Source organism: Hirundo rustica, chromosome Z, assembly GCF_015227805.2.
Source record: "Hirundo rustica isolate bHirRus1 chromosome Z, bHirRus1.pri.v3, whole genome shotgun sequence".
Lineage (NCBI taxonomy): Eukaryota > Metazoa > Chordata > Aves > Passeriformes > Hirundinidae > Hirundo > Hirundo rustica.
The window spans coordinates 2,066,837-2,211,015 of record NC_053488.1 but is presented as its reverse complement, the minus strand read 5'-3'; the positions used below and the strand labels follow the sequence as shown (position 1 = coordinate 2,211,015).

The 144,179-nt window shown below is 43.2% G+C and overlaps 1 protein-coding gene across 3 annotated transcripts; it reads right to left on the bottom strand.

Moving 5' to 3' along the window:
• Positions 1-60,412: 60,412 nt before the first annotated feature.
• Positions 60,413-137,506, bottom strand: ST8SIA5 (ST8 alpha-N-acetyl-neuraminide alpha-2,8-sialyltransferase 5). Of its 3 annotated transcripts, XM_040090784.1 has the most exons (9): positions 137,411-137,506; positions 108,324-109,032; positions 88,424-88,531; positions 76,655-76,747; positions 74,023-74,109; positions 70,559-70,703; positions 68,183-68,295; positions 64,587-64,679; positions 60,413-63,460 (listed from the first exon to the last, which is right to left on the bottom strand). In XM_040090784.1, exons 2-9 carry the CDS (start codon positions 108,452-108,454, stop codon positions 62,998-63,000), a joined length of 1,233 nt encoding a protein of 410 aa, XP_039946718.1. In that variant the 5' UTR covers positions 108,455-109,032; positions 137,411-137,506; the 3' UTR covers positions 60,413-62,997. The 3 variants fall into 3 exon arrangements, with proteins under 3 accessions (XP_039946718.1, XP_039946717.1, XP_039946719.1); XM_040090783.1 differs by lacking the exon at positions 137,411-137,506 and having other exon boundaries at positions 108,324-109,344; XM_040090785.2 differs by lacking the exons at positions 88,424-88,531; positions 137,411-137,506 and having other exon boundaries at positions 108,324-109,351.
• Positions 137,507-144,179: the final 6,673 nt, after the last annotated feature.

The window sequence follows — 144,179 nt, the reverse complement described above, 5'->3', positions numbered from 1 at the left end:
CCTGGTGAGTCTTGTCAGGAAAACGCCACTCTGTTTCCTCATTAGTGCTTGCAGATGGAGTGCTGACATCCCACCTGAGGCCGGTTTGCTGGCTCCTCTTTCACATCCCGACCGCCTTCCCACTCACGTTACACGCGCCCCACACCACCGTGTGGCCAGCACGCTGGTACCAATTTGGGAGTACATGTTTGGTGTGCAAGTCGTCCCGGCCTCGTTTCAACCTCATTAGCTTAAAACCAGGCTAAAAAAGCAGGCTCCAGCTCAATGTGGGTATTGTATACACACACACACACACACAGCAAAACCAGCGTGGAGTAACAGCAAAACCGGCGCAAAAGGATTGGCTCCTTTCTGGAAATTTCCTGCAGGACATCACCAGAGACTGGAAACACTTTATGGACAGGACTGTAACCACACCTCCTCTTTGAGTAGCACACAGGGGTACCAGCTATGTCTGCCAGGGTAGAATGCCTCTCATCCACGTGTAGGTATTCAATCTAATTTAGTGTTGTCATCACAGATCCCTCAGTACCTAACAAATTAGTGGAGCTGGCCCAAACAGTGATTTATCCCACCCTAAGACATCAGATCTAACAATGGAAGAAGAAATTACCCTCTAGAAACATCTTGCATGTTCCTCTATCTCTCTCCACTGACTATAAAGAAAACTTAAATTAGCTCAGACTACACAATTGCTTTTTATGCGACGAGAACAACTCAAAGCAACCCCGTCCTTTCCCACAAGGCACCAGAAAGCCTTGCTTTTTTTGGTGTTTCTTAATAAACCCTTACTTTTGGGCACATCCATGGGATTCAGGCTGCCAACGAGGTCTCTGACATACAGCCCATCCCCATCCTCCTTGCTCAGCCAGTTGTTGCAGGGGAAGTAAAACCGGAGGTGAGGTCTGTTCATGTCGGTCACGATGACGCGGTCGAGGAACCATCCCGCGTTCAGCCCGGTGTTGTCATGCTCAATCCTAGAGGAGGAACAACACTGTTATGGTGTCACGCTTAGGACTGGCCACTGGCACCCTAATTTTGTGGAATATTATGCACTAGGCAAGGCTAGAGCAACTGTGCACGTAATTCCCGTTTATGGCTGTCTATCCAAGGAGTTTCAAAAAACTTACGGGCTTTTACAGAGTATATTAAAAATAACAGCCTTCCATATGGGCAGAGATCACCGGTGAATCTGTGAATCTTTTATCTGCAAGGCGATGCCCACAATATACACACACACCTTCACATTTATTCAGCCTATAAAGCGTTAATTCACCTTGCCCTGCATATCTAAAACATAAGGGACTCCCTTCCCACCCACTACCCCTCCTGCTCCTTTCTTCTCTTGCATTGTTTTAACCACCTCTTCCCAGCTTTCTTTGTACTACTTACTAATTTTAAATTTTGCATCAGTCAGTCAGACAGTGGTTAAACATAATAATTATCATTTACATTACACTAAGTTAGCAAAAGTGGATGGCAAACCCCATTTACCTCCATTGGGACATAAAAACAGTCCTAAACGTCTTTCCCCGTGATTGCATATGACAGAAATACAATTCTTAGTGGGGAGCACGGATACTTATAAGCAATGCCATAGGTGATTTCACACTTCAGTTCAAATCTTCGGCAGTAAACAAGCTTTTACCACCCCTTAACTTCACCTTGATGGGAGCACGTTAAGAAATAATGAATAAAACATGGCAGCGCTTAAACCTCTACAGCCTGTCATCCTATTAACACCTCACAGAGCAGGTGCCCTGGTGGCAGCATTGTGCGGGTACCTTATTTTCTTTATTTGTCCCACGTTATTGGTTTTCACTCGGAACACATCTGTTTTGCTCCTCTCAAAGGCCGTGCTGCTCCTGCAATGCACATGCATCAAAAGGAATGGTGAAAAACCAGCAGCCCCGAAAGCAAGCACAAGTGCTAGCGTTTAAGGATAAAGAAGCGTCATTCCTAATGCTGGAAAGACCTAGTTTTCAGTGCCCTCTCCCCAGTGATAAGTTTTGGATGCTCTAAGTACTGACATTCAGCACTTCTTTTTCCTTCTCAGACTCCGAGAGTTCTTGAGGCAGAAGCTTTGGGGGAAATGCAATATGCTTTTTGTCTCAAAGTCCCACTCCCAGACATGTCCTCTCCTGTCATCCTAGTCTCCAGGCATCAAGCAGACCTGCTCCTGGTGATGGAGCAAAGGGCTCCAGAAAGTTCCCTGTGTGGCCACAGATCTGCCCAGAGCTCAGCCAGAGATAAAAGCATCCAACCACATCCACCTTTCCAGGCCCACCTCTCATCACTTTTTTAAACAACTACTGAAACTTTGATGCTTCCTCCTCCAAATTGTATCTCATTCCAAGCAAAAAAATTGTAGGCAGGAACTGGTTTGATTTTTTTTTTTTTTTTTGGTGACATGTTAAGTGTGAAGTTTGTATTTCACAGGTGCAAGTGCAGAAGCAATATAAAGTCTATTTGCCCAGGTCAGGGGATGTAGAATTTAATTCCCAGTTCTGCCTCTAGCCTGCATTGTGATCCTTGGCAAGCACCTCTGTCCTTTTCTGAGCTCGTGTTTTCCATGAAAACACTATGAATAACATCAAGGCAAAGCTCTGAAGACTCAGCCTCTCCCACCTTCCCTCCCTGATGGGCCCCCATTTCCCCCGGGCCGCTAAGCATGGCTATGGATGATTAAACACAGCAAAACCCAGAGATCATATTAAAATGAACCAGAAAACACAACACTGGAGAAGCGCACAGCCGCAGCGAAGAGCGGTTTGCGCCTAGAAAGTTAATGAATATTAACAATCCCAGCACGGAGGTTCGGCTTCTCTCACCGCTCTTCACATTGCTGAAGGACCTGCACGTGCTTTGCTTACAGGTCATTTTCTGCTAAACCCATGCCAGCCTTCCTCCTCCTCCTCCTCCTTGTCCATTCTGCTGTTTCACACCCCGCGCAGGGAAGCAACACCGGCGCTACGAAAAAGGCTAAAATGGTTAACCTTGCCGTGAAGACAGGAGGCAATTAAACCCTGCTCAGCCTCCCCAAACCTGGCTGCCGGAGTGAAAACAGCCAGCCAGTGCAAGGCAATTAGTCAGTCAGGCTTGAATGAGCATCGTAATGACAGCAGCTTCTCCCCGCATTGGCTCGGAGATCGATGCAGCGCTGCAGACTGCCACGGAGATGGCATCAAAGTATTAAGCGGGAATAATCAGCCCAAAGCTCTCAGTGCGCCAGCCCCACTGGTTTGCACTGGTTTGTGGCAGTCCCTCCGCTGTGCTGGGGTCTCTTAGGTGCTGGGGAGCAAATCTTCTGCAGGGCGTCCAAAAGTGCCCGCTGAGCGGGTGCTTAGTGCATCCCGAAACAGCTAGGGGAAGCATTGAGAACGTGCCATAGTCCAGGAGTCAAACCCCTGGGAAGTCTTGCCGTCGAAAGGTAGGAAGGGTTTTGACAAGTCTCCTCCCCTTGAGATTGATCTGCAGCATCAACAGCACCAGGAAAGAAAAATCCAGTCCGTCCTTCTAGCACTGCCAGTTGTGTGCAGAGAGGGTGAATGAGGGAATATCCCAGAGTGAATGGCTGAGCTGAAATTGAGGCTAATAAAAAGAAAGAAAGAGCGAAAGGGAGAAATTACAGCTGGGTCGTGTCAGAGTCTGGTCCAGGCTAGGACTAGGATGAGGCATTCACAGCCAGATTACCATAAGGACCTTGTTACACCAAACAATGAGGCACACTGGCTTGCACAGCCCTGGCGACAAATAAAGCAGGAAAAATATGACTTGGAAATTGCAGCACTAAATTTGCAATGTTCAGGCTTGACTGGGTTCAAACCCAGAGATTTTAGAACACAAACTTAGTCTAAGGATCTTCTGAATTTCACTAGAGGCCTGTCATTAATCTGAAATAACAGGCCAGGGCAACTCCAGATGTATGTTTCAGTTGGGTTTGTTGCTTGATATACTGCATTGGTTCTAGCAGCTCTGTTTTTTTCCATACTCAGTTGCAGTGTTTTTCCCAATTACTTTGGAAGAAGCATCCAAGGAGCTTCACCAAAGACTAGTGTATGAAATTCTTATACGTGTGTGTATATTTATCTATATATATACACACACACACACAAACACACACATTTATTTATTTATTTATTTATTTATTTACTTATTTATTTATCTATTTATCTATTTATTTATTCTAATCTGAAGCTGTTTCCAGATTCTTTTAGTTGAGTAATTCCCTTCAGGCTGCACTGGTTGTGGCGCTGCAAATGTACAATCATTCAGAACACTTAGTCCCCTGGCTGGGGGGACAAAGTCGCTGCAAGAACGGTACATATTCGAGTGTAGCTTTTTTAAATCCCTGCATTCATCTCCTCTGCAGGCCATGGGCACAGACATCATAGCCAGTACCATGACAGTTTTGCCACTTATTGGTGGGCTGACAACAAGAAAGCCTCAATCTTGCAGGACTTTGCAAAAGTACATAAAATAAACATTTGTGCATGTAATTTTTTGGGTGTTTTTTAGTTGAAGGTGAATTAAAAAGAGTTGATCCCACCACCTAAATAAAACTCACAGTTGAAATGGAAGTTTTGAATGTTTGTCGATAATAGTCTTCCCTTTTGATCAGCTAACAGCACCCTTTTCACAGCTAAGTTCTTAGGAACAGACAAAAAACCTGGATACTGATCACAGCAGAGGCATAAAAATAATGACCTTCAGAAGTGAAGCAGTAGCCTAAACCAATTTTGCTTTGAATCCCTGCTTAACAATCATTTAAACTGCCTTCTCATTTGGTGTTTTACCTGAAAGTGCCTTGTGCACACAGAACTGCCAGCAAAAGCGCCATGGATTAAGGGCTGCACAGAAGCACAAAGTGTTATTCTGGATGTCAGTTCAAACAAAATTGAACTCTGATGAAAAAAAAAAGGCTCCATTAAAGCACTAGAAAGAGTCAGTTCTTGGTTGTATCTCCCTGAAATGCTGCCCGCAGGACTGCCTACTCCTGCCATGGATATTTAGCACCAGTTGGAGGAGTCGGGCATCAGGGATGATTTCAAGAAAGTCATACAGCCCAAACCAACCTAGAATCTGCCACCCTCTAGGAAAAAATAAATGCTACTTGGTTCACCTGCTAGGTCAGGGGAGTTTCTCATGCACTACGGGTAGAGTATCACAGAATGACATAATCACAGAATCACATAATCAAATAATCATTTGGGTTGGAAAAGCCTCCAAAGGATATTGAGTCCAACCATTCCCACAGCCCTGCCAAGACCACCACTAGCACATGCGCCCAAGTGCCACATGGCTTTTACATCCCTCCAGGCAAGGGGACTCCACCACTACCCTGGGCATCCTATTTTGTGGTTGGACAGCTCTTTTGGTGAAGAAAATTTCCTTGATATTCAGTCCAAACCTCTCCCCTTCCCAGCCTGAGGCTGTTCCCTCTCCTCCTGTCCCTTTTCCTTGGGAGCACAGCCCGATCCCCCTGGCTGTCCCCTCCTGTCAGGGAGCTGTGCAGAGCCACAAGGTTCCCCCTGAGCCTCCTTTTCTCCAGGCTCAGCCCCTTTCCCAGCTCCCTCAGCCTCTCCTGGGGCTCCAGCCCCTTCCCCAGCTCCCTCAGCCTCTCCTGGGGCTCCAGCCCCTTCCCCAGCTCCCTCAGCCTCTCCTGGGGCTCCAGCCCCTTCCCCAGCTCCTTCCCTGCCCTGGACACGCTCCAGCCCCTCGGTGTCTCTCTTGTCCTGAGGGGCCCAGAGCTGTCCCCAGCATTTACTATGTGTGTCAGAGCTGAACTGAGAGGGAGAGGAAGGAAATTTCTTCCCAAAAACATGCAATGAAACCTGCTCCCTTCCCCATATATTTGCAATTACTGTAGCGTTCTCTCTGCACATGCTGTTTCCATGTCGGATTCCCCTTCCACCCTCCAGCCAGTATCATCTGTAAGCGTGGCATGACAAGGTGTCAGGGATGAGTGGCATGACAAGGTGTCAGGGATGAGCGCTGTTCTATCCCTGTTGTTTTCCTGGCTTGGAAGTACAGACAGCTTCCCTCATCCTCGGGTTGTCTAATACACATCATAGGCTGTGTGAATCTGTGTTATCAGGCCTCTGGCTAAGATGGCATCGTGCCAGAAGATGCAAAAAGTATTGGAAAAATGCTGACAGTTTGTCGGCCTCATCCCTCTGCCCCTTCCTACGCATCTGCTGTCCATCACTCCTGGAGAGAGGACACTGTCCTGTACAAACTAACAGCAAAAAAATCCCCCATATGTTCAAACCATATTTACTCTTAGCACGGAGCTCCGATGGCAGCATCATTAACCTCCTCCTTGGAGCAACAAATACTCCAGGGAGTTTGGTCTGCAAATATTTAGCTAAGAGTGCTGTCATGAAGCTGACAGCATCAGTCAAGCGGGTGGCTGGAAATACCACGCGAGCATACATCCGAAACCACTCCAGATGGAAAAGAAACCAGCAGAAAAGCACAGCCACTGTCAATGTCTGCACCAAGGACGCCATCGACCAGCAGAACGGATCCTGCTTAAACAGACGCAGAAAAAATTGGTGACAAAAAGCAGCCCCGCTTGAAAGGGTGTAATTGGATGAGATTAATTGCTCGGGGCCGCAGCAGCACGATGACACCCGTGAGCCAAGCACCAGCCCGAAAACAAGTGAGCCTGAATTTACCCCTAAACTTCACAAAGTGCCATAGGACACACAGACTCTGTCTTATCCGTAAGCATTCCAGGTACAGATGCAGACAGCCTTAATTACAGACGTTGAGTAAGTGCTCCTTCACTTTGTACTGCGTGGAGCAGCATCATCTTAATATCAGTATTTCATCTTCGGTGGTGTGATTTGCATAAACAGAATAAAGCAGTGGTGTTTGATTTAGATAATCTTAGCTGTGCTTTATCATAAAATCATTGAATCATAGAATGTCCTGGTTTGTTAAGGGCCTTAAAGATAGTTTCTTTCCAGTCCCACTGCTGTGGGTGGGGATGTCTTATCTGTAGATTGGCTGTTGTTTTCTAGAGAAATTGCACGCAAGGCAAATAGTGCCACCAAGAACAGTGCAAAGGTCCCAATATCAAATTACATATTTAATAATATTCACTTTTCCAGACTGAGGTAAATTTTAGTCTGTTGAAAATTTTTCTCCCCTTCCCATGGAGAAATATTTTTAAATTTTTTGATGATAATGAGCTCAGGCATTTTTAAGACTGACATTAATGTGTTGGGATAGGGGCAGGATTTTGAGCAAGACAGAATGGTTGAGTTTGTTCCAGGAATACGCCTTACTCTCATCCTAAGGGGAAAGCTGTCCAGGTTTTACTGCCTGTAAAATTCAGCTGACACTTGATCATCAGGGACCTGGGTCTAACAGCTGAATTCCCTTAAAAGTCTGGCTATTTTAAGCAAAATCCTGTTTTTCTCACCAAGTCTTGACCTTCCTTGTGGTTGTACCACCAGCTGCTGTGTGCATAGCTGCTGGTGGATTATAATTGATACATACACCAGCTATGCCCACTCTTATATTTAAGTTGTTCCACACCTCCGTCTAAGCACTCTCTCAGGTATTTTATTCCTGAAATACTAGACATAGGCTGGCTAATAAAGCTGAACAGGAGAGAGAGGAAAAACATTCCCATTTAGTTTCTTTTCCGGAAGTGAATAGGGACTCCAAAATGTGCTGCTACTTAACGCCGTCCCAGACGATTAAGCCTTCAGAGAGCACTGAAAGTGCTGCCGACTTGTACAGACATAAATCAGGGCACAGTTAGGGACATAAACAGCTGTAAAATGGGAAACATCCCCTGGCATTAAAGGAAAAGGATCACAGCTCCTCTCTGAAGCAGCACTTTGGGAGCAAGGTGAGAATCCTTCCCCCTCTGCACTTGGGGTTTGTTCCCTTCCTAACCCGAACAGCCCTTTCTGCACCAGCCACCTAACCCTTCCTAATTTATTATATTAACTGCTCAGAATAAATAGGCTCTCTTTCCTGTATTTATTTATTCCTGAGGGGGTTAAATAACAAAATCAGATCTTCTTCCACTAGGCATGGCTTAGCTGTATTAGAGCTACAAACATTACCATCCTTTAAAGACTATCCTGTACATACTCTGCAATTCATATGTATTTGCTGGCATAAGAAACAGGAAAAGCTCTGTAGAGTCAACCAAGACCAGGTATAACTGACTTCCAATTAATTGTCTTCAGCATCAGAAATTTTATAAAAATCCTCTGTATCGTCCCCAAACTCAGTAGCAGGCCAGCTGTCACCAATTATTTCATCTTTCTTCCACGCTGCCACAGCTGCTACATCTTCTCTTAACTCTTTTTTTTTTTTTTTTTTTTTTTCCCTTCAAGGGGAAAACCTGTCTGTTATATTATTTGCATTAGTCCCCAACTGGACCAAGTAGGCCTAACACTGAAAAGTTACACTGCAAGAAAAGCATAGATTCAGACTAAAAAACTGTAACTGAGATGGCAGTGGCACTCTCTGCTGTTCTATTTCCTCAGCCTGGTGGAAAGCACATGGACACGAGGAAATAAAATACTGTGGAAGATCAGCACTCTTTGCTCTATGTGGGACCACAGAGGATCAATTCATGCCTGTGGGAAAAGTCTTGACAGCTGTCAAAATGCTGCCAGGCAGAGCCTTGGTGATCCCCCACACGTCCGTGATGGAGCCTGTGGAAAGAGACTCATTTGTGGTAGTGCTTTTAGCTTCTGGCTGAGCTGTACCTGGTGCAGGGTGGTAGATGGGGAACCGAAGAGTTGCATGAGCTGGGTTTTGAAGCGGGATCTTGCCAAGAGCTTTTGGGCCCAAGCAGCAATTTGCCAGCACCAAACTGACTGACAGCGGCTGCAAAGGAGGAGTCATTCCAGCCCCTCCCAGGCACTCAGCGCTACTTTGTCCTTTCCAAAATAAATCACAGAATCGCAATATTTTTGTGTTGGAAGGGACCTTAGGGACCTTAAAGTCCATCTCCTGCCACTCCCTGCCATGGGCAGGGACACCTTTCACTGTGCCGTGTTGCTCCAAGCCCTGTCCAACCTGGCTGGGAATATCTCTCCCCCAGGGATGGGACAGCTTCTCTGGCCAACTTGCACCAGGGCCTCACCATCCTCATAGCCAAGAATTTCCTTCTAATATTCACCTAACCCTGCCCTCTGATATTTTTAAGCCATTGCCCCCTGTCCTGTCACTCCATGTCCTTTCTTGTAGCCCCTCCCTGTTTTGGAACCCAACTCCTGGCTCAGATTTTGGGTGCTGCCACTTCCAGAACAGATGTTGCTCCTGACCAGTCATGGCAAAGATTTGTGTCTTTCACAGTCACTGTGTTGTTGGCCAGTGTTAAAGACACGCGATATTTCATCAGCTCGCCGTGTCTTCCCCTTACCGCACACGACAAAAAGACCTGAACAGCCACGTCTTTCACCACCAGCACACAGTCAGGAAAGAAACAGGAAAAAACCCATTCTAACCAGAAGCTGAAGTGGTAGTACCGTCTTTTAGGCAATGCATGATATTTTAGCTGTCTGTCATACATGGGGAAATGTAAACACCTATAAAATGTCATGCATTTGAAGTCATAAGTGAACTCGTGTAAACATTTAGTTGAAAGATGCATGAGATTCCATCCTTTTGCCATATTCACAAAGCTGCGTAACAACTTGAGGGGTTGGGGGAGTGGGAACCAACTATTTCATTGTTTTCTTAGTAATTATGAGACAAGACTATCAATTGGGCCGGTCTGAAGGCACTCCTACATCCAGACTGGATATTTTTTTTCTCACCATTCCTCAATGGAGCACTGTAAAGTGCCAGACTTTGCTTAGAGACAGAGAAATTTTGCTGAGGTTTGGGAAACCCCCATGTGGAAAGCTGTAGTTGCAGTTCTAGCGGTCACCTCCTACGGGACCAGTTTCAAGAGCCCTGAGCTGCAGAAGGTTGGCTTCCCGAGCCTTTCATCCTGGATTTCCACACCTCAGCCATCTGCTCACTGCAGCAACAGGGACCAAACCCAAAAGGCTCTCAGGTCTGAACAAGCTCAGAGTGCTGCTGCTGCAACCTGAATTAATCTCTGTGTGTCTTTTTTTTTTTTTTTTTTTTTTTTTTTCCTTCCTTTCCTTTTACAAAATAAAAGTGATGAGAGCAGGAGGAAGGAGGAGGCATTAACCCAAGTGCCAGCAAAGGCCACCTGCACAACCAGCAGCATGTTTAATGCCACAACCAGTTGAGAAATCTGTTATGGACAACTTTTGACTCCTCTAAAGGGCATTGAGCATATTTATTAATTTTTTAGGGTAATATTTGGGTTCTGTCCATAGCCTCGAGCAGATGAGTGCTTTCCCAACTAGAAGGCTATTTATGTAAGTGCTGACCACGAGAAAACTCCCTGGAAAGCAGATGTTGCTTTGATGGCTTTGCCAAATACTATGAGGCAGGTTTGGAGGCTAGAAGCTCCTTCCCCAGCAGAGCTACTGCTGCTGCTCCCAGCTCTGTCACTGACCTGCTATGGAGCCACATTCCCTTTTAGGTCCTTGCCTCATTTTCCTTCTCTGTTAAATCAAAGAAAATTGCATTCTGCTGTGTCAGTTCATTGGAATGTCTGGATGAAAAACCACTCAGCAAAACCAAAACATTTTGCGTAGACATATAATATACAATCAGGAATGTCTCCCTGGTGTTTCTAGAGATTCTGGGGTAATAGAACTCCTTTGCCTAGCTCTGGTTTCTGAATTTCAAATATGGCAAACAGGGCTGAAATTTCATGTATTTTCTTTACCATTCCCATATCACTTTCTTTACAGACTCTCATGTTTGAGTTGTTTCACTGGGAAGAGAAGCTCTTTTGAGGGTAAAATTTAAAATAGCTGCAGGTACCTCTTGTCGGTGCTGTAGAAATGGAGAAAATGTGAAGTTACCGTGTGACATTAGCACAGGATTAATAATTCTGAAATACATTTTCAAGAAAACCAAAACAACAAGAACACCGAAAAACAGAGACACACTGCCTCTCCTAGACCCTCTGGAGAAGGGATTTCTGGTTTATCTTAGTGCAATTGCCTGGCTAAAGGGAAATTAATACATGCAGAGCTGGTAGTTTGTTAAAAGTCATCTTGCTTTCATGGGAAATGAGCACCTGCTGGCCCTGATGCTCACACTTAAAAAAAAAAAAAAAAAAAAAAAAAAAAAAAAAAAAAAAAAAAAAAAAAAAAAAAAAAAAAAGCTATTTAGAAAGTCAAGAACATCTTAATAGGTTCTAAAATTATTAATTATGACTCCCACTAAGTTCAACATGCTGATGAGGAATGAGAAGATGCATCCATAGGATGGTGTTGACATCAGCTGGAGGAAAATAGAACAGGGCCACCAGTGTGATGTGCAACTACAGTGGTGTGCAACAAGGCACACAGCAGATAGGATGGGAGCAGGCTAAATTAGGAGTCAGCTTAAATTCTTCCATTTCTGCTTGCCTCGTGTTTCCTGTGGCTGGTGGTAGGTGGTTATCTATCAACATTACTTCAAATCCACTGAGTTGCTCTTCAGAATCATTCAAGGACACTTCTGTCTGTACCTGACTAGCATGGAGACCTCTGTGGGATCTAGGCATGGGAATGTGGCCCATCATTCCCACTCCAACAAGCAATGAATATTCTCAGCTCTTAAATTGGGAGCTCCAAAATTAAGCTCTAAGAAAAGCAAATATCCCCACACCTTGCAAGTATGAGCCTTATGTAATATGGATTTCCACCTACAGAAGGGAAATGCAGGTTTGCAACGGATTGGGTACGAAATACGCAGTGGCAAAAATTCAGATTTCCCTGGTGATCTTAAAATATCGTACAGATTTATTCCCTCCATATCCATCAGCACGATATTCTGTTTCATCAAAATGCTTTAACAGGCCCTGAAGGACAGGCCTCAAAGGTAAAGACTTCCTCCCAGACACTTACTTGCTGGTGAGATGAGTCTTGGGAGTGATCCCGTGCTCTCCAAAGAGAGTGACAAAGACGTTGGCATCAGTTCCTGCTCCCCGGACATCTCCTGTCACTGTCACCACCTCGTAAACTGTGGAAGGGGAAAAGAAACATCAGGACAACAGGAGAAAGCCCTCACCCCATTCTTTATAGATCCAAGTCGTCACCAAACCTGAGCTGATTGACACACCCTAGAGGTGGATCTATGCACCCACTGCTCAAAACAAACGACGCTCTTGGACCAGACATAGTGAACCCAGCTGTCGAAAATCTTCACATCAAACAAAACTGCTGGAGACACTTTACCTGGGCAGAGAGGGACTGAGTTAGGATGGATTTTGCTGCAAATAAAACACCTCTCTGTGAACATGCTGCCTCCCCTACTGTAATGAGTGTGCATGTGTTACACAGAGCAGATGAATTTATGTGAAGTGTTAAAGCTGTTGAGCCACTTTTCATTTGTGTCAATGCAATGCACGCTTTCCTGTTTGCTCTGATAAGGTATTTGTATGGGAGCTGAGGCCTCACTACAGCCAGGAATTTTGCATTTTGGTTTTTCTGGAGATTTTATCAAAGACAAAACAGTAAATCATGAGGAGAATCACAGAATGTCCTGAATTGGAAGAGACCTGGAAGGCCCCAAAAAAGCTCGCTCAACAAGACATCAGTGTTTCCAGTCTCTCACAGGACCCACAAGGATGATCAAGTCCAACTCCTGATCCTTAACAGACACCCCAACAATCCTGCCCTGGCAGTTCTGTCCAAGCTCTCCTGGAGCTCTGGCAGAGCCCAGCCCCTGTCCCTGCACAGACACCCCAACAATCCCACCTGTGCACCCCTGGCAGCTCTGTCCAAGCTCTCCTGGAGCTCTGGCAGAGCCCAGCCCCTGTCCCTGAACAGACACCCCAACAATCCCACCCTGTGCACCCCTGGCAGCTCTGTCCAAGCTCTCCTGGAGCTCTGGCAGAGCCCAGCCCCTGTCCCTGCGCAGACACCCCAACAATCCCACCCTGTGCACCCCTGGCAGCTCTGTCCAAGCTCTCCTGGAGCTCTGGCAGAGCCCAGCCCCTGTCCCCGCACAGACACCCCAACAATCCCACCCTGTGCACCCCTGGCAGCTCTGTCCAAGCTCTCCTGGAGCTCTGGCAGCCTCGGGGCCGTGCCCATTCCCTGGGGAGCCTGGGCAGTGCCTGAACCCTCTGGGGGAAGAACCTTTCCCTGATATCCCGCCTAAACCTCCTGACAATAGATAGGAAAACACTTAAATTAGAGTCTCAAAGCTCTACCTATTTATCTTTCCAAGCAGTAGACTGAGTGACAACTTTATTTACACACACATATATCTTCTTGGGAGACACACAAGTTAAAAAGTGCCTTTTACTCAAGCGGCATGACAAGATGCAATGGCCAAAAGGCAGAGTTAGACAGATTCAAGTAACAGTCAGACACACATTTCTTAGGATGATGAGTGATGCTAAAACAAGACTTGAGGCTTGAAAACAGGTTACTTCACTGAAGGACATGTCTTGGTAGGCTCAACACAGAAGGAACTGAGAGAAATTACAAAACCTTGCCTGTGGCCAAACTACACACCCTGATGGCCCTTTTTGGCTTCAGACAACATGATGTTCATGATCTGATGGCATTTCAACCTCAAAACTGTAAGCTAGAGGAAAGGCTGTGCTTTCATCATTTCATCCTGCCCTAACTGACTGCCAGCTATGGGATTTCTCACAACTAATGCTGTAAAAATGTCCCTCTTCACGGACACATCAGAACTGTTACATATTTTATTAGTGTCCATCTCTCTCCCTCACTACATCACAAATCTATTCTAGTCACATATCTATTCTATTCTATATATATTCAAAAGATGCAAAAAATATATTGTAACTCTGCTCTGAGCATCAAATATTTTTCACACAATAACACTCTTCCCTCAAAACATCACCAAAAAGGAATTTAATCACCACTTCCACCAAAAGAGCGAAGTGCAGGGCACTCATGTAAAACTGATTAAAAACTTATTTTTTGTTTCTATCAGCTCTATTCCGTTGAGGAAAAAAAAAAAAAAAAATACAGTGCAACATTTTCCTAATCTTACCTTCCCATGAATGTAAATTGGACAGAAAGGGGGACGTTATTGTAATAAGTACAGTAAGTTGTGATCTGTGCTCGGCAACATTTTAAGAGCCCCTTGGACTGGTGCATTTAATTTACAGGCTCAAAGGAAGAGATTTGTTTGCAAAAAAAAAAAAAAAAAACAAAAAAACAGACCAGGAAGAATATGGGATCCGCAGCTTGCACATGAATAATATGCATGAGCAGCGCTTTCATTTCACCTTCCCCCTGCTGGTATTCCCGCATGCCAAGGGGAGATGTTCTGCACAGGGGGGAGAGGCAGACGTTGTGTTTGCACTGGCCATTAGCAGGAGGGGGATTTGCAATCCTCCCTGCCCCGGCGAGGCACTGCCCATCGCTCCTCGGCTGCATCAGCTCCTCTTCGGAAGCAGCTGAAATATTGCCTTGCTGATCCAGAGCAGCCTTTTATACCTGATCATCCCAAAGTGCATCATGACTCATCTGTGCCCGGGAAGTGTTTGTGGCTGTCAGAGCTCCCTGCAGGCGCTGCCAAAGCGGCAGCTGCAGCCCAGCATCGCTCTGCGAACTTCAACCACTGGGAGTGGCACATCGTGCCTGGTCTGCTTGAGGACGTCGTGTTTGGTCAAAGGTTGGACTCCATGGTCTTGGAGATCTTTTCCAACCTTAATGATTCCATCATTCCAAGGTTTTTTTAGGGAAAAGGACCTGTAGGCGTTGTCTCCTCTTTCCCCACAGAGCCTTAGCAAAATTTGCCCCTGTTCTGGTTTTCAGGGGTGAGGTCAAGCCACGTTCGACTTTGCGCTGGCGTGCAGGCATTTTTCACATGAGAAGAGAAAAAAAACAGCCAACACAACAATCTGTAAGTTCCCAAAGACCTTTCAAAAGCTCAGGTTTTTCTAGTGAGATTTTTTACTGCTAGAGAAGTGCTAGGACTTGCGGGTTATATGTGACAGAGTCTGACACGTTAAACCTGCCCATCGAGTGAAACCCACTCTTGAGCTGATCTGCTGCACCTGTGCAGGTATTGACATCACCTCACCTGTACAACTAATCTTAATTTCCTTGCAGAAGTTGTAGAACACGATCTACTCCCGCTTTTCAACCCCTAGCAAGTGAGGTGATGGGATACAGGGACACTAAGACAAAACCCACCACCAAGCCATGATTTCCCCACCCCATAAAAATCAATTCCCATGTCTGATTTCTGCAATGGCAGTCTCAGAGTTGCAAAACAACGCAGTTTAGCACTTAGCCAGAGTAGATGGGCTGCGCTTTAGGTTCACAACCCCAAAATCAGTCTCCATGCGCTGCAGTGGGCAGGCAGCACGTGGGTGAATAGTTTTCACCAGGACAGATGTGCTGAGCCCTGCTTGATTAGCTCATGTCATTACCAGGCATGCACTGTGGTTAGCACCATTTTAATTAACTTTGCGCTGAGGGACAAAAGGAGGGTCTGGGTGGGTGACATCAGCACATCCCTGCATTTGGCACATGTCACAGTGCAGTGCTCGGAAGGGGGAAGGAGCCCCGCCACCCCTCTTCCAGCATCGCATCTGGATGGCCAGCTGTGCAAATAAATGATGTCCCGGATTTCCAGTGATGTCATGGATGCAGGGCCCACAATTTCCTTTGCAGGAAGAAAATTAAACTTTAATACTAACACTGATGCCAGCTCCTTCTGCAAAAGGCAGGAGACAAATGCAGATTATTTAGCCACTTCCTTCAAAGGCATGGAAATTCAGCAGCATAGATTCAGGATTGTTCCTTTTCATTGCATTTTTTTTTTTTCTTCAGTTTTTTATCAGCCCCTGGCAGCTGATGGGTGTCATATTTTCTCTGCAGCTTTAGGGCCCAGCAGGCAGAAAAGGATACTGAGCTGAGGTGGGCATCAACATTTTGTAGCCCAGCCCCTTTGCTGGGAACAACATCCATGATATAGTTCAACAAGACCTGTAGGTTACTAACATTTCATAACCACCCTCAAGTTTGTTCCTGAATAATTGGGTATTCTGGCTTTGAGAGAACACGTTCAGTGCTAGCAAATCCCAAACATAAACATCTTGTATTTTCTGATTCAGGATGATAAAACTGAATTAACTAAAATGCTTGAAATTGGATATCTGTGGAAGTTATCTAACCAAACCTTCTAATCTAGCTTAGAAGGATCAAATTTACTACTTCAATGCTCCAGTTGTGGCAGGGAGCATTAGTAAAATACAGAAATTAAATTCTCAGGTATGTTATAAATTTCATTCTTCTTCCCACCAAGTCCCTTGCTTCCTTTTTGGATGGCTTTGTATTTCCAGTCCTCCCATTTTGTGTCCCTATTTTTCATACTCTCCATCACTCAAAAGACCAGAGTTCCCATGGAGGGTCCAATCCCATGGTTATTTTCTAGATCATGGGCATTAATGTTCAACAAAGGCTTTCCTATATGGTGCTTCTTCAGAGCTTTTGCAATAACTTTTGGCTTCTGTGATGTTAAAAACCAACTCCTTTTACATGCTCCTGCTGTTTTGATATACTGAGACATACTTTGGCAGAGGCTTCTTAGTCTCTTCTTGTGTGACTTTGCACCCATGATCCCCATACTTCCTTCTTGGTCAAACATAACATGACATTCCCATGTCTCCAAATATTTTTGCTGGTCATTCACGTCCCTTTAGACATGGACAAGACCCCCAGAGCACTTCAGCCAACTGGTCAGGTCATGAAGTCAGCATTTGGATGCTCCTGCCGTGGGGCCTGGAGCAACCTGCTCTAGTGGAGAAATTTCCCTGCCCGTGGCAGAGGCTTGGAATTAAATATTCTTAAAGGTCCCTTCCAATCCAAATCACTCTGTGGTCAACGCTACCCCTCAATGCTTTTCCCAGCAAAGTGAGTTGAGTTTGTGGCAGCCCCTGGGTAGAGAGAGAGCACCAAGACAAAGAGAGAGAGAGAGAGAGAGACAGAGACAGAGAGAGAGAGAGAGGACTGGACCCCAGTCTGATTATCCTGCTCCTTGGGCCTCTGCTACATCAAGGTGCTTTTGGGTGGGAAACACCCCCACCCTGAGGTCGAAGCCTGTTCTGAATGCTCAGATCATGGCCAAGTTACAGAAATCCGAAGGGTTAGCATGGGAATGCTTGACTTTCAACCCAGCCTCCAAATCTTGCTTTTCTCCCAATAGGCCAGGCAGAGTCAATACAAAGCTTTAATGCACTTACTGATACAGGCCCTTTTGTTCCAAATACTATCTCAATCAAGTGGAATTTAGTTCACTTATCTCCTCTGGTAGATATTGAATCCCCAGCTGACTCCACTGCTCAGCTATCCAGCACGAAGGCTTCAGGAGCTGGTGAAAGTTCCAGCAAGCTAAACAGGGCTGATCTGCTGTCAACTGCAAACCCATTACTGCTTTTCTCAGGCAAATACAAGCTCAATAAGGGAAATTACAGACAGTACTTTCTTTGTTGAAAATAAGCATTCAGAAATGGTCATTTCAAGCGCAGGATACAGACAGCATAAAATCAGTATCAAGTTACATCGCATCGCTGCTGGAAACACTCACATCCCTTTCCTTGCCTTGCAGAAGGAGATGGTAAGTATGAAGTGGGCTAATATAAATCCATCCATTCAATGATGAGAGTGGAGAAACACTTGCTTCAAAATGACTCCTAAAATTACTGTAAAACTATAAACACTGGCAAGTGCGCACTGGGACGCTGTAGCCAAGAGCACGGAAACTTCCCTTAGCTGCCCAAGAAAGGAATATTTCCAGGGCAGAAGAGTGCTTTGGCTGATAAATTCAGGTTTTCTGACTCCAACAGCACGGGACTGCTCAGCATCAGTTATGGCAGTGACTGCAGGTCCTGTCAGGCCACGTTCTCATGAGGTGAATGTGGAGAACTGAGCTGGTGCCTAAAATCCGTCTAGCAAAACTGGCCCTTGGTAGAAAAAAATTTAAGGTTTTGCCACAGGAATGATTAGGCAGGTGAAATAAGACAGAAAAGATAGTGAGAAGTTTGGGGAAGGAAGAGAGAAAGCAAATGCCACAGGTTTCTGAAGAGATGTGTCAGAGGATGAACCAGGCTCTTCTCAGTGATGCAGAGCAATTGAACAAGAGAACAGGGAGGAACTGATCCTCAGGAAGTTCCATCTAAACATGAGGAAGGGATTCTTCACTGTGCAGTGACCAAGGGCTGAAACAAAGACCAGGGAGGGTGTGGAGCCTCCCTCACTGGAGATATTCCAGAACCATCTGGACAAAATCCTGTGCCCTGTGCTTTGGGATGACCCTGCTGGAGCAGGGAGATGGAACCAGATGGAACCACTGTGGTCCCTTCCAGCCTGAGCCATTCTGGGACTCTGTGATTTGTCTTGAACATAAGCCCAAATCAACCCCAGCTGCTTTGAAGCTGTGGCTTTCAGAGCTACCTTCAGATGCATCTGTTTAGCAGGATGCATTTTACCTCAGCAGAACTAATGGCTGTTTGCACTTCGCTGCACTTCCAGCTGGGAATTCACTGATTATTCTCAATATTCACTTCATGTTGATTCATGCAAAGCACCAATCATCCGGCTTCTCCTGAAGCACTTTGGAATGTGTTTGTCTTGGAGCACCTGAAGAGTACCTTGACATTTATGCAAAATACTTGGAAGTTCTTAAGGGTCTGTGCTGGCTGCTACAGGTTATGTTTGACAAAACAATGCTCTGTGCATGTGAACACATCAGTTAAATACTTATGATGGCTACAGTTTAATCAGCTACCATCCTTTGCCCACCACAAAAACAGGCCTTTTAAATCTGAGCCTGTTTGTTTTTAGTGGGCCACAATTTCTGCAATAATCTCTTGTCATACACAAAATGAGTCAAATTCTCCTCTCATTCACTCTGAAGCAAATCCTGACTAACTCCATTGACTTGAGCACAATGGCTTTGGATTCGTACCTCAGAACTGTGAGCAGATTTGGGCCTCACACTCTGTGAGAGATTGCCTGCTCTTTATGTGCTTAATGGAAAGAAGCTTTTGAGTCTGGCATGGATGCCAAATTAATTATTCAAAGCAAATGAGAGGGATTTTTTTTTTTCTCTTTTTCCCACAAATATTTGGACTGGTTGCACACTGTTACACATTTTGCTATTCATAGTTTACACAAGGAATTGCAGAATTAATAGCATCTTGCATTTTGAGACTTGTCACGGACATGAATTAGGGAGGTTTTCTTCTAAGCAAACTTAGTTCTGGTACACACAAGGATCATTATCTTGAGCTCTGAAATATCATTTATCTCTTAAAATATAAATCCAAAGCTGAACACTGTCCTGCCTGTTCCCAGAGGCAGAGAAGTCATGATTTGGAGTGTGTTTTACTTCATCAGCTATTGTAAAAATCAACATTTCATTCTCGTGCACCGTAGGAAGCCAAACTCTATTCACCTGATGCTCCAGCTACCATTTAAAGAGTATTTTTGCCTGAGAACTACCAGGAAAAAAGCACCATAGTTCTTTGCTGGAACAGTGAAGTAGAATTAGTTTAGCAATAAACATCTTTTTTATTCAAGCTTGAATTGAGTTGGAGGAAAACACTGCTCCTCAGGGGAGAGAGACACTCACAACAGAAACCTGTTCCATTTCTCTCATCATCTCTTGGAGGCAAGAAGGACCTGCCAGGACATGGGGTGTCTCTGAGTCACCACTATTGACAAGAAAATTACAAATTTCTGACCAATGGGAGGAGTATAGCACAGCCTGGGTAAAATATGAAATCGATTTTATCTGCAGCACTGAACAAAGTCTGCGGTAGAGCAATGTGTCTGCAGAATGCAGCTGGGAATAATTCCCTGCTGTCTGTCATGCCTGTGGTTAGAGGGATGAAGCACCTCTCCTGTGAGGAAAGGCTGAAGGCACTGGGATAGTTCAGCCTGGAGAAGTGGAGGGCCTGAGGTGACCTTCTAGTTGCCTTCAAGTACCTGAAGGGAGCTTATAAAATACTGGGGAGAGATGTTGGAGAAGAGCCTGGGTTGGCAGGACACAGGCAATGACTTCCCACTGCCAGAGGACCGGGTTAGATGGGATACTGGGGAGAAATTCTTCCCTGGGAGGGTGTTGAGGCCCTGGCACAGGGTGCCCAGAGCAGCTGTGGCTGCCCCTGGATCCCTGGCAGTGTCCAAGGCCAGGCTGGACAGGGTTTGGAGCAACCTGGGATAGGGGAAGGTGTCCCTGCCCACAGCCAGGGGGTGGCACTGGATGATTTTCAAGATCCTTTCCAGCCCAAACCATTCTGTGGCTTTATGTTCCATGTCACCAGACTCTAACAAGATCCCCACATTACTCTTGTCACCTAGGAAGGGAAAAACCAAGACCTGGGAGACACATTCTCCTTGCTGCCAGCCCTGACCCCAACACCCAGGTAGGAGGAAGAGCAATTTCACCAAAGATTCTTTTATTGCCCACTCCTGCCCAGCATCTCTGGCCTGGAAGCATTGCAGGTGTTGGATGTCAGATGTTCCCTGACGTGAGCAAGGCAAGACATTTCTCACAGCCTTTTTTTTTTTTTTTTTTTCCTGGGGAACGGCTGAGCTGTTTTCACGCGGAGAAAAAGGAGAAAAACACGCCCAACATCGACGTTGGCCGGAGGCGCTGAATCCAACAGGAATGCGCTCGGGAGGGAACAGCTGGCACAGCAACTGAGTGGACAGCTGGGAAAGCCACGGAGCCAGCAGCTGGCGAAGCCACCAGCAGGTGAAGTCTGGGTGACACGGTGGGCGCCGACAGCCGGCCCACAGCAGGCACACCGGCTGCAAGCCCGAGGGGACACTGCTCCCTTGTCACTCTCTCCTCACTGTTCCTCTTATTATTCTAGGAATAAATAACAACTCCCCAATTTAAGGAGCCATGGCACAGAGCTACTACTGTTCAAATAGCTTCTTCTTTTAAAAATAATTTTAAAATATGTATTTCTATAGCCTCCCCCCCTCCTACCTCTGCCTTCTTTACAAATACGTCTTAATTGACACAGCTCACAGAGAAAATCTGATTGAGATCCTACCACAATACAGATGTCTGTAAAATGCAGAACTCCAAACTGGTGCTGAAAAATACAACAGATCTGAGCATAAGGCTCAGAGTGCCAAGAAGACCTAGTTTCCAACAACCACATTCAATTACAGCAACAATGCACAACTCCTCAGTGATATGTGTCCAGCCTGTCCTGCAGTACACGGAAATCCAGCAACAGAAGCCACAATTATTATTTTCAGTTAAGTGTTGCCATTCAGGCATTGGTGTCATTGTGTTTCAAGGAGGAAAAACCCCTCTGACAATGCCTGGAGAAATAGCTGCGCCCACAAGGCACCGACAATAAATACATATTTCTTGGAGCAGCGGTAGTCAGCCGAGAGGAGCCCTTATCCAGGCAAAAACACGTTGAGGATCTGGAAGCTACATCCTGATTGCAGCTTTGACAGCTGACACAAACCCTCGGTAAACCACCACACCCCAACAGCGATCAGAGGCTCTTGACCCAAAACCCACCATGAATCGCTGCTTTCCCGGGGCTCAGACGGATAATCCGTCTCACCTGAGGCTGTGGGATTGTCCTGTGCTGGAATAAAATACTGGTTTGCCCTGGCCCCCTCTCTGTGCTTAGCCACTTGTAACTCAGTGTTATTTTTTGCCCAGACTTTCCATCCTGATGGATGCAATTCTGTGGTTTTAGTGGAACAGCATTCTGATATTAGCCCAGATTCCCAGGGACAGGATGATAAACAGCTTCACAGAGGGCCTAGAAGATGTATATTTAACAAAGTATAAATGGGAACAAAACTAATGATCCTTAAAATATCAATGCAGTCCTGAAACTGGGAATTTGATGTACCAGTAGAGGAACCGCTGTACCTGTGAGCAAAAGCATCTCCTCAGTTCTCTTTCTGCAGCCAGAGAATGAAAAACTACCCAGGCAAAGCTTGGAAAGTTTTAAAGCCGTAGGAATCTCGATTCTTAAGGGAGGAAAGAGAAAAGGGAAGAGGGATACAAGGGAAAAGGGAAAGGTAAAAAAACCCCCTAAATATTGTAGAATCATTCCAATGTGATAAAATTCTAGTCCTGCATCCTCTAAAAGTCACCTTCCTCAGGGAGGGCTCCTTGGATAGGGCTGCAGATAATTGAATCCAGACTGAGAGGATGCCTGTGTTGTGGGGAACACATCTAGGACTGAACACAGGTCTGCATTTAACACCTATTCTCAGTGCAGGCTCCTTCAGTTCCTCTCCAGGAACTCTCAGGTATTTCCTATTCAAGTCCAAACCCAAGCACTCAATCTAAAAGGCACCCACAGGCAATTAAGGGCATGAAACAGAGCTCTATAAAACTGAGCTCGCCGCTCCACTCAGATCTGATTGTTTTGGGTGTGAGGGGAGCAGCAGTGGGGGCGGGTGTGGGTTTCACACCAGCTGCGCCCTGCCTTTGGCAGCCTGGCACCCACAGCTGTTCCTCGATGCTGTTTTTGGTGCTGCCAGCTGGGCTGAGCCGTCCCAAATGGATCATGTGCGCCTAACAAGAATGAATCCTGCATATGTTTGGGGTCCTGCCCTGGCAGGCACAAGTGCTTGCTCCCCCCAGCTCTGTGCCTGCATTTGGCCAAGCACACACCTGCAAAGGGAAGGTGACATCTGCAAACCTCCAGGCACCAGCAAGGGCTTGCTCCAAAAAGGTTTATTTGCGTTCATCTGCTTTATGACACTGATTTTCCACGCCAGTGACTAGTGACATCCTTGCTCCAAGTCCATGGCTCATCACAGACTGTGAAAAGCTGCTGTGATTCCTTGCAAGGCCCCTCTCCCAGCATTTTAAGCACTCATTTCCAATTTGTAAGGCCCTGTTTCAGCATGACACCTCCAGGCAACTTCAGTTCTCCAGTGGGAGTACACAAGTGTGCAGCAGGGATGTCTAATGGACAGGGACAAAGATCTTTTAGCACCCACATAAAAGTTATTATCAAGTGCTCCTGAAAATAATCGACACTCCAGTATCACAACTAATTCAGTATTTGCTTGTTCTGTCACACAATAGTGAACTCCTGTGATAGTTCAGAGAATCATAGAGTGGCCTGGGTTGGAAAGGACCTCAAAGACAACTTAGTCCCAAGCCCTTTGCCATGGGCAGGGACACCTCCCACTATCCCAGGTTGTTCCAAGCCCCATCCAAGCTGCCCTTGAACACTTTCAGGGATGGGAGATCTTGTGTTTCACCTTCTCCACAGAGAGGAATTTCATCCTAACATCTATCTCTAAACCCACCCTCTCTCAGTGTAAACTCATTCCCCGTTGTCCTGTCACTCTTGTAAATAGTCCCTTTCCCACTCTCCCGTAGGCTCCCTTCAGGTACTTCAGTTAAGTAGTTCTGAGTCCTTCTTTATTCCAGGCATGTACACACATCTAACAAATGCTTAAAATGACCTAAACTTTTCAAAATATATATTTTCTCTGGTCATTTGCAGCTATGAGAGATGCTGGGAGGCAAGCAGATGAGATCCATGATTCCAAGGAGAGTTCAGGGGGTTTAGAGCCACCTTCTCTCAGCAGCACAGTTGCGTCTCCCACCGGATCACGAGACATGAAATTGCCGCGGGCACAAAGCTCTCCTCAGAATGTTTTATGCCTAAAAGCCAAGCTCATTTTAGTGCCGAGGAGTAAAAATAATATCTGTCTTCCGAAGAGGAGTCCTTGTTCATCCTGACTCAGAACATTAATCAAAGCCTCAGCTGGGGAAGATCAGTGGGAGCAGGGTGCACACAAGGTGATTCTGCCGCTGATGATTGTCTACGAAAGCATCACTGCAGTTCTTCACAGAGCACAGGGGCAGAGCTGGCCACTACACAGCTCTTGCTAAATTGCTAAATTGCATCAAATAGAACTTAGCAATAAGCTCAGCATGCCCAGAATGTTTTTCCTGTTTAACCCTTTGCAGCAGTGGCTGAGGGAACACAGTCACGACAGTGGTGTGATAAATTTAACACAAGGAACCCACCAAAGGGTTGCTCATATGAGCAGCTCTCATATCTATTTACAAATCAGCAGTGGCTGTTCCCCCCTTCCACCGCCATTTGAGGCAACATGCTAACAGAAACATGAATTTTGTGGGTAGCTTTCTTCATGTTGTGGTTGTCATACTGCTGAGATCACTGAAGTCCAGCTTGGCCCATTGTGCAAGAAGGAGAAAGCAGCAGAGAATAACAGAACTCCTGAGGCTAGAAAAGCCCTCTAAGATCATCAAGTCCACCCATGCCCCGACACTGCCAAGCCCACCAGCAACCAACGTCCCCAAGTGCCATATCCACATGGTTTTGGGGTAGGTTATTATTATTATTATGGATATTTTTATGCATATTATCTGTGAGTGGTTGGATCACCAGCCCTTGATGGTGATCCCACCACTCACAGATAACATGCATAATAATACCCATAATATCCATATCTGAAACTTGGTAGGAAAATAAAAAAAAGGAGGAGTGAAAAGAAAAATAGAGAATTTTACCATCATGGACTGTTATCCTCTGAATTGAGTTATGCCTCTTGGTGAGCCACAGCAAAGAGGGAAGCTTGAAGTTCTCCTGAGTCATCAGCATTTTGCTGTGACATGGGACATGGAGGGAGCTTTCCACCATCTGTCACACCCTGTGCACCTCTGGGCCTGGACTCACCAAGGTGGCAGCTACTGGTTCAGCCAGAGGAAGGACACCTCTAATGGCATGAAGGCAAGTTTGGGAAGGGAAACATTTTCTTTCTTCCTACCAACAGAGAGATATCCAAGACTTTGGCAGGGGTCACCCAGAAAAGAGAGAGAGACATTTGGTCTCTTCCTTCAAAATTCTATGACCACAAACTTGAATGTGAGGAAAAATAATCATTCCAGTTCCTTCCCTGTCACAGACAAGACCTGAGATATCAAGAGAAAGGTATGGGGGGGAAAAAAAAGAGGTAAATTCCTCTTAAGAGTTTGTTTTTGAAACACACCTGAACCTCAGGCATCTGTAGAAGCTTTAGTGATGGTTTGGGCAGCCTGGGACCTGTGTGTGAACACTTTCTGGATACCTACTGCTCTCTAAAGCCATTGATTCCACTGAATAAATGTTTGTTACACAACGGGCCATTTGCACTGTTTTTGGCAGCTTAAGACCGTAAAATGGTTTGGGTTGGAAGGGATCTTAAAAATCATTCAGTTCCACCCCCTGCCATGGGTGAGATAACTTTAAAGAGTTAAGATTTTAGCTAAGGGTTAGAAGCAATTTATATTGATCAAAATGTAATTTAGATTAGGAAACGGTAGGTTAATGATTATTAGATGCCCAAGCTAGAGCTAACTGTTATATTATGAGCTTGTTTATAGAAAAAGTGGAGTAAGGGAACCGTCATAAGTACAGATTGAAACCAGTAAGAACAATGGCCAGCACCTGGACTTGGTATCAATCAATCACGAAGCAGAGGACCTTGGACAGTGCCAGAGGGTCACAGAGACCTGATGAAGACTCTCCTGACTTCATCCTTTGTAACCAGTGACCCAATTCGAGACCACCGACCCAATTCAAGAGAAGGATTGCACACGCGTGAAGGACCGATAGCCTCATTTTGATACAGAGCAGGGATGGGAGGTGCTGGGGTTATGCATAGTTATTGTATGTAAGAGCCTGGAAAATAAATAGAGAGCAAAGAGCCTTGTTCAGGGCAGCCACGCCTTTCGGAGATGACTCCCGTGCCACCCGCCGGTGAATAAACATACCACTTTCTAACTTTAATTAGTTAGAGGGTCTTTGTCCGTGACTATATCGGTTTTCAATGACTCATGGGCAGGGACACCTTCCACTGTCCCAGACTGCTCCAAGCCCATCCAGCCTGGCCTGGAACTCTCTCAGGGATGGGGCAGCCACAGCTTCTCTGGAAAACCCACGCCAGGCCCTGCCCACCCTCACGGAGAGTAATTTCTCCCTTGTGTTCACTCAAACCTACCCTCTAAGTTTAAAGCCATTCCCCTTCATCATGCGGCTACAGCCCTTGGTAAAAAGCCTCTCTACATCTTTAAGTCCCCTGTGAACATTGAAAAGCCACAATAAAGTCTCCCTGTAGCTTCCCTCACTGTATTGTAGAAATAGCTTTGCAAGCGCTTATTAATAAATAACCGATCTCGTTAACACCATGATCACAGGAACGGACAACAGCTGCAATTTAGTTAAAAATGCCTGCTATCTCTGCTTTAATTTTCTCAGATGCACTGTCACCCAGTCACTTAATATCTTTTGTTTTCCTGTCCCCAGGAGCTGGATTTGCCTTGTTCCTCAGTCATCGATTGGACTTGATGGGGGGATCCCTTCTCTTGTTTGCTAGTACAATAAGAGGACATCGGATGACACAGGCAGCACTGGCTGCCTGCTTATAAAACATTTATAACACCTCTCTCTTTTCTTTTTTGCAGCAAAAGGAATCACAACTCGTGGGCTGAAATACACCGCTACTGAATATTCACCAGTGGCAAAGGCAGCTGAAATTCCCCAAAGCTTCTGGGAGGCTTTTGCAGAGGTCACACAATTCTCCAGAGCCTGACCAGGAGCAGGCATTTCACTCAATGGTCCTTTGGGAGAAAAGCTGCAGCAGCCTCCAAATAAGTCATACACAAAAAAAAATCTGCTTTTTGATTCAAAACAGTAAGAATAGCAGCATGATGCATGGTAAAGGGAATAGCTGAAACTCTGTCCAGTCTGTCCTTGGACACTTCCAGGGATCCAGGGGCAGCCACAGATGCTCTGGGCACCCTGTGCCAGGGCCTCCTCACCATGGGAGACAAGAATTTCTTCCCAATATCTAATGTCAGAAGTACATGGAGAAATTATTACAAACATGTAGCTTCTGTCTTTGAAAACGGCAAATTATTATTGCTTGGCTGTACAAAAAAAAAAAAAGTAGTTTGAGGTGGGACAACCTCCCTACCCCTCAGGGGCCACCACAAATGAAGCAGGCTCTGTGCATAACCTAGATACAGGTTATCTGTGAGGGACTCGCTTCTCTGCAGCAGAGGAATTGGACAATTTCTCTTTTCCCAGCCATTCATCACCACTGCAGAACCCATCAGGTGCTGCTAACCCAGAGCCACACCACGAGTGTGGAGTGCTGTCCTGCTCCTCAGGCACTCTTGGTTCTCCCAGCTGCCACACACAGGTCTCAAAAATGGTTGGAATTCTGGAGGCTGAAAATTTCAGGCTTTCTGTGCTGAAAAACACTGACCCTCAAGCAAGCACTGTATTTGACCTGAGGCCGTGGAACAGGCTTCCAAAATTGAGTGATAGCACTGGGGTTGTGGGTGTGTAGTTTGAAAAGTGTTGTGTGATCTCACAGGGTGAAAAAACTAGAATTTGAGGGTTTAGTAAAAAGTAATATACATGGGGCAATATGGAGGAATTTGGGCATTGGCTAAGTCCTTCTTCTTCACCTTCTTCTTGGTTTTGGGTGGTTCTTTCTAACTGGGTGAAAGGGTCCACGTTGCAGGCCTTGGGTGGTCAATTATTGCGTTAAAAGTAAAAATAATATCCGTGTCATCTCATTATTGGACAATTAGTGCTTAAAAGACCTTGGAAGGTGTTAGAGACAGCTCCATTTTCTACCTTGTTAGCTAGAGCTCACAACTCATGAGGCTGTAATATAGACAAGAACTAATAGACACTGAGTCCAAACAGGAAATTGCAACTCCCTTGTGTTAATCCCAGCTCTAACTCAAAGAAAAGAGGATAACAACCCCAAAATAAACTGATGGGGGGACAGCAGTGACGAGAGGTGAAGTGTCTTGTCCCAGGCATGCCCTGATCAAGTTGCTGGCTGCTGGTACCACCCCTCAGCATCCGTGACCTCTTTTCTGCTCGTGTCTCCCTGACAAGGAGATCCTCCTACCTGTCAAGGCTTTTTCTTAAAATCACAGAGCTACACCATGGTCTTCTCACGAAACTGACTGAGTCCTGTGAAACCTTAAGTCACAGAATCACAGAATGTTTTAGTTTGGAAAAATGCTCCAAGACCATGGAGTCCAACCATACCCCAACACCGCCAGGGCAGCCTCTGACCCATGTCCCCAGGTGACACATTCCCGTGGTTTTAAATCCTTCCAGGGACTGGAGATTGCACCACTACTCTTGGTGTTCTGTGCCAGGGCTTAACAAATAAAATAAAATAAAATAAAATAAAATAAAATAAAATAAAATAAAATAAAATAAAATATAAAATAAAATGAAATATAAAATAACATATAAAATAAAATATAAAATAAATTCTAAAATAAAATAAATTAAAATAAAATAAAATATAAAATATAAATAAAATCTAAAATAAAATAAAATAAAATAAAATAAAATATAAAATAAAATAAAATAAAATATAAAATAAAATAAAATATAAAATAAAAATAAAATAAATTAAATTAAAATGAAATATAAAATAACATATAAAATAACATATAAAATAAAATATAAAATAAAATCTAAAATAAAATAAAATAAAATAAAAAATAAAATTAAAATAAAATAAATTAAATTAAAATAAAATAAAATAAAATAAAATAAAAATAAAATATAAAATAAGATAAAATAAAATAAAATAAAATAAAATAAAATAAAATAACATAAAATAACATAAATAATAAATAAATAAAAAATTCCTTGAAGATTTTTTTTTAATGTCCAATCCAAACCTCCTCCAGTGCAGCTTGGGGCACAGCTCACCGTTCACTGAACCAAAGTACGGTCTGCTTGTGAAATGAAGGGACTGCTTGTTTTAAGAACACAGTATTAAGATTTAGAGGCTAATATTGATATCTCCCCAGCCTGTTTGGTTACTTTAAAACAGCCAGAGGTCTGGTGTGCTGGACCTCCTGCTTCTGCACCAATCCTAAGTGTTCCACCCATCTGCTTGCTGAAATCCCCAGCACGCTCCTGCTGCTTCTGCTTGATCAGGACCCTGCACCTCTGCCATGGATCCTGCTTACACAGGGGGAGCCTGCTGATTGCAGCTTCTGCACAGCCCCACAGTGCAAATATTAATTAGGAGAATGTAATTACAGCAGTACCACCCACACGGCCAAGCGGCTTGGTGAAGAGAAAAGCTCACACAGCCACAACCTGCCGGTGACACCTCAAACAGGTAAAACACTTACTTAACAAAAAAAAAGACCCACACAGGAATAACTAGTGCCTGCACCCCAGGAAGGATCCCCAACCAGGACATTTTCAGGGCCAACAGTGCCTGCTCAAGAGGGGAGATGGAGAAAATGGAAGGATGTAGCTGACCTTTTTTTTTGTTGTATTCATCTTCCGTGGCGTTGGAGGAGTCCGAATGATAGTCCCGAAGCTCCTGCTCATACATCTCCAAAAAGTTATCATCTATCTTTCCTTTCTTGGACTTGTCACCCTTCTTCTTCTTCTTGTCTTTGCTTTTTTTGCCTTTTTTCTTCTTTTTCTTTCTGCGCTCATAGTCATCTTCATCCTCACTGCTATACTCTCTCCTCTTGGTTTTCTTCTTTTTCTTTTTCTTCACTTCCCCATCAGCCTCTGAGTTCTCAGACTTTGATTTCTTCTTGCTTTTTTTCTCCTGGCTTTCATCTTCCCCATCCTCCTCAGCTACCTCTTCCACTACCTCCTCTTCCTCCTCCTCTTCCTCCTCTTCTGTTTTGTTCTTTTCAGTCTTTTCTTTCATGTCATTGTTTTGCCCCCCTGGCCTTTTAACAGCACTCTGGGATTGCCTTAATCTTCTGCCACCTTTCCAGCTGCCAAAGTCCCTTAGTCCTCCTCTCCCTGCCTGGGGCTGGGCTGCCCTTGTTTCACCGTGTCCTTCCTCCCCACTGGCTCAGCGTGGATACGTCCCAGAGTCCCTTCCCAACCCCACTCCCTTTCTGCCTCTCCCTGCCTTCCTTCACCTCCTTGACTGAGGCACCTTCCTGTCTCTTCTCCCTCTCCTTGTCTTTGGGGTTTCTCTCCTTTTCCTTACTATTATTTATTCATTGGTGTGCACTGAGAACTTTCTCCTCTTTTTTCAGAGCTCTGCTCAGGGTCAGTTGACAATCTGGGTCTAGGGTATCAGGATGTGCCAATCAAGGTTGTAGCTCCCTGGAAAAGTGGTCAGATGAGGGCATGTGGTCGAGTCGCTTCTTGTCCTTCAAATGCCAGCCCAGGGCAGGGGGAAACAAAGTCATTTCTCCTCCTCATGGCATGTAGAAGCTTCAGAAGCCTCATGAAAAATTACTTAGGGCTGTCCAGTCATGTGGTTATAAGACAGACGCGCGGGTGAAAAAGGAGACCCACCAAGCAACCATATCTCACTGGTCTGTATTTCCTCTCCATTATTCATGGTGTCAGGATCACCTTACTGATAACAGTGGTCTCAACTTTACATGGATTTTTTTTTTTCTTTTTTTTTTTTCTTTTGACCATCCAGGCCAGTGACCAGAAAAGACAAACACCCCCAGGACCTCTGCCTGGAGATGTCATGGCAGTAAAAATTCACTCCTGCAGCCAGTTCCTCCAGCCCATGACTGTGCTGTACCCACCACCAGAAGCTCCAAATGCTGATGATGAATAAATACAACAGTCGGAAGAAGCCACAGAGTGAGCTGGATACAAGGTGCCCTGATAACAGCCTGTGTTGGCCAACCAAATAGAAACAAATCTTAGATTGAAAACTGAGCACAAGCACAAAATATGCCCATCTGACTGCTTCCAGGGGCAGATGTTGAGGAGAGATAGGAGAGAGACGGGGAAAAATAAATGATGTAACAGCACAGTTGGAAGGACACTGCAGCATAAACTCTGCCCAGCACCCCACTTCCAGTCCTGGGTTCCAGCAGGCTCTCATGGCAGATAAGGGAAGGACAAACGCCACGAGATTGGATCAATCTCAGCTGCAGTCAGGAGCCGATGATTTAAAGTCTGACAGAATGAGAACAGAAAAGAAGAAAAATAATATCTTCTTTTTTCTTCAAAGGTTCTGTTATGGGCTTTATCACAGAAAATTAAGTTTAATAAAAAAAGCTATAGTTTAGAAAAACCGTGCTGGATTTCTCCAGTGGAGATGAAGTGTGCATAAAGCAAGCAGGGCAGTCAGCCTGGCTTTAAATTCCAGTAATGGAAGAGCTGGATTTATGGCAGGGTTTGTAGGATGATGATGCAGAACTTCCTGCACCACCCACTCTGTCTGTGGGATAACTCAGCCCTCAGCTTCCTTTACCCAAGCGATAAATTAGATGTGATTTGCTTGATGGTGCGCTGCCCGGGTTAATGACAAACTATCAGTAAGTCAGAGGTTTCACCCATGATGGGTGTTTCATGTACATGATTTAAAGCTTTGAGACTTTCATGTGCATGATAGAACTGGGGGCTTCCATGACCCAGCCTGGGGGAGAGGATGGCAGGAGGGCTGGGTTATCAGGAGCGCGAGGAGCAGAAGTTGTGGTGGCAGGATGTGCAGCCCACGCGGGATGGCAGTGCCACTGCCCTGGGAAGAGGTGGGTGGAGAGCACCAGGCCCAGAGGCTGCAGGGTTGATGTGGGTCTGTCCCCCGGCTCCTTAGCAGTCCTTTGGCACGGATCTCCAACAATTTCGTGTGGATAATGTTTTAGAAAGCACTGCGGTTTTAATGGTCTCCCTTTGCTGAATGAAATTCTTTCTTTTAAGGATCGTAAAGTGGATTATTCAGGGAGAGCTTCCAAGTAGGTTAAAGCACAGGTTTGGGATTAAACACAAGAATGGCTTTTTTTTGTGGCTCTTAAAATCATAAAGAAAATAAAATAATCACTGTTGTCCCTTATGATACAGCTCCGACTGGCCAAACTCCCAGGATGTCAGCACCACAGGGCCTGCTTCATTCCTGAAATACCCTGGTTGTTCCCAGGTCCTGATTTTCTGGAAAGCGGCAGAGAGGCAGACAATGCATCTCTGCATGTCCCTTCTGAGTGCAGACATGGAACAATTGTCTCAGAGGGCACCAAGGGCCCACTGCTCCAGAGGCACCATCCAGGCACAAGGATGGTGCCAATCCCAAGGATCGCAAGGGTCCTCCTGGGATATCTGATGATGCAGCACATTTTTCCAGACAGATGCTTTGCAGCTCAGTCTGTTCCTCACTGTTACCTTTCCCCTCTCTGGGACAGCCAGCAGCACACAGCAGAAAATGCAGGCGTAAATATCTCAGCTTAAACCTGGGAGATGGATTTAGGTTTTGGATGTGGAAAAGCCAGCCTTCTCCAGCAAGAAGAGAAAAGGAAAAATAAAAATCCACAGCACAGAATAGAAACAAGCCTTCAGAAAAAATAAAAACCTTGGAATCCCTGGGAAAAGCGAGGCTCATATCTTTGTTATGTTTTCAGTAAGTAAACATTTCATCACATCGAGTCCCTGAGAGCTGCTGCTCTGAACAGCTCCAGCTTTATGCAGCAAAATGCTGACAGCGGATTGGTTTCGGTGGGACAGTTAAAGCTTGTCCCATTCCACTCCCTTCCATGGACAGGGACACCTTCCACTATCCCAGGTTGCTCCAAGCCCCGTCCAACCTGGCCTGGGACACTGCCAGGGATCCAGGAACAGCCACAGCTGCTCTGGAAAACCTGTGGGAGCATTAAACCAACCTCACTGAGAAAGAAAAAATGGCCTGCCTTTGAGAGCAGAGCTGTTGGAGCAGGAGAAATGCCTTTTTCTCCTCCTGCACTGGGAGATTCCGATTCAGGGTGCTCATGGCAGCTCTGGGAGCAGCCTCACGTTGGTGCAGCCCCAGCAAGGGACAAAACACAGCAGCTTTGCAGAAATACTGCAATTAATGCCTCATGTGTCATGAAGAGCTATCTGAGGCACTAAAAACACCCTGGAGCACCAGGAGAGTTGTCCCAGGGAGAACCATCCCTCTGAGATAACTCCAGCCTTGCACTTCTTTTTGTCCTGGTGCAGTAGAGCAGGACTTCAGGTGAAAGCCAGAGATAAATCCCCCCTATCAAACAGGCTGAAGTGATAGGGGAGAAAGAGACATTTAGCGTGTCCTGATCCAACTTTGCCCCTCACTCTTCCTTCATCTGTCGTTTCATTTTAATTGAAAAGAAATGTGTTGAGGACTCTCCCTCTCGCTTTTGTTCTTTGTGTGAATTACAGCTGGGAGAAGAACAATGGGATTTATTGGTGCATAAAGAACTACAGAAACAGAAAAGCAACCCAGATATCGGTGAGAACCATTAGTTACAACTGTCAACAGTATTTATACGGGTTTATATTTCAGCTCCACATTCGGCAAGAGATTCTCCCAAATCCTCCCTCCCAAAAAGGCTCAGGCCAGAATCCAGCAGAGCATCATGATCCAGGGATATTTCTTGAATTATAACAGATTTGGCAGAATACAAGAGATCAACATTTGTCTTTCCGAGGTCCTGACTCACTGCAAACTTTTCTTCCTAAGGTGCAGAAACCTGCCCAGCATTAAACCTGGAACTATCCATTATTAGGTAATGTTATAAATTAAATTGACCAAATTCGATAAATCAAAATTTGGAATTTTCATTGTGAGACAGAATAACAGTCTCGGACAGCCACAATTAAAAGGACAGTGTCGAGCCCGGGGTCGCCGCTGGGTGAACAACGATAACACACTCTGCCAGTCTGTTATCCCCAAGTTCACATTTGTGGTTTGCAGCAGTCTCTTTTTATACGCTGGATCGCGGAGAGAGGCTCGGGATGTCGACGGTCCTCCCTCCAGGGTATCTTCATTAAACATGCAGGTTTCAGTTCTAGGAGTCTGAATGGATCAGCGGAGGAGGACAATGCTGTTAATGGTCGGGTCCAGGTGTGGTGTGGAGATGTTAATTCCAGCCGGAGACCATCTAGATACGGATCTGATCCAATCATCGGGTTCTCCGGGCTATCATCTCTGTTTTGCGTTGCCTTTTGTTTCTTTTCAACAATTCCTGGCAGTGACAGTCTCCTGTCCTCCTTTCGGGTAATTCCAATCAAGCTCTCCTCGTGTCCCTCCCATGCCTTTTCAGGCTAGGGACATTCTTGTATTTTATTAAGCCACCTTCCCCGAGTTAACTCACAAAATGCTATTTTAAACAAAACTTAACTTCCAACATGCTAGTTTATACAGAACTTACACAGTTTGTATTACAGTTTATATCCTATTAACATGAATTAACTTTAGGACATATATTTCATTCCTTTTTAATGATTCCCAGCAGAGGCATGTTTGTGTCTCCCTTTCTGGTAATTCTAATCATGTTTTGTCTCGTGTCCCTCCCCTGTCTTTTCAGGCGAGAGAAATTCCTGTACCTTTACTGAGCTACTTTCTTCTGAGTTAACTCATAGCATATTGGATTAAAACAAAACTTACTTATAGGGATGGTATTACATTTTATATCTTTTAACACGAATTAACTTTAGGACATATATCACAGGTAATTATATGACTAATAACAAAAATTACTGCCTAAATATTAGGCAATGCTTCAACGCACCTTTTCTTTAGCTCATTCTCTTCTCTGTTATTCCTGTTTTGCACTGATTACCGTGAAATCCAGATGCTCGTACCCATGTGCCATGCAACACAGCTGACATAGCCCAAAGAAATCTTAGAAACATTTGTTCCAGCCTCCTTCCCGAGGCAGATGCAAGGAAGCCTCCTGTTTCAGAAGTTTTTTTTCAATATATGCTGCTCTGGACTTACGGCTAGGGAAGATTGTTTTCTCTTTTTTTTTTTTGCACAGTCTGTGGACAAGTTTAAAAAAATAAAAACAAAATAATATAAAATAATAAAATAAAATAGAAAATAAAATATAAAAATAAAAATAAATAAAATAAAATAAAAATAGAAAAAAATAAAATAAAATAAAATAAAATAAAATAAAATAAAATAAAATAAAATAAAATAAAATAAAATAAATCAGTCTGCATGCATGGTCTGTGTTCTTAGTCCTCTCTTGGTGACCAACACAGCCCATGGAGATGAAGGCAGAGGAAGTGGTTGCAAGGGGCAAACAGCAAGACTTAGGTTAGCCATAGGCAAAGCACTTTACCAGATTTTTTATGAGCCAGATGCTTTAATTTGCTTCCCCTGTGGGTGCAGTGGGGGGTTCAGGTTGAGTTATAATGTGAAAAAAATATGGGGCAAATTTGACCTCCAGTTACTAGAGCCTTGGGTGAGTTTGAGGCACTTGATGCCCTACTCAGGGCATCTGAAACACCAGGCACACAGCCTCAGATTCCTTTTTTTCTTCTTTCTTTCTTTTTTTTCTGTGCATATCCTTGGCATTAAAGCAGGCTCTACCCTCATCTCTGGATAGTTTCTTGAAAGTACTCCCTGCAGCCCAGCACACCACATACTTATATATATATTCACAGAGCCCACCTCTTTCAGAAAATTAATTCATTTGCTACTATAAAAAACAGATAGAAAAGGATTCCTTTTTTTGAGACATCTCATTTCTCTGCCACACATGAGTGGTGGGCGAGATTACCCCGGGCTGGGCAGAGGAGATGTTGTGGGAGCTGCTGGCCAGTGTTGCATCACAGTCATGGCAGGTTTAATCAAACCTCCCAGTGCCTGCTGTCAGCTTGGCTTTTTCTTCCACCTGGATACTTGCTAGGTATTTTTGTTGTTGTTGTTGCTGTTGGTTTTATTTTTACTTTTTTTTATTTTTTTTTTTTATTTTTTATAATTTTTTTATTTTCATTTTATTATTTTTATTGGTTTTTCTTATTTTTTACTTTTATTTTTATAATTTTTATTTTTATTTTTTTACATTTTTATTTTTAAAAATTTATTTTATTTTTGGTTTTATTTTTACTTTTATTTTTATTATTTTTATTTTTTATATTTTTATTTTTTTATTTTTTTTACTTTTAAATGTATTGTTTTTATTTTCATTATATTTTAATTTTATTTTTAATTTTCATTTTATTTTTATTTTTATTTTTATTTTTATTTTTATTTTTACTTTTACTTTTATTTTTATTTTTATTTTTACTTTTACTTTTATTTTTATTTTTACTTTTATTTTTATTTTTATTTTTACTTTTACTTTTTTTTTTTTTTTTTTTTTTTTTTAACTCAAATAACAAGACCCGCATGGGAGCCCCGCCTGCGGGATGCAGGGGTCCAGAGAGAGGCAGTTTTGGGGATGCTGGCTACGCAGACCGACCCAGGCCGGCTGGAAAGGTTTTCAGTACGTCCGTGGGTTTTGGTGTGAGCTCGCTGCTCCCAAGCACATGGGCATATCGGCCTCTGCTGGCAGAACGGGTTTTAGCCGGGAGAAATATTTCCTGGCAGCACGCAGAGAGGTGCTGAGCGTCCCGCAGAGAGCAGCAGCAGCCCCTGGTCCCCGGGAGCCGCAGGCATCCATCAGCATCCTTAAACACACGGAGTCCCCAAAAGGCAGCAGCTACCACAGCCATCTCCGGCTGGGGAAGAGGGAAACTGCTTCGGCCAGGATTGTAAGGAAAAACAAACAAACAAACAAACAACACAACACCCCCCCAAAAAAAAAACAACAAACAAACAAACAACCCCCCCCCCACAAACCAACCAACAAACAAACGAAAAAACCCTTGGAAACAGCAATAGTGCATGAAGGCTCTTAATAGATTTTGCACGGGGGGCTGGGGAAAAAAAAAAAAAAATATATATATATATATACACACACACACATATATGTATGTACCATATCTTTCAAGGGCAGGCGATTGAAGTCAGGATCTCAAATCCACCTCACCGCAGGTGTTTGTGTGACTTCTCCACAGCTCAGAACTTTCTCCGCCTTGCCTGAACAAACAGACCCCACCGGCAGCAGGGGCAGCCCCTGGGGCTCACCTGCCCCTCCCCAGGCACCGAATGTCACACGAACACTGAATGTCACCTGCCTGGATCCAGGTGACAGAGCAGCGGCAGGAGCACAGAGCTCGATGTAGCCACGATGAAATTAAAAGGTTGGATTGGACTTAGGTTGGGTATTAGAAATGAATTCCTGACTGTGGCTGCCCCTGGATCCCTGTGAGTGTCCCAGGCCAGGCTGGAAGGGGCTTGGAGCAACCTGGGAGAGTCGAAGGTGGAATGGGATCAGCTTTAAGGTCTCTCCCAACCCAAATTATTCTATGATTTTATGATTTCCAGGAGTTTTTTTTTTCTGATGAGATTTCCAACAGAAACAAGGAATATGATGCCCTCATCTGCTTTCTCCTGGAGCTGCTGTGCCTTCAGTTTGAAGGCTTCTTCCAGAAATGCAGGATCTGCTCCCGATGTTCACAGCTGGCAAGTTATACTTGCAGTAATCCATTAACATTTTATTCACAACCTTAAGTTATTTTAGAAGCCACAAGTCTGGGGAAAAGTATTTCAATGCTGTTAGTATGAAACTGAACCCTTAAAAGAGCAAGTATATAAGTCTGGTGGAAGAGATGCCTTTTTTTTTTTTTTTTTTTTTTTTTACCTAAATCCACTTAATTCACAAGATTTAAACACTGCTAAGAATTAATTAACAACAATTAAAACCAGACTGAACTGTAATTATGGCTGTGATTATGTGTCCATAACAAGCCAAGCTGAGTGTATGTGTGCTCAGCAAACACAAGCTCAAAAAAATACCTCTATTTGCAGCTTTCTGCTTAAACAGAGGGGTCTTGAAGCTGAGAAGTCAAACTCTGTCACCAAAGGAGTTGTGCAACAGAGGGGGTTGGGAAGAATGTGATCCAAACCCTCTTCAAGGGAGTTTAACAACTTGAGGAAATGGTAAAGGGGCTCATTGCATTTTCAACCGCTCCTCCAAGTGCCTTTTTAGCAAGGTGACAAGAAACTGATAAGAAGATCAGGAATTTCAAGTGTACATAGGTAAAACATCAGCGCATTAGGGAAAAAAGTATCAGCTAAACAGCTTAAAGGACATTATTTCTGTTTAAACCAGTCATGCAGGCAGCTCTAGCTACAGCATTAGCTACAATTACTGGTATTGCACCTGGCTTCCTACTGAAGAGACTTTTTCCTTGAGGACTAACAGCTCAAGTCATGCTGATTCCAAGAGAATAGGAGGCTGAGCCCCAAGATTGCAATTCACTTTCCTTCTGACCACGATATAGATTATCCCAGCCACCAAACATGGGAGGAGTTATTCTGAGCACCTTCTGTAGCGAGTACTTGAGCATCCCACCCATGAGCCTCCATCAGCTTGTGCAGGGTTATTTTGAGTTTCCCCCAGGAGAGGTCAACCTGCCTCCTTGCCTGATAAAACTTTCTGGTGTGGCTGCTCTGCCAGAAGAATAAAATCCAGCGTTTCCTGAGAATACTGTGATCCACACAAGGTTTAAGTGTTTCAAAGGACACCGTTCTTTCCCTGCAAAGAAGAACACCACAGGTCACAACGAGAGGCAGCAGCAGGAGTGCCAGGGATGCCAGGAGAAAAGCAGGAATCTCCAGGCACTGCAGCAGGGATAAAGAACCCCAAGAGCTCTGTTTTGTGAGGTTTTGACCACAGTGAGACTCAAAGCATGGATTGAACCGCTGACATTGCTGGGTCTGACCAATGCTGGAGCACCAGGCGAATCAGGGCAGGCTAAGCAATCCCGAGGGCTTTGCTTCTGTCCCAGGGACATGCAGCACATCCCTGCTGCCTGCACTGCACTGGGGGCTGCTGCTCCTCCCTGCAGAGCCCTGGCACCCCTCTGCCTGCTCCTGCACAGCTCCAGCCCAAGGATCCAGGTGCAGCACCAGGACCTACTCAGCTCCTCCTTTGCCAAGGCGCTGGGACAGCTCCAAAGGGGGAACTTGCACCTTTACAAATTCGTTCCCTACCACCCTGTCAAAACTGCTGTCCATGGTGGAGGCCAGGCCCCATCCCAGGCCAACATCCCCCAGTTTTCCCCTTCTCACTCCAGTGCCAGCTTAGGCAAATACGTGTGGGCACTACAACCATCCTGGCACCCACTGCCCTAGCCCCGAGCTTCCTCTTCCTTCGTTCAGCTCGTTTTGCTCCATCCAGCAGGATGATCAAAACCACCCCTGAACTCCAAGCTGCGTGCTTCTCACACCTCTGCCCAGCATGGGCTGACAGCCCCGTACCCATCCATAAGCAAGGCTGCCACTTCCACTGGGGGAAAGAGATTTGAAGGGAAAAATGGGAGAGAGGGCCCCAGGTCCACACTTTTCCTCGTAATTCCTACCCCATGGACCAGGCTGCGTTTACATCCGTCTTCTCACTGCACATCTTTGCCACACTGCTCCACCGCCTGCAGAGCTAATCACCGTTTTCATTAACCTGCATGCTTTGGGAATAGATCTTCCAGCAGGGAAAAGGAAAAAAAAAGAAAAAAAGAGGCACTGTAAAACAAGTTGTGAGCCGAAGGGCGTGTTTAGGGAGCACCCGTGTGGGCAAGTCTCCTGCAAATTGACCAACCTACTCCCACCTGAGCACTCTGCTCACAGGCAGGCCAGGAAAGAGATTCTCCCTTAGACTAAGAATAAATACACCGCCTCCTTTGAACAGCGTATTAATTAATGGCATTCATTAGGGAGGTAGCCAGGAAACCAGGTAATTTAATTTCTCGGGTACACAACGTCGGGAAAGATAATGGGCCCAATGCCAGCCCTGCCAACAGGGTGAAACCTCTTTCATTTATTATCTGAGAGGTGGGGAAGTCAAGCATGAATGTCAGAGTGTCACTAGAGAAACCAGATACACGAAGCAAGTACTAAATTATCCAAATGAGTCCATTATATCTATTGCTGTCATGCACTGCCTGAGGGAGATGGGAAAGCTCTCCCAGCAGAGCAGGGGTGCCACGGACCAGTGCTCTCCCGCACGTGAGAAGCTTTGCCGGGCTGGAGACCACACAGATGGACAAAAAATTAGAGAGGGGTAAAAGAAAAGCCTACCAGGCAGCAATTTGCTACAGGAAATCACGAGCACACCCCCACACAAATAGTGCACCCAGCGCTGGGGACATGGATTTATTGGAGAGTATCCAGAGCAAGCCACGGAAATGACCCAAGAGCTGGACCGCATCTGTTCTGGAGATGGAAAGCTGGGGCTGCTCATCCTGGAGAAGAGAAAGCTCCAGAAGAGCTCTGGTATTCTTCAAACATCTTAGAGAACTTAAAGACAAACCAGTCCAACAGAAGGCAAGACAAGCCCAAAAGCTTTTCCACCCTTTGAAAAGATTAATTTTAGGCTTGAGGTGGGTGGAGATAATGAATTTATGACAGCCACTTGCCCGAGCTGATTTAGCAAACCAGGGATAGAAATAGGAGCAAATGGGCCCCATCTTACCCCTCTTCCTTGGCACGAGTGTTGACCACTTGCACCTTGGGCAGCCACAGCCTTTCCCTTCCAGGGACCTAGCAGCAGTCAGTGGAAGCAAGACTGCTTCAAAGCAAATAAGTACAGAGCAGCTCTCCTCCCTTTTCCATCCCTAAAGAAATGCAAAGGTATTTTTTCCCTCCTCTGAATGATAAGCCACCTCGGTACCTTAATTTCTCTAATTGCCATCATTACAGTGCACCACTAAGTTCTCCTAATTCATAAAAAGGACTGTACTCAAAACACTCTATCTGACCTGGGGAATACATTCTTTCCTTTAGGACAGGTTAGAAATTGCTTTTGGATGTACCTACTAAAACCTTTAAAATTGGAATTCAAACAATTTCACTGAAACCACGTTTGACTCCTCTATCCAGAAACAGATACCCTGTCCTGCACATATCTCCAAGGGAAAGTGTTCCTGTTATCCGAAATGGCATTAGATTTAATACAAACAACACAGTAATTTAGCCTTTTAAAATCCAGTAATGGCTCCTCTCATTTGACACACAGTGAAACTGATTGCAGAACTACTATTAACTTCAACAATTTGGCTGTGAGCTTCCTGACAAATTCAAAATTACATCCAAATCACAAAACATCATTTATTATGATGTAAGCTATTATACATTAAATTAAAATCAAAGCTTGCAGATGTTTCTACCGCTCTGTTTACTTAAAACTTACACAACAAAAGAACACATTTTTTAATTTTTTTTTTTAAATTTAAACCTATGCACAGTCTTCTGAATCCAAGTACACTGAATATGAGAACATGGAATCACAGAGTCATTACATTTGGAAAAGCCTCCAAGATCATTGAGTACAGCCATTAAACAGTGTGATCCCACTGAGAATTTAGTGCTGCCAAGCGAAGCCACTGCCACTGTGGGCATTTCACAGCAGGAATAAGTGCTTTCAGAGTCCAGACCTGTAATTGATGGAATGGCTGTAGATGTGCAGACCCCGATGAGCGTCCTCCAGCTTCAATGGAGTTAAACTTTGGTGAGATTTCATAGAATCCTGGAATGGTTCAGGTTGGTTTAAGGCACTTTAAAGTTCATCCAGCTTGTGTGGGGAAGGACACCTTCCACTACCACAGGCTTCTCCAAGCCACGTCCAACCTGGCCTTGGACACTGCCAGGGATGGGGCAGCCACAGCTTTTGTGGACACAACTTTGCCACGTGTTGGAGACCAGAGGAGCAGCAATGATTAAGGCCTGTGGTCCCCAGCATGCTGTCGAATCCATGGAAATTTGCAGAAAATATCCCAATCCTGTGAGCTATCCTTGCCCTGCTCACTTAAAGAGAAGGACCTAATTCAATAACATCAGAAGGGTTCAAACACTCAGCTCTTCAGACACTGATAAATTACCTCTGAAACTGTTCTATTGATTTCCTCTCCCGTGTGCCCACAGCCTCCTCGAAACTTGCCAAAGCATTGCTCAGCCTCCCTGACTGCCCCTGACCCTCCTCTCCCGTGGGATGCAGCAGCTGCGTGGTCCAGCTGCACCCCTGCACATCAGCGGACAGAGATTTCCTGGCAGCAGTGCCCAGAACACATCTGTGGTCTACACCTGAAATACTTTCTGCACTGCAAATGTTGTCTGAGATTTTAAGATGGTCGTTAGCAGTGCAGCCCCGACCAGAGAAGCCACTCTTACAGGATAATGGGGAAAAATTAACCTTTATTTGCAATTTAGTGGTAAGTCTGCAGTGACAGTAGTGTTCCCAGCTGGGGCTGGGTCCCTGCTGCGCTGAGCTCTGCAGAAACCACACTGAGAGGGAAAGTCCTCACCCCAAAGGTTCTGTGTAGCCAAAAGAACCAAAAGGAAAAGGGCAGGAGCACAGCCATCAGCTCACTACAGCCCAGCTTGGGACGCCCCCTGACTCCACCACCTCATGTCCTGCTGCTGCAATCGTTGAGACACCAGCAACAGCATGCACTAAAACCTCAAGCTTCTGGGTGTTGAGCGAAAAAATGCACCAGCCATCGAGGAACCACAGCTGAAAACCTTAACACATTAGGCATCAGAGAGGATGGAGAGCTGAGAACAGGGGCAGAGCTGACGGGGCTTTATTTCCTTTCAAAATAAAATAAAATAAAATAAAAATTAAAAAACAACCTCTAGCACCCCAACAAAAACCACACACACAGACACACTAACCCTAAACAAACAAGCAATCACCCTAAAGTTTTGTTTTTGCAATCCTGTACAAACATTGTATTCTTCTAACCTTTTCACCCTTTCTAACATCAACCATTCCCAGAAAGTATATTGGCAGAATTCCCAGGACTTGATTTTAGGAAGGAAACAAAAGAAACCCTTCTGCAGTTCTTTTACAGACGGGAAATGCTGTGAATCCTACAAGCCCTATCCAAACTCTGATATGGGATTTCAAGTGGTACCTGTGAGTCTGCTTAAACACAGGGAAGCTGAATGGGTTTATTCCTCTTTTTATTCACACCAATAAGTGTGAATTCTGAGTCACCCTGGTAGCACTGTTTATCTTTCATCATACCATCCTCATCCACCCAATGCTCTTTATCTTGAAGAGGTGTTAGGGCTTTGCAGCACACAAACTACTCTTAAAGAGGTACTGAAAGTCAACTTCAGGCCAGACCTTCTTCTTTCAGATATTTGTTCACCTCTTTTCTTGTATCAGTCATAAAATTAACACCCATTCTTTTTTTTTTTTTCCCTTTTCTTTATTTTTCTTTTTTTTTTTTTTTTTTTTTTTTTTTTTTTTTTTTTTTTTTTTTTTTTTTTTCCCCCAAAGAGAATTAGTTTAAAAGATTTCTGCCAAAGAGGATTAGAGAGGTTGTTACAAGCTGCCAAGAAACAAGAGTGCAAGTGCATGTGCGTGTGTCTGGGAAAGGATAAAAGTAAAATAATTGCAGCTGAACTTGCTCAGATAACAGCAAATAAATACAAAACTTTCTATTAAGCTGATATAAAAAATAGAAAAGCTGTCAGAGTTACAGGCATCCGGACCTAGCCCAAGAAATAGCAATACCCCTTATCTGTCTGTGCCACGGATTTACTCTGAGGCTGTCAGACTTGATCTAGTTATTTCCAGCAGGACTCACTGCTTCCTACACCTTATCTGAATACGGCTGTAAGTAGCCGCATGCATGCAAATAAAGCTCCCCTAAATGCACAACACCAGTTCCCTCCCCAGCTACCCTTAGCTCCTTTCCCGAGCTCCCTTTGTGGTGTTTGTCCATGGGTGACTCCAGCACAGCTGCACAAGCGCTCTCCCTGCTGCGACAGTGGGCAAGAATCAAACTCTCATGTCATAAAATTCCAGGATGGATTGGGTGGGAACATGGGCCATGGGCAGGGACACCTTCCGCTATCCCAGGCTGCTCCAAGCCCCATCCAGCCAGGGCTGGGACACTTCCAGGGATCCAGGGGCATCTTCTTCAGGCAACCTGTGTGAGAGTTTCAGCACTTCAAGACAAGCCCTGCCTGGCTCATTCCTGCAAATCCACCAGTAAATTCTGTTACAGCCCAGGTGAAGGGCAAACCGAGTTTAACACCTCCTTTCACTAACACTTCCCATGGCAAACAGCTGTATTTTAGCCTGGTCATTCCAGGTCCTGCTGATCGTCCTGAGAGTGGCGAGACTGGACGGCAACATGGATACCTGCAGGTAAATGTCGGGGTTTTAGAAACAAACCTTCCAATATTGGAGAATTCAGCATAGTTACAATAAAGATCCACCACCTCCCCAGGAATTATCTGTCTTCAGCTTCCAACAGCATCTTTTGTATTGGCATGTGCCAAATTGAAGCCAGACCGACTTTGGGTGCCCAGTGAGGCACTGGCACAGAGACAAAGCTGAGGTAAACCTAGGTATTGGACTTCTCTGTTTCCAAGATTTTCACCACTATTGTTTGAACTCTGTTTCCACAGGTACACTTCCCACTGCAGTAGGAGTTGGTGGCTAACTTGCTTCCACACTTGTAGATGTGTTTTATGTCACTGCATGTACTGGCAGATCAGCAGAGGGATTTTTTTATTATTATTATTATTTTTTAAATTTTGTAAAATGTAGATCAAGCGCCAGAAGTGCCTAACTCAAACTCCAACACACTCCTGAGAAGGATTTGCACCAGCCCTGGAACACCTTGCCCACTGCACAGGTGCAGAAATCACAGGATCATAAAAGCTGGAAAGGCCTCCACAATCATTGAGAACAACCATTCTCCAGCACTGCCCAGACCACTGCTGATCCCTGTCCCCAAGTGCCACATCCACACAGTTTTTAGATCCCTCCAAGGGTGGGGACTCCACCACTGCCCTGGGCCATCTGTTCCAATGCTTAACAACACTTTCTGTGGGGAAATTTTCCCTAATAGCCAATCTAAACCTCCCCTGGTGCAATTTGGGGCCGTTCCCCCTCCTCCTGTCCCTGTTCCCTGGGAGCAGAGCCCGACATCCCCTGGCTGTCCCCTCCTGTCAGGGAGTTGTGCAGAGCCACAAGTCACCCCTCAAGCTCCTTTCCCCCAGAGCAAACCCTTCCCCACTGCTCTGTGTTGCAGCACCAGGCACCTAGCCGCCAAGAAGCAAACAGGTGATTTGCTCCAAACATGGATTTTTTTTTTTTTTTTCCCCATGCCGTTAGTTTTCAAATTGGATTTCTGAAATTACTCTTTTGAGACCATCCCTCAATATCCATCTAAGTGATCATTGTGATTCTACACAGCTGAACTCCAAAACAAAGAGGAGGATGACAGTCACTTCCATTTGCTAAGGGAAAAGGACACCGTGGCGGGAGCAGAGAGAGCTGGTATAATGTGCAAATATATATGCACACACAGACAGTAAAGAAGTATCTGAAACACTAGGACAAATAGAAAGGAGAAAAGTAATCGAGCCCAGCTAGCACTGTCCTCACAATGGGCTACAGCACATGAAGGACAGACACGGAATATCAAAGCAGACACACAATATAAAGCGGATGAAATAATGTGGCACAGAGAAAACCAAAACCCAACCAATCAAAAAACCAAAACCAAACAGAAAAGCCCAAACAAAACAAACAAACAAACAAACAAACTTCCATATATAAAAGACACTTTTACAAGAGCACATGTAGAGAGAAATGTTATTACTGTGTGTCTACAATGTAGGAGGCATATCTACTTGACAGCACAGCCCTATTCAGATCTTTGTAGAGAAGAGCACTCATGGGATTTCCTTTTATTCCCTCCACAAAGAAATTCCACAGGGCCAAATATTACAACTCTTATTGTTATGTGACAATAAGAGCTGTAAATTGGGGCACATTTTGTGCCATTTCCACTAGGGCTAAATAAGTGAACCTAAATAAGTTTTCTAGAAAACTTCCTCAGACAGCCTTCGGCTGAGATTTTCCTCGGACAAAGTGCCTACCAATGTCACTGGAAGTGCAGCCTGTGCACTCCTGAGGGGCTCTGGGCAGAGCTAAGGACAAACCTCCCCCTCCTTATCCCTTATCACAACAGAGGGACAGTCTCCAAGATGTTTAAAGCCCACCCAACCAGTCCCTGCCTCAGAGATCAGTAATTAGCACCACGCCTCACTGGGCATCCTCCATCCCCTGCTTGAGTTCAACCCAGCAGCACACCCAAGACAGGCTTAAAATTAAGCCTCAGACTTAATCCAAACCAGGGATTTTTGTGGTGATGTTAAAGCTGCTCAAAGAACAGGGAACTGCTCCAAATTGCAGTCGTACGCGATCTCCAGCACATAAAGGAGAAATCACGCATGTATTTGAAAGATGCTGATTTCTTTCATGTGATGTTACAAAGCAGGATTATTAAAATATATCATTAATATATGTGGAACTTATATGTGAAACACATGTGAAAGTGTAACTACTCTTGGTCTTTTGACAAGATTTACTTGCACACCAGTTCACGTGCAAATTAAGAGAAACAAAGTAGGAAAATCTCCTCGACCATTTACAATTGTGTCATCAAGGTCTTCAACACAGCTCAACCCTCATTGCCAGGGTCAGAGCATAGAATGGTTTGGGTTGGAAAAGGCCCTTAAAGATCATCTGGTCAACAGCACCCCACCTCCTCAAATCTTCAAGTCTGCATTATTCCATTTAAAATATTAATAAACCTCCTGTCTCGTGCTGCAGCAGTCTAACCTATGCAACCCCCAATCATATGGATTTAGAGAAGCTTATTATAATCATAAGCTACCAAGTCATCATTTAAGTTTTTAGCTCCTCATTATTAACTTATGTAAATTTGACTCCTTCGAGAGTGAAGCTGCGGCAGGGAGTGAACAGGGCGCTCCACTGCTCTTAACCCCAATTTACGCATTCTCGTACAGGCATCTTCCACTTGTGCTAAAGAACAGCAGCAATCACTTTTGACATCACCTGTCTTCTCCTGCAGGGGATAATACGGTGAGATTTCAGGGGAAAAAAGAAAACAAAACAAAAACAAACAAAAACAAACAGCAAAGGGTGCCAGTGTAGATTTTTAACCTGTCTACAAAATATTAGCGTCAGACTCAAAGTAAACAGAAGCTATTATGGCAGTTTGCTTCATCCCTTCACCCTGAAGGCTTTTTCTCTGCATATTTTACCTTCTTTCTCCTTGCAGAGATAAAAGATTCTGAAGGTAATTTTTTTCCTCTCTCTGATTACAGCAGGAAAAAAAAAAAAAAAAAAAAAAAAAAAACACAAAAACCACCACATTATAACTTCTGATTATAACTGAATATTGTTTCAGCTCATTTTCTGGAGGGAAAGGGGGTCTGTGTACTTATAGATTTGGGAGTAATAAAGACAGAAAAGTAAAAACCACTACCCTACCAGCAGACTGTAGCCTTTTCCCCAACCACATGGTGCCCACTCTTGTTCTGGAAGTGCTGAGCCTGTTCCCTCCTTCAGCTCCTGGGTGCAGATTCCTAAATGAAGCCACCTCAGAGAGGAAAAAGTTCTTCCTGAGGTCTCAGGTGCCCTCAGTGGAGAAGTTCAGCCAGGAAAGGAGCCTGGGTATTTGCGTGACAAAGTCAGCTGGGAGCCCTGGCTGAGTTAATGAGAGCTTTAAAAAAATATGAAACCAGCGAGGACCTATTGACCTCTGAGAGATGGTAAGGGGATGAAAACATATCCTTTATTACTATTATTACCATTATTATTACTGTTATTGTTGTTGTTGATGATGATGATAATAATAATAATGAGAAGAAGAAGAAGAAGAAGAAGAAGAAGAAGAAGAAGAAGAAGAAGAAGAAGAAGAAGAAGAAGAAGAAGAAGAATTGTCCACTAATTCAGCCATTGCAGGTTTGCCCAAAAATTCCTTTCCCCATTTGATTCACTTTGACTTTCCTCATGCTTTACAGAATAAATCCATTTAATCCTTTTGTACAAAAGTGGAGAAAACCTTCAGTTTCTGACTTTCAACATCAAAGAAGAGCCAAATCCCCTTCTCAAGGCAGAACCCGGGTTTGTTTGATGGAGTCAATCCTATGTAACTGAGAATATTCAGTCATGAAGATAAATGAATGGACCTTACATTATTTTTGTGCTTTTCAGCATGCAGGCCTCAGCACAGATTTCCACCCCCCACTCCCTTCCCAAGCACTTTCTACTTGGGAAAAGGAACAAAGGACAGCTGGGGAGAGCTGTACACCATGGCCAGCATGGCCTGCACTTGACCAAAGGGCAGGTCACTGCTGCTTTGCAATGGGAAGTAAATCAGGTCAGTGCAGGAATTCTTAGGAAAATGTGATGCAGAAACCCTGCATCGAGGACACCATCTGCTGCTCTTCCTCAGGTCACAACTCACCAGCTGCACTTTCTATCGTAAAACAAACAGTTTTCACTGTAATTAAAACACTGCATAGTTGCAGAGCCGCTCTTGTGAAGATCTGGCCACCAACAAAGGGATGTATCACTATGTCTCTTTGAAAGGGCAACCTTTAAGGTTTAATATTGGACTTGGAAGGCTTAAAACTTATCAGTCCTGTCACAGGGGGTGTTGGGGAGGTTCTCGAGGTGTTCAAGCCCTAGCTGGGGTGGCACTGCCAGCCCACAAGGCAGCAAGGACCAGCCGTGGGCGTTGGTCCTGCAGCACAGCATCCCTCAGAGAAATAACTGAATTTAGACACCATTTCAGTTTACCTGCCCCAGTTCCCTGTGCCTGTGTTTAGGAGAGCACAGACTGAAGCAGTCTTTGCTTTGCCGGCTTTTGTAAATTCAACAGGACAAACCTTGAAGCAAATAATGGAGCTGGTTTGTGAACTCAGCTGCTTCAGAGAGCTAAGGGAACAAAGCATTGGAGACTTTTTGTGTCAGAAGTTCAAAGCCTATTATTTTCAATATAAACAGTATTTTAAGAGGGTGATGGGAGATATACTGAAAGAATCAGTCTGAGTCAGACTTTGGAGCTAATAAATAATAAGATATATGGCAACATGGATTTTGTAAATAGAGAGAACTAACATAAATTCTTTCTCTGATTACTGACAATATTTTAAAGAAACTAAAATGTGCCAGCTCTCATATATTTCCAAATTAGTCTGTTATGGAATAAGCTGTGAAGTGGAAAAAAACTTAATCATCTAAAGAAGGTGTGGGCTGATTCAAGTGTTGGACAGGGGAGAAGAGACAAGGGGCTTTGCTGAAAGGAGAATAAATGAGCCAGAGCTTGTCAAATGGAAACCCAGCATGTGTGAAAGATGTGGACTTAATTTAAAGAAGCAAAACACAGGAATAATCAACACTAAGGAAAAGGTATTTTCATTGCTTTAGATGCAAACATGCTCCAAACACATGGAGCAGCTCCAAGCACATGAGTCCAGTGCCAGCCAGCCCACCTCATCCTTCTCATCCTGGATTTCCTATCTGGCAGCTGTCCATAGGGTTGGGTTGAGTTGTTTCCCTTTTTTAGGTGTTTTTCATATCGGTCTCATTGGCTGTGATAGCGACAGGAAAAGCTGCTACTCGGGCACTGCATTAATATCCTCATCAAATGATAAAATTTGTGCTTGTGAGGTTTTTATATTTTTTCATGCAGTTCATTTGGTGTCCCTTTGATCTGGCAGCAGTTACATCTCCCAGATGTATACTTAACACCAGGGAAAACTCCTCAAAAAGGCAGAAAAGTGTAAAAATAGGTGGGCTACCCTTGGTCAAAGCAGGCAGAGGTATTGGTGGGGTGAAGAGGATGTTCCATCAGAGAAGCAGTGAGGCCATTGTCAACCTGAGCTGGGGAATTCAGCAAAGAGCACAGCAACTGTGCCTCATTTACACAAAACCCAGCTCAACTGAGTGGCTTGGGGACAATTTCTGAGCTATTTTTGCTATTAAAGACAGACTTTCTGTACAGATGTGAAGGAATGGCCGTGAGGAGCCATCGTGCACAGCCAGGATGGGTGGCCCTGCAGCACACTGCTGGGCACACAAGTGCTCTGAGAGGGTTCTGGCATCACAAACTGTCTCACTCAGCCAGATTTGGGGGATTTTCAGCAGTTTTCATCCCACAGGAGCATCAGTAAGCCATAATGAGACACTCAGATGGTGATAGAGGCAATTGCCCCTGGGTGCCGTAGGGCTCCATGATTAGCACAGGTGGAGATGTGGAACATTTAAGGATGTGTCCTTGAAGATAAAGGCAGGGACAACATGCTCAGAGCAAGGAGAGAAATGAGTAGGAGGTGAGCAGGAACATTATCCCCTCAAATACGAACAGGGCAAATTATAAACTGTGTCTGGGAATGTCTCTGCATGACATTTTCCTGTGCTGTTCCTTGCATGGCAGAGCTGACTACATTAATATTCCGAGCTAGATTTTAAGTCAGCTAAGCCCTCACACTCCACTCAGCCCATTCTAGTATGTAATTTCACATTGAAGAAAATCAGAATAATTTGAAATGTTTTCTGCAAGGTCATGGTTTTATATATTCTGATTTCTGGACGGTGGTTTACAAAGATATTAACCAACTCTAGTAAAAATTTGAAGATTAATGTCCCACTCATCGTTGATCCAATAATCTTTGATGTGCCTGTCTTGATCTGTTCTCCCTTGAAGCCGCTCTCCTGAAAAAATAACCAGGAAACATTTAAGACATACCTCTGTGTAATAAATAAAGCAGCAACATTAATAGTTAATAGTTAAGCGCTTAATAATAGTCTATAAAGATATGGCAATAAAGTAAATTAATACTCCAGGGCCCTGATTTGTGTCTCACTTACACTGGTGTTCCAGCACTAAAACTATTGGTTTCTTCTGGGTCATTTACAGACAAACAGTGGAGGTTAGCCTGACCCTTGCATTGCTCCAGTAAATACATTACAGCAACAAGAGATCTGGAGTCAGAAGGAGTTTGCAACAGTAGCATGGTGTAAATAATACATGGATATTAGAAAAGCAATTACGTCCCAATATCAGAGCCCATATCACGAGCACAAACTGCTCTGCAACACAAGCTGGCTCTGTGGGGATGGAGGCCCTTCCTAAATTACAGCCTCACGGATCAGCTGGATGTCCGCTCTTCCCGGAGTTACGCAAATCAGCTCCGAGCTTGGGGTCAGCCCAATTTTAATTCACTTTTTCTTTTAAGCAGTTCTCCTCAAGGACATGAGTTCACCTTTCAGAGAGAACAATGCCCAAGTTCGGCCCTGGAGAGGTGCGGGGTGACATCTCCGTTTAGCTCCGGTGCCTCCAGACTGGTGCGGAGGAGGCGGAACAAAGGCAGGACGGTGATCAGGAAAACCGGCATCACACTGATGCCTTTTGCAGGGGAAAAAACCAACACCTGCCCTAAACTGATAAATCTGGGGTGCATTTCTACTAAAGAGAGCCTTGGCAAGGAGCTCACAGGTTGTCTGTACGCTGGTCACGCCTGAAGTTGGGAGAGACTTATTTCACACCAAGAACTGTTGCTCTGAATTTGCAGGAGGCACAGGCTCAGCTTCTCTCTGATTCTGTGCTTCCATGTGTAAATGGAGAATGTGAGCAACACACAGCTGTGATCATTAGTGCTCCTGAGGCTGTTGGAAATCAATGGACAACGGGACAAGCTCTCGCCCCTTCATTTGCCGGGGTCTTTTCACACTGGGGTTGCGCCTCAAATGTTCAGTGAGCAAGATCTTGACAGCAGCTTTAGAAAAAGCTGTGCTGAGCTCACTGCTTGGCAGAAAGTTCATTTTTCACTCAAAAACGATGAAACGTGACACTGCAAGATGAGCCGGATTTGGTTTTCTTGTGCAAAGAGCGTGATTAGACCTGAAAAAGAGACAGTCAAGGCTAACAACTCAACCAGACCCATCCAAGTCTGTGTGATTTATGGACAGATTACAGCAAGCTGTCCTTCATAGCAAGCTCCTTTAAATAGCCATGGCCATGCTATAAAATTATGTAACAGGGAACAACAGTTTTTAATAAAAATAATCTTAGTTAGGATAAGGAGGCAGGGCCAAACTATTTTAATGTCATATTTGATTGCTAAGTGAGTGCATCTTGTTTGCTCTTTCCTGCTGGTTGTGCATATAGAATTAAAAATCAAAAGGCTAATAGATGAAAAAGTCATTTACATAAAGGTTAATTAATCCCCAGAAATCAAATCTTTTGCCCTTGCAGCTACGAAGTTTTCTAATCATAAAAATACATTTTTCAAGCAACAGCTTAGCAATGCTTAGCAAAAATTTGCACTAGGGGTGGCCAAAATCACTCAGCAGAGGAGATGGAAATGATCTGTGCCATAAAGGCACACAGCTGGTGCATTAAAGACCCTGCTGAGGACAGTCAGTATCTGGTGAGCTGGTTGAAAACTCACCCAAAACATTTAATATTAAGAGCTTATAAAAATGCAAATACATGCCACTTTCTTCAGAGAATCACGGAGTTGCATTTGTACGTGACTTATCAGCCTCTTCTCTGTGACAAAGTTTAGCATCCGCCTGGCAAAAGGTCTGCAAATCTATTTGGGTTTAATATTTGGAGTGAACAGTGCCTATTGACACGATTTCTTACAGAACAGGTCGTGCAAGTGCCCTGTCAGTGTAGGTCAGTCTCAACCTTCCGCCTTCTAACTGTGGTGCTAAATTTCAACCAAGGCAGAGAGCAAGCCTTAAACTGCAAGAGGGCAGGGCTAGATGGGATCTTGGGAAGGAATTGGTGTCTGGGAGGGTGTTGAGGCCCTGGCACAGGGTGCCCAGAGCAGCTGTGGCTGCCCCTGGATCCCTGGCAGTGTCCAAGGCCAGGCTGGACAGGGCTTGGAGCAACCTGGGACACTGGAAGGTGTCCCTGCCCATGGCAGGGGGTGGGAGTGGATGAGATTTAGGCCCCTTCCAACCCAATCCATTCTATGATTTCATGATATTTGTCACCATATATGGTGACACTGGCTCATGTGCTCCTGCCACAGCCAATCCTAAGGCAATAGGAGGGCCTCAAGGCCTCTTGGCTCCCACAAGAATGGAAAATCCAGGGATACCCCTCTGTTCCAAACTCCTGCCTTGCTGTGTACAACTCATTGTAAAAGGCTGCAAGGCAAGAAAAGACCAAAGAAACTGTGAGTGCTAAGGAGAGGAAGAAATACATGAGAAAATGCATCTTCTTCTGAAGGTCAGTCAAGCCTGGCTCTGGGGCTGGTCTGAGAGTGGTGCAGAGTGATGTACAGAGCCCCTGTCCAATCCTTCTGTCTCCCTTCCGCTTCTGGGAAGAAGAGGAAGCAGAAGGATTCCCTCAGGCCACAAGTACCAGCCTTGAGATCACTGCAGACCAAAGTTTTTCTGGAGTAATGTGCTCTGGCGGAACCACATCCATGTTGCCTTGTAGAGAATGCAAGCAAAATTCCCAGGAAAAGGCAGGAGGAGCAGTGAGACTCATCCCACCAGAACAGGAGAAGGGAGCTCGTGAACATAGCAACTTGCACTGAGATATTTAGATGTTCAGACTGGGTGCTATGAAAAAAAAATGTTTTGTGTCAAGGGTTGTAAAGCATCCGAACAGAGCATCCAGGGAAGTGGTGGAGTCACCATGCCTGGAAATGCTCTAAAAACGTGTGTGTGGCACCTGAAGATGTGATTTGTGGTGAAGATGGTGGTGGTGCTGGCAGGAATTGATGATTAAATTAAAGCCCTTTTTAGAGCAGTAATGGTTCTGTGATCCTATATTCCCATCAAGGGTTGTGGCTGCACCCCCAAATCTCAGCAGGAGAGAGGGGCACGTACATGTCCAATGATCTGGACTCAGTAGCTCTGCACAAGCAACGGATTGTCCATCGAGGACAGAGAGAAATATCTGGGGGTGGTTAATTCTCATTCTCTCTACCATCCAAAGAGCTTATCCAATCAGTTTTCACATAAGGAGAAACTGAAATTCATCACTACTTTCCCCTCTGTTGCCACATGAAGGAAAATTTGTGGGAGATTTATTAAAGATGTGATTGAGGAGACATCTGAAACAAACAAACAAAAAACAAAACAAAACAAACAAACAAACAAACAAACAAACAAACAAAAAACCAAAACCAACCAACCAACCAACCAAACAGACAAACAAAAACATTCTGAGAACACGGTACTTCGTGAAACACTTATATGGGAGGTAAAAAATTTCATTAATCTTTTCAGAGGGAAGGGACACATATTCCATATTTATCATCCTGCACCACATGCTCATGGAAACCTCCAAAGAGCAGGGCATTAGGGACTCAGTACTTAATTTTATCACCTGCTGGTGCCTGTGTTGAGCAGTAAAAATGGCAAATTATTTGCAAAATTATCAGGCTCCCTCAGTGCCTCAGCACTTCTCAAGGGAAATAACGTGCTTAGAAATACAGATGTCACCAAGATTAATTTCCAGTGCCTGAAATTTCACCTACCTGACCTGAGTGCAGACCATGGCTTTGCCAAGTGCCACTCAGCAAACGAAAACACTCACGTGAAGCTCCAGACACCAGCTCAGACACCTCAATGGCACTCTCCTCGTCCGGGGGAAGGGTGAACTCCACTCTCCAAAATCTGACTTTCAGCCCAGCAAGGCAGAAAGGCTGCTAAAACTGACAGTGCGGCTGTTTGTACAGCTGACAAAATCTGTTCCTTGCAAAAATAAACAAAAGACGCCCCATGAAGGGAAAACAGTGGATTTTAGCCCTTATTGCTTCTAAAATTGCAAAATAAAACCCAGAGAAAACTGGGGGTTTTTTTTCTGGATGGATTTCATCACACTCTCTCAGGCCTGGCAGCACATCTTCTATCTGTGTCTTGTATCTGGTAAGGCTCTTGATTCATCAGCATGTCTGAGGTTCCCAAAAGGCAGAACTGAATCCCAGGAATTCAGTGGAATTCCAAGACCCTCTTGTCCTTCCAATGCAGGACCAGCTACATCAACAGCAAGGAGCTCTGGACATCCCAGAAGTTCTGTTATTGTCTCTGAGGTCCAAGTCTGTATTCACCTTCAACAAATTCAACAAAATGCTCATGCCCTCAGCTCTGGGCTAAAACCTGAACTTGCTAAACCAAAAGCTTTAAGGTTTGGAAAAAAGTGAGTGGGGTCTGAAATCCTCCTCACAGGTAGCTTTAGCATTGACAGCCTCGCAAAAGGCAAGTCTCCACCTAAAAAGGTGCCTTTGGCAGCACTCACACACACTTAATGTAGTATTTTACCTCCCTATGATGGACAATAATTTCTTTATGGATTACAATGTTTATTCTTCTGGTCAGATCCATTGGGATGACTAAAAGATGACTGAGGATGTAGAGCAAGAAAGGAACTAAGTGATAAAATTTTCTGACTGCTAGCACTTCACCACCCAGGATCGGATTTTGGTTAGCAGTGCTAGGGTTAAAAAAAAAAAAAAAAAAAAAAAAAAAAAAAAAAAAAAAAAAAAAGGAAATCAGATAAACAGAGGTTCATAAAACTTTCATTCCGAGGGGTGCTCCCTGCAGTGCCTGTGCTGGGAGAAGGGAAGTCGGTACCTGCCTGGCTCCACCTGGCAGGGCCCACAACCCAAAAACATCTTGCTGGGCATCCTTGGGAGCTCATAAAAGCAGAAGAAATCACTTCATCACGAACACAGAGCTGAAATCTGACATTCAGTACCACACAGCAGTGCTGAGGCCAAAAATACAAGCTGTCAATACCAGTCTGAGGGAATACCAGCAGAAGGGCCATTTATTATTTCCCCTGTTTCTTCTGCTCTTTCCCTAAGTGCCCACTTCTGGGCACTGTCAGACTGTGGTGAAACATCTCTGTAATTCACTACGGCTTTTTATGGAGACTTTCTCAGAGCCAAGGCTGCAAATGCCACTGAGGAAAATGACGGATGCTGCAGGCTTTAGGAAATTAGCCATTCTTTGATTGCTTGCTTAGCCGAGCAATTTGCAGTGTGATAGACAGAAATTATATCATCCAGTGTCAATTTGTCTATTCATTTTTCCCTCTCCACATGCTTCCTCTCCTTGATTGAATAATCACTAACAATAATCACAAGCATCTGGGGGAAGGAAGTACATCCATCAGTTTTAATGTCAGCAAGAATGAGGACTGATTCCTCCAGCATTCACCATAGCTCTGCATCTTCAAAGTCATTTACATTTTCCTTATACCGGCGCTAATACCCAGATTGTATTATTTCTGTTACATACTCCCATTTCAGTTTATAATCTAGGAACAACGGAATGGCAATTGGGAAAATACCCAGTTTCAAAAAATAGATAGTTGTTTCATCTGCTATCATGCATTACCACAAATATTTCTGCATCTGTATTTTAAATGTCTGAGAACGCTGATGGAAGTGTAAGCTTCAAAGTCTGAGGCTGAATAAGACAGACCAGATCCAGAGAAGATGCTTTCATATGAAGGATGAAGACATTAAAGGACATAGCTGTTAGGAAGGTGTAAGTAGGCAAATCCTAGGGAATGCAGAGGCTTTTCAAAGGCTGTCTGTGCACAGATTGATACTTCCAGTAATAAATTACCTTACCATGTCTGGATATTTTATAGACAGCATTCCAGAACATTTACTAAATATTCAGTGATCAAATTATCAAATTCTCAATTTGTATTGCTGCATAACCCTAAATATGGTTATATATATATATATCTGTAAATGATGCTATATCATCATACAATTCCACAGTGGCATTCTCTAATTCACAAAACTACCAGCCAAGCTTCCAGCTCGCCCTGTTCAGAGACACAGAATAGCAGAAAACACAAAATCAGTTTGAAGGCACAATAAGTGGCCCAAAGATTACCTTTCCCATAAAACTCTTAGAGTGGTTTGTTTATTCAATAGAATCAAAACATCTTTCAAACACAGTGACACAGACCAAAAAAAAAAAAAAAAAAAAAAAAAAAAAAAAAAAAAGCCACCAAAAAACCCCTGATTACTGTTCTAGTTATGGCTTACAGCAATTGATAGGCTTTCTATCACAACCATAGTACCATAGTACAGCCACAGAAACAATAATAAGCCAAAACTACAGGGTGTAAGGTTGACAAAATAAAGGTCAGTCAAAGGACACGAGAGATTAACATCATCATAAACCCAACATGACTCTGCATGGATTTCTCCACCCCCACTGCCACTGCCTTACAGAAACAACAAACATGAAACAGCTTTATTTTTTGTCATAGCCCAAGCCCCCCCCCCGCAATGAAGACACAAAGTTTTACTCCAGTATTCCCAAAGTAAGCATTTCTTTCCCACCAGGTGAAAACCAGGGATATATTCAACAGGCAGCAGTTGTTCAGTACAATTTACATCGGCTCAGTGCAGAGGTTTGATCAGGAACCTCATGGTTGACAGCAAGGAGGACCCAGAAATGAAGTAAAAATCACCAGATTTTTGTCCTGTCCCAGAGAGAGAAGGGAGTTTTCCTCCTTTCCTCGTCTCTAAGGGGACAAGATCTAATGCACACTGAAGCGTGTATCACTTGGACAGTACAAGGTCAGCAAAGAGGGATTAATTCTGCCTGTTCCACTCTGCTAAGAAGGCAATAGCCAGAGTCCTCACAAACCATGTGGAGCACTGGAGATCTTCAGTGTCTTGGTCCATCAGACAATTTCAGGTACAACAAACATCTCGAGAACCAGCCAACACAGTATCTGATTTTTCTGTCTTAATTTGTCAGTGTTTTACATGCTAACACATTTTACAGTGATTAGTACAGTTAAAAATGCACATCAGCTTACCGAAGGATCAAACACTGAGAACATCTATGGCTTCTAAATAGAAAGTCAGACACATTGGTAACATATTTACATCTTTCAATCCTTGAAGCGCTGAGGCAGATTTATCTTTCTTTAAGCTTCCCACTATGGCCCAGTCCCTCATTTCTGATGTTTCTTGGATGCTCAGAGCTTTGGGGAGCATTGGAGGTGCTGACAGCCCGGGACAACCTAATGCCTCTTGTACATTTGTATTTCTCTTAAGTTTATTTTAAAAAGCACTTAAGTACAATTTCAATTTTGAATAGAATCCTTTTTTTTTTTTTTTTAATACCATGCAGACAACACAAGATGCCAAGAAGGCTCACCCACATTAGACAGGATGATGACAAGACACAAAATGGTAATAATTTGGGAGGGTTTTCTTGGGAGATGCGGGTTATTGTCTTAACTTACAAGCACTGATGTAAGGCCTGAATTCTCTTTCTGCTGAACCCAAATGTGAATGTGGTGATGGCTTCAAAGGGAGTGGGCTGCATCCTGCCTTGAACACATTCATATCACTGACAAATTCCATGCTGGTATTTTAAAGCAAGCAGAAAAAAACCCTCTTTTCCTGAGGCCTGTGGTTCACATACATACTGCCAGGTACAGAGAGCTCATGTATGATTTACACAACCACGATGAAATGCTTTGCATAGATGAGTTTGAAAAGATGAATTGATGAAATCTGGAAGGGAGAGTGACAGTCACAACACTTCTGCTTCCAGAGAAGCTTGTTCTTTACTCACACATTAAAAAACATGGTATTGCTGCTGCACTGTATCTAAAGCATACTAAAAAGTGTATCTGAAATCAAGTGAGGGGAAAACAAGAAGCTGCTCTTCTTTCCCATGATTAAGGCCCATTTCTGGAGCAGACTAAAATTTCCACATACTTCACTGGATTTTGCAAAGGCCCTAATCATAAAAACTGACTACTTTACTCCTGAAACCTCAGCTCACTCCAGAATTTCCCTGGGAACCTGGCCTTTTAGGGATTGCCGAATTTTCCTGTTTCCTTTTCCCTACACTTGAAAGAGCTCCGAGGCTCTCTGCACACTCAAACGGGAGTGAGATTGGGGAAAAAGGGCCCGTTTCAGAGCCCTCCACATTCACTACCCGAGCAGACAAGTGGACAAGCCTCAGAAGGGCAGAAAGGACAGATTCTCTACAACTCAGTGTTTTTCCCACCTCAGTTTCCCCCACAGATGAAGCAGAGATTGCTCCTCGCTGCCAGGGAGGGCCGAGCACAGGCAACCCACCCACGCAGCTGCGTCACCACCAGCGCTCCTGCCTTCCAGGCTTGAGCAACACTTCCACTGATTCACCAGACACCCACAGAGGGGACTATTCCTGGAGCTGATTTCCTTCTGTCTACTACATCTGGCCATCCCAAAGCACCTTTAACTCATCATCAGCCGAGCCTGCAAGGGGGTAGATTTTTTGAGGGCTGGGGGAACCACCCATGATTGCTGCAAGCGGGGAAACTTCATCTGTTGTCTCTGCCGCGTTATTCCACAGCACCAAAGGCTCTGGAGCAGCGTTGTGCTTGCAGGCTCCTGTATTTCCTTCACACTGTTTCTCCAGGAGACCACAGACCTACTCAGCACGGTGCCTTTCCTCTCCGAGATGGCAGCAGGAGGAGCTGCCACGGCATGGTTCTCCCTTTTGCAATTCATGAGCTGGCTTTGACAACTCTGTTGCAATCACAGGAAATATGCTAAAATATTATAATGGCCCTATCACCACTGAAGCCGTTCTGTCCAACAGCAAAGTTGGATTTCACAAATCAAAAGCAATCAGCTAAACTGTTCCAGCTAAATACTTCCTTCCCTTTGGTGACAGCACTGGCAGATTCATAAGCCTCCTCTGTTGACCTGACAATAAAGTCAAAGCAATCCTAGTTATGATTTCCAACTGAACTCGCATTTCCAGTGTATGCAGATATCAGGAACTTCTTAAGGGATTCTCCTAAATAATGAGAGGAATTGAGGATTAAGCCATAGCATTTTCTCTCTCCCTGTCTCAGGCGTCATATCCTCAGCAGCACAGCTGAGATTACAGCTCAAGCTCAGGATGTGGTACCAGACAGCTGACAGCCTTTCTTCATGGACAGGTCAGAATTATTGGTGGGGGGGATTTCTCTGAGGGCTGAAGCCTTTTCTCTAGGAGAGCACAATGTGCTACACACAACCATTACTTGCAGCAAACACACCTGACACTCACTTCTAATCACTCAAGTATCATGTTGAAAGGTTAAGATTGGACATTTGGAGCTTTGATTTCACGGGAGAAGGGAAAACAAAACCAGCCGCAAGCTCAGACAAATGATTGCTGTCAAATGAATATTTTCTGATGCTCAGCACACAAAAGAATGATGGCAGAAAACAAGGAGGGTCCCTCTTCCTGCAAAAGCCCTTCTGCATATGGCATTTCTTACAAGTGACACAGTTTTGCAACCATTTTTTGAGCAACACCTGAAAAATGAATCAGAAAGTGAGCATGTTGCGATACACATTTCATCTCAAGGATAATTTTGTATATATTTCATTAATTATCTTTCTGGCTGATGAATCACCCCTTGTAACTAACTGTACACCTATGTACACCTTCACAGAAATATCTGGGCCTGTTTCTGCAGTCCCTACACAAATAAAATACTCACCCACTTGAATGGGGGCTCTTTTCAGATAAATGTGGCAAGACTGGGCCTTTGGTGCATATGTGCAAGTATCCTGCACACACTTCTTAAAATCATTAAAAAAATATAGTAGCTATAGATTTATAAGCAATCAAAAATCTAAACACAGTAAAACTGCACTTATTACAATGAATTTACATTGCTCATTTATATGAAGCAAACAGTGGAAAGGAAATGTCTGTGACTCTGTAATTACAGATTAACTGCAAATGCAGTTTTGCTCATCCTTTTGTCTGTCCAAAAGGATTTCTTGCAACTAAAAAGAGGGATTTGCACTATTTCTATCAACATATGGATGCTTCTCAAGTGCTTTCCCATCTTTTTTGAAGCGCCTTTTGCAACGTATCAGACTCCTTTCAGTGGATTTTGTTCACTTCGATCACCACAGTAAAGAAACATCTCTTACTAAAGAAGGTAACCTTAGCAGAGCAGCAGCAGCAAAGCAAACCTGAAGTCATTACTAGTCCCAAACTCAGGGAGAATAAAGAGTAAGGGCTCTAAGTACCAGCTTCAGTGCCATTACTGTTATCATAAAACTTAATGCACAGCGAGACGGCCAACCTGCAGTTATCACATTGCTCTGTAAATAGCACTTTTATCACAGCACTTCATTGTCAAAGCCCTTTGCACACAAATTTACAGAACACAGCAAAGACAAAGACCTCTTTTGCATATTGAATCAAGGAAACCATTCCACCTGCAGGTTCTTGGGGGTGCTGCCTATTTCACAGGTAGAGGATACAAGGGGGTGCTCAATAACACGCAGTGGAACTCTAAGACCTAAAACACAACACCACAAATAACACGCTAAGCTTCAGCACTGGTCCTTCACCTGCCCCTAGCTGGTGTTTCCCAGGTGAGTTCTGACACCTTCATCAAGGATATGGTTTACTTCTAAGGCAATCAGACTTGGGAGTCTAGTGTAAATTAAATACACTCTCACATACACTCCCATCCGGGGCACTGCTGGCCAGTAGGGACTTTTGAAATGGTGACCATCGTGCTTTCACTTTCTTTGTGGTCATTTTATCTGTAGTGTGAGCAAGTTGCACAGCTCTCAGGCATAGCACAGAGGCTTTTAAAATAAGCTTTGTGCATTCATGCATTACAAAATCAAAATCCAAGTCCATATTTGGATTTAAACCCCCTCCCCCCCACCTTGCAATAAAAGAAATATCCTTCATAGAGAACTTTAAACTTCAAATCTTTGATCAAAGATCTAGCAATCTGTGTAAAACAAGACAAGGCAACAGCCCTAGTGCTTCAGACTAAGAACTTAGACAGGGAAACTCTGTTCATTTAACTATGCCAGCACAGCTGAAACAGCAAACCTCACCTCCTGTGTATGCAGTCATACCAGTACGAAAGGGCACATACCAGCAGCCTACTACAACAAAATAAACTCCAGCAACTTGTGCCACCTTTTCTGCTTCAGGATTTTGTCGACTGTAGCAGGTGAAAAATTAGGCTTGGCATACCTGACAGAGCTACACTGATGACATTTAAAGAATACACACCACCATCCCTTTTACTATCCTAATAACATTCTCAATATACAAAGACGCCACATTAAGACATTTGACATCTCAAGAAGCATAATTTTAAAATAGCATCATAATCTAAGCCACAAAATAATTTCTCTGAATTTTAACATCATTTCCTGACATTAACTTATAATAGATACCTGAAAGTGTTAACTCAACCTGCACAATGGTGAATCAACATTCAGATACTTTTACAAAGTCTTTCATAAATATCAACGAGGAATTTTTTTTTTTCTATCTTATGCTGAGCCAAAAAAATCAACTTGTAAAATATAACTACGTGATCCCCTTGCTCTTCATCTCAAGAAAACCTTGTGAAGGAGCTTGTTTCTTCAGCAAGGACTCCAGTGTGATGCTGAGATGGTGGTTGTAGGAGGAAGTGCACACATTGCCATGTGTTACCCAGATGGAAAGCATCACAGACAAGGAGAAAGGAAGCACAGTCAGCAGAGGAGAACAGAAATGCAAGATGCAAGAAGGAAGAAGAAATAATCTCTAAAACAATATTACAGCATGATTCGCACAGTTACCTGTTGCTGTGAATGGGAGTTCAACATTCTGTTCTATCCTGACTGAAAAAATTCGTAAAGTGATTTTGATTTTGTTTATTCCTAACACACCTATCCGCTATTTTTGATCAACGCTTTGTGACATTACAGAACAAAGATTTTAAGTTATATATCCCCATTAAGCTATAATGCTAAAGAGTATTTTCAAAAACCTAAAGGCCAGAGAACAGAGTGTTCAATAAAATCTGGCAATACCCCAAGGTACTCGATTCAGAAACCTATGTAAAGTCATACAGTCTATGCTAAAATTCTCCACCACTGTTTTTCCTCAAAAGTTTGGTGCTTTTCTCCATAGTGAAATGACAAATATATTAATGTGCTCTATTTATCCCTAAATGTACTGTAAATGTGCTTCTTATCTGATTTGCTTTCCAGGACAGCGCGTACCCTGGGGCACAGGAGTTTTGCTTCTCCTACACTGTTATGGACCCAACTCTGCTAGCAGGAAAGATGCTGGTATCCTAGATCTTAATGGGATGCGATGCCTTGAGGAAATTTATATCAAACAATTATTGCATAATCTCGGTGCGTAACGAAACCTCCTCCACCTCACGCAGCCCGTCGAGCTCCTGCCACGCTCTCGCAGTGTCCCCCGTCAGCTGCAGGTCCCCGTGTGAACCCGCAGGATCCCCTTGCTGTGCATGTGGAGGAAGTTGAATATTTCCGAGGGCATCGCGTGGAAGCCGGGGCGAGGCTTCACGTTGTCGTAGTAGTGGTGAGTTATAAAAATCCCTGAGGGGTTCATGGGGAAGGCCCAGAAGCCGAAGAGGTGCACCTCCTCGCAGAGCTCCAGGGCCGCAGTCACCAGGATCAGCCCGGTGCTGACCCGCTTGGCCCGCACGCCCTGGCCGAGCCAGTAGCGCGAGACATTGATGAGATACTGGGGGTGGAAGTAATAAACAGCCTGCTGGGACTCGAAGTCGTCCAGCACGTACTTGACACGGATGGACACGTCCGTGTTGCGCGTGTTGTAGAAGGCCGGCAGCAGCACGGACGCGTTCTCGTACACCTGGAGCACGTCGTAGAAGGGCTTCCTCCACTTCTCCAGCTTGTGGAATCTGAAGGGGGGAGAGGGTGCGAGGGATGGTCAGCCCCTGCTTGCTGTACTGTTGTAGCTTTTCCTACTTTCAAGCTTTGTGATTGAAGCTCATTCTAAGTTCTCCTGGCCCTTTCTGTTTCTGGGGCATGCTTTTGCCGCTTTCTTCTTACCTTTAGTATCTCCCACAAGCCCATTCCCAGCAAGAAACCCCCAAGGGGCTTTTACTGAAATATTTCTGACACAGACATAATTGGGAGGATGCTTCAGTTTCCAACAGGAATGTACTTAGATTTGTAGCTGCAACATCAGCATGAAATGTAGGGTAAAAATTCAGGGCATAAAAAAATTCATAATAACCTTGTGGACATTTCTGATCATGTCTCAATTCTCATGGCATTAGTAAAAATATGTAATTTTTCCAAGCTACATAGTGCACCGTGCAGTGCAGAGCTGCATAAAAAAGTGGCGAACACCAAAGCTAGCGAGTGTTTAAAATGTCTAACTGTAACATTTTTAAAATAAATCCAAAATTAAACAAATTATTATATGTTGCTTGAGAAAAGAAAAACATTGTCCCATCAAGAAGGGAAGGCGGCAATGAGCCTCCCAGTCTCAAATATGTCACAAGGTAGCATTAGGGCATTACCAAATTTAAAATTAAAATCACCTAGTCAGTCCTGTCTACAGTAGTTTCACTGACATTTCTTTAAAACATGTGACAGTGTGTGTTACTTTATTTACTTCGTGATCTTAATTTTCCAGCATTAATGACTCTGATTCTACGACTTTAACATTTTGGGTGGGATCCAGTCTCTTTCACCCTGAATGTTCCTAAGACCTTTGACTGGGACTTGCAAGCAGAGCAGGGGAAGGATGGCTCCGTTGTTTTAATTTTAGCTCATTGCCTTTCCGTTTTCTGTCATCAAAGCACAGGATTAAGGGTTTAACACATTTCTACAACTTGTTACTTACTCAATTCAGAATGAAATGTATGATTCATAGTGTGGTGTAACGTAGGATTGGGGAAAAAATACTGTGTAACAGAATTAAGTTAAAGGTAGATTTGGGAAATCAAGAGAAATGAAAATACAAAAAAAAAAAAAAAAAAAAAAAAAAGAAAAAGAAAAAAAGAAAAAAGAATTAACCTCTCAGTGATTATACTGGGATTTACAGTCACGACATCTGTCTTCACCCCAACATCCATGAAGTATTTATCAGATATAGGAGGCAAATTGCACCTATAAAAGAGAAAAAATAATAAGAAAGTTAAAAAATTTCTTTCACTTTTTCAGGACTAGAAAATATAATTTATTTAAGCATTTCTGCCAAGCAACAAATCTAGAAACAGAGTAAGAATTTAAAATTGTATCAAAACATGTTGATGCCCAAACTGTGCCATAATCTAACAAGTTTTGAAGGCTGTGTGAAGACCTCTCTTGTTCCCTCACCTGTGAAAGATGACCCCTTTTTGCAGAGGCTTTTGCAGGCTCATTTTGCCTCCTTAATAGCAATTTACCTATTTACTCTGGCAGTTTATGATGCAAAATGGATTGAAGCTCCAAGGCAAGTCAGCCTATAAAATCAAAGGCTTGCTCAGCAGTAGCTGAGATGTATTCAATAATTAATAAACTTTATCTAAAACACTGCCTTTAAGATGCTTTGGTTTATTCCCAGGAGAATTTAGGGGAAATGTTCCACAAGAGGCAAATCAATCCAGACCTAATTAATCCCAAACTATCTGCTTTGCTTCCTTTTCCATTTATAAGCATCTCCCAACACAGTCTAATAGCAGCAATTCTGACTCCACAAATTCATCACAGGACATCAAAGTTATCGGAAGCAAACTTGTGAGATTTGCAAGCCTTGACTTTGCCCAACCTCCATTCACCTTGTCCTAGATACATTATCTCATAAAATTTAGAGCATCCCTCAAGAGATGCTGAAGTTACTGAAACACACACTCACAAGCTACCTCTCTGTCTTTGCCTCCAAAGGAAATCCAGCTGAAGAAAACCTTCAGCATGTGTTTTCAGGGATAAAACATGCAGCCTGGCAACTGGCTTTACACACAGTTTAAGCTAGAGTTAGGCACTGAGTAACACTTTGAAAGCTTTTGGAAGAGATCTGCAAGCCTCAATTAAAAACATCACTGTGAAGACCCCCACATCTCAAAAATACTGCTGTGCCTAGTTCTCAAAATCGGCCATATTTCTGAAGAACAGGGCTGAACGAAAACAGGGAGAAAACTGTGATGGTATTTAGGGTAAGAGATGCATACTGTTTTCACAATACCACAGTTCAGCTGTCAGGATAATTTCTCAGTCAAAGAGTGAGGACAGTTTAAGGAGCAGAAGAATGAGAAAAATTCCTTCAAAGTCCTCACATCCAAAAAGCTCCCACCCACCTTACACATAGTCCATCTTTATCAGGTTAGAGAACAGTTTTTCACTATCCTTTGCATAGACAATGCCATTTCTAGAACTTTCCTCTGCTGGTCATGCAATTCAAGTCCTTGGGCACCCCCAGTACTACCTAGCACTGGGGACTTTGCTTACTTAAAGATTCTATTTGAGGAAGGTTTTCAAATAATCAGATTCAATATTTCTGAACAGGCAATTCACACCAGGATCAAGAATGCCTGAATTTGTTGAAGGCAATAAATAATCTTGATCTTGATCTTATAAAAATTGTCCCATCTGCACGAACTGTACTTTTGTCATAAGACTCCAAAAACTCATCTCTGCCCGGAGAGCTGTCCCATCTCTAAATTCCCCCGTGTTTCACCACAGAGCTCTGCTCTGGCCAGTAGATGGAGACAGACAATAACTACTAGTAAATGCAATTCTGGTGTGTATTTTATATATTCTATTTTACTATAGCTAATTGCTTTCAAAATTTACTTCACAGAACAATCTAGGCTGCATGCTGCTGGCCACAAAAAAAGGTTTCCCCAAGTGTCCTGAAGGTATCACCGAACATAATCAGGGCTCCATAAGCAGCTCATGAAATGTTTTCAATTATTTCACTGGTGACCAAGATGATGATTCCTGATAGTTTGGTGGTGACTGGAAAGCAGATTTGTTCAGACCTGACCTTGAACACAAGCTTTACTTTAAAACTGATGTCAGCAGACCCGGAGTTTTAAAACACTGGCACATATTTGTGCATAATCCATGTTTTGGAGATGGCAAACCAGGGGATTTTTTGACACTGATTTATTTATTCATATTCCAGTTCTGACTAAACTCCATTTAATTGTTACTGCTACCAAACACAACCCAATTTCTAAGTTCTGTAGTAATATCTCTTCTTTTTTACCAGTTTTTCTACGGTACAAGGAAGAGTAGCAGCGGTGAAAGAGGACCTCTACTAAAAGTCCTTAATCATAAAAGAGATTTGCCAGACATATTTCAGCTTCTGCTTAAAGACCTGCCATCTCCATGTGTCACATGGGCTGCTCCTTTCATCCATGCTTATGGTTGTGATCCAACACACCAGCAGGGGATCTACAGTAACTCTTCAATGCACATGGAGTACACCAGGCTTTTAAGAAAAAAATTATGTGAAACCTGGAGTTTCTCACGGAGTTGTTTTTTTTTCATTGAGAACTGAGATAAGAGTTTGGTGTAAAATTGGGATAAGAGGCAGACACAAGGGTCTGAAAACAATGAATACTGAATGTAGGACCTGTATAATTTTCTCATATGATGTCAAATTAAATTAAGACTGCGCTGAACCAAAATCTGATCTAATTTTTGCTGCTATGAAGTCAGAGAAATAAATTGTTTTATGCATAATTATTCTAAACTGACAACACAAGCAGGATCAGAAAATAGGCCAACTGAAATAAAAAGATTTTTCTTTTCTAGAGAACAAGCCATGAATCTGTGAGCTAGTGGTCATATGCCATGACCCAGGCAAAGAGCTTAACAGGATTTAGAGAGGGATTAGTCATGCATATGAATAATAAAAAAATCTTTCTCATATATATTAAGGATTATAAAACTGCTGCTAGGCTGTTATCCAGGGTCCCGCATTGTGGGACATCACGGTTTATGCAAAACCTGGGCAATTCCACATATAACGAGAAGCAATGAAGACACTTAACCTTTAAAGTTATTCTGGTGACTCTGGAGGCCCTAGATTGATTATTGATTACACTAAGTCCTGTTACTGAGCACCAGTCCAGAAACACCCTTCTGAGGAACATCAGCTGTGAGCTATTAACACCTTACCAAGCTGCTTGTCACTTTGTAGAGGTTGTACCTCTGGCTCAGATCTGACCCAGAAAATTATGCCCAGGTTCAAAGGACACTGCTTACAGGCTAATGTCCATACAAGCATAAATCCACAACCTCAGTGGGAGGGGATATCCTGAAAGAGAGCATCAGACTTTGCCAATAAGTCAGTGATTAACCCCATGGAGTTAAGGAGAAATAATTCCTCAAAGCTTAATTTTAAAAAAAATATTATAAAGTAAGATGGTTTGTGTGGTGTTTTGGTGTTGTTTTTTTTTTGGGGGGGGGGGGATTGGTTTTTGTTTTTTGTGGTTTTTTTGGTTCTTTTTTAAACATGGCTTTTTCTCCAAGAAGCAGGCTCGACACAGCCGATTTAGCAAATGTCATGTTTCCACGTGAGAGAGAATAGCTTTGTACTGTTCTCTTTGTCATTAGAAAAGGCAGGGGGAAAAGAAAAAAAAAAAAAAAGAAGAAAAAAAAAAAAATGGAGCTGTGTTGGTTACCGAAACACGAAGTCTGCGCTGTCGATCTCCCGTCCACATCTGCTGTTCTTCAGAATCCCTCCGTTCCCAACCACAGCGCATCTCTTAAACTGGGAGCGGTGGTACGGCATGTCCTGCAACAGCATGGCAAGGAAACGGTTAAAGGCCCCAAAACATGGAGCCAATAAGTCTCTTTTTCACTTCTTCTTTTTTACTTCCTCTGCAGCTACACCTTGAGGCACTAGCCATAGGTTGTTGGCACTGGTTCTGGGGTGCAATATTCCCTGCACACAAAGTGATGGGGCATTTTGCTGCGCAGTTAGAGAATGTGCAGGCAACAAGCCCAAGTGGGGAAAAAAACAATAACCTGTTATTTTTCCTCAGGTTCAATAGCAAAAGGAGTAATCTTAGACACTTGCTTTCCCCTTTGATTTCCACGTGAGGGCACAAACCATGAATTAGTGTAGCTCAGGCAGTGTTTTCTGAGCTGCCTGCAAAGTGCTGACTCCTCAGGCTCAGGTGTCCTGCTTTTGGGAAGTCTGCACACAGAGCTCCAGGCCAGCCAGTAAAGCCCAAGAAGTCTGTCAGACAGCACATTGCAGAAAGCAGCCCGCATTTCAGTCCTTACCAACTCTAATTGCACTAGTAGAACTAACGATTATAAATTGGCATTTGCACTACCAGCACTGCCTTTGGTCAGACACCTTTTTGGACTTGTGGAGGATGCATCATCCTGTAATCTTTGGGCAGAATCCTGCCTTCACACACAGAGATGCAGCTGCTGCCAGAGCCAGAGAGAGTGAAAATCACATCTTGAGAACAAACTGGGCTGTTAGGGTGAGAGGGCTGTGACGCAGAACTGAGCCACGCTACACCTTATGAATATGTAGGGATGTGCTTACATAAGCATGAGAGTGCTCGTTTTTGGTACATACATATTTTATCAATAATCTCATGCTGCAAACTACGGAGGGGATGCAGGAGTGGCTTGACATTTCTGGGTGATTATTCCCAGGATCTTTCCACGGCATCCATAAGCCATGAGGCAAAAAGGGCATGCAATTTCACCTGTCTGAGAAAAGCAGCAGCTGTCTGACAGAGAGGAAATATGGAGCTGTCTGTGCTTTATGCAGTGATTTCTTAACACAAAGTGCCTTGGCAGCCCTGGAAGGGAAATCAAAAACCAGGGCCCCTGCTTTAGTGCAAGGCTCTTACCCCTACAACATCGCTGCTGTGTTTTCAGCCCTTTATTTCCTACGTGTGCCAGGCTGTAGCCCTGCTCCTATGCAGAGGGTGGCTTTGGTCACTGCCCAGTGTCTCCCAAAGGCATTTTGGCACATATAACGCCCTCACAGCATCCTGATCACACCTGGATGAACACCACAGCAGCTCTAGCACACTCCTAGCAGATCTCAGGTGTCCAGACTTTCATGCACTCATCTGCCTAACCAGGCAGGGTTTTGAGGACAATACTGCTGGGCTTAGCTGTGCTCATTCTTTGCATGTCTTCAGACACCAAAGTCCTTTCCTGGATCCGAGCCTTTCCCCTGTTTCTGCCCCGGCTCCCCATGTGCACATTCAGATAACAGCACTTTCCTGCCTCTCAGCAGCGCTTGGAAAGCCAAAGGATTAGAAGTGGTTGGACCCCGAAGGACAGGTTCAATGGCACAAATCTAAGTACTTAACCTGAATATACTTCTGACTTTTCAAAGCGGATAAATTTCAGCTACCCCCTCCAGGTATGCTGCTATAAATTGAAGGGGTGTGCCTCGAGATAAATCTGCAGCCACAACAGCCCACTCCTGCACATCAGTCACTACGTGCAGAGGGAATTTCCCACTGATTATAACCTTGAGTACCCCTGGAGGTCAAGTGTTATTTGCTGGAAAGGTTTTGAATAATCATTATGATGAGCATGTTTAAAAATTATGAAGCCCATTCACAGATAATCTGCAAATGGAAATAAGCATAAAAATAGTCATTGTGAATATGAATTATAAAATAATCGTGCCAAAAAGAAAAGCAGGCCTACCCCCAAATGCTGCATTTATTATATGTAAATACTATCTTTTATAGGAGTTCTGATCAATAAGTGACTCTTTTATGTAGTTTTCTTATTTTTTAACCACTTTGCTCCTAAGTCAACAATATTCTGCAGGAAATTACAAATATATACACACACACACATACATATGTATGATTGTGTATGTCTATATTTTGCAGATGACCACCTGAAAACAAGATAATCATCTAAAATATTGTATCAAAAATTAACATTTTCAAAATATAAGCAGTGATTTTTGTAGAAATGCCAAACAGGTGCTAAATGCTTGGCTATGGGATAGTGCCTAATGCAGCCAGTACAGTGAAGCTGATCCTGCAAATGGGCAGAGGCACCTTTGGAAACATTTTGAAGATTTCCTGGTTGATATGAAAGATTCCACTCGTGTCCACTTCATATTTCAGTTTAGTTCCCAAGGGAGTATTTTTCTGGGTGGTGAACAGAAAGGATGGGGCATTGCAACACCTTGACAGAGTAGACCTGTGAAATGAAAAAGAAATAAGATCAAGGAGCTGATGGCATGATACAGGATTTGCAAGTGCTGTTACTCCTAACAAGATATTTGTCACCAAAGAGAGATTTTTTTTTTTTTTTTCCCTCTAGGATGGGTAAAATGGTGCCTTGCTGGATTTTCATTCAGAAAACTTCAAATTCAGTGAAATTTTCTTTGATTGAGAAAATTATGGCTAAAAAAAATAAAAGAAAAGAGAGCAAATGAGACACCTGTACTTGTCTCTTCCAGGCTGTGGGAAATACATGTGCAAATTATGCCATGCTCTAGTCTCTGAGGATGAGCTTTGGCCTCCAATATCCCGGCAAAACCACCCTAATGAATTAGTCCCTCTCTACCTTAGAGCTCTTCAACATTTTATAAATTATATACACATCACTGGGCAGGAAATTTAGGGGTTAAAGAGTCCCTCTGGGGATGTGGAAATGGGCAGGGCAGTATTTAAACAGCAATACCCAGAGACACCACCCCACTTACCAGACTTCTGTGGAGCACAGTACACTTCGATTACAACAAAAAAACCTTTCAAATATCTTAGTTTTGCCCTTGGCCTTGCACATCTGTGCATCAGAAAGGTGATGTGGCCCCGACAGATGGGTGCCAGGCAAATTGGTCATGCCTAAAACTCCAAAATTTCAGACAAATGACCAAAATTTTCTTTGTCCCTGGGACAAAATGGAAAAAATTCCAGTGCAAACAAGAACCACATAAAATCCTGAACATGGAACCCAGAGTAAGAGAGAAAAACCATTCAGCTCTGATTGCTTTGCTGTGTTTCGTATGAAATGTAAATGGGAGAAGCAGCTTTGCAAACAAGATTCCCTTTCCCAGCTCCCATCCTTCCCCGAATGCTTTTCTTCTTTTACTGGTGGCACTGAAAGCCCTGACTTCTGCTCACTCTTATTCCAGAGATGGTTTATTTCTCAGTCAATGCATTTGATACCTTTAACAAGAAATATGTGTCATGGTGAATGTACAAGCATGAAGACAAAGCCAAACAGCTCTCAAATATCCCAGATTAAATGCCTTGCCTCCGGGGTGTGTGGCCTCATATTCTAAGTTGGAAAAATAAGCCAGTCTTCTTTATGGGCTTTATTACGAGCACCAGAAAGCAAATAGAGAATTATTCAAACATTTCACTGATGTCCAATTACTCTCATACACTTGAGTCATGCAGGATGGCACAAAATGACCATCAGATCAAGGCAGCAAATGAGACTGAAAAAGTCAATGAATAACGTCTAACAGCAAAAATAATTACAAGCAGATAGTAAAATTGAATTGTTACAGTTGGGATACGAGAAAAACCTCTTCATTGGCTGCTCCTTAAGGAATTGAAAGAGATGTTTTTCCTTAACATCCAGCTGGTTGTCCAGAGGCACAGTCCTTTATGTGAGTGCCTGATATCTGATGGAAGAGGACTCTCAAGGAAACTGCATTCCTTATTCTCCAGATACAAACTCTATCGTGATTTTTGCCCTTTCTCCCTCTCTGCTGCTTGAGCAGCTGCCATTTAAAATATGATGGATTCTCCCCACCTCACATGATGGTCCAGGTCCAGCAAAACTCAAAATCCCACAGCTTGGAGGGTTACACATTTCAGCCTCCTCCTAAACAACCTCCAAACTCAGAGACCTTGGTTTGCTTCTAAGGGACAACAGCTTCCCCACACTTTCACACGCCGAGGTCTCTGCCTCATTGGACACAGATGAAACAGACTGTAGACATTTTTTTTTTTTTCCTTTTTAATTACAAGCACTACTGTTGTTCCTGAAACCAGCTGACAAAGATGATGTTACATCTGGGTGCCAGTGAGGGTTCCTGGAGCAGTGAAATATCAGTCAGGCAGGTACAGGCAGTGCCGGGAAACTTTCATCTCTTTTTTTTCTCTCAGTGAACAGGGTTGAGAGGGGTTCTTTGTTTGATGTGCTGGTGTTGGTGGCCTGAGATAGATTGATGGTCCCCCTGGCGGTCTTTGGATAGTCCTTTCTCATTGCTCCCACCTCTGCTCTGCACCCCAAACCTCAAAAAGCTCCTTTCCATGCATCAAAGTGCTTCTTGCTCTCTGGGCACAATCATTACTCCTCTCATTCCAGCTGTTTTTAAAATAATGAGCTGCAATCCTGAATGATTCCTCTCTTCAAAACAGGCTCTGATAATTGCCTATGAAGTAATTTCCAGGAAAAATACAGGGGTGGGGGGGAAGGAACAAAGAAAAACACAAACAAACAAACCAAAACAAGCAAACAAAACTAAACAAACAAACAAAACTAAACAAAACACAAAAAAACCTTAGGTGCAGAGATCACGTTGGAGAAACTGTTATGAGCCTGAGACTAACAATGTTATTTTTAAAGATGCCAATGACTAACTTAGCACATGCATTCTCACATTCTCTCATTAACTCCTGACGGCTATTTCCTGGAATCATGCAAGAGAATTTGGGATAAAGCAGGGGGCCTTATTATAAACAACAGCTCTGAATTGTACCAGCGACTTGCAGACTTCAGTCTACAGCACTTACCCTGAAATGGTTTATTTTCTCAAAACCTACTCAAATATGGCACTGGAATATATCAATGTATAACATTCAAAAACTGTTTTGATTTCAATCTGTTGTTGCCTTCACAAGGCCAGTTTCAAAAGCTGTGTCTTGAGAGGATCATGGAGGACCTTCAGCAGAGAATTTACATGAAGACAGAACACTACAGAAACAAACTGAGAGGTCTATGAACACCAGAAAAAATATGTAGATGTAATATGTAGAGAAGCCATTAAAAAAAAAAACAAAAAAAAACCCCAAACAAACAACAACAACAAAAAACCTCACAACCAGATGAAGTCGTAAACAAGGTCTGACAGTACCTAAAACACACAAAAGAAATCTAATTTGAGTATTTTGTAGGCCAAATTTGCAGTTTCACCAGTGATACTACTATTCCAAGCCAGAGAGTTAGGTTGACATGCTAGGTGCAATTAAATCTCATCTCCATCCTCACTGCTGCCCAAGTTACACCTGGAAGTCTTTCCCACACCAAATTCCTTCCCCTTCCTGGAAGACCATTCCACATGCCAGAAAAGCATTCTTTCACTCTTGCTTCTGAGTTGGTTTTTTTGTAGGGAAAACAAAAGGTAGAGGGAAAAGTCCACATTCATTCAAAAGGATAGTACATCATATATTGTCATGCTTACTCTTGCTATCCATATGAAATTTTGATCTCTCTGCAGGAAGCTAAACTCAAACTAAAGTAAATTTTACTGAGTCTCATTAATGTGAGCCATTCTTACTTGAACAAATTGGCTTCTGTGACATTCATCTCCCATTTGCACATCTGTAGGCTCTTCCATCTGTCAAACAATTCAGTTTGTTTCACCCTAAAATATAAAAAAGAAAGAAAAAATAAAAATTAAGTTTATTACAAGGGCTTAATTTCCTAAAAGAGCTGCAGACAGAGTACCATGCAAATTGATGGGGCAAATCAGTCAGTCTAGACAGGACAAAACTTATAATTTTTCTTCCTTTTTCTGCTCAGACAGCCACTCTAAGTCTTATGTACACAAGAATTGATGTTTGAGACTGATTTCTCCTCCCTGATAGACTTTCTTCATTTTTTCAGGATAAAGGACACAATATTGAGCAAGAAGCATCTACTCCACCAAAATCTGCTGGGAAGCAAATGGGTCTCTATCACCTGGATTTGGGGGGAAAGGTGCACCCAGCAGAAGGGCCCAGGAGGGGGGTATTGGAAAAGGAGATTCATTTGGCCAACAAAGGTTGTATTTTGGTGAAGTTAATCTCACTGAATCTGTGAGATTCTACAGCACAACACTGTAGGTAAATTTATTTTATGAACAATTTAGGAGCTCATGTGTAGGGATAAGAGTCTCTGATGGTAAGAGGAAATGAAAGCTCTTTACATAAGGATCTCTACCTCGTCCTCTGTTAATCAATATACCTGTAGTCACATTAAAAAAAAAATTAAAAACAACAACAACAACAAAACAAAACAAAACAAAAACCAACACCACCCCCCCCCCCTCTTATTTCAACTAGGCTGATACAGGATGACTCATTTTTTGTGATATCACCAATTCCAAGAACTTCCACACTGAAGTTCACACATATTCTTGTGCATTTGGACAACAGAGATAATGAAGGTTTTGCTAATATCTAAAGGAAGTAACTGCATAATCTGGCTGAGAAATCTGGAAGTCTGTGATTTCTGCTAGATTGATAGGTCTTAATGAGTTCTCTTCAGGCTTGAGGGCTTTTAATGTTTGAATAAAGCAAAAACTTTTAAGATAATTATATATTTAATGTCAGTGGAACCTAGCATTTCCCAGGCTGAGGAAGTTACAGGAAGGAATTAGGTCATATTGTACTTTCTGTAGCCCACCAGAGCACATTAACTTGGAAATCTTCCATTACCATAAGGGCTGGCTTGGGAAACATAGCACATTTGAATGAAGAACATCAGAGGAGACTAGCAGAGTAAAAGAGCTTAATGTCAAATGGCATCTACTGTAGAATTAACTCATATCTGGCTGAGCAGGACTCCACTGCCTTCCCTGGGCCACTGGGTAAGACGAAGAAAAATGAGGAATTTTCTGTGTCCTCTGATAAGTATGCAACAAACAAAACAAACAAACAAACAAACAAACAAAACCAAAAAAAAACCCAAAAAACCCCAAACAAACAAACAAAAAAAACCAAACCAGCAAGCAAGCAATTCAGAGCTCCCCATCTTCAGCAGAACATTGTCAGAAGTGTGACATTCTCACCCCTCCTATTTATTTTTAAGAGCTGCGAGTCAGCAAGCGGTGCAAAGCGTGTTTGTTACTCGTGTATCCTTCATCCAGTGCAGAAGGCAAGGACGTAACCTACATTTTCCTGTGCACAGAGTCAGTGAGGGAGAAATGCTCAGATTCATGCAGACCTGGAGCAACAAACTCTGTTTTTTGTAGCCCTGGATGCTTAATATTGTGCACCTGTGGAGCTGCCCTTTGAACTGACCTTCCCAGTGCACTTTGCAGACTTTGTGCATTGCCTGCAACATCACCAAACTACTGGCTTTAGACATGGTGAGTGATTAGGCATTAAGCACCTAAACTCAGTGAAATGCTGAAAATACAAAAGGGCAACACTAAAATTTTCCAGATGTGCACTGTAACACTGGCAAACTCACTTTTTTCACCCAATTCCTTCGCCGCAGCTACACATGTACATCTCATCAAACTCATTGGTTTCCTGATGTATTTATTGGACCACAAAACACAATTTAGAGACATTTTTATTGTTTCCCAGAATCACATTTTCTTGCCTTTTCACTGAGGGTTTTTGAGTTGTGAAACTCCCTTCTGTTTGAAGAGGTCAGAAATAGCAATGGGCTCAGAAAATATCTAACCAAATTAATAAAAAGGTTTATTGTCCACTCTGATTATTCAAGTCAGGACTCCTCCTACCAGTCCACAATTCCCCATGCCAGTATTATTATCAGGAAGGACTGAGCATTTTCTTCCTTTTTTAACCTTCACTACAGGCCATGGTCAGGGAAAGATCCTTAAGCTAGATGGACATTTGCATGACTCAGTCTGGCTGTCCTTACCCTTTAATTACTGGAAATATGATATTAGAAACACTGTATTTCATTCCCAGCAACAATTCTGGGCCAGGCCAAAGTGTCTCAATGCATGGGAAAAGCTTCCATGTTCTGAAATGGATCTCAGATCAAATTCGAACACTGCCTGCACAGGTTAGAGAAGGTTAGGGATCCCCTCTGAGACCCCTGTTGATGTGATCTCTTGAGCCTTGCATCTTTAGACAGCGTCAATGCAAGATAACAGTCCATCCTGCATTTTTAGCGATGCTTTTATTGGTAAATACTTCTGCTTTTTACATTTATTTTACATTCATACTTACATAGACAAGACCTTCACCTCAATGATGTCCTGCCTTAATTCCAGGCATTTCGTAGAGTTGTATTCCAAAGGCCCTTCATAAAACTCAAAATACCTGAGAAAGGACAAGAAAATATATCACAAATAAGGCTTAAGCTAGAATAATTGTCTTGCACATCAACAGAATTTTGCTGAAAGTCGTCATTTATGGGTTTTGCCTAACTTGAGGCTGCACTGCCTGGCCCATACCCAGCTTGTTCTTTCACAGGAAAGCAGATATGTCTCTGCTGGTCCTAGAACAGTCCCCCATGCCCAGTTTTTCCATTTCTACAGGAGTTTATCTCTCTTGAAGCAACAACAAGGACCAGGTACCTTTTCCAGCAGTCAGCACTTGGCAGCTGGAATTGAAAGTCAGGGCAAAAGCACTGATTATTTAAGGAACACAGTTCCCATCTTCTGCATGCCTGACTGTGCTGGGTTGGAAAAAAACAGCATCATAAAAGTGCTAGAGGTTGTATTCTGTCTGTGGAGGCTATTCCACAGCTCCTGAGGAACAAGCTTTTCACTGGGATTTGCTCTTTTGGTCTGTTTGGAAGGGAATGGAAACAGGGATTATACTTTGGGGAAAAAAAAATGAGAGCAAGAGGATTTGAATGCTCACACACTGCACAAATAACAGTGATAGTCTTGATTAAAATACAAACATAAATATTTAATTTATTGGCTAATTTCTTTACCTTACTCACTGGACTGAAGGAGAAGAAAAAGACAATGGTAGCTGTTCACGTTTAGAGAAAAGAAAAAGCCCAAGCTGTCAAGTGAACTCAATGAGTCTGTATTGAAATGACAAACAGGATTTAGGGTTTAAACCAAGATCTGCATCAGTTTCACTCCTAATCATTAGAAGTCTGTATTAAAACCTAATTCCTAAGATCTGCACATACCCATGAAACACTTTAGATGAAAATGAAAAACTAAGAGAAGATGACCTGGAAGAATAGGCATTAAGAACAAGGCTAGAAGAAGCTCTTTTGATGGATCCTTTAAAATCCTGGAGTTCATGAGGCTGTAACTCCATGAACTCCATTTTTGGAGCTTCAGTGGGAAATAAAAAGATAAGATTTGTGGAAAAGGTTCATTTAAGCCATCGTGTAATTGTGAAAATGTAATATTTGAGGTTTGTGTCATTGCAAAATAATATAAAAATTCGTGTTTGACCCATGTGTAACTGGAAAAAAGTCCAACAGCCTCCCAAAGCAATTTGCTTTCAACTGGGAGTGTTTCTCTCCTGTCAAGTGCTGCTTTAGAAAGTGTCTCCTTCACCTCTCCCTGAGGTTTTCACCACCTCAGCTTTGTCAAACCCCAAACCAAACATCTCTGTGATCCAGTGAGAGGCACAAACCTTGAGACTGAAAGGAGGAAGCACATGCTTAAAAGGTGGGAGGAGGAGAACAAAAATTTCCTAACAAAGAAGTCAGGAAAACCCAATAGCTCATCTTTAAAAAATGCTGCTATTTGTAAATGTGTTTATATAGCTGTCACGGCAACAAAAATGAATTTTTATAAATTTTGCAGAGGAAATTATGGAGTTAAACTATTCCAAAATCAATGAGAACTCTATGAAAAGACTTCCTCAGCCTGATGAAGGGAGACCTAACATGAATCCTCATCTGGGCTCTCACAAAAAGGCTCACACTCTCCTTCCAGCCAAATTATCCACCCGGACATCCAACATTTACTAAGGAGCAGCTGAAATCCACTGCCCTGGCATATCACCCATGGGCTTGTCTTGTTGAGCTGGCACTGAGCAACTTGTGAATGAGGCTTCAACTGGATTTGGATTAAGAGCCCACCCGATTTCACCAGGCCAAAGCCCTGTGTGGATGTACTCCACATAACTACCCCAAAATAAACCAAAATCTCTCTTTAGACAGCTCCATAGGATTTCTTACTGATCACAGAATTTTCCAGGGCTGAAGGAATCCCCTCTGGCTACCAGTACAGACAATGCTTTAATCCTCTGAAATAATCATTTTTCAGACTGTCTTTTGTGATATCAATCCTTTTTTTTTTTTGGTTCTTTGAGTCAGACAATGCTGGCAACCTGGATGTGCATGTTCTACACAGTAACTAGGGGCAGGTACACACCCCCACACAACACTTAGCACCTTACACACACCTGCTTCTTCTTAGGGTGCACAGGAGTGAGCAATGCCTACCAGCCTCATCCTCACCTGTCACCTAACAGTTCATTTCAGTATCTTGGATATGCCTCAGGCAGATAAGCAGAGCAAAAATCTAGATTAGCGTTTATTTTTATCTTTCTTGTGCACTTCTGGCTGTGCTGCTAAGTTAGAGAGCAGCAGCTCAGATGTCAAGCAGCACATGCTGTCACGTGGGAACACCACAGCACGGGAAAGCTGCCTTCAGTCTGTGGCATCGGAGTCAGAGATGTCATTTTATGAAATGGAGATGAAATTTCCTGTGTCCCAGCCATTGCCTTTGATCGTTGCCTGTTTACTCAATCCACAAGCCAAAAATAGAAATGAAAAAGGATGTGTTACCAAAGCAGCAGAAGGTTAAGGAGGAAAGGATTGGGTCAAAAATAAACCACTTCTGCATCTGAAAGGAAATCAATCCATGAGGCAACACTGCATTTCTAGGAGAGCTATTCCATGAGCCTATAGATTGAGAAAACACAGGGCTGTCCTGCAAGCCTCTAACTCTCACAACAGCTTCAGCTTTCCCCACAGACCCACTGGGAGCATTGAATTCACTGTTTGCTACCTCGTGGAAGTGCAGAGGGAGGATTCATGGAATGGGCTGGATGACACATCGCTGATAGGACACGTGCAGCAAAAGCAGGGGACGCCAGTGGCAGTGTCATTCTGCACAGAGACGAGAGATGCTGCTGGCCATGGGGTCAGTTTGACTGAAGCAAGCTCAGTGATCTCAAGTATTGAATAAGCATCCTTCGGGCTGTCCTGCATCAGCCCTGAACCTCACTGGAGCAGACAGACAGCCACGAAACCCTCCTTAGTCGCCATGCTATGGATGTTGCTGCACACTGGCTGCAAGTCATAATGGAGCTACAGCAGCATTAAGGACTTTTCAAGACAGTGGCTGGTCAATAGACTCAGGAAAAAGGGTTCCTCTCTTTCTCCCAGGAGTGCTCATGCTATTTATTTGCTTCACAGCAATTCCTCCTGCTGCAGACAAGCTGGGATATTAGCAGAGGCCGTTCCCTGGAACACCGGACAACCTCTTCCCACAGAAGAGTTTCACATTGTGCTTTCCTAGAATGCAGCTTTTGCACAACACCAGGCCCCAGCACAAGAGGCATGGGTTCCCTCAGCCTCCAGAGATGCCTTTTAAACCTATGTCCTCATCCTGCAAGGGTCTGGTCCTGCAGGGAGTGTTTGGAGATCCGGCCCCCACACTTTCCCAGAGGAAGCATCCATCTCACCCACTCCCTGGTCTCTGAGAGCTCTTTCTGCCTGCTCACTCCCACTCTAAAACATGTAGTTCCCTGCAAATGATACATTTGCCTGTCAGAAATCTTAATTAGCACAAATGGAAACTGTCCTCCCCATCATCCTCCTCAGTCTGATCTCCAGCTAAGAAACAAGGGTGTAGTTCATTTTATTTTGGTTTATATTCCTGATTAGTGACAAGTGACAAACCTGACTATACTGCTTACTCCTTTTGCTACGGAAAAGGTCTGTGTTTTGGCTTTACAAGAATGACAGTCAAGTTTTATTATCCATAAAACAAGAGTTGATCTGTCACTGCCATAATGTCCTCTCCCTCCATTTTTTCACTTCCCCTGATGAAACATAAATAACTTTTATCCCTGTAAAGGTCACAAGCCTACAGGAAAACCAATACAAGAATTCACGATTCTTTACTTTAAGAAGACAACTGCAAATGAATTACAACAAACAGCTCAGTTGCATGTAGGATTGTACTTTCTCAGGGCACTGGGCACTACACACCACTCACTGCTCTGTGTCCGCGCATGTCAATCGTAGTTTTCAAACCTACAACACTTTTCCAGTATCAAATCCTGTGTCTGAACGCCACACGAGCTGCAAGTGCTCAGAGAGGACTGGTTTTTTACAGCCCACTGCACTGAGTGCCCAGAAGTTAGATGCTATTCACTCTGTAATTTTCCATTTTTGACCAACTGAAACTTTCTTCTCTTCCAACATTCACGTCCCCTGGTGCAACCTCACCTCCAGCTGAGCTGCCTACTGAACTCACTATTGAGAGACACATTTGGTTTCTCAGTACATCAGCTAATACTTAGGTCTTTGATCATGTGCAGATGGGCTGCTCCTGCTTTGATCAGATGTGAGCTTTTCTTGCTCACACTACACAAATTAAAAAGTCTGAGACTTCAATCCTGCCTTCAAGTGACGCTTGGGTTGAGACACAGATTTGTCTGATATATTGAAAAAAGGTTTTAAAGCATAATTTAGTGCAATGGTCAGGCATCTTTTAAGCAGGACCATTTTCTCAAGCTGCCTCCCCATTCATTCTGCTCATTCCTGCAGTGCCAGCTCTCGACACCGCAGCGAGGCTGCAGCTCTTGCGTGGCAAGAGCATCGCAGGAAGGATTCCACCTACCCTGCAGGAAAAACAAAGATATTTCCAAAAATATGCATTATCCAGTGACTAAGAAATGAGAATAAATGAACCAAGCCCTGCAGGCTTCTACTAAATGCTTATTAAGAGTGCTGTCCAATTAGCAGTGCCTGCGCTCATCAGTATGGGCCGATCCACGGCCAGCCTTGGGTTGAGATTCACCTTCCTTACTCAGGAACATTCCAAGTGTGCCAGAGCACATTCCCCAAAGCACAGGGGACTCACGTCATCTGGCAAGGCCTTCATGGAATCTTCAGGTCCCTGGAGCAAAAATACTGCTGGGGTGGAGCCTACCACAGCTATAGAGGCCCTGGAAAATTCATCCGGAGTAGAACACAGTAGGTGTTGACTTCATCAGAGCCCGTTGTGAGAGACCAAACCCCGCTGGCCTTTGCTTTTCTTAATGCTTCATCTGACAACATCAAAACCCACAATATTTGGTCAAAAGGTTTAAGGGCTTTACATCAATTTGGGGGATTTCTCCCCTAATGGAATTTTCCTACCACTTTGCATGGCCTGTTCTCCCAAGATGGTTTTGTCCCATTGGAAAGGGATGATCCGTGTTGAGCAGGTAAAGAAGCTGATGTAGAAGTGACAAGGGAAGCAGGAATGTTTGATGCTCTCAGACTAATTTAAACTTCAATAGGACTGGGACAAAAAAAAACAAAAACAAACCAAACAAATCAACCAACCAAACAAACAAAAACAACAACAACAAAAAAGCCCCCCCCAAAAAAAAACAAAAACAAAACCACCCACAACCACACATTGCTGCTTGTGCTGTTTCTGTTATTTGCGAGCCTGAGTCGACTTGTCCACAACAGGATGGTGCTTGAAAGGCTGAACTGAGAGAGGAAGAGCTGTGGGCTCAACAAAAGAGACTGGAGAAGCAGCAGGCTTCTTTTAAACAGCTTGATGAAACTATTTGATTGTCTCACCCTTGGGGACAACAAATGTTTAAAAAGATGGTTCACATTCCTCCTGTCTACCATGTGCTGATGACAATGTCACTGGCAATAACTGATTTAAATCCTGTGCCATCTTCATCTCTAATGCTAGTAGACGCAATAGATGTCTAACTGATTATGAACTTTCCGTATGTGTCTGTAGGTGGGAGAAAAATATGCCACCACAAGCTGTGTCATGTAAAAAAAATTAAAATATAACCAAGGGAAAATGGTCATTTATCTTTGTATACATTGTGTAGTAATGGCTCTTCTGAATTACTGCATCCAGCTCTGACATTTCATCTTTGGGAGTTTGAGACACTGGTGAGAGTTACAAAAGGACCTGCAGAAATTATCTGAATTCTAAAAAATTATGCGAGGCGTGTGAAGCTTAATCTAAACATATGGTGACTGAGTAAGGAGATACTGCACCAGGAAGCAATCACCAGTGGCAGGAAGGCTTTCAATACAGTATAGCAAGGAAAAATAGTATTCAATGCCTGGAAGCAAAGGATAGAAATGGCATCTTTAGTTCAGGACTGGCTTTCTTTCTAGAAGAACCAGAGTAATTAAAATTTAGGATCTGGAATCCTTGTACAGGGACTCAAGTTTTCCAGGCGATTCTTGTAGCTGAGGTTAAAAGCTATTGATTCATGAAACCACTGATGGTTCACTTAGGATATTTTGATACATTTGCTCTTATAGAGTCATAAGTTTTTCTTAGCTTTGATAATAGATTATGTTAGATAGGTCCATCTATCAAGGCAAGGACAGTTTACCAAGATACTGTGTCTGTCTTCCAAGTTCAAATTTTTGCTTTCAAAAAACCAAAAGTGCTTCCATGGACCAGCCCTAAATTCCTAAGTTTGATCTTCTGCAGAGGAGCAGTGGCTTTCATATTTCTGTCCTTTAAAGGCTGTTCATGGATTGCTCACTGAACATCCCCACAAAAGTGGAAAGTGCACAGGTTTTTTTGTGTTTTTTTTTCCTCAGAGATACTCCTTTTCTGGATTCTTTTTTTTGACCTAATCCCATGACTCCACAGGTGTCTTACACATCTGTGTAGTCAAGATGATGGTTGTGATGCCCTGAGGATGTGTTTTTCATCACAACTCCTGCCAAACTGGCGCTGGCTGCTCACTGCCATTCTGATTCAGATCTCCCATCTCCAGGCCTCCACACACAGACTGCAATTGCTCGGCTCTGCTGCTCAGTACCTCATTAGCAACGTGAATTGACCAAACATCCACTCCTGCCAATGGCACGTCGTTCTTTCCCTTCCAATCTGTCCACTGACTCGGGACACAAGCCTCTCCACTGTTTCAGCCTAGTGCAGCACCACAGTAAGTTGCAAAACACAGCTCCACTGCAGCAGTCGTGGGTGTAGCAGCAGGAGCTCCAGCAGAATCAGCCCTAAATGGCACGGCAAAGTCCAGGCTGCCTCCTGCTTCTCCCCAGAGGTAAGCCCACCTTGCAGCCCATCAACACCACCACCCCCTGTGCTTCCCAGGTCCTTTCTGACACAGAGGGACACCCATCTCCATTCAGAGGTTTTCCCACTGTGCATTGCACTGATGATTTATTGGAGATTACATTGAATCTGAGTTTCAGGGAGACGTTGGTGCTTCTTGTCTTTCACTGCATCAAACCACCGCTGTCTCCTGACAAACATCAGTGGAGTATGCTGCAGGAAGCCCTATTTTCCCAGTTTCATTTCAAAACTCTCAGATTTTTAATAAACGGATGCTTGGGTGTTTTAATCAAGCCCTTTCCCATTCGCTCTGACTGAAATAATCTGCTGATGTTGTTATCCGTATGACCACCCACCTAGAAGGACAGCAAAACTCATGACAACCCTTATACATCAAAGACATCTCAAAACCCACATTTTAGCTTATTGAAAGCAACTGCTTATTTTTTCTTCTTGTGTTTTTTAGATTTTAGGATCCTTGTACAAAGAAGTCGGCAATGTGACTTAAGGAAAATCCTAAACCCTTACGTTCACTCTTGTACAACATGTATTTGATAAATCAAATTGATCCTACTTTTTATTGTGCAGCCAGTGGGGACAAAGTTTCAGATTTGTCATACTAGACAATTCAGTGCACAAAATGACAGGCCTAAAAGTATAATCTCCTCTCGCCCATCTGAGGTTTCTCTGGTCTCGCCACAAAAGCTCTACATTGAATCTTATCTTTAGCTCCAGTAGACTAAAGAGAACACCGTACACCAATTAATATGGCAGATAAGTCATCCTGTCATCAAGGCAGCTTCTTGTCAGTGAAAAAATATTTAAGCACAAGAACTTGCAATCCCAGTAAGTTCCAAAACATATTAGAAGGAGAGCAGAAGAATCAGGGCTCTGGGAAGGAGTTGTATATATGGCTTCTAATGACCAGCATTAGATAAAACCCTTTACCTGATTCTCCACAAGGATGATGTAAGGTTTAATGATGCTTATCACAAAGTAAAATGCAAAAGATAGAAATATGAGTAATGGGTGACACACGAGAATCAAAAATAAGCCAGTGTTCAACAACTGGTTGTTATTGCATCTGTGTGAGTAATCCTCTTTTGGTTGAAATCCGTATGGTTTCGGGGAGCTCCTGTGTTTCACTTTTACTTCTTGCTAGTATTCACAATTTTTTTGCTACCTAGAAGGCCTTCAGCAACATAATCTGAACCTAAATGAAGGCTCTGGTGCCCAAAAGGGCCCAGCAAATTGAGATCTGTCAAGTGTCTGCCCAGAGCAATATTAGATGACACAAACAGGATCCACAATTTTGGTTGCACCACATACATGACATAATCTTCTATTTCCACAGGCTGCTTCTACACAGTCTGAAGAACTGTTCTGAGCACTGTGGTGAAAACCTGGGTTAGGTGAGTTACCCCAGCACAGCAGAGCTGCCAGAGCAGGGATCAGTGAGAGAAGTGTGTTTGATTTCAGACCTCAGCCATCAGAGGGCTGGAGCCCCTCTGCTCTGGAGCCAGCCTGGCACAGCTGGGGCTGCTCAGCTGCACAAGAGAAGGCTCCAGGGAGAGCTCCGAGCCCCTGCCAGGGCCTGAAGGGGCTCCAGGAGAGCTGCAGAGGGACTGGGGACAAGGCACCCAGGGACAGCACCCAGGGAATGGCTCCCAGGGCCAGAGGGCAGGCACAGCTGGGATCTTGGGAAGGAATTGGTGGCTGGGAGGGTGTTGAGGCCCTGGCACAGGGTGCCCAGAGCAGCTGTGGCTGCCCCTGGATCCCTGGCAGTGTCCAAGGCCAGGCTGGACAGGGCTTGGAGCAGCCTGGGACAGTGGGAGGTGTCCCTGCCCATGGCAGGGGATGTGACTGGATGAGCTTTATTAAGGTGCCTTCCAACACAAACCATCGTGTGATTCCAAGGAGCGACTCAGTGTTTACTGAAATCACATAGCACAATAATCTTTATACCTCTCTTACTTGATCATTTTCATGCAGTGTTCATCAGTTTCCCTGAGGCCACTATTCTCATGAAGTTTGGCTGACTTGCAATTCTAATGCACTCATTCTCTCAGCGTGCTTTTGCTTTGGAAGTCCTTAATTTTCATCTAAAACTTCACTCCTACAGGATGAGTTGTCAGCATCTCTACACCCTGTATTAAGTTATGTAATTAAAAGATAAAGAGTAGTTCTAGAACACATTCAAGCTGATACCACACATGCATGAATAAACATGTCTCTCTGTCTATATATATATAAATGGTACACATTAATGGAAATCATATTCATATCTATTTCAATTAATATATTTAAACACCAAACCTTTTACAAGAAGGTGATGGCACAGCAACCTGCAGAGCTATGCAGTGAAAGGTATTCTCTGTGCTTATGCTGACATGCCATTAGTTTTTTTGCACTTCAGACATCTCTCTGGAGTCCTGTAAATATATATACCAATAAAATCTGTTCTGTGAAATGTAGTCTGCAAGTCTTCCATTCAGTGGAAAGAATTATTCATTAGAGGAAGACTTGTTTTCATTTTATATCAACAGCCCGAAGTTGACTGTCAGATTAAGACTCTCAGGAGATGTCTGGTGACAACACAGGCAGAAAGGTGATCAAAGTAAATAGTAAACAATTTTGACACAGCTCTGCAGTAGACACCACACAGTCTTATCTCCACACTCACACAGTACTTTTTTATTTCCCTATATTCCCGGGTTTCATACAGTAGGCTAAGGGATAAACAATATCTCTAACACACCTAGGTGTGAAATATGTTGCAGGTAGAATTATCCCTGACTGAAAAGCTTTCAGCTCTGCTGTCAGTAACACAGAACCACAGAATGTGCTAAGATGGAAAAGACCCATGAGGATCATCCAAACTGAGCTCCTGTCCCTGCACAGACACCCCAACAATCCCACCCTGTGCACCCCTGGCAGCTCTGTCCAAGCTCTCCTGGAGCTCTGGCAGAGCCCAGCCCCTGTCCCTGCACAGACACCCCAACAATCCCACCCTGTGCACCCCTGGCAGCTCTGTCCAAGCTCTCCTGGAGCTCTGGCAGTCTCAGGGCTGTGCCCAATCCCTGGGGAGCCTGGGCAGTGGAGTCACAGTCATTGACATATCACATAACAGGCTTTAAAATGCACTTTTTTTTTTTTTTTTTCCCCCCATTGATATTATAACCTTTTCCAGTTTATATCTAGCTTGTGCAGTTTGTTTGTGAAAAACCCACTTGCACCTTGAACTTCTTTGTCTTTGAAGAGGCTGAGGAGACTGAGAGCAGCACTGTGGTTAAGCCTCTCATGCCTGTGTCTTTTGTATTCAAGGGTTTTCATTCCCAGTCGTGCAATCAATGATGGTTCAATTGTCTCTGTCAAAGGTGTCTAGAGAAGGAAATCTATATTTGTTTATTTTCTCATGCCTTCAAGATGATGTGTGTCTTTGTGTCACACTGAGTTCTTTTCTATGCCAAGTGCCTAAACTGAAGACTTTGCAAATACGGACTGTATATGCAGACACTGAAAAGGCAACAAGAGTAAAAGATAGATAGATACACACACACACACACGTATACACATGAACCTTTTTTCCTCCTCTCTAAGTGAAAAATTGCAGTGGAGGCTGGTTTGTCTTGTAAAGAACCTTTGCAAGACCAACCAGCAGAGCAGCAGGCAGCCCTTGTGCAGGATCACATTACAGCAAGAGCCCGAACAGGAACTGCAGCATTGCTGTGGTTCAGTGACAGGATGATTTCTGGCAGGTTAGACTCTGCAACTTCTGCTTGCCTTTGAAGTGCTATCAGCTCCACAGCTGTAGTGGTGTACGGTTGCAAAATGATGATATTTAAAATAAAATGGGCAATTTACCCAGGGTTTTGTTTATACACAAATATTAAATATATGGTTCTTTTAATAAATATTAAGTATATGGTTCTTTTAATTGTTTTTGGTTTTTTCTTTATTTTACAGTCTTTTCTAAGATTTCACTGCTGCTTATTGATGCTCCACATGACTCAGGATTTTTAACCCCTGTAACTGGTGTTCCAGGAAGAGCCCAAATATCCACACTATGCCCATGCCTGGATTTGTGCAGATGGCCTGGGGTAGCTGTGGAGTTCTTCAGGCACAACTGCTGCCAGTTTTCTGAGTCTGCACGTGAACCTGCAGACACCTGAGCCCATGTCAAACTAGCAAGTACAAAGAGTGCAGCACCACATCAGTGCTTCTCATGTTGCCAAATACTGTAAATAAAGGAAATAGTCCAGTCTTATCTTGGCAGAACACTTTTCCCCTGCTAGGCCCTGAAAAGACTCCAAGTTAAACTATGTTTCCATGGAATACACCTTTTGTTCTAAAGACCACATTCCCCAGTGTGCTCTGTGTGCACCAATACTGTCACGTTGGGACGTTCTCTGCAGAAGTCCCATTCTCCCATTCTGCCACACCTCGACACACAGCAGTGGTAGGGAAATAGGAGAGGCCAGGACATAGAAGCCAGCCTCCTGCAGACTTGATGGATGCTTATGGCATATTCCAAAATGTCCCCAAGGCTTGTAAAGGGGAAAACAGCACAGCGTTTGGGCATCCCTGACAACTTCTGTACCATGGGGAGCAGTGCCAAGCAGCCAAAGCATACTGCAAATCTCATTTTTCATACAGCCTGTGCTCACATTTGTGGTTCATACAAGGAGAGAGAGATCTCTACAGTCATTCCCTCGGGTGTTGGTACCTGGTGCCTGTGTCACTGCCACTCTTCACTGCTCCGTCATCCGTGAAATTAAAGGTGCCGGTCCAATTTGCCAATTCCTCTCCATTCTGCCAGCTAAACTGCAGCCCTCTAGCAAGAAAACGAGGCAGTTGATATTTGATATCATTCATTAGGTTAAGTCTATCAGCATGAGTTCTCATGTCCTATTTCTTAACATACAAATGTGACTATGACATGTTCATCAAAAACAATTAAAAGATACCAAGAACAAGATATCACCTTACTAGGATAAACAATTTTTACTTCCCATAGACCCTGTAAGTCCTTGGATGAAAACAATGCCAGGCTTTCCATACTAATTTGAAGGCCAGCAATTATCTGTGCTCATAAACAACACACATGTATGAGGAGGTGGAAATTTCATTCTCCAAAACACAAGGGCAAAAACCTGGAGACATGGGATACCACAGGGCTAAAGAAGTAAAAGCTCCAAACTTCAGTTTTACATCTACAGTAGTTGCTAAATGTGGTGGGCACTGGGTCCTTCCTCTGATTTGTTGGCTCTGCTAGCAAAGGATGTGTCATTTGATGACATCTCTAAAGTCACATTATAGTGTTTCTTTTGCCTGTTTGGAAACACAGCATTATTTTAAGCCAATTCGTAAGCACAATCATCACAAGTCCTTGTTTTCCAAACTTTTGCAGATTTCTTCCAGCCCCCATGATACCTGCAGTCTTCTGGAAACTACACCAATAGAAGGGTAGAAATTTAAAAATGCTCGGGAAATATTTGACAACACAAGTCAAAACCCTTCCCTTATCTCAGAAGTCAGTGAAAAAGTATCTTGCAGATGGTTATTTTTAAACATCTCCTTTTTAACCCAATTTCATTATTTCAGAAGCCTGGCAAGCTGAGTTGTGAACATTTGGTGCTGCCAATAGTGAAAGTTAACTTCCCAGTTGGCTGTGCAGGGACAGCCAGGAAGCAATCTGCCAGCATTCTTTCTCTGAAAGAAAGGGCATCCAGGACCCTGAAAGTTTTGCTGGTCACCAGACCTATGGCAAGGGCTGGTGAATCTCGCTGGCCACATCCATCCTCTAGTCTAATTGCCAGCAATTATTATCACAGGGAATTAAGAAGGAACAATGTGGGGTGTTAAAATATGCCCAGGGAAATCTTGTGAGGTTTAACAAGGCCAAGTGCAGGAGCTGTACCCAGATCAGGGCAACTCTCGGGATCAACCCAGGCTGGGGATGAACAGAGGGAGCGGCCCTGGGAGAAGGAGCTGGGGTGCTGTGGGTGAGAGCTGGACCTGCCCCAGCCTGAGCCCCCCATGCCCTGGGCTGATCCCGCAGCGTGGGCAGCAGGGCAGGGGGGATCCTGCCCCTGTGCCCCTGTGCTCAGCTGAGAGCCCACCTGCAGAGCTGCTCCAGCCCTGCCTCCAACAGCACAAGGACGTGGAGCTGCTGCAGCCAGCGCAGAGGAGGCAGCAAGGTGATCAGAGGGATGGAGCAGCTCTGTGGAGGGAATTGGGAGTGTTCAGCCTCAGAAGAGGAGGCTTCAGTGTGACCTGATTGTGGCTATCCAGTAGCTGAAGAGAGGTCCTGGAGTGACAGGACAAGAGGGGTATGAGCTCAGATTGAAAGAGAGTAGGTTTAGATTTCATATAAGGAAAAAATCCTGCGAGGGTGTTGAGGCCCTGGCACAGGGTGCCCAGAGCTGCTGTGGCTGCCCCTGGATCCCTGGCAGTGTCCAAGGCCAGGCTGGACATTGGGGCTTGGAGCAGTTTGGCCTAGTGGAAGGTGTCCCTGCCCATGGCAGGAGGTGGGACTGGATGAGGTTTGAAGTTTCCTTCCCACCCGGTGATCCTATGATTCACATCAAAGTGTGTATACATAATGCTATAATGGCCACAGGGTAATGCAGTGCTCTGGATACCAGGCAGTCCCACAATCTGCGTGTTTCTCTGGCAGTTTCTAATCAATTGATCTGCTCAAGGTACAATTCATGAGTGGAATACTGGTGTGAAGAAAACACAAGAAAATTACTCCGACACTTTCACTTTGAGGCTTGTTGAAATAAACACTTGTGGTTCTCCCGGTTATACCACAATCAAACTTTTTTTTTTTTTGGCCACACTGTGACTGGTATAGAAACATGGTTTCTTCAAAAAAATATCTTTGTAAAAGGCATTTAAGTATACAGACTTAAAAAAATCTTTTAATTGCTAAAAGCACCACTGAATGTTACATTGGGAGAGAGGGTAGAAGTGTGGGGAAAACCTAGTTGGAATTGTACTTTTAATTGGATTTAAATTCTCTATTTGGGGCTTAGGTATTTGCTTGTGAACTGAAATAGAGAGCATTAATCCAGATAAATGGCTGGCGTTGGTGTGTCCTCCAGAGGTGAACTCTCCTACAGTATAGCCAAAATTCAGGCAGATTAAATGAAGAATTAAAGCCTGCAGTAAAGCCCTTTCCCTGTCTATGTCTTTACTCTGCATGTAACAGCTGAAAGGAAATCTAAGTAAATGTTCCAAGTGGAGGGGGGTGAATCTGTCCATCCAGCAAAACAAATTGCGAAATCACACTTAACTGCCCCCCTTTCATCAAGCTGTTTTTGGGGAAGGGCATGCACTGCAGCAGAGGCAGCCAGTGTAAAGGACATTCACAGTCTGGGTAAGATCCAAGGGGAGATGGGAAGACTAACCCTGAGGAATGGCAGATATGTCTTATGATGATCAGCTTAATATACTTAGCTTTGAAGTGGCAGGGTGGGGATCTAATTGAGGTACAAAAATATCCAGGGAGGGATCTGGATATGATACTTCTCTGTGGTTAAGGACAAAGTACAGAGCTGTGAGCTGAGCTTAGGGTCAGATCAAAGTTAAGTGTCCAGCCCTGAATCAGACAGACCACAGAGGGCTCTTCTTCCAACAGGTACTCCGGAGATTAATAGAATATAGACTTATAAATACACAAAACACTCCACCAAGGAAATTTTGCACAGTTATAGGGCTCTGTGTCTCACTCTGAATCTGTAAGTCTGAGACCAAGCTGCTGCTCTGCATTTTTTGCAGGGGTGGTACAATAAATCTCTTTCTCGCAGTAAGAACAACTTCCATAAATAATGGTTTGTAGTACTAGCATGGAGTGGAAACCAAGGATGTGACATTTAAGAACACTGAATTAATTCTGTTTCTAACAGGATTACTGAGAGCTTTACCACTGATTTCAATCAGCCTTGTGTTAGAAGAATTTAATTTTTGAAATATAAAATTTTCTAATCCTCTCAGTTTTGAGTAGTAAACATCCATAAAAATTGTCTGGCCAAATGTTCAAGCAGCCTGAGAAAACAGAAAAGCGACTTGAACCGCTTCATCAGTGTATTTCTTTGGCATTCTATTTCAGTCAAATTCTATCATGTTAACTCTCAGCACTAACTGCATTTAAGCAGGTAAACAAATTAAGGTTCTATGAATCAGAGTTGCAATACAAAAGCACACACAGGATGGAAACATTCAAAAGAATGAGAAAAAGCATCAGATCAAAAAGGAGGGTAAGAAAAGATCAAAAGAAGGTGAGGAAAGCTGAGGAAATTACTTAGACTTAGAGGGCTACTATGTAATTTACATAGTTGATGTCAAACAGTTAAAAAAAAAGAATAAAAGAAAAAAGAAAACAAGAAAAGAAAGAAAATAAAGAAAATAAAGAAGAAAATAAATAAATAAAGAAAAGCTAATTTTAAGCCTGGAATCCTTGGCAATGATTACCCAGTGGAACTTTGCCATTTGCTCAATTTCCCCTAATATAAGAACTTCTAAAATTGTATGTGTCCCCAGTGTGAGATGCTGATGATGGCAAGGAAAGAATTCATAAAAGGTGTAATAACCAGAAACTTTCTCAGTGCAGAGGTGCTTTTTATTGTCCATGAATGTAAGCAAATTGTTCGTCAAGGAAGCTGTACGTCAGTTACAGAGCCCATTAACCACAAGACTTTACCCCTAACAAATAAAAGTATGAGCAATGTTCTGCCTTGCATTGGAGAAACTCTGTGAAGTTGGATGTCTTAGCAACAGAGACCTTGAGTTTCAGGTAAATGTCAAAGCAATATTTTGATCCTAATTGGTAACTGTGAGTGTTGAATCAGTGTGTGGCCAAATAAACATCGGCGTAAAGTAATAATAGGAGGAGGGGGTGAAAAGCCAGAAAATTAACAAAGCAGCAGTGACTCTGAAGGGCTTGTCAAAACCGGCTGTCAGGAAGCAGCAGGAAGAACAGACTGAAAGCCTGTTGCTGTAATCCAAACAAAAAACAACTCCCACACAAGCAGAGGTTTAAATAGCAGAGGATGTCAGATAATTACGAAGTTTCTGAACTACAAGGCAAGAGTGACCAAGCTGATGGATTGCAGAGAGAAACCTTGCACCCATGTATTGGTTTTTAGTACCTCCAAGGGGTCCAGCCCTGTTCAGGTAAATGGTTTAAATCACGTAGCTAGACAACTTCCCCGGACATGCTTTGGAAAATAAAAGGTTTAATAACAGGGAAAATAATAATCATAAACAGATAAAGAAAATGCAGGTCGAACACAGCTCAGAGAGCATCCTGACATTGTTACGGCAGTCCTGAAAAGCTCTTTGGTTCTTTTGTGTCCTCCCTTTAGTACTCCATAGTCTAGGTGGGTTCCACTGGCAAATTGCCTTTAAGTAGAGGCACAGACTTTGAAGGACAGTGACAAGGTCCAACAGGTGCTTCTCTCTTGGCATGGAGCCAATTACAAAGAGAAAGACACAGAACTTTCTAGTTTGTTTTCCTTATAGGTTTCAGGTAAACTGAAACCCTTTTTCTTATACAGAAATGCTCACTTGGGAGTGGGGGGGTGAATTACTACATCTCACCCTTTATTTATTACAGATAAGAAAGAAAAAAAGGAACAAAAATAGTTACTTTGAAAAAATACTCATTTTTGGTAGTAATTATGATCATGCCAATAACTTATTGTTACGTAATAATTTGTTTCTATAATCAAACTGTAGTTTAGTGCATTAAATCTTGAATTTGGAACCCTTTCTTATTTTCTAGCTAATTATTTCAATTGTTAATATTTTAAAATTAAAATTTGTTCTCTAGTTGCTTATGAATTTAATTTTACCTTTTGTTTGTAGAGATTTTCAAGTGAATTATAGATTTTTTCTGCACTGGATTCAGGCTAATGAATCTTGTAAGCTCTTTTAACATTTTAGGAACAAGATATTAACATTAATATGATAGTGATAACTTAAAAAAAAAACTTCTTAGTACAAAGAATACTCTTTAACTGATTTAAACTTTACAAAAACTGAGTCTCTGAGTCTCTGCTTTTAGAATGCTTTAATGTCCACATTGCTAGTCGGTGTGAAGGTGTAGAGTCTCTCTAGAAGCACTGCGAGCTGCCTCTCAGTGTTTTTCACATGGTTTTTATTTGGTGTTTTCTGTTGTTCTGTAGTCGACTGCAATTGTGGCTTGATATTTTTTGCAGGAGCTTAGAGTTTGGACCTGAGAAGACAAACACAAACCTCTCTCCCTGCCACAAAAGACAGGTTCTCAAATTTTATATATATATATATATATTATTATTATTATTATTATTATTTTTAAATGAATATGAGAGATAAAAGAACATATGCAGCTCGGTTCAACCTTTCCACAATAGAAAGCACTCCACACACTCCCCCCATTTTTATCTTTTAGGGAATGTGTTTAGTTATTTGTGCACCTTTTTTGTAATAGATTGGTTTTAGAATGCATTAATTATATTGTGTGGTAAATTTGATATTTGGTATGTTGAAAAACTTGTGTTATTCTGAGAACTGTATGTTTAGGAATGAGAAATGCTTATTCTTGGTCTTTTCTCCTTTATGTGTTGAGGTAGAATTTACTTTAAAAAGCATGTGGCTCTGCTGTCATTAATGGCACAGCTAGTGTTTGGTAGTTTGGGAACGATTGCACAATTGTTTCTGCTTGATTTTGAGATATGTGAGATACCTTTTACAAGTGTTGATGCACTCTGGTGTAAGATGCACAGTTCTAATATACGTGATACAGTTTGGCTGCTGCCGAGAAAAAGGAAAAAGATCAGTATTTTAAAGTAAATCTTACAATTGAGTAGAACTTTTTCTTGAGTAGAGATATCTTTGCTCTCTTTACTAAACTTGTAACATACAAAGAGCTTATTAATATGAAATACGAAATTTAAAAAACATGCAGATAGCTGTTACTTTTGAGATATGGTTTTTAGACTTTCTTAGATTTCTTTGAGATATTTATAAAAACAAATTATTTTTAGAGGTATAATATTTTGAAAGTTTTAAAATTAATTTCAAAGATTAATTTAATAATTATAGATTTTTTTGTGATATTTGTAGTGGTAATTTGCAAAAAATTTTGAATTTTGAATTAACTGTTTTAAATAGTTTTATAGATTCTAAGCTTATTTTTAAATAACTAGATTTTTTTTCTTGAAATTTCAATGAAATATTGATTTATAAAGTGGGACTTTCTTCTTCAAAGCTACAAAAAAAAAGAATAAGGTTAGGGTTTTAAGGTATTTTGGGCTTCTTCTTCGGTGACTTTCTTGTGATGATTTTAATGTCAGTCCTTTTGGATAAAGTCTATTTTGCATCTTGGTTGCTGCTGAGAAGGCATAGTTGATTTTTTGCTTCTTTTTCTCCCCTTTTCCTCTCGCTGCTGTCGGTTTTTGTTTTCTTGGAGGGTTTGTTTCTTTGCTGCAGCTTTCGTGATTCATATGTTAATGAAGTTACTTCTGTCTCACAACATAAACTTGCTAAACCGGCTTGGCTGCCTCTAAACTTCTTTTCTTCTTTGCTATTACTGTCGGCTTTGCTTTCTTGGAACTGGCACCGGACCGGGGCCGAGGGGGAACCTTTGCGCCTCTCGCCGCTTCTCCTCGGTGCTGGGACCGGGGATGCTGTTTCACGGCTCGCTCCTGCAGGGCACAGGAGTTTTAGGGTGAAGAGAAAGCCTCCCTTCTCCCCGTGCTGGCTTTCACAGCTTCCCCTGGGGGTCCGCAGCTTTGCCCTGCCTCTCTCCCTCGCTCTCTGCTGGTGCTTTTTTGCTGTTTGCTGCGCGTCTCTGGTATCAGAGGCAGCAGAGGGGTTTGAGGACTTGCGAGAACTGCTGTAATTTGGACTCGGGCTTTGTTTTAGCTCTGTTTGAACGGCAGATGCCCTGCTGGAAGGGGGATAGTTTTCTGATAAGCCAGCTCGGGTTCTCCTGCGGTCACCCGAGCTGGGGCGTGCCTGCCTGTTTTTGGGGTGGTGACGAAGGCTGGGGCTGTGAGCACAGCCCGCGATGGGGGCACGTCCTGCGGCTGATCGGAATGACTGTGATGTGTCGCGGTGGGCACAGATGGATCCATCCGGGAAGGCTGTTTTTCACCGCTCTTTAAAGATGGCTCAAGAGGCCACGTGGCTTGCTCACAAAGGATTAATTTTTTCGGCGCGTTTTTTTAAATTTTTTGCTCTGCGCTCTTTGAGTTTGCCTCTCTTTTTAGCGTTTTTTGGTGGAAGGGGAACAACATAAGCAGAAGGATAAACGGATATAGGATTCAGAAAGTTAACTCGCATGGCCAGTGCTTGTTCTCTTCCTGCGTGGGGAAGGGAGGTGGGGGAAGCAGGGTGAAGTCTTCCGGACAGCTTCCCTTTTTCCCTTCAGGGTCAGTTTAAGGAATAGACTGCTTTTCAGGATTACAGGTTCAAAGCATGCTTTTTTCTTTCACTTGGAGCTGCGTTTTTTTCTTTTTAATTTGCTTTGCTCACGTTTTTGTTGTTGTTATTGTTTGAGTTCTTTTTTTTGTGGGGGTTTTTGGGGGGATTTTTGTGTGGTTTTGTTTGTTTGGTTGGTTGGTTGGGTTTTTTGGTTTTGTTTTTGTTGTGGGTTTGGGTTTTCTTGTTTGTTTGTTTTGTTTTGTTTTGTGTTTGGGTTTTTTTCTCTACTTGCTGCTATTGAAGGTATGTTACAATTCCCCTTAAGGGCTTCCTCTCTTTCTCTGACGTTACAAAGTATTTCTTTTCCCCAGATTGCACGTCCTTCACCCCACTCTGTCTTTCAAGGTGTTTCTTCTCAAATTAAAGTCTTAAATTGTAAAATTACAATCAAAATTAAAATTAATGTCTCTCTCTGCTTCTAATTGCTGGTTTCACTCACCGTATCCAGCACACCTGGTCTATTTCCCCAGTCCTCTGCGGACACGCAGCAGATTTCTGTCTTGGCTCCGCTCTGCCAGCCTTCCAGGTTCTTTCAGGACTTTTTCCACTCGGCATTCCAGACTGGCTTTCCCCCGGCTATGACCCCTTTCCACCGGGTAAGGCTTTGGTCTGGGAATCCACCTTGGCTCCCAGACCCACAAAATGTGTTTTTTTCGCACCCCCAAACCACCACGAGCTTGCTTTAAAAACATGTCCAATGTGAAAAGGCCTGTGTAGAATGAGGGCACGTCTACAAAACAAAACAAAAAAACCCTGAACAGGTCCTGTCAATGTGACAGGTCCCTGCTCTGGCACCATTTATAGTTTTCTAATAGTTCTCAGTACTTCCCAGGATTCCTGCCCTGTTCAGGTAAATGGTTTAAATCACGTAGCAAGACAACTTCCCCGGACATGCTTTGGAAAATAAAAGGTTTAATAACAAGGAAAATAATAAACATAAACAGATAAAGAAAATGCAGGTCGAACACAGCTCAGAGAGCATCCTGACATTGTTACGGCAGTCCCGAAAAGCTCTTTGGTTCTTTTGTGTCGTCCCTTTAGTACTCCATAGTCTAGGTGGGTTCCACTGGCAAATTGCCCTTAAGGAGAGGCACAGACTTTGAAGGACAGTGACAAGGTCCAACAGGGGCTTCTCTCTTGGCATGGAGCCAATTACAAAGAGAAAGACACAGAACTTTCTAGTTTGGTTTCCTTATAGGTTTCAGATAAACTGAAACCCTTTTTCTTGTACAGAAATGCTCACTCAGGAGTAGAGGGTTGAATCACTATACCCACACTGCGATCACACTGAGATCCCCCCTCAGCAGTGCCTATAGTCCTCCTGAAGAGGAAAGGAAAGGTGACAATTCACTTCAGACTAGAAGGCAGGACTTATAAAAGGAAGCTGCTAAATGAAGGAGACCCAAAAGTCTCCAAGTGCAGCTGGAGATCATGTCTGGGCTCTTCCCAGAGAGTGCGCCATGACTGTGTATGCAGCAGAACTCATTTAGGACGCATCCATGTGCGTTCCAGGCACAAGAGCAGTTTGGTGCAGGTGGCTGAGTGACACAGTGACCAGCACCTCTGGGTGACAGGGACTGAGTGGCAGCGGGGGCATCACCTGGCTCTCCAGACACAATCTATTCCCCAAATACCACCAGTTCATCCCATTTAATCCCAAGCAGCAGGTGATTTCCACTCATCTTTAAAAGGTGACAGCTGCCACTGCCCTCATCTGGCATCTACCACAGGCAGACTAAATCCAAACCCAAGCAAAAGCAGGCAGAAATGAATGTTATTTTATAATGGTGAAGCTAAGCCAAAACCTGACTCAGCTTGCTGGCCTACACAGTCGGGCAAGAAAGGAGAAGCAGAGGAAGGGAAGGAAGATAAGGATGTCCCCAAGAACAAGGCAAACTATTTAATTGTCTTTTTGAGCTCCCTCTATTATTTGTCTTTACTTCTTCTGCTCTTGTTTTCCAGCAGTTCTCATATTTTTTCTCTATATAAATTCTCCCTAACAAAGAGGCCATTAGAAGGTGACGGGAAACCCAAGTTTTGTGACTCTGGCTCCTGTTGAAGTTATAAACAAATAGTATATTCATTAATTCCATGCATATCATTAGTAATTTTATAATCCTGTTTCTGCAGGTCTGGTTGTGGTGCTGCACTTCCCTGTTACACACTACTCAGATACAGAAGCCATATCCAGTCCGTGTCCTGATGACCAACAGTCCAGACCATGTAAAAACTTCCTAAATTCAGTGGAAAATCACTTTCACTGTACCTCAGTTTCCCTGGTTTGTAATTCTTGTGCCCTTGATGAGGAGGAACTGAAGAATTTAGTGTTAAATGATCACTCTGCTCTCTTTGGAAATGGAAAGCAATGCCCCCAGCCTATTAAACAGGGATGTCACAGAGGTGTTAGAAAGTCAGACGGTTATTCTTGCCAGAGATCCAGTTCCTTCTTTCTGCAAAATAAGGAAACTATGACTCACTGTGTCCACAGGGTGTACAGAAAATAAAACTAAAACCATGGTATGCATGAGTGACCTGCAGATGAGAGTGATTGGAAGCGCTCACTAAAATGGATCAGGGAGTGAGAGGAGCTTGGAAGAGGGGAATATCAGGAGTCTCCAGTGTGACAGAGTGCTGCACAAGTGAATAGAAGCACAGCAGCCTGCAGAGACAGCAGTAGGAGGAGTTTTGGAGCAAAAACGAGGATCCATTTCCATCTCGCACAGGCCAGAAACAGCAAGTTTATATACACAGCACTTGAAAAGACATCAGAGGGGCCCAAAAAGAGCAAAGGACTAAAGTTATCACAGAGAAGAGTAAGACACTGAGATCAAACCCAGCCCAGCTGTGCTCAGTCACACCAGCCTGTGTCCAAAACCTCTTTCCTGGCAAAAGGGCCAGACTTAGTCTCTGAAGACAACGAAACCAGACGACAAGAAGAAGGCAAATGCTTACGTGGATATCACTTTAAACACCCCAATCCATTTTGAAATAAATACGCAAGGCACAACAAGCTAAAAGATGCAGCACAGGAGAAAAAGAAAGAAAGAAAGAAAGAAAGAAAGAAAGAAAGAAAGAAAGAAAGAAAGAAAGAAAGAAAGAAAGAAAGAAAGAAAGAAAGAAAAGAAAGAAAGAAAGAAAGAAAGAATAAGAAAGAAAGAAAGAAATAAACGAAAGAGAAAGCCCCCCTCCCTCCCTCCCCCTCCCTCCCTCCATCCCTCACCCTCCCCCTCACTCCCTCGCATCCCTCCCTCCCTCACCGCCCCCTCCCTCCCTCCCTCCCTCCCTCCCTCCCTCCCTCCCTCCCTCCCTCACCTCGCCTCCTACCCTCACCTCCCTCCTCCCTCCCTCCCTCCCTCCCCTCACAAGAAATAGAAAGAAAGAAAAGATCTGCCTGTAGCAGTCCAGGTCCAATTCACCTTTGCTATGTAATGCCAGGAAAACACCATGTGTGTGCTGGCCTCTTTCAATCCAGAATCCAGGACCACAACCCTGCCAGGCAGGGCACAAATAAATAAATAAAAAATTCCTGGGGCCAACTAAAGGTGAGTAGATGCTCACCTTTTTATATGAGCTGATTAAAAAAAATCATATTTTTCAGGGGAAGCAGCGTTGAATCTGACCAGCCAAGTTTGAAGAAATTATTATTTCTCTAGAGAAATTAGCAAAATGCAAGTTTTAGTCCTGATTCCTGACACAAGCACGTACATACTTCTGCTTGCTGCATTAATAGAGATCAACCTTTGTCTCAGTGACCTACAGCTTTGCAAATTGACTGACAGTGCGTAATTACTAAGCTGATCACTTGCCATCTCACAGGAACAAGATTATTAAAAGGTTCTGAAAATTGTATGAAAATACATGGAAGAGCAGGAATGGTATATTCACAGTAAAAGGAAGAAATTAAATAACACGGGCCCATGAAAAACTAAATGTGGATGGAAGATGTGGGACTAAGGAGCATGTCTGGTTTCAGCACACTCTTGGCCTTACAGAATTATGCCAGGGACAGGTTTGGCTCCCTGTGATAGAGGGAAATAATAGTATTAAAATGGTGGAGGAGTATATTTTGACTAGTGCAAAAAGCAAAATTGGAAACATGGGTGGGAAGCTTCTGGATTATAACCATTATTACACAGAAAAGAGGTTTTGTTTCATGTAGTACATTTCACATTTGGGTTAAATCTTGCATCAGATATTCACAAGCAATATCTGAAAAAAAATTGATCTAAAATCTCTTCCCAGGAAGGATAAAACACATTGAAATACTTGGTTTAACCTGGATTTAATGCTGACCAGGATATTAACAGCATTAAAGGATACCTTCCAAACCATTACAATATTAACTTTGCTCATCTGTGGCTGGAAGATAAATATCTAAGGAGTAATAGATAATCTTTATCAATCCTATTGGTAATAATCATTCATAATTACAATTAATTATAATTATTCATATTTGAATTAATTATTTGTAATAACAAGGGGCAGCACAAAACCAACAACAGAATGAAATGATAGTGAGGCAGGTAGTTTTCAAGAAAAGAAAAAAAGGAAAAAAAAGGAAAGAAAAAAATATAAAAGAAAAAAAATATAAAAAAACCACCAAGCCCTGAGCACAGAGACTCACAGAAAACCCCAAACATTTAAAGACACCAGCAAATTCTGACATTTGAAGTGGTAGATGCCTGATGCAGCGTGGAGTCCAAATCTCACCACTCCACAAGAGATCTGACTAAAATAATAGCAGTGCTCCTCAAGTTTCCAGTACTAACATATTCAGCATCAGGTCAAGTGTCCCTACACTGTCCTGAGGGCTCATGCTGAAGAGAGTGAGCAAAATGCATTCACAATCAATGAGTGTGCACCCAGTTTCAGGCACAGGAGTAGCATATATTCCCTCTCTCCATCACAAAAGTGGACGGCACAGCCTTCTCCTGCCACTTATGCAACCTCTCCAAAATATTTACAGCCTAAGACGCTCAGTTAGGACGGTCAGCTTTGGCTGTATTTGTTCTGATAGAAAATGCCAAACCAGTGACAGAGGCTGCTTTCAAGGCTTTCACCCTGAGAACTAAAGCATAAACCCAGCTAAATAAAAAGGACGTGGAAGGACAGGGACTATCTGCAGGGCTGATGGAAAAGCAAAATGGATGCAAGAAACAGAGAGAAAGCATGCCTCAAAGAAATGAGAGGTTAAGTCCACAATTTGCCTGAGGGAGGCATGGACTGCTGAGCAATGAATACACTTGAATTAAAAATTGAGAAATGAAATGAAAAAGCAATCAAGGGTAAGAAAGAAGCACAGTGGAAATAAGAAAATACAAAGCTTTGCACAGTGACTATGCCTCAATCAAACCCAGCGAGTGTAAGAATGATCAGAAAACTCCAACTTGTCCAAAAATAAAAGACCAAGTTACCAGGTCATCAACACTGGCCACAGAGATCAGTGGTCAAGGGTGTGATCCAGCACAGGTGGGGCTGTGGGGAATATGGGTGGAGCACAACCCCAAATGGGAACACAGGGTTCAGGTTTGGCTTTTTCCAAATGGAGACAAGACCGAGCTCTGCACTTGCCCACACACACAGAGGTCAAGCAGGTGATTATTTTCAAAACATCGTAAAATAAGTTGATTGCATTTCTTCTCTAAAAGAAATGTCATGGCAGTTAACTCACATTGGAGGAAAAGGTGTTAAACTATGGGCACTGGCAAAACTCAACAATTACTTTGTCATACTGAGGCAACAAATCCATGCAAAATGAGGATTTAACCCAGATATCCAGCCAAATACACAAGAAGAATTTCTTGCACAGAGTGAAGCAGGCCTAGATCTTCACACAAGGAAGTTAGACTGAAGGAAGCTCCTACTGGGTACTATATGAATTAGAATCAGGATTTAATCGTCTCTGTATTAATCAGTAAGAATGATGGCCAATTTCTGGCTCGTAAGCCAAACTATAATTCACTGGTACAGGGCAAAAAGTTTCTGGAGAGCTCCTAGAACCCAGCACAACTGAAACCAACCACAGGGTGGGCTTGTGGACACTGGTGTAAGAGCTGCCGGGTGGACAGAGCCACAATAAAAGAGGCAAGTGTCCAAAGGCCACCCTGTAGTGGTATTTCTCTCATGATCTGAGGTCAGGAAGGACCATGGTGTAACACACCAGGGAGTGACACACTTGGGATAATGTAATTTGCACACGTAAAACACTGAAATAATGGATGCTCGTTACCTAAATTTACTGTCATCTGAAGAGTGGAGAAGGACTGGCAATTCACAGACCAGACCAGCAGTGGGTTTTTCCATCCCAGCCGCAGAGGTGAAACAAAAGAGTGCTAGAAATACAGCATAGAGGAAGCGGGGTGTAAACCCTGCTGGTTTTCTGCATCAGGGCCATGGGGGGCACTGCCAGAGGGCACAAGAGGGGAAATAACATTTCCTCACACTCTAGTACTAGAACTTCAGCCACTTGATTATCTCCTTTAAAAGCAAATTAAAAATCCCCAAACCTTTAAGGAGAAGAAGGAAAAAGTTTTGGATTCAGGATAATTGCCTAAAGCAACCAACAGCAACAGTGAGAAAGGGAATGGGATGAGCAGCGGGATGGGGTGACTGCATCCAGCCTCTGGATGGAGGAAATGCAGCCCGTGTTGCAGCCAGCCCAGAGGAAGCCACAAGGATGATCAGAGGGGTGGAGCAGGTCTTCTGTGACAAAAACCTGAGAGAATTGGGATTGTTCAGCCTGGCAAAAAGAAGCTGTGGAGTGACCTAGTTGTGGCCTTTCAGCACGTGAAGGGAGGCAACAAGCAAGATGGAGAGAGACTATTTACAAGGGCCTGGAGTGACAGGACAAAGGCCTCAAATTGACAAAGGAAAAGTTTAGGGTAGATGTTAGGAGAAATTGTTCCCTGTGAGAGTGGTTGGCACAAATTGCACAGAGCAGCTGTGGCTGCCCCTGGATCCCTGGCAGTGTCCAAGGCCAGGTTGGACAGGGCTTGGAGCAGCCTGGGACAGTGGGAGGTGTCCCTGCCCATGGCTGGGGTGGCACTGGATGGGCTTTAAGGTCCCTTCCAACCAAACCATTCAGTGATTTCATGAACCCATGACTTTTTGGAAAAAAACTTTGACTTCTTTTTTTGAAAAACAGCTGAATTAATCTACTGGCTCCCTTTCGGTTCTGCTCCCTCCACCGCATTATCAACAGGGATGCCTGCACCCCGTGAAATAGTCTTGGGAATGCCCTCTAGCAGGAACAGCATGGCTGGAGTCTCAGCTTCACCTGCTCTGCTCCACTAGATCTGGCCACTTTAAGGTGATGGCCATATCCCACAAACACAATTTTTTTGTGTGTTCTACGTTGCTTGAAGACTTTCCTTTGTCCTGAAGATCCCAGCACTCTGAAGAAAAACCTCCCAACCCCAAGACCTGCCCAGTGCCTTACCAGGGATTCATCCAGATGACTCACAGGATACGTGCAATTTCTGTGGGGTAGTAATTCCCTCTGGTTAGAACTGGAAGCATAGAGCTGTGTGACCAGACAGAGATGACTCACTAGGTGACCTTCAGATTGTGCCTCTTGGGGAAGATATTTAAATGGAAGGAGAGTTTTAACGCAGGAATAGATGGTTTTAGGTTATGGTTAACACTTTCACAGGTTGTTACAAGCTGGCCAGAGGAGCATTTGCCAGGGATGGGGCAGGAGCTCTCAACTGAGCTGAGCTGGCTGTAGTTAGGACAAAAAAAGGCAATTTAGGACAAAATACAACTTGGGCCACATGTAGCCTCCATGTCCCCATTGCAATTCCTGCTGTCCCTGCTGTAAGAATGACATGCTTTTTAGGGTACAGACTAAATAATCTCTCAAATGTGTCGTTCTGGTTTATTTTCTCTGGGTTTATTCCTTTAGTCTATGCGGTGCAGAAAGTGATCACAAATAATCTTATATGGTAAGGAAAGGAGTAAGGATACCTGGGAACTGATTTGCAACTGTTGAAAAGCTGCCTAAGATATTCAGAAATGGTGGGTTTGCCTCAAGTCATGAGATTCTGATATTAGTAAGAGGGCACACATATGTAAGAGTGATATTTTAGCCTCATTTGGAAGATACAAAACTTTCAAATAATGCAGGCTGCCTGCATGGAAAGGTTTGCTGACTCTTGCTGTGAGATCTTTTATTTCCCCTCTGGCAGGCCCTGGGGTAATATTTGTTTAGAGTCTTTAATAGTTTTGGAAACACATTCTCCTCACTCAGCTGAAAAAAAATTAGTTTTAAAGGTGCAGATTCCCTTCTTCAGCTGACACTCTCCTTGTGCAAAAGCCAGTGTGTTAAAACACCCAGAATTTACTGAATTTCCTGCCAACAGGATATTGGTATATAGCAAAGTATTGCTCTGATATTTTTCCCTTGCCAAAGGGAAGGACTGTCCTATTGATCTCTCCCATGCTACAGGTTGGGAGATGAAGACAGATTTCAACATTTTTTTACTGTAGTGGCAGTTTCCCGATGTAATCCAGGATTATTCCCTGCTGGCCAAACAAGAACTGACAAAAAAAAAGGCCAGCCCTCAGCTGAGCATCTGATTCAAAAGAAAATTCAGCTGAAAGGCGAACATTGGAAAGATGAGTCAATACAAAAGCAAGCGGCAGATCTGGATTTAAGCAGAAGTCCACAGCATTTAACCTACTTTAGCAGATCAATGCAGTGGTTTTTTTAATCATCACATTAATCCTAAAATAAAAATAATTACCCCAGAGATCAGTATTAAAGTCCCTTAATTATATCTCATCTCATCGTCCTTTTTACTCAGGATCAGAAGCTACAGAGACCCAAGCTTCCAGATGTAGTTTCTCCAGTTTGCAGTTTGAGTCTCTCATTAGAACTTCAGCTGCAGGGATGAGATACTGGCCTTGGTGAGAGCCCCCACCCACCTGGGAGTGGGGACACTGGTCTGTGGAAGCCCTCACCCATCCATCCCACCTGGGAGAAAACTGGGGGGGAAAAAAAAAAAAAAAAAAAAGGAAGACAGGACTCTGCTTTCCAATGACACGGAATAAAACTCCAAAGGAAGCACTGGAGAACATTACACAGTGAGTGAAAAATGTGTGAATGCCTAGAAATTTGATCTCTGCACTGTTCCCTTCTTCCAGCGATGCCAGGCGCCCATTAACATTGCGTAAGGGGAAAGAGAGAACTTTGAGGAGGGGCTGGGGTCCTCATCAAATTTCACTGAAGCAGAGTTTATTTCCTGGAGTAACCTTTTCCATCCACAGTCCTGCCACACCCAGAGACGCTCTGGGAACATGGCTGTGGGAAAGTGCAGGACTCCGAGCCTCAGGTGGGATTTCATGCCCGTCAAACCATCCCATTCCCTGCTTGTAAGGGCAAGTGGCATGCCACAGCTTACAGCCACACAGCAAACCTTTCCATTTTCCTCCCAGAAAAGAGTGCCTTTCTCTGCTCTGCTCTTTGGGACCAGTCCTGAGTCTACGCTGTCACCTGCTGCTTGTTTTAGGTCACACTTCCCTGCCTTGCTGGCCTTTACCCATTTCCACCAGAGAAAAGAGCTACCCTGCTGTTATATTTAGACTTAAAAGCACTGTACGCTAACTGAAATAGTACTTTAGGGCAATTTTCGCCAAATGCACGGGGGAATTTCTTCCTGCTGCCTTGGGAAGAGGCCATGGGGCCCGCTGTTGCTGCAGGTGTTGGGATGCAGGCAAAGGCATCCCAAACAAGCAGCACGTGGAATCCGAGCGAGTAAACGGCTGCGGGTTCAGGCAGCCTCCCCAAGCTCCAGCTTGGCAAGTGGCACCAGGGCTATAAATATCCCACTTCCCCTCTCCGAGGAGCCTCTCCAAAACCACCAGGTACAAGCTGTAACATGTCCGAGGAGCCTCACGGCCGGAATCAGCTTCTAGCAGGGGGCTTAACACCGGAGGTTTGTGAAACGCAAGAGTAATTAAAGGCTCCAGCTGCTCCTGCACGGGGCTCACTGGCAATCAGACTGCCCTGGAATGCTCTCCAGAAGGTACTGCGGGGCATTAAGAGTGAGGGAGAGAAAGGAAAGCTGAAAAAAACCCAAAAAAACCCACCTTCATAATAGTGTTGTGGTAACAATGCAGGCCCCTGCTTAAATCAACTTTCTGTCACCAAAAACTTACAGCCACATCCTGCATTTTTATTTCCATGGAAGATGGGAACTGCCAATTCCCAGCAGAAAGGAGCTGAAGGGATTTTGTTGTTTTTTTGGGTTTTTTTTAACTGAGTTAGGGGAGCTTTCGATGAGACTATTTTCACATGATTAATTTTTTTTTTTAAAAAAAAGGGAAATAAGGGAAACTAAAGGAAAATAAACAAATCATTGGAACCAGAGTTAAAAAAAAAAAAAAAAAAAAAAAACCCAAAAAAAAACCAGCAATGTTTTCCAGTCCAAGTTACAAAATATATGGTCATCTCCCTCCTTGAGAATGTTTGATGGCAGAGGGCTCAGAACTAGATTTTCTCCTTGCAATCCTGGGAATTGGACATCAGCCTTTTTTCATTCCCTGATGATGATGGGAGAGGCTCCCAGGGCATGAGGCAGGACAGAAGCAGGCCACAGAGATCACTCAGTGGAAGAGTTTTTTGGTTGCATCTTCTCATCATTTTATCTTTACTCTGCCATTTTTCTTTTCAGTTTGTACTTGGGATTTATTTTTCCTCTCTCTCATCCTGTTGCAGTCATTTTGACTGGGAAAAACATGGATTGGTAGGGCTGCCAGGCCTCCAGGACAAATGGGAAAAACTGAGAAAATAAGGCAAGATGAGACCTTGACCTGGCCATAAAGTCACATTCTTAACACTGAGGAAGCTTAGTACTACCCTTGTCTACTGACCAGGTTCCCTGAAACCCCCCAAATATGGAGATTTTATACTTCCTCGTGTAACTGTTTTCTTTAAAATTTCCCCAATCATGATTAAATCCAAATTTTTCCTGCTACATTTTATCACATTGTGAGTGTTTAGAGAGATGTATTTATTGCTTTCTTTTTCTAAGATTTAATTTGGGTATTCCAAGTCAGTTTTCCTTTCTCCCCTCAGTTTTCTCCAAGCCAAAAAAACCCCGTGTTTTCTACACTTCTGTTCATTCTTGCTTCTTCCAGCTGAGGAAGCCACATCTTTCTCAAGCTGAGGTGCCCAAAAATCAGAGTCCCCCACACAAATCCTTGTGCTACACAAGGCCCACAATTTGCTCTGTGGATAAACAACACCCCTGTCTAAATATATTAATGTCATGCTGGCTTTTCCCTCCCAGAGAGAAATGTTTGCTGATTTGCCAGTGTTTTGCTTGCTCTTGGCACAAGGCAAACAACTACATGAGTTGCAAGCAAGGCAAGAACCAAACCATTGATCTCTCCTGGCAGAATGCAGCTTAATTCCAGTAAAAAATTCCACAGCAGCTGCCTACACAGCTGAAACACTTACCTCAAAGCATGTAAGGGAAACATTCATCTTCATAAAATCATGCAAGCTGTAACTTCTCAAACTAGGTTTAAGTAAAATAAACTCTTCATGGGTCAAGGTTAAACATTTATAGAGCGCCATCAGTGTTTGCTGTGAAAAGAGCATTTTCAGATCAAAGACTGATGTGCTCTACAGCGTAGGAGCCTCAGCAGCAATTCATAAGAACACAGCAGTGCAAATATAAAGTGTTCTCTTGGTTATCTGGAACTGATATTGATTTTAGGAACTGCATCTGCATGTTTGTTTCTAAAGACATTAAACTTTCAGCAATGAACGTGGTACCTCAATTCAGTCTCTTGAGCCATTTCAGCCTGAACTTACACAGAGTGGGAAGCCGTGTCAGGCAGGGTCTGATCAGGGCCAAGTGCTCAGGTGGCACAAGTCTGTTTAAGCTGGACACAAACCTATATTTTTGCCACAGCTGAGGATAAAAACATAATCCAGGAAACTGACAAAACATTACATTCTGCTTAACCTTCTCCTGCATTCACAATCTAACAGACATTACAGATGCTGGATGCACCTTCCCAGAATGACAAGACATTATTACTGTCAGCAAAACCCTGAGAAGTGGTTTGAACTGCTATAATGGTTTTCCTGGAGGTCCAAATCCCCTCAATCCAATGAGACAACTTTTCCTGTGCCCCCTTACCTCTTGAGATAGTTTCTCCCGTAGAGGATCTGCTGCAGCAAGGTGACCACGGCAAAGGCGCAGATGAAGATGAAGAACAAAGTTCTGTTTCCCAGCAAATCCCGGCTTGATGAAGGGTCAGTGTATCCCATCCTTCTTAAAAGCCACTGAAGCTTCACTGGGTAAAATTCAGTTCATCGCCACCTTCATGCCCTTTTTACTGGGGAGCAGAGGGGAGTGTCTGCTGGCTTTTCCGTGAGCAATCCAAGGACAAGGTATCCCATTGTCTGGCCCTGCTGCCCCTTCCTTGCCCCTTTTGGATGTTAGCTCCAGGACTGTGCGCAATGGCTCGCTTCCATGGTAAAGTTTCCAGGAGATTCAGACGTGGGTAACATCTAAAATCGTCTCTCAGAGCTCTCTCAGCGCAGGCAGCCTGTGCTGTGTGAGAGGCATTCTGTTCCCTCTAAGCCTCTCTTGAAAACCCGCTGCTAGCAATTATCTACTTCAATCCCATTTTCATATTCCAGATGGGGGAAGCTGCACACGAACCAGAACACTGCAGCCAATGGCAAACACGGGGCTCCGGCAACCTGCGTTGGAAGCACATAGTCGTCAGCTCTTCTCTGCTGCTTCTCAGTGGTTCCGACCAAATGTGCTCGCAAGGAGACGTGACTGGGGCGTGCTATTATTGAACGAGCATGCAACAATCATGAGGATTTCATTCAGAGCCCTGCAGGAAAGGAAAAAAAAAAAAAAAAAAGGCAAAACAAACAAACAACAACAAGAAAAAGAAGCACGGCAGGAGCAGCAGCAGTCTGGTCAGGCTAGCAGGAAAGCTGCATTCTGTGTAGCAGCGCGCCCTCCGTGCCGGGGCTCCGGTGCTGTGGCATTTGCATGCAGAATGCAGAGCCTTCAGTCACACACCGCTCACTATTTGGGCTCCTCTGTTTCCCCTATTCCTCCAGAGTAAGCATAAGCAAGGTCACTGTGCATCCCTTCAAGGACAGAGCTCTCAGTGCCTGCATGCTGATTTATTGGAGGCTCTGAGTAGCCTCACCGCCGCAGAGAGGGAGCCTGCCTCTCAGTGCAGGCTCTAAGAACCATTTATTTAAAGAGACAAATATTCTGATTGTTCCTCCACTAGACAAAGTCCTCTTTTGAAAGGGCAGAGCAACAAGACCTTGTCCACAGACATCGTAACTCCTCTAAAATCCCCCATTTTCAGGAGAGGCTCAATTCAGCTCACAGGGAGTTTTGTCACTCATTTAACTGCGAGCAAAATCTGCCCCAACCTTAAAACAAGTTGCAATGAAAGCCTTATCTATGAATGAAACATCCAGATTAGGAGGTTGTTTTGCCCCAGTAACAGATGGGAAAAGGATTTTGACAAAAAAAAAAAAAGAGGGGGAAAAATTCCTTTGTCTAAGAGAATAGGAAGATTTTCGCATGAAAAGATTTTCCAACAGTTAAATCAATGTATGCAAATTGCTCTAGTGTGCCAGCAGCCCAGCTGTGTGGAGCGGTAAACAGGGAATGTTCATGGACTGTTTCAGCTGTAAATGGTGCTCCATGCGAAGGAAAGAGGGCCAAAGGTAACTTGCAATCCTTTCAACCTTTAAACAGTCCTTGAAGACAGAGCTAGTCTGCAGCATGACCTAGAGCAATTTAGGCAAGACAATGACTAAACCAGATCTTTGCCTTACCTAACTTTAAGCAACAAAAGTCATAGAAGTATTTAAGGTATGAAACCAGTCACCCTGAACTCCTGCAGGCTGGAGAGAAACATTTTAAACACAACTGACTTTGCAGAGAAGGTGTAGGGATCCAGCCCCTGATATGTCCTGCCCCAGTGCCTCTCACAGCTCCCACACCTCTATTTCTGAACCCTGCTAAACGCTTCCATTATCACCTTGCATATAAATAGATTGGAGACCCCAGGTCAGATCAAAGATTATCCAGGGAAAAGTAGAGGGAGGGGGCAAGGACATATTGATACTTCCTTGGAAACACTCTTCTACCATTTTGTCATTCAGGGTCTTCCAGAACCAAGGAAAGAAAACCAATATTTAAGTTAGAAAAATAGCTCAGTGGGGTGCACTGTACTGGGAATAATACACATACCAGGGGACTGCAAGTTAAACACTAAATGTATTTTGATTCCCTATTGTCAAAGACATCAGCTCTGGGGACAAATATGTTTCTTTAAAGGATCAGTTAATGTAAGCTTACATCATATGAGACTGTTTCCATACAGGAACCATACCATTTAGATGGATCTAACCATAAATCCTCTCAGGAAAAGGAAAAGGTCTATGGCCATCAAAATTCCCAGGCTGAGACCCCACAAGATACTACACGGGTAGTTTGTGTTCAGGAGCTTAGTCAAAGCCAGTGAGTTCAGACATGAAGGAAAATTTACTTAATTATTTGAACTGTTTGATTTCTACTGAGAGCTTTGAAAACTCAGAGACATTTGCCTCAGTTCCTCTGGGAGTCATTTTACAATAACAGCCAAGTATCAGAAAGTAGAATTTGGCTTCCTATGATTTTCTGTAGGTGTGACACTGATTTTGCAGATTCTCATATCACCTAGGTTTTGGTGAAAACACTTTCAGCTTTTCTACTTTTACTGCCCTCCATTCAAAGGGATTTTTTTTTTCTTGAGATCTGTGCAGTAATGCACCAAATTCCTGAGCCTAACAGAAGCTCTTTCTCCTGGAAAGATGGTGAGCCTGAGCTGCAGCAAACAGCCCGTGTATTCTGTCAGTCTTTGATTTTCTGCGTCCTCTCATCATTCTCTGCTATATCAGGAATGGCCAGAAGATAACAGCATCTGAGAAACCTACGAGCAGGAGAGCTGCAGACCCAAAGAACAAAGTACAAAGGTACCTACAAAAAATAGGAAAGGTTTTCTGTGCCAGAGCTTGCATGGGCATCATTCCTGACATCAAATGACATGAAAAAGAAATCTCTTTGCTGCCCTCAGCCCAGTACAACAACACTGCAGAACTGGAAGCAGACCAGCTCCATGCAAGCACAGAGAAATAGGTTGTCTATTGACAAATTTTCACAGGATGCTCAAGGTTGCCTGCAATATTTATTGTAAATGAAACTGTCTTAGAGTGCAGCAGAAATGCTGAAAATGAGCAGTGTCAGCACTCATTCCCAGGGCCCTTTGAGAGTTAAACAACAAGCCTCCTTGAAAGCATCAGGCCTCTGCAGAGAAAAAGATTTTTTAAAAATATTTTTGCACCCTGCACTTAAACAAGCAGCAGACAACAACAGATTCCCTCTAGAGTTTGAGAAAGATCGGAAAAGCCCTCTAAGACCATGGAGCCCAACCGTTCCCCCAACACTGACAGGTCCACTTTAACCCATGACCCCAAGTGCTGCATCCACCTGCTTTTATAACATTTCCAGCACGACAGACACAAGCTCAGAACGGGTATTCCTGCATCCGTTCCTGGAGCACAGACTTCAACGTCTAAAACAAATCTGGCAAAATGGATCTTAATATGAAGCTGCCAGAAGCAGTCAGTCTTACACGTGTCTGGCCTTTATTTGTTGCATGTGAGCTGCTTGCTAAATATCACCAGAGATAATCTGTCACAAGAAACTCCTCCAGCCTGAGCAGCGAGACTCTGAGTGCTCTAACACAAACACAAACACGCTCCTTACATGGCACCCTCCAATGGGAGCTCATCGTTTGCTATTAAGGCCCAATGAATCAGGTTTGAATTTTCTTTTTTTTAAGAAATTAGCATTAAATCTCAAAGACAAAGAAGCAAAGACCATGCTACTGAAGCTCTACAGAAGGAAAGATGAATTGGAAAGATGAATTTCCCCCTACGGAGGACAAAATCTTGCAGGGGTCAGACTGCTTCTCCTGTGGAGAGAATGAGTTCATCTCTCTCTCTCTCTCTGTTGAAAGGACAAAACACAGCCCTTCCTACTGAGCTGCAGTTTACTTTTTAATGCAAATTAACTAGAAAAATTCATTTTTGATAGGCAGGTCTGATTGGGAATTTTTTAAAGCATCTTTCACCTGTCATTTGAATCAGTGTTTGACTGAACATGCATTTTAATTTCAGCTGAAAGCAAGGGTATTTGGTATCTGGGATAGCATATCTGTCCCTTGGTTGTTTAAATCACAGAACACACAACTAAACATGTTAAACTCACAGAATCATAAAAGTTTAGGGTAAAACAAGATATGTTTCAGATTCCCCTTCAAGATTTTTTTCTCTTCCTGCCTGCTCAGCCACTCTCATCTTCATGGCTGTTATTCAGACCAAAGAACTTCGCTGCCTGCATTGCAGAATACTATTAGCTGTAAACAGTTTGAGTAGAACATTTTTTACATCTCATTTTCCCCCTTAAATTAAAGTTAAATCATGTCTATTTGCAGTTTCTACAACGCTTGTGTAAACTGCTAGATCACTGATTTTGCAAAGAGCTGGCACATAGGTATATGGCTGGAAGGTTCTGCTGAATTCAGATCTCATAAACATATGCTTATCAATATTAATTCTTTTGCAGCTATAAAACATGAATTTATTAGCATAATCGAGTGCTTAACACAGTGTCTAGTCCCCCATCACTGCCACAAATCCATATGCCTTGAACTGAGAAAGTGAAGGAAACTGAAAGGATTCAGCTAAGATGTAAACATTTATTTTCTTCTGAGTTGGGTTCGCCACGTGGAGATGAGTGGAGATGACAGTGGCTCATTTGGCACCAGGCTCCTACCTGCGACAGCTGAGTTAGAGGACATGTCCTCAACATAACATATCGTCTCTACACTGGATATACATCACGTCATCTCTTTAATCATGGCAAATCTTCTCCCAATTATGAGTCACATAGGGCCCCATATGGGGGGAAAAATGACCCAGTGGATAAAATACCCCTTTTTTTACCCTGCTGACATAATCTCTGTCGGAAAAGGAATGATGTCTTCCTCAAAGGAATAAGGTCTTCTGGCAAGGAAGCTCTGCAGAAGCTGCCTTGGCTGCCGTGCTGAACATTTACTGTTGACAGTTCCTTATAGCAGAGCCTGCTAAAATGTATAGCCAAATGCAAAACTCAGTGCTGGGGACATCTCTGTGACATTTCCATCTTCCTGGAAAATACAGGAAGTTAAGTGTGATTGTTATGGTCCTGTTCAGGCTCACAGCCCTAGAAGGACCTGAGAACAGTGGAAGCCCAGACTCTCTGCAGAGAAGAAGAAACAGGACCCAAATTCATTTACAGGAATCACCAGTAATAAAACATTAGTTTGATTTTGGAGCACATCATGGGAGCCCTGGGTTCAGCAACAAATCAAGGGGACTGGTCAAAGGGTTTCCATGGCCAGCAGTTGCTCTCAAAGAAGAAATGTGATCCTGTCTCTATTCCAAACAAGTCATAACCCCCACGTAGTTCACCAAAACCACCTTTAAAATCTCCCAGTGGAAGCCTGGAAAGTGCTGGAATTAGTGGAACTCACTTTAATAGGTGTTGAAAGACTGATATTTCTTTTGGATGAAAATATCCCACCAGTAACACCACAGTGAACAAATATTTCCTGTGGCCACAATAAGGATCACATATTATCCAGTGCTGAAAACCACAATTAATAATTATTTCACTATTTCAACAATACATTTTTCAACAAAAATTAAAATCTCAGCTATTTTTAAAAATACATAATATGGCATATAAAGTCAGATTAATTCACAGAGAGAGTATATCAGATTTTTGATTGCATTTTGCTCTGTCAGTGAGTGGCATTAATCAGAATGGATGTAAAATGTGAAAATGAAACTTTTCTTCTGAACTATCAGCTAATTAAAACCTTCAAATTTTTACACTGCTCTTATAATCAAGATGTAAAAGAGACCTATTACCGAAAATTATTTAGGAAAAGTTACAAGGGTAACTTTTAATCTCAGCTCTGCAGTGATTTTGTGTTCAAAGGAATGAAGTATATTCCTCTTGAATTAACCATCAGCTTCAGTTCCCATGACCTTTCAAGCAGCCCAGACATTCATGTTTTGAGCCATTCCTCATTATGCCCTCCAACAGCACTAATTACAATGCTGGCTACACACGTTACTAGCCACTAGTCTAACTGTTCACCTGAGTTACTCTTCTAACCAAAGCTAGTATGTGTTCAGACACATCATGATTTTTTAAATAATCCATGCTAGCCCACATTTAGTTCAGTCCATTACAATAAGTTATTAATTTAAAAAAATAATAATTAAAAAATCCATCTGGCTTCTGTGGTGTTTAAAAATCCCTATTCTTCATGAGGCATATTTTATTTTTCTCTTCTGGCACAGTGGAAATGCCCACTGGAACCTAGACAAGGAACCTGGAAGACAGACACCTCTACCCTTAAAGCACTGTGACCAGACACATCTTTCTGCCCCTCCTGGGGCTGTGTGGATTCAGTTTTTAAGCCCTGCATAGTCTCTGGCCTGAGCTGAAAGTGGCCACAGAGGTGGCTATTAATAAAACTGGTGGCCTTTTCAAATTCCTTCCTTTGGATCTGTGATCTGACATGAATCCCTGGGTCGTGCTTTCCTGTGTTAGGGTAACAAGTAAAGATCATTCCTGGAACAGTGAGACACGGCAGCCGGGCATCAGCTGAGTCAGCTCCTGCCATGAGCATTTGTAATTTTCCCAGGCAAGAAGGAAAGGTGAGAGTGGGATTTATTAGCCCCTTTGGCAGACAGCAGTAACTGCAATTTGGAAGTCGTGTTTGGTAGCATGGAAATGGCTCAGCTTGCAAACAAGTGCAAAACCAAGACAACAATGGTCCATTATGCTGCCAAACAAGTTTGAGAGTCTCAAGGGCAGCACCAGACACCCAGATGGGTAAACTCCCACCACAGGCAGGGCCTGGATCACCCCTGACCTATGCCAGCAGCTTGGGCTCTTACAGCAGTGTTACAGGCAGTGCTGGCATGGGCAGGGAGATGGAGGGCCACAACCAAATCTGTATTTAAGCATCTTCCTCCCCTCAGGATGCTGGGAGTTAAATGAAAATCCTTGTTTGGTTCTTGGCTGCAAGTGAGTTGTCCAGGGATTTGATTCAAGTAAAGACTTACAGTGAGATCTAAAACTCAGCCTGGGATAGTGGAAGGTATCCGTGCCCATGGCAGTGGTTGGAACAAGATGGTCTTTAAGGTCCTTTCCAACCCAAGTTGTGATTATATGATTTATGATGATCCCATTGACGTTAGCTATATTCCAACTACTTCCAGTGCTGTATTCCACATTTTTCTTTCTAGAACAGGACCACGAGTACATACATCAGTCAGAAAATGTTCCCCTTTTATCCACAATCTTTGGTGGCGGTGTTGACCTCTTGCTGGAGACCCTGCAACAGGTATTCATTTAAATATCTGAATACAGTCAGTTGGAGGTGTTTCTTTTTCTCTAAGAACCTAAAAATGGAGAAGACAGGATGGTAGTTTACCCACAGCCAACATTAACATCCAACACCATATGGCCTACAGGATCCAGTGCTTTTCAAGCAGATATAAAGGAAATGCCTTTGACAGGGAGAGACATCCCCAGAAGAGCAGGCATGAGGAGAGGGAAGCACAGCATGGCATTCAGCCAGCAGATGGTTGGTTGTTTTTTTCAGAATGTTCCCATCAGCATCACCTTTATTTAAACATCACTTTCAATCAGCTTTTTAATTTTCTTCCAGGTGTATCCAGCAGCTCCTCTGGAGCTAAGAAATTTGTGCGTGGGTTTTCTTTCACGCACTGTGGGTAGGAAGGTATGTGGGAACTATAATTCAGTCACTCTAAATCACATGTAGCTGAAGCTTGAAAGAAAAATAATAATAAATGGTTCAGATTGTCAGGCTCAGTGCAATTCTCAATCAATTAAAGCTTATTTTAGCACCAGGGCAGTTTATTTTTATAATGTTCTCCTGGCATTTTGATGCTTTCATGTTACTGTGCAGCTAAAAGGTCTTGCTGGGAGCAAATTACTCTTGGTAAAGCATTCTCTGAACTACAATTTCAGTTTCAATGATAATAAATATCAAATGATAATAAATAATATCCACAAGAGCAAACAACAGCAAGAAAAGAGCTCCTGGCAGTGAAAGAGAGAAAGGCTTTGGACCTGGGTAAAAGAGGAAGATAATCCAAGGGCTCAAGTGCGGTAAAACCATGGTTGTTTCAGCTCAGAGTCTACAAAGCATTCTCTGATGCATATGACTTCCAAATGTAATTCAAGGTATTGAGATATGAAACAGTGAAAAGTCGCCAGTGAAGTTATTCCTCCACCAGCTTGCTGTTTCTTTTTGTGAGTGGTTAAAATTAAATACTGTGGCTGCATTTTAGATCTGCATTTTGTGTTGCTATCATGATTCCCCTTTCACAGACATGGATTGCCCAAATCAGAATTTCTTTTTTTGCTGCACTTGAGAATTTGAACCAAAGTGTCAGATTCATACTGAAGGTTTCAGAGCTTCAAATGTTGCTTAATTGATGAGGAGAGCTCTTTCATGATGTGACAACAAAAACCATAACTAATACTGTTTGAAGGTTCTTGCATTGCATAGAAGCAGCTGGCAAAAAAGAACAACACTGTGAGGTCACCTCTGCTGGAATCACAGACAAAATATTTGTTTAAAAAGAGGGGCAATAATCACAATAAGGGGGGGTTTTTGTTGTTTGGTTGGGTTTTTTTCACTGTGGCAAAGACAAAGATATTATGGAGGATATATATCTTAAACTGCTGCACACTGTCATTATAAACTGATACAAATTGTGCTCTAAGCTTTATCAAGCAAGGGAATTAAAAGCAAAGTGGGAAGGGTGCATGAAGAATGTCCCTTAGCCCTTTTTAATTTACAGATTTCTAACCTCTTAGTTGCCCTTGTTTTTCCTCATTTGGAGCCATCCCTCACAATACACTCCTCCAGGTACAGGTTTTCTATTTTCCTTTCCCAGCTGGAAAAAATGGACCATATCAAACAAAAATTAATAGGAAGATTAAGTCCTTCCAGCTCAGGAGACAGCTATGGGAAAGTCCTCAGCTTCCCTCTGGCAGCTGATGCTCAGGTGCTGGCCCCTCACCTTGGACACCACTACAAATCTGGCTTGGAAATCCAAGGAAGCTGCAGTTCAGATCTGTGCACTCAGCATCCTTCTGCTCTGCACAAAGGAAGGACAAACCTTTTTCCTCAGCACTTCTCCTTCCAGTTGACAAAGCAGAACCAGCTGGGACTGCAAAAATCAGTGTTTCCACAGCAAACACTGTGCTGTGACACATCGCCTTAGCTAAGCCAGTCACCAGCTCCACAGGAATACACACCTTGCTCTGGGCCACACACCTGGCAGATCCCTGCAAGCTCTGACCAGTCCTACACAGAGCTCCAGACTTGAGTTCACCAGCTGCTGCCTGGAAACAGCACCTCACCTCCCCTAAAATAAGCAGAAAATCCATTAACTCTGCACTTCATATCCACTGCCTGTCCTTGCAATCTCCACTCTCCCATCACAATACGTCTGTGCTCCAGAACTTAATGTGTTCCTGTTATCAGTTTTTATCTCCTCAGCAACTAGTGAAGAGTTACACAGCTACAAAAAGTTACAGTTCAATATCCATCCAAGATGATTTCAAACTACAGCTCCAAATGTTTCATACCCCATTGGCTTGAATAGGTTATTAATATTAAATGCAAAAGCTTCAATTAAAGAATCAATAATGATTTTGCTAATTTTGCATAACTATCCTGTCTTACTTTAATGTAACACCCCAAACTTCCTCCCGGCAGGCCAAAAAGCAAATCTTATCTTCATTGGAGTGGGGACAACACTATCATTTGCCCTAACTACCATTTGCTAATTAGCTGTAGGTTTGGGCTCAGCTCCATGTTTTTACCAGGCCTCCTTCCTGACTTCAGTTAGAGCTGCACCACAGTGCTGAGATCTCCAGGCTGGCTTGGCAAGGCAAGGTAGGACTTCAGTGATAGCATGGCTGCTTCCAGAGCCTGAACTGTGACTTCTGCACGCTGAGGGGGAGTCATCTGCCACCTAGTCAGCTCATCCCACGCTCCACACGCAGTGCAGGTGGGTGCCTTTGCTCTCCTCAGAACCTCTTCCCTCGATTCTGAGCTAGCAATCATAGCATTTCTTGGCCTTGCAGGTGTACTGCAGGAGGAACAAGGACAACTTTCCATTTACTGTGTAAGGCAAAAACAAAACAAAACAAAACAAAACAAAACAAAAACAAAACAAAACAAAAAACCAAAAAACAAAACCACCCAAAAAAACCCACCCAAAACAAAACAACAACAAAAAAAACCCACCCCAAACCAAACCCTGCTGTCTTTTAACATATGATTTTGCCAGTTTAAGATCCTAAGATCTTGCTCTTGCAAGAGCAGGATCCACCTTGACTGAGCACAGGATCCACTTCCCTATACAACCCCGTCCAGAACTCCTTGACATGCCTGCTGAAGATGGGCAAGTATCATGCACAGCTCTTTGAAACCAAGAAATCTTGGTGTTAATGGCACTCAACAGAGGTGACTCTGACTCCCACCACCAGTGAATGTGCCTACACTCATCAAAACCCTCCAGGCCCTTAGCTGGGATTTAGTCAACACACTCTGTGGAGAATAAGAGCTCTCTTAATCCCAAAATATCTCAAAGATACATTAAATAAGTCACATCCCAAAACCACCTTTTTCTTTCCTGGGAATAACAGGAGCTCTGGATGATCCTTTCAGCTGCAGGTGGGATGGTAAGAGGGCCAGGTGTGAAAACAGCAAGGAAACAAGCTGATGTCAGGTAAATAACATTAGGAAGAGAGCTACAATTGTTTTCCACTTAATATTTAATCCACTCAAAGTGTCAGTCTTAAATCCAGTGAAAATGTCACAAAAAATCACATTTCCTGCAGCCACCTACCACTGAAGGTGGACAAAGCTACAGAATTTTACCCAGATTTCCCCTTTTACCCTGGTCCTTTTGTTTCTCTCCCATAGCTACTGTAGATGAATAAAACATACTTCCATGCGAATGGAACAACATGTGCCAGCTTTGCTGCTGGCGCTCTGTCCACATGACTAGCACTCCCCTTTCCTAACCCTTCTTCCCTCTTCTGCTGTTAACCCTCCACTCACAGACAAAAGAAAAACAAAGCAAACCTTGGGTACTTCCTCCCCCTCAGTGACATCAAAAAATGGCCTGGGATGAGGAGATTGGGGGAGTTCTATTTCCATACAACGTAAGAGAATAATATACCTTAAAATAACAGGTCTCCTAGAAGAGAAAGATTTTTAAAAGCAAGAAAAATTAAATAATTTGAAACTATAAAAAGGAAACTATTTGAAACTATAAAAAGGAAATGCCCATTTATATAGAAGGTAGGTTTAGGACCTCCCTGCCACAACCCAAAATGCTTAGTGAGCTTCAAAAACTGCTCTGATGATCCGTGCAAAGGGTAAGATCATTGACAGTTTCACAGGCTGCATATGAACACCTCAAAATCTCAGTGTGAGCCACTCAGAGCTCCCTCAGCTCAGCTATTTTGTATTCATCTGCCAAGAAGGTGGGACACAGGGACAGTTTGCATGACCTGAAGCATTTATTATTCAATATTATTCTGTATTTTCATGTTCTTCAACAGGATGACTGACCTCCAGGTTACCCCACAGGGATGGCAGGGAATGATGACAGGAATATAAAATGAAAAAATACTAATGTTTGCATAATTTGGCCCCTGGATGAAATCTCAGAGTGAAATCAGAGGATCTAAAAATTATTAAGAGAGTCTACTCTGTTTTTTAGATTATATGTCACCCTTTGGCCATCTCACTTGGCTGCAGAATAAATATCGCCTGCTGTGACAATAATGAATACAGTTTACTGGGTCTCAAGTCCCTGGTACAGGGCTTTATTTGCCTTGAACACTTCAGGAAGAGGAGCTAGAATGACTGCAAAAGAAACCTTCATTTATTGCACTATTTGAAGGCTAGCAGAGAAACCCTCAAACAACAAGCAGCTGATGACTGGGTAAATGCCAGATTTCACTGAGTTGTGCCAGGGATGTATTTGGCCATGTATTTTTTTGTTTGTGCATCCCCCATAAAGTTGAATCATTGAGCAAATTTTGCTTAATCAAGAGCCTAAGCTGGTACATGTTTAAATCAATGGGAGGCAATCTCGATTTCCAAGGGAGGAATGGGAATCTAAATCACTTCATTATCAACTCAGACTCACTTTTTTTTGTTCTCACAGCAAAATCTACTGCTCAAGTGGCTTTAACATCCCCCTGTTACCACCAGTAATAGAGATCCTTCATCCAGCAAGTGGCCAAGCACCACCCACAAGCTTTTAAAGCCCTGGGGAAAGCTTACAGCAACCTTGGGAAGCATCCAATACCATACTGGACTGATATGCAGAATAGCTATTTCAAGCTCTTTTCCCTATTTGTTATCATCCCGGATAAAAAGGCATTAACTAATTATTTTAATTGCACTTTTTGTAGTATTTCTCATGGGACCTGGACTGCAGCTGCCTCAGCTTGATCCCATCTGGCTGGGGGATGGGTTGCTATTATAAAATATGTTTTCCCCAGAGTGAACGGGGCGCTTTCTGCTGCAGCTGTGTGTGTCGAGGTGGGGGAGCTATTGGAACAGGTGTGTGGCACAGAAATGCTCCCTGGTTTGAAACTATCTGATAAACTCCAGCAGGAAAACTTCAGCCAGCTCCACAGGAGCAAGCCCAGATAAACTCTCCCCACCATCTTTTTGGTGGGGAGGAAAGCTCTCAGGGATTGCTTTTAAAAGAACAAACACCTTTGTGGGACCAATGCCTTGAAAATTGTGTTGATGAGATTTTTTTCAACCAAAATTTTCTTAGTTTCTGAGGGCAAAATGTTGCAACTCTTTGGAATAGTCATGATCTCGCAGGCAAGGATTTATATGCAACAAGATTCAGATCATTTATGGAAAAATATGCTGTTAGGAATGGAGTGAAGGAAAACACCCCCACACAAACCTGATTAATCAAGTATAATTTGCAGAGAGCACAGAAATGACACTGCGCTCTTTAGGAGACATTTTTTTAGTGCAGATGAGTTTCTGCTCCCCTCCAAGTGACATTGTCCTGTTCTCCCTACTCCCTCCCTTCCCTTGTTTTATGACTGGTGGAGCTGTTGGTGCCTCAAACCCCACACGCATTTTGCTTGGGCTCCAGTCTTTTACAGGTGCTTGGTGAGAGGTGAGAGAGGAAGGGAATCGGGATTTCAAACCAAGCTATCACTGCTAAAAATCTGGGTTTCTTTCTGAAAATCCTTCTCAGGTTAAAAACGAGTTATATCAGTATCAGAGATACTGAGGTGGGTGTAAGTCATCCCCAGGAGCTGGTCAGATCCTGTTTTGCAAATGTTCTGTGGTATCATCCTCTTCTAAACTTGCTACTGGGAACCTCTTGGTTCAGGGTGGACTAGGGAGTGAGGTTTCCCCCCCAACACAATCAGAATGTGATAACCAGGAATGGACATCCCTCCTCCTCCTCAATGTGTGATATTAGGGAGTTAACTTTCCTCCCCCTTTGTTATTTCAGTTTGTTTTCTGAAAAAAATAACAGATGTGCCCAGAGACCAGAAGAGGAGCTTTGGGAAATATCCCTGTTTTTTTCACTAAACAAATTCTGACAAGTGGAACATCCAAAGTACAGCAGCTCCCTTCCCCTCTCTGACCTTTGCCTCCCAGCTTGGGGAGGTTGTCAAAGGCCTCTCCTCCTCCCCTCACAATCTCTGCATCTGCAGCCTGGTCTGTGCACTTGCTTGCAAGTTACCCAGGGAGAAACAGCATCTCCTGACTCTGGAAGAGACTATATTATATTATATTATATTTTAGGTGCAGATAGGGTTTTCTTTGATTCTCCTACATCTGCACAGTTGCTTAATTAAAGTGCAGCATCTGGTCTAACAGGCCCTAATTAAAAATAAAATAAAATTTAAAAAAATACCACTTTCTCAAACAGCCCCAGCTAGCTGTTCCAGACTACATTTTTTCATGGAAAAACTCATGGAGTGCCAGGGCAAAATGGCTTTTTAATGAAGGAAACATGAAGCTGCATCACTACAAGCACTACAGCCTGGCTTAAACTGAAATATCAATGGAAAAATCAAACCTGTCCTGCTCTCAGCCACCTGTGTTTGTTGTTGCACTGCTACTCATCTTGTACAGCACTACTCTTTTCATGGGTTTTCCATGATTAACTGAGAGGTAAACCAGTTTAGAATAAACCCAGTAGGAAAAGAATTTTGAAGGTTAGTTTTCAAATGGATCAGCTTCCCAACAAACAAACAGACCCCAAAACAGGACAAAGGATGCTACGCTGGAATTTGGAGATGAAGGGGTGAGAAGGCTTTTGGCAGTGGTGTTGCTTTCTGTCATCTGAAAGTGCTTGCAAAGTGATGGCCTGAAAAAGTGACTTGTGGCATTCTCACGCAAGCCCCCACTGAAATCTTCAGACAGCATCGCATCTCTTTATTTCTGCACACCACAGGCTCCAACAAAGCCAGTCCAGTTCAAGCAGGCAGGAGGATAAAGACGTGTGACGCATGTGTGCAGGACAGAAAGCCCAAGAGCCACGTAGAGATGGAGGATTTTAAGCACAGGAGAGCTGCTGCCTCGCCGTGTCCCCTCGGGAGAGGCCTGAATTCCCTTGGGAAGGCGGTGGGGAGGGATGTGCAGGGGGCCATGCTCGGCTGGATGTTGTATAACAGAGCTGGATGTCGTGTAGCTGCTCGTGGGCAATTATGTACAAAGTCACAACAGCGATGCTACAAAGCTCCAGGCATCTTCACCAGACTTTGCTGGCCATTAATCCAGCAGAAGGCTGCTAATGGCATCTGATCGCTTTCTTTGTGCTACTGCTATTCAAGGCTGCTCTGAAGGGCACAAACTCTTCCCTATTACACAATGTGAGACTCAGGCAAGATGATAACCCTGGGCTTCAGAAGGAAGAGTTCTCAAAATGACAACAAGCTAATGAGATGTGAACTTTATTTTTTGAGTCTTCAGCCATGAAGTGGAAAGGAATCAACTCTTGAAAAGTAAGGAACTCTGATTATAAATGAAATATCATCTAGATAGAGGGGACGAAAAATTCACCCATGACACTCCATTACTAAAAACCTTTGGAACAACACTGTGATTACGAACCTTTCCCCCTGCAAAGGTCTATTGCACTGCAGCTCCTGCATGTCCACCCAACATCCCTGCACATGGAAAACTGCACAGAATCCTCTGGGAAGTTCAGGGCGTGCCAGTGTGCAGGAGAGGTTTTTAATATGGGTCAGAAAGAGATATGGCAGCACAGGAAAATGAGCAGCCAGAGATGTCCTTCATCCATGCAAAGAGAGCTCCTGGAGTAGGTCCAGGGATGGGTGACACAGGTGATGGAGGGACTGGAACATCTCCCTGCCCAGGAGAGGTTGAGGGAGCTGGGGCTGTCCAGCCTTGAGAGGAGCCCCAGCTGAGAGGGACCCTCAGCCCTGAGCATCCCTGGGTATCCCTGTGTGTCCCTGGGTGTCTCTGGGTGTCCCTGTGTGCAGGGAGGGGCAGAGCAGGGCCCAGGCTCTGCTCCAGGCACAGCAATAGCATGAGAGGAACAGGCAGGGACAGAGCCCAGCAATTCCCCTGCACAGGAGGCACAACTTCTGCCCTGGGCAGTGCCAAGCCCTGGAACAGAGAGTGTGTGGAGCCTCCCTCCCAGGGGATATTCCAGACCCCTCTGGACACAATCCCGTGCCCTGTGCTGTGGGATGAGCATGCTGTAGCAGAGAGGTGGCACCAGATATGTCTCCCTCTGACCCCTTTCAAACCCACCCAGTCTGGGATTCTGGGATGCTGTGAAAGAGAGAACCAGACCCACCAGGTCCAGCCGGGCAAACCCTCACATCCAGAACTGGTATCAAGTTTATGAGGGTTTCAGTTCATCTTTGGGGTGAAGGACCTTTAATGTGGTTATGCAATGACCAATCCTGGCTATGGCAAGCTAGGATGATTTGTTTCCTTCCAGCAAAAATAAGACAGAAAATTCACTGTCTGACTGGGAAAGGTCTCACAACAACAACCCACAGCCGATGACTGTGAAAATTGCCCAAGTGTTGGCCTCACATTAAGAGGCAATAGATCTTTCTCAGAGACGGGAGAGCCATCTATTATGAGCAAAAGCAGAGCCAAGCTACTGGGAGAGGCAAGGACTCTGCTTATCTTCACGCTTAGGCAGCTCCTTCCAGCCTCAAGGAAAGAGTTCACCTGACTCAGGGAGGATGGTGGGCATCATTTTAGTTACCAAAGAGATGTAGCTTCCCTGTACCTAAGGACAGTGACGTCAAAATTGTGTCACTCAGCAGGTGTCCCACTGCCTGCCTTCCTGCCTGTCCCCAGGATGGACTAAGCCAGAAGCCGAGCATGTCCTTCCTGCCCTGCAAAAGGAAAACTCTGGGGGAAAAGCTGGAAGAGGGTAGGAGAATATCAGGGAGTCAGAGGCACAACCACAAACCAGCCAGACTGAAAAAATCCCCCATCCTATGCAACAGCTGCAACACAGGACTAGTCTAGGAATAATGACTCAGCTTTGTCCAGATCCCTCAAAAACACGCTGAAAATACATTCTAAAACACCTAAAAAATTGTTTGGTTTATACAGGCTAGTGAATATCTAGAGGGAAATCTAACCAGCTTGTACAGCAAGTGAGTCTAATGCAGTTTTTCATTTGGCTTGCAGTCAAAAGAAGATCAAATGATGTACCAAATCCTACCTTCACAAGTACACAGGACAGCAGTGTGGCTGAGAGCAGAATTTGATTGGAAAAAAAGGAGTGAACTGGCCATTTCAATCCCTGCTGTGAGCATTCCTGATTAACACCAGCTGATACTTTTAGAATAGTAGGTCTGGGGATTAAAGTATTATGTAGGCTGAAAACACTACGTCACATCTCTAAAATTACTTCTCTTTGTATCATTTAATACCCTGCACCCTCTTAGGTTCAAATTTTAGGTCCTCATACACTGAAGAGAACCTACACCTCAAATCCAGTTAGTATTTAGGGTTACTCACCCACTCTCAGAGGCTTCTATAAGAGATTTTGCCTCCAGCTCTGCTTCATCGTATTTTTTCATTTGTATTCTTCAAATCCTACCTTAATGGTTACCCTGATGGGTACAATTCCATTCCATACAATGGAATGCCCCATATGCAGATGAAGGAGAACTACTATTTTTGTTTTACTCTGATAGTTCTTAAGAGAAAACAGTAATGCAATGTCCATTCACTCAAATATCTAAGCTCCAAATAATATATTAGACTAGCAGACTACCTTCTGACAAAAAAAAAAAGAAAAATTGCATTTAAAAAAAAATTACTCAGATCCTAAGGTTCACAGTCCTGAGGTCCTTTCTTCAAATGTTCATCTTCCAGAGTTCAGAGTTCAGGCACCAGATTGGTTTACCTGTCACTGCGCTGTTTACTGCAAGTAATAGGAAAAAAAAAAAAAAAAAAAAAAAGGATGTCACATTATATAGAAAGACATTAAAAAAAAAAAAAACAAAGGCGTGTTATATTAAAAGTGGTAAACAAAAAATCTGATTCATGCCCTCTTTTCATTTCATTATTACATACACATCTAACTGAGGCTATGTTCTGTGCTTTTTCTGAACTGAAATTTATAAAAAATTAAGTCCAGCTTGAAATGTGCCCTGGGCCTGTTTAGAACATGACTGTGGTACACAAAAGCCAGAATTCTTCTGATGAAGTGTTAGCTCTCTCAGTGATAGATCTGTAGAAAAGCTGTTCAGAAGACACACATTATAAACAGCAGAGGAGAACAGGAGTCTCTGGAAACGTTTCATTGCTTTTTAAGGCAGCTAGTCAGGCAAATCAGCCCTTGGGTGCGCTCCTCTCTGCCCATTCACTACAGAAAGTGTTTAAGTGATCAGTTTACATACTGACAACAGGTAGAGAGAAGGGATCCTGCCCCTGTGCTCAGCTGAGAGCCCACCTGCAGAGCTGCTCCAGCCCTGCCTCCAACAGCACAAGGACGTGGAGCTGCTGCAGCCAGTGCAGAGGAGGCCACAGAGATGCTGCCAGGGCTGGAGCCCCTCTGCTCTGGAGCCAGCCTGGCACAGCTGGGGCTGCTCAGCTGCACAAGAGAAGGCTCCAGGGAGAGCTCCGAGCCCCTGCCAGGGCCTGAAGCGGGGATGATTAAAAAGAGGGAGAGCAAGTTTTCACAAGGACAGATAGTGACAGTGTCGGGGGCTCCTTTTCAGGAGTTTAAATTCCCCGGCATTCAGGTGGTTTTAGAGTTCTGGCCCTCTGCAAAGCTCTGTGCCAAACACAGGAAAAGACGGAGTCTTCAAGGTTACATGCTTCGTTTATTAGTTCTTATCTTACAATTTTCTCAGTGTCCAAAAGATGTTTGCTGCGGCTCGGACATCTGGTGACTCCCCCTGTCTCTGGCCTGTTCTTTTATACTAATTGCTACGTATTCTTTATTTACTATTTATTACCAATGTCTATCACTATTCCTAAAAAGGTCATCTTTACTCTGACCCAATCCTCACTAAGTACTTTGTGCCAACGTCACTGCGGAAATGGAGTGAGGGAAGGAGAAGGAAGAAGAAAGAGACAACACCCTAGATTCTCCATCTTGCCCCATTCACTTCAATGCCAAGAATCCCAAACCCACTTTTTTTTCACCCTGTGATGTACTAAACTACTATTTTTCACACTCTTGTGGTCTGCAATGCTTCCTGCAGTGCAAGAAGCCTCCCCCATGGACTGAAATCAAATCCAGTGTCTCTCTGAGCCCTGGGCTCTGGGCTGGGGTCCCAGACCCTCCTGCCCAGGTCCCTGACCCTCCAGGGCAACCAAAGGAATGCCCTGGACTCCAACATGACAGGACAGGAGGAACAGTTTTAACCTAAAACATGAATGATTCAGATTAGATGTTAGGAGGATATTCTATCTCAGTTTTAATCTCACTTAGTTATTGTAAAGAAGCCAGAGCTCTCAGCTCATCACAGAATCCCAGAATAGTTTGAGTGAGAAGCTCATGCAGTGTCTCCCCCTGCCATGGACCAGGACGCCTTCCACTATTCCAGGCTGCTCCAAGCCCTATCCAGCTTGGCCTTGGACACTGCCAGGGACCCAGGGGCAGCCACAGCTGCTCTGGGCACCCTGTGCCAGGGTTTCCCCACTCTCACAGCCAGGAATTCCTTCCTAATATCCAATCTGAATCCACCCCTGCCACAGGCAGGGACAATTTATTGAAGGCAGGAACTTCTGGTGATTCTTTTTCCCCACTTAGTGCCATCCAGAGAAGGCCCACCCTGAAACTGTGTCAGCTTGCTCAGAGCCTTCCCCAGTGAAGGTCCAAGTATCTCCAAGGAAATTCCACAATTCCTCCCAGCAGTCTCTTGTACTGTTGAATGAATGCTCCCACGTAATAAATTTGCCTTGAAATTCCCCAAAATTTCAGTGAATTTTTTCAGTATGGATTGTATTTCCTTTCTATCTATGTAGTGCTGCCAAAAATTAACCAACAGTGAAAAAAGCATATAAAAAATAGCTTGATTTGTGGCTCAGAAAACCTGGTGCATGTTGTACTCTAGGACCACAAGCAAATTGCTTTCAACCCTAAGTAAACCCATTTTTCTTTTGGCCAGAAAATGAAAAGTGCTGCAGATGGGATTCATTTACCTGACTTATAATAGCTCTCATTCTGTTCCAGGCCTTGAGAGATATCAAAAGCCTAGGTGAAAAGCAGTAGGAGTCATGTCACTTGTGCTAAGTTCAATCTGTTTTGCAAATAACAACAATCCTGGGGGTTTGGGTGATTTTAATTCCGGAGCATAGGCCACCAGAAGCTGTGAATTACTCCAACATACAGCACAGCAGTATTTTTTGGTTTCATCGTTAGGAATAAAACCTTCTTGCCAAACAGATCTACTGAGGTGTGAAGTGGACAGGCCCTGCTTTGAATCTTCTCTTTGGAACTGATATTTTTCTTATTAGCTGCCTAACTGGGAAGGGCATCAGTTTCAACTGCAGGTCTAGGAAGCTGCCCATGTGTAAGAAAATTTCACCAGATGTTGCCTTATTCCCAAAATTTAGTTACCCATTGAACCCGAGGTTGTTAGTCCTTGTATGGTTACCTTTACATCAATAAGTACAAGCATATCCACTAAAACTGTATGATGCTTTTCAGAACAGGATGTTGCACACTTGAAATATCATAAATTACATGATTTAAGCAAGGACAGACTACTGATCAACAAAAGCCCCTTACTAGGACACTGAAAAATATATCAAAAGTAATAGAATTTTAGAATTAGCTGTAAAATGAGTATTACTGAAAAATAAGAAAGCTCTTTAAAAGATAGCATTTGATAGTTTGGGAGCTACAAAATATTGACAGCTTGCCAGGATCACATGGAACATACAGTCCCTCCAACAAAGATGGTCACAGAAAATTTTTACTTGCAAAATCACTTACAAGATATTGACAGGAGCAGCAGCAAAACATGACTGATAACTGAGCACACAGTTCTCACATTGCCACGGAAAACAGGCCAACAGCTATTTCCTTCTCAGATCTCAAGCTGGGATATATATAACTGAGTTCACAAATGAGAAATGCTCATCTGCCCAGTCTTAGACGTTCAAAAAGTGGCATTTTTCTGAAACCACACAAGTAGCTAAGAACACCAAAAATATTATCGGTGTTTAAGCCTGTCACACCAGAAGTTCAGACTTTAAAGGTCAAAGGTCTTAGCATGAGATCTCACTTCAGAAGTTGTACTTCTCTTCCTCTTCTTTGAAAAGGGAGCAGGAAGCTCCTCAATGGCATCACATCCTTGCTGGAAAGACCCACAGAGACTCAGTGAGAGCATTAGTGAGGTAGGGGTTTTGTACTAATTAAAACTAATTTTCCTAACAGAGACTGCATTGATGGTTATAATCAACAAATTTAAATATTTTACAGCATGTCCTAATGCCCAAATGGCAAGAATCACATTCTTGAGAGTTTTGTAAGGCAGTTGCATCCTATTTCTTTGGGAAATAATTGGAAAGTTAATAAATGAGCATTAAGAATTAGAACTGATGATGATGGGCAAGTGCAATAAAAAGTAATTTTCTTGTTCTGTGACTCTGAATCCCATTAGAGCAATTCACCTGCCCTGCATCACCTCCTTTGGCTCACTCTTTCCCAGAAATGAACTATTGATTACACCTCTAGTCTGTCACTCTCAGTGACCTAGCAAGCCTCCCACACATCAATTTAAAAAATAGTTTCCAAGTAAAAGCTGTTCTGAAAATGAGATAGACGTAAATTCATCAAACTCAACAAAAAAAAAAGGGTTATTCTAATTCAATCCTACAAAAATATGGTCTTTAGAAGCTCCACACAGTTAGACTTGAGCTACCTGGGAACTTTGCAGCAACTTGAGCTTGTCCCTCTCTTCATGCGTGGCTGCCCAGGTGCCATCCAGAGTGTCCTACCGAGAGTCAGAGAATTAACATGTTGACTTATTTAATGAGACAGGCTGTTTTCCACTTTCCCAAGCTTTTTTTCCTTTTTAAATTCTGGAGGTTTGAGGCTCCTACTTAATCATGTTCACTGTAGTCAGCGATAGATCTGTAGCTATCACACAACTTTTTCATCATGGGCAGCTTGGTATTTGCAAAGCCCTTCCATATCCTGTGAGGGAAGATGCTATATAAATGCAAATACCAACTATTCCCATTTTATCGCTTTTCCTGACAAGAAATCACCGCTGGTTATCAACACTTTAAAAAACACTTATGCCTGAAATACGAAGTGGACTCCTAAAAATAAGTTAATACTAAAGTAAACATAATAACAGCCAAGAATAAAATCACTCTGCAAAAGGAGAGATATAGATTTGGGGGAAACTAGGACTGGTGGTCAAAAATCCCTCTGTTTCTTAAACAGCTTAACACAAAATAGTTGCAGTCTTTCAAAACCATGATTCACACACATAGTTATGCTCTAGGAATATCAGAATTATTCTAGAAACAGGTCTAGGTGCTTCTGTACATTGATCCTAAACCAAGCTTATGTGGGATCTGCCTGAAACTTGGATCATTTTTGCACAAAAAAAAAAATCTACTTGTTTGGTTGCTGTTGACTTAAAATAATATGAGTAATTACTCCATCAAAATCTTCAATCTGATGTACCTGTGGAAAAATCTTTTGAGAACGGAACATAACCCTCGTGGCCAAGCAGTGCTGAGCACAGGGCCAGTGGATGGCTGCGGAGTAATTTTGTTCTTCAAAACAAATCTGTAATAGGCCGGGGGTGCTGCATCATCATTCTGGAGTGCAATTAATTGCAATTGCTGCAGCCTGTGTTTGTGGATTCTGACTCCTGCAGGCATAGCTGAGTATCCTCTTTTCGCCCATGAAACAAGCTGCATTTTCTCTGTCGTGTTTTATCTGATCTGCTCCTGGCCCATGTTTTTTTGGAATCTTGGCTTTTATCTTTCTCTTGCATGATGCACCCTTGAAAACCTGGCCTGCAATTAGAGCGTGTAATGCCAGAGAGGTTCAGTGCTGCTATCAGCCTCCCCTGCACGTGATGGAAAGATTCATTGCTGCAATCTCCCAGCAAACTGGTGGAAAGTGGAAAATAGATCCTAGATAAGAGATTTACTTGAAACCAGAGAACAATATCTTAAATCTCTTTCTCCAAGGACAGAGCCAGTGTCACATTTGTGGAGTCAAGTGCCAAGACATGGGTTCCTTTTCCTCCCATTCCCACCCCACATGGGATCACCTGCCCTGCTATTTGGTTTGATGGGGTCCTGCACGACCTGCAGCCTCGGCAAACACCCTGAGCGCTCAGCCCTGAAAACTCATGCTCGTGCTCAAATGAACATTTCTTTGATTAACTTGGCAGCATCTGCACACTGCTCAAATTCTATTTAGGTATCACAGGAGAAAAGACCCTGCAACCCCACAGAAGTCACGTTGAGGCAAATCAGCTCTGAGTCAGATTAAAATGGACTTAATTTGACTTCCGATGTGTTTACACTTCATCACACAGCCAGTTTCCATTGTGATCGCTCTTTATTTCCTACTTTACAATTTCACACCATTCTCTTAACATATGAAAATATTATTAGAATTACTCAAGTACTCCAAGGTTTTTTTTTTGGCTACTCTGTTACCTGCTGTTGTTACCAGCTTGCTAGCACATCTAAAGGAACCAATCTAAAGTCCATGTGAAGTTCTGCACATAATTAATTGCAAGAGATCTGTCTTTCAATTCCCTCTCCCTTAGCACACATGCATTTTACCGATGTGCCATGCCTGCCTCTGAACTCCCACTTCCTGACATAACAAAGGTATTTTACTTTAAAGAGGAAAAATTACAATTTGAAAAAACCTAATTCCTTTGTGTTTGGAGTTGACTCACAGTTTTTAACCAAGCTTTCAGATTAACGCAGATCACTGTGGAGACAGGTTTCCCGTAAAGCTCGTAGGGATGGATTGCAAACGTGCTGAGCAGAGAACATATACCCTCTGCAAGAAATCCAGCCAGACTAGGAGAGCAGCAGCAACCTGGCGTTTTGCAATCAAATTGGCCCTCATTTTACTGTGATTGCTTATTTACTTTACACACACGTTGTGGCTGTCCTTGGATTTTGCCGGGCTGCCCCTTTCTCTGTGTTTCTCCTCCACTGTCACACATGGACTCCTTCTCTTGCTCTTAGAATCATGAGTTGTTCCCCTTTCTCCCCGGATCGTCAAGCCAGATGCAGCCTTCACCTCTGCATCACAGGCAGATTCCCCCAATGCTGGATTTCAATTTCCTCTTGATGTCAAGATCCAGCCCAGCCCACGGCTCTTGCATCATGAGCTGGAAAATCCTCCTATGCTCCAGACTTTGCAAGGGATGTTTGCAGAGAAGCAGCAGTTTAATTCACTCTGTACTTGATGCCCCACTTCTTTCGCAGCTTTTCTCTCTTATGTGACAAGAAACAGCTGTTTGTGTGGAGGGAAGCCTCTTTCTTGAGCTAAATCCCTTGCCTTTCCTCGAAACAGATCTTTCAGTTACTCCAGTGGCACAACAATCCCCTGGAGTCAATAAAATTTCTCAAAGGAGCATTTCTTCTGTCAGATTTTATGTTCATAAGGAACATTTAGATCATTTTTAAAGGGGATTATTTCTCCCAAAATAACACGATTCTAAATCTAAATTTTTAAATCCATGCAACTTTTTATGCATATGAGTGAAGAAGGAAAGGAAAGGAAAGGAAAGGAAAGGAAAGGAAAGGAAAGGAAAGGAAAGGAAAGGAAAGGAAAGGAAAGGAAAGGAAAGGAAAGGAAAGGAAAGGAAGGAAAGGAAAGGAATAGGAAAGGAAAGGCACACGGAAAGGAAAGGAAGGTAAAGGAAAGGAAAGGAAAGAAAGGAAAGGAAAGGAAAGGAAAGGAAAAGGAAAGGAAAGAAAGGAAGGAAAGGAAAGAAAGGAAAGGAAAGAGAAAGGAAAGGAAAGGAAAGAAGGAAAGGAAAGGAAAGGAAAGGAAAAGGAAAGGAAAGGAAAGGAAGGAATAAGAAAAGGAAAGAAAAGAAAAGAAAGAAAAGAAAAGAAAAGAAAAGAAAAGAAAAGAAAAGAAAAGAAAAGAAAAGAAAAGAAAAGAAAAGAAAAGAAAAGAAAAGAAAAGAAAAGAAAAGAAAAGACCACAAGGGTGACTGGCGAAAGAAATTATCTGCCTAATTTTTAGTTAAATGCTGAATCTACCGAGTAATCCTGCAAATCAGCTCACAAGAAACTTGGTTCAAACGCTGTCCTGTTTGAGGCCACTCAGGTGCATATAGTGGCAGCACAAAACAGGTTAAAATTTTCAGAATCTGGGGTATTATCTTAATATCTGATTGAGGCCAGAACTGACTGCTGCTGTTTGTTTCACACACTGAGCAAAGCAGCTTTCTGCTCCTGCAAAAAGCCCCGGGTGCAGATCTCCAGTGAGACTGAGCACTCACAGCAGATTGCTGATGACTTCTGGAAAAATGTCCCTGCCTTATCAACTCTCCATCACATTTTGCACTACAAATCACGTTTGAAGTTTTAAAGCTGGATAAATGAGCTTGATTACAGACACTCATGCAGATAAGTTTGTGGAAGAGAAGTTACATTACAGGACTACACTCTTTCTTGTAAAATTCTGTGCCAGATCTCTGAACTTCTATACCAAACCTTTGCAATTCTGTAATAATTTAGCAGTTTACTTGATGTAAAAAGCAATTTGGGAATTCTTTCTCCAATCTCTGAGCAACTCGCTCTGTTTAAATCAAATCAGCACTAAATCTGGACTCTAACTTAGTGGAATTGATGGCTGTGCCATGTTCCAGCTTTCAGAACTCACAAACCAGATATATTTGCAGGATTCAGTGGGATATACAGGAATAGGAGGGATAATATTTTGTGTCCTCACTCAGAAAAGGCAGTAAAAAGAAAGGGAGAACAATGGTTTCACCCAGTCCCGAGGATCAAGAAGTGGCAAGTTCAGAGTGAGTATCTCAGGAGTGAGAACTCACAGAGAGTTTTATCTCTGTGAAGGAAACAAAGCAGATCAAAAGGCGTTGGTTTCAGAAATGCTGTAAACATGCATGCACAGGTTACTGAAGGGATGTGGTGCTTCTGAGCAGGGAGAATATACCCCTTGCTTCCAAGGGATATTATTATCAACACAGCAGTGTCCACTGTCGCTTTCAGCAAACCTTGCTGACTCCTTTTGCTCTGGTTCTGGAGCAGCACCCTGACCCCAGAGCAAAAACACTAAAATACAAAATACAGTGAATACTCAACACATGGTGGGTGCTAATAGAGCACACACTTGCTGGGAAAGCAAGATGATGCTGCCAATTTGCTACCAATGTCACAAATGACATTCTCATAGATGCTGCCAGCTCTGCTCTGGTCAACGTCTGAGAAATAAAAGAAAGCTATCTGTCAAGAACACAGTGATGACGAGGAGGCTGCTGCTGCTGATGATGATGATGAAACCCAAATCCTTCAACCAACACAGAGGCACAATGGCAGCAGGACAGGTGAACAATCTAATGGATGGTCCATATGCTCCCCTGACAGAGGGTGACACTCACAAGACACTGCCTGGAAGTACAACTTGGATTGCAATTGATAGGAGACTCTGTAGTATTTGTTTTACATCTTTACTCGTTTGAGTTAGTTTGCATTACTCTGCATTTTCATCCCCTGAGGACAACAGGCATGGAGATAAGGTAAGAGAAGAAAAGGAAGAAGAGACACGGAGGCACACATAGTTTTTAGGAACTTAGTAAACAACTCAGTATTTTAGGCCCGTCACAGTCATTCTACAACCACACTGCAAAGCTGGCAGGTTACAGCCTTGCCCAAACAGGCATCACAGTTTCCTTTCAGCCCTGCTGCCAAACATACCTTGAGGCTTCTAAATGTTTTGGTACCACAGCACAGAAACCTAGTGCAGAAATACCCTATGTGCAGGGAACTTTGTGAGAAGTTCATTTTGCTCCAAGGGATGTTCTGCAGACAGAAATCACAGAGAGCAATAGCCTAATAGGGTTTTTTAAAGGGACTGGGCAATGGAAATACCCACAGTTATGATAGAGGCAGTAGCTCTAGAGATAACAATGGGATGTTTTTGGAGAGAGATATAGCCCCTTCCATCTTCAGAACAGGAGCCAGTCATTAAACTGCTCATGATTATAGATGAACGAAAGAAGAAACTGCATGACTTTAGTATTTCAAAACTGCCACGTGCCCAAGATTTACACCTTTTTCCTCAGAAGCCACAAGCAGCAGACTTTCTCAGAAACTGTACCGTGCACTGACCTAATGCTGAGGTATGAGTACTTCTGCTTTTTGTCATAATCTCTGATTACACACATTTCACCACATCCCACAGAAATTAAGGCCCTAGGGATAAAAAAGCTTGCTGTGCAGTTCTTGGCATGCCTGGCCAAGCAGATGACAGGATGACAGGCACTCAGGTGGTGCTAAAACTTCAGCAACATCACTGCCTGAACAGCGTACTGAGAAACTTGAACAACAAACAGTAAATTCTGAAATGCAATTCATCCCAAGCAATCAGCTCCAACGGTAGGAAGGAACCACTGAGACCAAGCCATCTGCAGGTCAGTGTTATTGCAAGGGCATAAAAACTGCCTGAGGACCAGCATTGTTTTCTTTCAAGATGGGGAAAGGTTCCTCCTCCTGGAATTTCAGCATCCTAAAGTCTCCATGAAGGCTGGTGAAATCCAAGCCTCTGCAAACTCTTCAACATTGTAAAAGTGGTCCAAAATAGTGAGAAAGGATTTCATACCTTTTATCTTTTTATTTTCTGGGGTTTTCTCTGAAGTGGGACCTGATCTTTCAGGTAGATTTGAAGACTGAGGAACACACTATACCCAGCCACAAACAGAAAAGCTGAATACACATCAGAACAATCATATTTTCCAGAGAAGACAAGAGAAGGAAAATTCACAGTCAGAACTGGAACATTATTGCACCATATGCTTTCCAACAGCCAAGCACAACAGGGGCCCTGCACAATCCTTGCCGTACTGCATCCTGTTGTATTTCCACCTGGGAAGGCATATGGCAGTGCCTAGGAGAGAAAATGTTCTTTTTATTTTTATTTTTTTCTTTTTCTCTTTTTCTTTTTCTTTTTCTTTTTCTTTTTCTTTTTCTTTTTCTTTTTCTTTTTCTTTTTCTTTTTCTTTTTCTTTTTCTTTTTTCTTTTTCTTTTTCTTTTTCTTTTTTTCTTTTTCTTTTTCTTTTTTCCCCTAATGTTAATGTTATTTCCCAGCTTTAAAGGAACATTTGATTATGAAACATGCTCAGTCCAAGGATGAAAAAAATCTTCCTATCTGTTCCCACTAATGACAAAAACAAGTCTGTTGACCTTTAGGTACTATGACCAAATGAAAATTTGAAGGCATGGCTTGGATGCTACTTCATCTCATGCATCACTGACAAAATTGCCTGCTCTGCAGAAACCTGGTGCCTCACAGTTATGGCAGGGGCAATAAAAAGTGTCCTGGAAGTGTGATCTTACAAAAACCATCCTTCTGCTTATGAAATGAAAAAACTCTGCTCTATAAAGAACTGACCAGGAGCAAACATTCAGCACAACAAGAGTTGTTTTCACCCCTTTACTTCTGCTAGAAGAGGGTAATATTTAAAAAGGAAACCTGCATAAATTTGATTATTACAATCTCACCACCCCATACCACTGCTAAGTATGAGAGGAATATGGTGAAACCCTGTATTTATGTCAACTAATATAACTGTGAAGGGTTGTTCCACCTCCCTTTGGTGCCCTTCCTCTGCCCACCCACTTCAGCTCAGCCCTGTGACATCCACTGCCTCAAAGGGCCACATCTGCCTTTACAGGCTGTGACCAGAGATTGCCCCAGGCAGCTGATCCGGCTGGGCTTTGAAGCGACAGAGATTTTTAAAGTGCTCACAGTGGTTTTACCACTGAGTCACAGAATCATTCCGGCTGGGAAATGATCTTCAGGACCATGGAGCTCCAGCTGTGCCCAAAGCCCACCGTGTCGCCAGCCCAGAGCACTGAGTGCCACGTCCAGGCCTTCCTTGGACAACGCCAGGAATGGGCACTCCAATACTTCCGTGGGCAGCCCCTTCCAGTTCCTGAGCACCCTTTCCGTGAGGGGATTCCACCTGATGTCCAACCTGAGCCTGCCCTGTCCCAGCCTGGGGCCGTTCCCTCTGCTCCTGTCCCTGTTCCCTGGGAGCACAGCCCGACCCCCCCGGCTGTCCCCTCCTGTCAGGGAGCTGTGCAGAGCCACAAGGTTCCCCCTGAGCCTCCTTTTCTCCAGGCTGAGCCCCTTTCCCAGCTCCCTCAGCCTCTCCTGGGGCTCCAGCCCCTTCCCCAGCTCCCTTCCCTGCCCTGGACACGCTCCAGCCCCTCCATGCCTTTCATAACTGAGGGAACATGGCTGCTGGGCCTGGCTCAGGCTGGGAGCTTTCAGACTTAATCTGTTCATTTCCTGAAAAAATAAAGACTCACAGATTCCTTGGATACTTCCAGCCCCATGCACGTGGGTTCACCCATGACTGCTCATTCCTGGTGGAGCATCCTGGATTCCTGTGAAGTCAGCCTGGGCCTTGCTCAGGGTAGGCTTCTCTCCCGGCCGCTTTGGCCTACACAGCTTTTTTTCAGTCCATCACAGAGTGTGTCCTGCTCCCAGATAAACAGATGTGACCTTCCCAGTGCAATTTGGCAGATGTTCTCAATACACCAAGCTTACCACAAGGCTGAGTGTTAGCCCTTATTTGATACACTGTAGAAAATATGCCCTCATCCTTCCTGAAGCAGAAAAACACTTAACTCCATTTGCTCCCCCCCCCTTTTTTTTTTTCATCCTGTCTTATGCAACCAGAACTGAATGAACATACAACTAATCCTTTTTGAGTCCCTGATAACATAGAACTACTTCTACATCCATTTCACTATACTGAATATTATAATTTAAAATAATCATACATAATTGTAAAATATATTATAATAATAAATTATTTTAAGATAAGGAAGCATTGTTAATTTCATTCACAAGCAGGGACCTTTTGGCAAAGAAATTATGTAAATTTTCAGTAATGGCTTTCACTCATTTCCCAAATGCAGTCAGATGCCTTTTAATGAGGCCAGCCCCAAGCTCTAAATGAGCTTGGTTGAGTTACCTACTCATTCATTTGGTCCAGGCAGACAAGCAAGCCTGTTTCACTAGCACAAATGATCACACAATCCATTTCAAATTTACACGTAATTATCTTTGCTTAGCACTCTTTTTCTTACAGCTTTTCAAAAGCATTTGGGGGCAAACTGTTTAAAATGACAAGAGCAATCCCACTGATTTAAGGAGAACTGAAGAAATGCAGCACTAAGGCAGTACTTTTGAAGATCGTATGTGCTGCTGTTATGTGTTAGAATTAATATCAGATGTTCTTGCACAGCATCCAGTGAAGGAGCAGAAATAATATCATATGGCACATCCTTCTTGTCATTCAGTCACAACACATCACAAGCAAACAAGAAGCTGAAATGCCTTCCTGAAGCGCATCTCTCCCTCCATCCCTAAGTAAGGCCTCCAAGGAAAATATGTCTGTCAAATGCCTCATATTTTGTGAGGTGGACAGAGGTGATTCTGAAGTAGAGGCAAAATCCAAAGAGATTGCTTGACTGTAGGCAATGCATAATTTAAAAAAAAAAAAAAAAAAAAAAAAAAAAAAAAAAAAAAAAAAAACCAAACAACAACAAAAAAAAAAACACACCACCTTCATAATAAAAAAGCAGCAAAATTATTCATCAGCTTTCTGATTAATACCTTTAAAGGACTGGCATGATGTTAGGAAAAAAGCCTGTTGGGGAAAGAAAAGTTAAAGTCACACTTAATCTATAACTATATACCCCTGATTATCAAGATTAAATTGAGTTCCAAACACACATGCTGCTTGAGGTAACATATTTCCAAATTAAAACCATGGCAACAGATTAAGGAAACTTTCAGTGCTATCCTGGAAAATCCCAAATACTGGGAGTTAAAATTATCCACTGCTTTTCAAAGATTATTATGCCAAACAACTTCAATTTACAGCTAACATTATTTTCCTTTCCCACTCCTGAAAATCAAAAATTTTAGACTTTTTCAGATCTGTATGAGGTTTACTGGCATCAGTTGTGCAGATTTTCTAACGCTGTGCTGGTCAGTGCTAGAAACACATTTCTAACACCTTTTTGCTCCCATGGACTTATCCATCACAGGCTTTTATTCACACAGAGATGTTGTAAAGCAGAATATTTATAGTACTATTTTGAGTATTTTTGAGGCACATAATTTGAGTATTTTGAGATCCAGCAATTCCTTGATGAGAAACCTGCAGGACTGTTCCCTGTCACTATGTGAATTACCTGCTGAAGAGAAGCTGTTCATCTCATCAGGTATCTGACAAGCAAAAGATTGACTTAGTAGTAAAATTACGAGTTTTTTAGTTCTCATACATCATTACCAGAAATCCAAAAAGGTAATCTACTGAAATGTGGATATACCGTCTGTTTTCAGAGGACCCCTCAGAGTTCTAAGTGGTAGGTACAGAGAAATGAAACTGGTAGATAAAATAAATACGGCTGCAGATTGATGTTGGTGTACTTTAATTATGCAAATGAGAAAATATTTTAGTTAATGCCTTTGATTTACAGAATAAAATGTATTTTAAGCTCAGCCTGTGCCATTTTTATCCAGAAAGGGTTGAAATTTGAATTGTTCAGGGCAAAGTCACCTCTGTACAAGCGGGTGAAGGCAGATTTGAGCTCGTCTGATGTACTTGGAATTGTCAAAATCTGAGGCAGCACCAATGTAGAAACCATGGAGTAATGATAATTGAGTTGTCTTCGGCTTGGCTACCCTGGGTGATAGCCAGAGAGGGTTCTGCCTGTCCACACCAGCCCATGTACAAATAAATTACAGAAACATCTATCCTCTAATGTAGCATTATGTAGCTACAGGGTTCATCATGTTCAGGTGGGTTGCAGCTGCTAGCACCGGCACTGGAACAGACAAGACGGGTCTCTGTTTTATTAAGCTCAAAAATCCATTTATTACCCCCGGGGCCGGGGAGGGGGATGAAGAGGAAAGACCAGGCAAAGGCAGGGTCATGGTGTTTTTACAGGGCAGAGCAGGGGTGGAGTTTAGGGTTTGGGTCAAGGGAGGAGTTAACACAAAAGGAGGGTTACATCAGGTTCCCACCTCCTCAGAACGGGAGCCGTTCACAACACCCAGTTTTTAAATCGGTGAAAGGGCATGTTCAGTAACTCATAACAAGGTGATTCTAGGGAGTACGACTTAATCATTTGCAAAACCAAAATGAGCTTTATTAAGCTGAATTAACAAGCAATAGAAAAGCATTTGAAAGTTAATTACGAAGGATAAAGTAACAGAAGTTATGATAATTAAATGAATACACTTTCACTTTGTGGGTTAATAGTTCAATCGCCTTTGTGTTTGATCTTGTCACCAGAAGGGGTGCAGTTCCTTGTCTCCTCTTCACCAGGAGCATACTCCTTAACATTTGGTCTTGGCTTTGATACTGATGTTATGGGTGTTACTATTTTGGATGATGATGATAACTGTGAAGCGAGAGAACAGCAAAGGTGATGGTGGTGGAGCCAGCAGTGGCACAGCAGAGCCTGGCCTCCCTGCGGGGTGAGCAGTCCTGCCACACCTCCACTGCCACACTGGCCCAGGGTGGGGGCAGCTGCAGCGGCATGGCAGGAGGAGAGGTAGGTAAGGGGGAAAGGGAATGTTTGGGACGAGAAAAGAAAGACTTCGGGAAAGAGGAGATCTCAAAACTGCATGGTAAGCGCTGTTTTTAAAAGGAAAGCCCTAGATGGTGTGGCTACTGCCTTCCTGGGAAGGGGAAACTGGGGATATGGAAAGATACGGGGTGAAGGAGGATACAGTGAGAGGAAGGTAGCACTCCCACATCACCTCTGGGTTCCAACCTTTGTCCTGCCTTCAGGGAAAGGGGGATAAGGGTGGCAGAGGGGGGCACGGGGTGACAGAGAGACGGTAGCAACTCCGTGTCATCAGTTTTCACTCCTTGCCACGCTCTTAGGAACAAGGGTAGGGAAAGATACAGTCAGCTTCACTGAAACCGAAAAACATGAGGTTCACAGGAAGGAGGACCAGTGCTCTAGGGCACTGACACTCTGCATGCAATCATCCATAATCATCCATAAGTAGCCAACAGGGCTTTACCATCCATAAGTTGTAGCAGATGTGTCGGGAGAGTTGATAAGAGCCCACTGAATGGTCCTTTTTGCAGGCTGACCAGCTGCATGTAGCTCTTAAAAACTCCTTCCCATGAAGAATGAAAAGAGAAGCCATTCATAAACATCTTGCTGAACAATGGTAGATGTTAATCTCATTGCTTGGTCCCAGTAAGCCTGTCTCCTTACTGGGAGTTCCCCTCCCTGTAAAGTTTTTTACCCCCACTCTCAACCTGGCCTCCAGCCATGGTACTCTTGAGTCTTCCTTTTTAAGATAAGGGTCCTGCGAGGTGTAGCGGACAGCAGGTGACTTACAGGGTGCCAGTCGTGCTGTCCTCACTGGTTACCTGCATTTTCCACCATTTGTAGCATCTCATAGAGTTCATCATGTCCAGGTAGGTTGCAGCTGCTGGCACTGGCAGGGGAACAGACAAGATGGGTCTCTGTTTTATTGAGCTCAAAAATCCATTTTATTACCCCCACAGCCGGGGAGGGAGATGAAGACGAAAGACCAGGCAAACGCAGTGGTGTTTTTATAGGGCAGAGCAGGGGTGGAGTTTAGGGTTTGGGTCAAGGGAGGAGTTAACACAAAGAGGGGTTGATCAGGTTCCCATCTCCTCAGAACGGGAGCATTCCACACTCTAAACCACTGAATGTTAACAAAATTTATTAGAATAGACAAGGAATGGAAAACCAATTACTCCATGCACTACAAAGCAAGGCAAGCCTATCTATCTGAATTGAATAGAAAGAACAAAACGAAATGCACAGGAAAAATAATCTGAATATGTGCAGGAGAAAGCGTGGATCCAGTGCAAAACAGGGTAAGTGAAATTGCATTAAAACTCTGAGAAACACTGGATGTGGGAAATGGCTCCCCCCATTCCATCATGGCATCTCCTGACACACAAGTGTTAACTAGCAAGCAATTTTTTAACAGTTCCAATATATGTTACCGAATAAGGGCTCTGGGTCTTTGTACCCTGTTTACAATGCTAATAAAATACTGGGTACAGTTTGAACCAACTTCTCCTCATGAAGCCTCAGCTACTCTTTGACAATCCTCTCTTTTCAACATTTTTCAATCCTCTAGAATTGCTGGTCTGCTCTTATTTACAGTGCTCTAAACACAGAAAAAAATTGATCACTTACACAGAATCATTTTAGATTCTCCCCCTAAGCAAACCCCAGCATATTAAAGAAATCAAGTCTGGCAGAAGGCAAGTACAAAAATAATGTCTCTTCAATTTCCCTTCTGCCTTTAAAATGTGTGCTGAATTGCACAGAGCTCTTTCATTCTTCAGGAACAATTTAGATGATTATATTGATTGAAGATACAGCCAGGAGGGGGTTCAGTACAGCACTCTCCATATCCAGGCCTGAAGGCGATGCTGTGGAGGAGAGAATAAGGACAGTAATTGCTCCAGAAACACAAAAGACCATGCTTTTAGGAGGAGGGGGGGAAAAAAAAAAAAAAAAAAAAAAAAAAAAGAACCACCAAAAAGAAACCCCCGAAAAACCCTAATGTGGGAAGAGGAATGGAGGAGTGGTTAGCACCTGTAAGACAGTTTTTGTAGGTAGGGAAAAAGCTGAAAGACACGAAGACACGCTTTGTGGAAGAGTTGTCATTTTTAAATGGAAAGGAGGTCATACAAAGAATAAAATGCCCATGAAAATGGCATGCCAGTGTGCATCAGGTGTTTTTTTCCAGTAACCTGTTAACTTGGAAACTTTTCAACACTTCGGCAAGCTTTGTTTTACTGCACAGATTGGCATAAATTGGAAAGGAATAAAAGACAGAGGAAAATAAATTTCAGTTATATGAACAGAATTGTGCCTGAGCATCAGCTCTGCAAAATGGTTCATAAATTGTGTGCTTAAATGCACACAGACACAAAAAAAAATCTGGTTTTGTTACCAGACAACAAATCTTCAGAAAGGACTCTACATGCTGACAAAGACCTGTGCACAGAACTGAAGTTCAGACTGCACAAGCAAGGCCCTTACAAGTGCTGCTCAGCTCTCCAGAACAAAACAACAGCACTTAACCTCTGCTGTGACACAGCCAGGTTCTTAAAGGAAGCTATTTCATATCTGCTTCACAACCCCTCGAAGATATGCTGGAAGAAAAATGTGCCTTTGGGCAGGAAAACTTGGCAGAGAAGTGTCCTGTGAACTTTTCTTCTTGTTCAGGAGAAGGAAAACAAGAGAGCCCCTCTCTTTCCTGGCCAAGTAAAGGACTTTGGTCATATAGATTATTTTTCTTGAATACAGGCACTGACAAGGCATCAAACATGATGGTCTTGCTGCCTGCTCAGTGTGAAGTTGTTAATTGTCTGGCCCAAAAAATTTGGAGCTCTCAGATTCAGTTTTTCCTCTATTATGGTACTGCTTTGAGGAGCATGGTGCAACTAATACCTGCTTTTTAATAAAATGAACAATGCCCTTGTGGCAACATGTGATTTAGAACTCCTGGCTGAGGATTTATGACCACCAAAATTGCTGTTTAATTAAAAAAAAAAAAAAAAATTACCCTGCAGGCCAGAAATTCTGCATTCCCACATTCAGGTGCTCTCTGAGTGCATACTCTTGCTATTTTGTAATCTCAAACTTATTTAATCCTATTAAGCTCCATCCAGTTGAGCCAGGCCCTGCAAGTTCTCCTTTGGCAGCTCTGTGGAAAGTTACAGCAGCATTTTTCCACACCCAAGGCTGACGGGTTTTAAAAAAGACCTTTCATTCTATAGGGCTGAAACAACCGTTTAACCCATCCGTAGTGTTTTGTACATAATAATATGCTTGGTTTGATATTCATCTTTCCTGACCTTCAGTTCTTAGGAAGTATTACTGTATAAATGTTCCCTAAGCTTGGTCCCTGAAGTTGGCGCTTTTCCGTGAAGTCATTCACACACTCATTCTGTGCTTGACAATTTAATTACCTAATATTTCTAAAAGACGTTTTTGGATGAAAGTCTGTATTAGAAACATGAAGCGCTGTTATTACTTTAGTGCC

Coding starts and splice junctions, on each gene's coding strand:
- ST8SIA5 (XM_040090784.1), bottom strand. CDS start 108,454: ATGGGATACACTGACCCTTCATCAAGCCGGGATTTGCTGGGAAACAGA. Junction 74,110..76,654: donor GAGGTGAAGGTCTTGTCTAT/GTAAGTATGAAT, acceptor TTTATATTTTAG/GGTGAAACAAACTGAATTGT. Junction 68,296..70,558: donor TCTTCAAAATGTTTCCAAAG/GTGCCTCTGCCC, acceptor ATGCTGTTGCAG/GACATGCCGTACCACCGCTC.